The sequence below is a fragment of the Pan troglodytes genome, chromosome 9 (genome assembly GCF_028858775.2).
Source record: "Pan troglodytes isolate AG18354 chromosome 9, NHGRI_mPanTro3-v2.0_pri, whole genome shotgun sequence".
NCBI lineage: Eukaryota > Metazoa > Chordata > Mammalia > Primates > Hominidae > Pan > Pan troglodytes.
In genome coordinates, this window is record NC_072407.2 from 38,432,736 (window position 1) to 38,576,914 (window position 144,179).

The 144,179-nt window shown below is 43.3% G+C and overlaps 2 protein-coding genes and 1 pseudogene across 3 annotated transcripts; 2 read left to right on the forward strand and 1 right to left on the reverse strand.

The window, feature by feature from the left end:
* Window positions 1-6,964: 6,964 nt before the first annotated feature.
* On the forward strand, window positions 6,965-14,823 carry LOC100608618 (corepressor interacting with RBPJ 1-like; annotated as a pseudogene).
* On the forward strand, window positions 14,538-48,382 carry CAT (catalase). Its single transcript, XM_001147928.7, has 13 exons — window positions 14,538-15,003; window positions 25,112-25,283; window positions 26,913-27,023; window positions 28,002-28,132; window positions 29,015-29,119; window positions 29,722-29,847; window positions 32,683-32,874; window positions 33,336-33,488; window positions 37,910-38,048; window positions 40,765-40,895; window positions 44,624-44,731; window positions 47,288-47,371; window positions 47,698-48,382. Exons 1-13 carry the CDS (start codon window positions 14,938-14,940, stop codon window positions 47,761-47,763), a joined length of 1,584 nt encoding a protein of 527 aa, XP_001147928.1. The 5' UTR covers window positions 14,538-14,937; the 3' UTR covers window positions 47,764-48,382.
* Window positions 48,383-55,110: 6,728 nt separating this feature from the next.
* ELF5 (E74 like ETS transcription factor 5) lies at window positions 55,111-90,299 on the reverse strand. Of its 2 annotated transcripts, none has more exons than XM_063783977.1 (7): window positions 89,994-90,299; window positions 81,953-82,077; window positions 69,778-70,011; window positions 66,307-66,357; window positions 58,750-58,818; window positions 57,090-57,285; window positions 55,111-56,632 (listed from the first exon to the last, which is right to left on the reverse strand). In XM_063783977.1, exons 1-7 carry the CDS (start codon window positions 90,215-90,217, stop codon window positions 56,536-56,538), a joined length of 996 nt encoding a protein of 331 aa, XP_063640047.1. In that variant the 5' UTR covers window positions 90,218-90,299; the 3' UTR covers window positions 55,111-56,535. The 2 variants fall into 2 exon arrangements, with proteins under 2 accessions (XP_063640047.1, XP_003313025.1); XM_003312977.2 differs by lacking the exon at window positions 89,994-90,299 and adding an exon at window positions 87,863-88,077.
* Window positions 90,300-144,179: the final 53,880 nt, after the last annotated feature.

Below are 144,179 nucleotides of genomic sequence, written 5' to 3' on the forward strand. Positions count from 1 at the left end.
TGGTGCCTCTGGCAGTAGAAACCTGGACTCCAAGTGAAGAGTCGAACCAACAGCTCTTGCAAGAATGGCTTTTCAGGCCAGACATGCTTGTAATCCTAGCACTTTGGGAGGCCAAGGTGGGTGGATCACCTGAAGTTAGGAGTTTGAGACCAGCCTGGCTAACATGGTGAAGCCCTGTCTCCACTAAAAATACAAAAATTAGCTGGGCATGGGGGTGGGTGCCTGTAATCCCAGCTACATGGGACGCTGAGGCATGAGAATCACTTGAATCCGGAGGTGGAGGTTGCAGTGAGCCAAGATGATGTCACTGAACTTCAGCCTGGGCGACAGAGTAAGACACCATCTCAAAAAAAAAAAAAAAAAAAAAAAAGAATGGATTTTCAGTTTTCCCACTGTTGTTGTAACCAGGAAATCCAAAGCATTGGGATGGAGGTAGGGGCCAGTAGTGGTGGCTGGGACTCCAGGAATTACATCCAAAGAGGCCACATATCTCTTAATGATCCCTGTGTACTCACATCCCTTCCATTGTCCTTGTCTCACACCTGGGATGGGGAAGTATTAGCTGGCACTTTCCAAACTCTACCCTTCTTTATACAGCTTTTAGGGGCTAGAGTCACCTTTAGCTTTTTACACACATCATCCTTTATCTTTCTTGTTCACGTTCCTCTTTTTTAAAAAAGATATTTGATTAAGATCTTTAAGACCTGAAACCATAAAAATTCTAGAAGAAAACCTTGAAAAAACTCCTCTGGACATTGGTCTACATAAAAAATTTATGACTGACCCCAAAAGCAAACGCAACAAAAACGAAAAAGCTTCTGTACAGCAATAATAATAATAATAATCAAAGTAAACATACAATCCACAGAATGGGAGAAAATAGTTGCAAACCATGCATCCAACAAAGGATTTATATCCAGAATCGACAAGGAATTCAAACAAATCAGCAAGAAAAAAGCAAATAATCCCATCAAAAAGTGGGCAAAGAACATGAATAGACATTTCTCAAAAGAAGATATACAAATGCTCAACAAACATATTTTTAAAAAGTGCAACATTACTAATCATCAGGGGAATGCAAATTAAAACCACAATGAGATATCACCTACCCCAGCCAAAATGGCTATTATTAAAAAGTCAAAAAACAATAGATGTTGGTAAGGATGTGGTGAAAAAGGAATGCTTATATGCTACTGGTGGGAATGTAAATTAATACAACCTCTACAGAAAAGAGTATGGAAGTTTCTTGAAAAACTAAAGGTAGATCTACTATTCAATCTGGCAATCCCACAACTGGCTATTTACCCAAAGGAAAAAAAAAAGTCATTAAATCAAAAAGATACATGCATGTATATGTTTACTGCAGCACAATTCACAATTTCAAAGATACGGAATCAACCTAAATGCTCGTCAACTGATGAATGGATAAAGAAAATATGGTCTATATACACCATGGAATGCTACTCAGCCATAAAAAAGAACAAAAGAAGGTCTTCTGCAGCAAATTGGATGAAACTGGAGGCCATTATTCTAAGTGAAGTAACTCAAGAGTGGAAAACCAAATACCACGTTTTCTCACTTGTAAGTGGGAGCTAAGCTATGTGTATGCAAGGACATACAGAGTGGTATAATGAACATTTGAGACTCAGAAGGGGGAGGGTGGAAGTGAAATGAGGGATGACAAACTGCTTATTGGGTACAAAGAACACTACTTGGGTGATGGGTGCACTGAAAATTCAGACTTCACCACTATACAATTCATCCACGAAACCAAAAGCCACTTGTACCCCTAAAGCTATTGAATATATATATATATATATATATATATATATATATATATATATATAAAGATCCTCAGTGCTTAAAAAAAAATCAAGTGTTTTTTTAAAACTTGCCAGACAATGGAATATATTTTATAGAAAAAAGTCGATTGAGTAGTTTCACTGAGGGGGGAAAAATCAGCGGTTGTTAACGGCCACAAATTAAGGATTGAAAACTAGCACTGTGGATAGAGAGGAAAGAGTCCACAGGCCTGTATGTTGGTTAAAACAAGTCCTGTGGTTCATTGGTCAATAAACAGTTTTCAGTTAGATTCTTTGAGGGTCTGGCATACCTGAGTCACTCAAAATTTATGGTCCTAATCAGCCACAGCAAGTTAGAGCCAGTTATGATGAAACACAATGTTCAGTTTTACTGTTTCCTGAGTAAGTGTTGCTCTAAAAATACTTCCTTTTATACTTTACAATCAGAGCTGAATTTGCCAGTTGAGCATGAAGGTTTCTTGTAGCCAGCCCTCCTTCCCTCCACCTCTGGATAAATGTGCTTCTACTGAAGCTGCTATTTTTTGTTTATTTGTTGTTTTTGAGACAGGGTCTCACTCTGTCACCCAGGCTGGAGTGTAGTGGCACAATCACAGCTCACGGCAGCCTCAACCTCCTAGGCTCAAGCAATCCTCCCACCTTAGCCTCCGGAGTAACTGGGACTACAGGCGTGTGCAATGATGCTCAGCTAATTTTTAATTTTTTTTTTAGAGACAGGGTCTCACTATGTTGCCCAGGCTGGTCTCAAACTCCTGGGCTCAAGCGATCCTCTAGCTTCTGCCTCCCAAAGTGTTGGGATTACAGGAGTGAGCCACTGTGCCTGGCCTGAAGCTATTTTAATCCATGCCTTATCCACTATTCTTTGGATTTTGCAAATTCCCTCCTTTTATTCTGGACAAACAGTACTTTCCTCCGAATTTCAGAACTGAGATCTAGTCTTGATCAATATGAGTTTTCTCTAATATCTTTGTTTCTTCTTTTTTTAAATTGACGAAGGCAGACTCTCTAATCTCAATGTTTATCTCTTTAGTTTCCTTCTAGGCCTTCCTTCACAGCCAGGTCCCCACAGTGAAATCTGTCCTTAGCCCGACTGTGCCATCTGGGGCTCTCTCAGGGAGACACTGGTTTTGCACTCCAGGTCATTGTTTCTTTTAGGTGCATAATAGCATAACATGATAGCACATCTGCATTTAATTATGATTCCGTCTTCCTGGCTCCACGTTCACAAATTTCTAAGCCTTTGGAGAGAAGGAATATTTGCTACAAACATTGGCTGCAGTGATGATGTTGTCATCTGCTTTTGATTTCCTAGATGTAGCCATAAACAGATGCAAAGTGTGGCTAAATGGTTGGGAGTGGAGTGTTTGGACCATCTGACAGGGTGTAGATAGGACTCTCCACATGTCTGCAGTCATAATTTTGTCCATTTTTTTAAAGTTTTTGTCTTTAAAAATATGCCTCATCACTTCTTTTTCTTCCTACACTGAACTGGCACAGAATAAATAGAACCTTGACTTTGGTTTCACAATGTATGTGGTGGATTTCATAGACTTTTGTGTTTCATAACACAAAAATGTTTGACCTTTGCAAATGATTTCTTTTCATCTTTAGGTCACAGAGCTTTCGTGTTGATATATTTGAGAGGGGCAGAGAGTAATAACACAGGGTAATATGATGTAAGGAGGACAAATGCCTTTTTCTGTTACAAACCACACACCTCCTCTGCCTCCAGCCAGTGCAATGCTTTTGACCATAAACTTCGTTGAATCTGTCCATGTAGCCTAGGGTCAGCCACTGCTGAATCATTCTCCCAACTACAATGCTCCCTGGAGGGTTCATTACAGCACTCAAAAGTTTTGATGACTGGCACTTTTGGCATCTTTTTTTTTTTTTTTTTTTTTGTCGTGGGCTTCAGCGGCCCCAGCTCCTTTCCAACACCCTACTTTCCCTTGCTCAAGGGTTACTTTAGGGTTGATGATTACTGAGGACGCTCAACAGAAGCTCAGATGTTTGAGGAATGCAAGTTGTTATAAGATAAGGTGCTTTCTTGCACTTAGTTAACTTCAGACATCAAGACTTGTGTTGTTAGGGTTCTTGCTAACAGAACAATACACAGAATAATCTGTAAACTTAATAGCACAAGAGATGGCATGTTCCAAACATCACCAAAGGCAGCCATAAAATCAGGGCCTATTTTGAAAATTGTGACTGATATTTATTAAACTAATGTCAACCAATTATACTGTCATAAAAAAGTCAGAAATGATGTTCATTGTCAAGTAATTCCTTATCTCAGGATAATAAAAGGCAAGCTTAGGGTACATTTTGTCAGATGACTTCAGGGTTTTATAAGTATTAATACATTAAATCTCATAATGTATAAGGGTTAAGAAAATAGTTTGGTCATTTCTCTGTGTAGCCTGTCTGGTTAACTGTTTATATATTCCTACTTTTTAACTTACTTATTTATTTATTGAGACAGGGTCTTGCTGTCTTGCCCAGGTTGGAGTGCAGTGAGCTATCATCAGTGGACTGATCAACCTCCACCTCCTGGGCTCAACTGATCCTCCCACCTCAACCTCCTGAGTAGCTGGCACTATAGGTGTGAACCACCATGCCCAGCTAATTTTTAATTTTTTTGGTAAAGATAAGGTCTCACTATGTTGCCCAGGCTGGTCTCGAACTCCTGGACTCAAGAGATCCTCCTGCTTCAACCTTCCAGAGGTCTGGACTTACAGGTGTGAGTTGCCACCCCAAGCTGTATTTCTTTCTTTCTTTTTAAGACAGGAGTCTTGCTCTGTTACCCAAGCTGGAGTGCAGTGGCATGATCTTGGCTCACTGCAACCTCCGCCTCCCAGGTTCAAGAGATTCTCCTGCCTCAGCCTCCTGAGTAGCTGGGATTACAGGCATGCAACACCATGCCTGGCTAATATTTTGTATTTTTAGTAGAGGCAGGATTTCGCCATGTTGCCCAGGCTGGTCTTGAACTCCTGAGCTCAGGCAATCCACCTGCCTTGGCCTCCCAAAGTGCTAGGATTACAGGTGTGAGCCACCTTGCCTGGCCCTAACCCGTATTTCTATCTTTTAATCTATGTAACTTCTCTGTGTCTCAATTTGTTTCTGTAAAAGTCACTGGGTCCAAGGCAAAACGGTGATGTAGGTGAAGTTTGAATTTAATGTCTTCCACTTCTTCCTCATCTTCATGTGGGGGTCCTCAGGTTGGGGTGAAGAAGTAACAAAAGTGAGAGTGTCCAGTTCTTGCTCTCAGCTACTGAATAACTTGTAATGAAGGTATTACCTGAGATGCTCATGTATGACTCACCCTAGGAATATACGTATACTTATTTGTAAATTTTTACTTTGATATAATACTAAGTTGCAGAAAGTTACAAAAATAGTATAAGTAACTCCAGTTTACCCTTTACCCAGATTTTGCTCTATTTATTTTGTCAAGTGCTTGCTCTCTTTACTTACGTGTGTATATGGATATATATGATGTATATTTTTTTTCTGGCCCATTTGAGAGTAAGTTGCAGACATCATGCCTCTTTACCACTAAATACTTCAATATGTATTTTCTAAGACACAAAAGAAATCTCTGATGTAAGAGATTACATAACTGCAGTCTAATGATCAAAACAAGGAAATTTAACATTGATACAATATTCTTATTCATATTAAGTTTATGGCCTATATTAAATTTCATAAATTGTCTCCATAATGTTTCTGAAGTCTTTTCCGTCTGTTCCAAGACCCAGTCCAGGAACACTCTTCATACTTAGTTGGCATGTCTCCTTAGTCTTTTTTAAACTGGAACAGTTCTTTAGTCCTTAACTTCCATGATCTTGATATTTTGAAAAGGCCAGTTGTAGACCGTTCCTCAGTTGGAGTTTGTCTCATGTTTCCTCAAGATTAGATTCAGATGCATTTTTGATAGGAATGCCACAGAAGCGATGTTGAGTCCTTCCTGGTGTACCATGTCAGAAGGTTCATAATGGGGGTAATATATCTATTTTTTTTTTTTTTTTGAGACAGAGTTTCACTCTTGTTGCCCAGGCTGGAGTGCAATGGCATGATCTTGGCTCACTGAAACCTCCACCTCCCTGGTTCAAGAGATTCTCCTGCCTCAGCCTCCCGAGTAGCAGGGATTACAGGTGCATGTCACCATGCCTGGCTAATTTCGTACTTTTAGTAGAGATGAGGTTTCTCCATGTTGATCAGGCTGGTCTCGAACTCCTGACCTCAGGTGATCTGCCCGCCTCAGCCTCCCAAAGTGCTGGGATTACAGGCATGAGCCACTGCACCCGGCAATATACCTATTTTTTAAAAGAGGACTCTTTTTGAGAATATGGGAAAGTACTCAAGTCCTAAAGGAAAATATATTTAAAAATGAAATGGGAGGGTATCTGTATTTGAGCCAGGCATCTGATCAAATTCTCTCTCAAATCCCTCGAGGCAAATTGTCACTTACTCTGGTTATTTGTAACATGGTTTATCCCGGTATTACCTCATCTATTAATTCACTTGCTTGTTCATTCATTTAGTCAAATATCCTGGGTGCCAGAAAACTGTTGCAGGTGCTAAGAATAAGCAGAAAATACAAAACCAGAAACAAAACCCACCAATCCTCATGGGCTTCTATTCTAGTAGGAGAAATACCCAATAAACAAATGAAATCGGTTATATAGTATGTTAAAAGGGAGAAGGATCACGGAGAAAACATAAAGCAGGGAAGGCATGACAGGAAGTGCCAGAGGAAGCTATAAGATTAAAAGAGGTGGTCAAGGAAGGTCTTCCTGAGAAGACAACATGGTAAACTACAGGCCCCCAAGCTGAGCCACGTGGCTTCTGGCTTCTTTTGAGGATGCAGAGTTTAAAAGGGCATTAAGAGAAAGATGATACAAATTCTAATATTGTATCATCTATAATTTGCCCATCCAGTAAGTTGTTTCACACCTCAGGGGCCAGCCAGACAAGAGAAAGGCAACGGTGATTGTTATTCATTGACATTTAGAATATTGGGTGGGATGGGATTGGGAAAAATCCCAGTACAAAGTTTCAGAGAATTAAGCTAGTGCTTGCTAAGTAGTTCGTTTATGTTGCTTACAGAGCTAGCCACTGCTTTCCCCAGCTCTGGCTCAAGGATGGGGAAATCCTCTGACAATGTCATGTGCAAGAAGGATGTTCATCTTGCCTCCAAATCCAGTATCAAAAAAGTATGAATGGGCCGGGTGTGGTGGCTCATGCCTGTAATCCCAGCAGTTTGGGAGGCTGAGGCCGGTGGATCACTTGAGGCCAGGAGTTCAAGACCAGCCTGGCCAACATGACGAAACCTCCTCTCTTATAAAAATACAAAAATTAGCTGTGTGTCTGTGGTCCCAGCTACTGGGGAGGCTAGACAGGAGAATCACTTGAACCCGAGAAACAGAGGTTGCAGTGAGTGGAGATGGCGCCACTGCACTCCAGCTTGGGCGAGAGAGTGAGACTTTTATCTCAAAAAAAAAAAAGTGTGAATGGCAGAACAGAAAATATATGATAAGAAGAAACAAGAAGAATGAAGGCAGCAGTATCTTAAAGAACAATAATCATATGAAAATAGATTGCTTATGGGAGATGAATGTGTAAAGAATGGCCTTAATTTCATTTGTGAGGCCCCACCAGGAGCTAAAAAAGGAAACAGAGAAAAAAGAAAACAGGAGAGAATGAAGACAAATTTAAATGGCAGAAAGAAGCTCCATGAGAAAAATATGCCAAAGATTACATAAACAAAAAAAATTAGCCCTTTGATACTTAGGTTAGAAATATGAACTGCATTAAATGTCACAAATGGGATCATGTCACTGCAGATTGAGACTGTCCTTTGTTTGGTCTTTCTGGAATCAATGCAAGTTCAGTTCCCACTGATGAGGCAGGTAGGCACTAGACATGATTTATTTGTTTCAGAATTTATATAGAGGACAAACAAGGAAATAAAATAACGTTTCTCTTTATTTTCTCAGTTAAAAAAAAAAGAAGTAAATAGATCTTCATTTTCAGGTTGCCTGGAGCAATTGCTTTCCACATTTGACACAAGAAGGAGAATTTTGCTTCATGTCACAGTGTCTCCAAACTGAATCTGTTTATGTCCACATATCCTGGAACAGGAGCTGCATATAAGATGATACAGGGCAACAGGTCCTCTTGCTTGGTGGAAAATGATTCTTTGAATGAACTTGTTTAGCTAAGTCTCTGCCTGCCCTTTGCTGTCAGCAAGCAGAGGCAGCTAGAGATCTTCCTCCTCCTTCATCCTTGCTGCTCTGCAAGCTGCCTCTTCTCCAGCACTCTCATTCCTGCCTTTGGCTGTTCCTCAATCCCATGTGGCTCTCTAGGCCTGTCATGCTCTTATATTACAAATCCATAACAACTTCCCATTTTTTGTCTTTTAAAGACTGAGAAGAATGTCATTTTCTTGTGGTTCTTCTCAACTATGTGGGTACAAAACATGGATTTCACAATTGCTTTACTCAGGGTGCTTCCCATAACACCACGTCTTCAGGTGGGCAGAGGGTAGTGCAATGCTGGAGTTGAATTATAAGAATGTAGAACACTCACTCCAGATCTTCCTGTATTCCTGCCCACTTTGTCACAGGCAGAACAACGTAGGAGTGGAGATGTGATCTCCAGAGCCACACTGTCTCGTTCGAATCCTGGCCCCATTGCAAACTATCTGGGTAACTTCGGGAGGTTACTTAACCTTTCTGTACCTTAGTGCCCTCAGATGTAAAGTGAAGGTAGTAAGAGTTCATTCCCCCTTATAGGATTGTTATAAGGATTAGATGGGTTAATATTGGGAAATCCCTTAGTGTAGAGCCTAGACATAGTAGGAGCAATATTAAGTGTTTGTTAATTAAACAAAATATGTTTTGAAAGGATGGTTTTGTGGGATAGGAAGGTTTGGTTTAGGGCAGTGGTTGGCCTTTGTTCATCATAATGTGACCTTGGAGCCAAACTTCAGTGTCCAGAGGCAGTCTCTGAACTACAGCACATCCCACAAGGATGAGTATAATAGGATATCCTACAACAAAGTTTGCTGTATTTTCTGAACAGCGTTGCAACTCATACAAGAGATACACGGCACTCCAGAATAAATAGAAATACTAATAATCAGACAACACAGATAACTAACTCATATGGTTCATATAATCTTCCCTAATCCTCCAACAACCCTTGGAGGTCAGTGTGGCCGGTGCTGCTGATCAGCCACCGATATTCACTTCCCTTTTCTTTTATAATAGAATGCCTGAGTTTTGTCAAGCCCATGGCCACCCAGCCAGTGACTACATTTCCCGGTTTCCTGTATAGCTAGGCATAGCCATGTGACTAAATTCTGGCCAATGGAATGTGAGTAGAAATAAAGTGTGCTATTTCCAAATTGTGCCCTAAAAAGGAAAGGACAGGGGCTCCCTTTTCTCCTTTGTCCCCCTTCCCACTGGCTGGCATGCAGTTATGATCAAGTGAGCAGCTACGTTGGACTCAGACATGGAAGCTATGTTATTGAGGATGGCAGAGCTGCCTAACTAGCCCTGTACCATTTAGGTCTGAAATGCTTTATTGTGAGAGAAATAAGCTTTGATCTTGTCTATGCTATTTTGTTGGTTTTTTGGGAGGCTCTTTTTGTTATAGAAGCTTGGATGATACCTAATATAGAAGGCGTTACTATCTCCATTTTACAAAAGCAACATGGTAGCTTAGAAAAATTAAGTGACTTGCCCAAGTTCACACAGTTTGTAAATGGCCATGGTGGGATTTGACCCCAAGTGCTCTGATGCTAGCGCTGGGGCTGTTAACCATGTACCATGCTATTTGTCTCTTGAGCCCTACTAGGTAATGATCTGGGTTTATGGTAAAGAAAGGGAGAAGAGAGATACCTGTTCCGTTCCCCCTAGTTGACCATTCCTAGCTATGACCAATGGTTCCACCCAAACATGTATACTTTATAACTATTCATTTCTCCACAGATGCATAATTGTGTGTGCTCTCAGTCCATAATGAATGTGTTGATTGTCTATGAGGTTTGACTTTTTATTTTTATTGTCAGAGTACAAGAACCCATGTCTGGTTTCTGCAAACAGACTTAAACCCAAGGTCAAGCCCAGGTGCAACATTTAAAGCATAAACAAGGGAGGCAAGCAAAATACCTCTAAGACAGCAGCACTGGAAAAATAACTTCAATCCAAGCATGTGAATCCCAGTAGTTAAACATGACTGGTTGACCCAAGCCTTGCAGGAGCCCAGAGGCAAGGAGGGAATGTGGGTGAGCCGCAGGAGCTTAAGCTAGTCAAAGTCAAGTTCAGAGGCCAGTGGACCTGCACAAACTTGAAAAAGGCTCAACACCTGTTGTAAATATTTGCTTGCTACTGAGTCCTACTCAAGCCATCTCCATATCACCATGAATGAAGTCAGACTTTTAGGGAAAAGTGGTTAACAATCTGTTTGGATTTCTGCAGTAGCAGGGTGGATCATATAATGCTTACTCCTGACACCACGCCTGACACCTATTCAGTTTCTCAGCTTTACTCAAAGCCTCCATGACTTAGCAGGTTCAGGTTAGGCGACCTTCTTAGGTAATCCTAACAACAGCTGGCCTTCCCTTCTCTCAGCACTTTTTCCCCGTGTTATTGCCTGATTCTTTGTCTATGTCCACGTCCTTTGCTGCTGTACTCCCAGAGCCCAATAGGCAGGGGGCCCAGGACACAGCAGACATCCAGTATATTGGATGACTCCCATGGGTTAGTGGTTATGGCTGAACATAACACGAGAGGCCTTCTCTCTCAGAAGAATGTGATGAAATATGCAATTGATGAACATCCAGAATCCAGATATTCACCTATCTTGAAAATTGCACTTCCAATCCACACTCTCAGTGCCCGTGACAGTATAAACTAGCTCGAGTATTGCAGAAAACAATCAACAACATGTCACAAGAACCTTAAAAAGTTCAAATGACTTGAACCAAAAATGACCTCTGAAAATAGGTCCTAAGGAAATAAATACAAATGTGGAGGAAGGATGTCACTGTACTGTTATAGAAGAAAACAATTTAAATGTTCTCAGTAAAGGAGTATGTAAATAAAGGAATAGTCCTTTGATTGCAAATTGTGTAGGCATAGGAGAAAAATATCACATTTTGGAAAAAGATTTAATGACTTGGAAAAAGTTTTATCTGATAATGTTAGGTGGAAAAAGCAGGATATAAGATTACGTATTCTGTAGGATCCATTGTAAAACTCTCTCTCTCTCTCTCACACACACACACACACACACACACACACACACACTCCTTTACATAAAGAGAGAAAATATTGGTAAAAATGTTACCTGTTTATCATAATCTTTGAATGATTGTTTGATATTTTATCCTGCATTTTCCAAGCCTCCATTAGTAAGTATAAAAAATAAGTTAAGGGCCGGGCGAGGTGGCTCACGTCTGTAATCCCAGCACTTTGGGAGGCCGAGGTGGGTGGATCACGAGGTCAGGAGATCGAGACCATCCTGGCTAACACGGTGAAACCCCGTCTCTACTAAAAACACAAAAAAATTAGCTGGGTGTGGTGGCGGGCACCTGTAGTCCCAGCTACTCGGGAGGCTGAGGCAGGAGAATGGCATGAACCCAGGAGGCAGAGCTTGCAGTGAGCCAAGATCGCGCCGCTGCACTCTAGCCTGGGTGCAGCGATTCTTCTGCCTCAGCCTCACGCGTAGCTGGGATTACAGGCAAGCGCCACCACGCCCAGCTAATTTTTGTATTTTTAGCAGAGACAGGGTTTCGCCATGTTGACCAGGCTGGTCTTGAACTCCTGACCTCAAGAGATCCACCCGCCTTGGCCTCCCAAAGTGCTGGGATTACAGGTGTGAGCCACCAGGCCTGGCCTATGTTTCCTTTTTTTGCAAACACCAGATCAGTAGCATGGCACGTAAGGCCGAGGCGGGGAAAGGCACATCCATGTTCTTCTCCTCAGGATAGCTCATGCTATGGCCATCACCAGACACCAGAGGACATCTGGGTTGCCTCCTCCCAAGTAGGCAATTATTCATATTAAAGCGGGAAAGATACGGTGCAGCCAAATAGGCAGAGCAGAAGGTATGTGCCGCTACTGCATATAACACCACTGCTACTTTTTTAAGCAAATCCCACCTTCTTCTTTTGCTTGCTCAAGCCTGTTCCACAGTGAACAGGAGTCACGGAGCTATGGTGATGTTTACTCTCTTCTCTTAAAGCCAACAGCCAATACTGAATTGTAACTCTCTTTGTTTCTTGTCGTGTTCTTTTCTCTTCCTTTTTGCCTAACTCTGAATTTACCTCACAAGGCCACTGTGAAGAGAATGAAACTGAAATATGTAGAACATTCTTGGCCTCTCTGAGGATGGGTGGAATCAGAACAGAGTAATTACCCCTTGTGCTGTCTTGTATGCCTGTCATCCAACAACACATAATGTTCATTCTCTCCATTCTTTTCTTGCAATACTGATGAAATAAAATTTGTCTATAAAGATTCCTAGCTGAGTACTCAAACGTTTTTCTTGAACATTTGTTACATGGTCTACTTTGCAAGCTTGGTTTCAAATTTGGTGATACCAGGATTAATAACAGCATGTCTTGTGCCAGTATATTTTATTTTCATTGAGTTCTGAAAATTGACTTCAGAGAACAGCATTTTTTAAATAACATTTTTATTTATATCAATAAAAATACCCATGAATTCATATGACTAAAATATTAAAACCTAGAACCCAATTTGTTTACCTAACCAATCACTTGCAATTACCTTTAGGTAACTGTATTGGTTTGGTTTCAAGTATTTTTTAACTAGGGCTGATTTTTAGAAGTGTTTTCATTTAAGCTGTAATTATAGTCGATAGAACTTCCACCTAATATGTGACTTTTTTTAATTTTTAATTTTTTTGAGATGGAGCCTTACTCTGTCACCCAGGCTGGGGTGCAGTGGCACGATCTTGGCTCACTGCAACCTCCGCCTCTTGGGTTCAAGTGATTCTCTCGCCTCAGCCACCTGAGTAGCTGAGACTACAGGCGTGTGCCACCACGCCCAGCTAATTTTTGTATTTTTAGTAGAGGTGGGGTTTCACCATGTTGGCCAGGCTGGTCTCGAACTTCTGGCCACAAGTGATCCACCTGCCTCGGCCTCCCAAAGTGCTGGGATTACAGGCGTGAGCCCCCGCACCCAGCCTCCTATGTAATATTATAAATTTATTGTCATTACTTGTAAGCCTGCCCTTTATTTTAAAATACAAGATATGACAAGATCAGAAACCAGTCTTGTTTCTCCATTTCTTTCTCTAGAAATAATTCTTTAGGAATTCAAATCCATAGTAACAAAAACAAAGGAAAAAAAAACATGCTGGACAGTGTTTATATAATGAACAAAGGTTAACATATGACTCCAGGTCTCTTATTTATTTTGTTGATATTTGTGTTGGTTAGTTAAGAAGATGATTTGCTCGATTATTTCAACATTTATTTATTCAACAAACTGTGGACTTTGGAGATGAACAGCTGAAGCTAGAATCCTGACTATCCCTTAACAACTGTGTAACTTTGGGCAAGTTATTTAACCTCCCTATACCTCTGTTTCCTAATCTGTAAAATGAAGATAATATTAGTATCTAACTCATAGGGTTGTTGGGAGGGTTAACTAAGCAAATATACAAAAAGCTGAGAACAGTCCCTGGTATATAGTAAGTGCTCAATAAATTATGGATGGGAGGATCCTGACCCACATGGAGTTTACAATCTTGGCAGTATGGATCGGGCAGGTAGAAAAAGACACCAAATTACACAGCCAACAGCATCTTTACAACTGTCTTTAATATAGGAAAAGTATAGGGCGCTAAAGATCAATTTGTGGCTTTCTTTTCCAATGAACTGCTAAAGTTCCACTTTTATGCCCAAGATTCTTATCATACTTTTGTAATATCAAGAACAACATGTGAAGTTTCCACTATTATATATCCACCCATTATATGTAGTTGTACTGGAAAAAATTAAAAGCGGATGACTTTTAATTTGAAGATGATGGTATATACTATGTATATATATTAAGGTGCTCAAAGATAAATCCTAGCACCTGAGGAGGTGTAGAAATCATTCAAACTCTTTGATTACAATGACAAACTAGTCAGTAACTTACTAAATATTGTACTACATATTACTAAGTATTTTACTCTTCAACATAGCTTTTTAAAGACACAAAGCTTTTCAAAATTCCTGCTTACCTGGGAGTAAAATTTGGGGAAGCAGATTTCTCCAGTGTTTAAAGAAGCCAATTTGGCAGTGTACCAGAGTTGAATACATTTTTTCCCATCACAAGGGAATACATTTTTCCCATCTAAGTTAAGTTGTTTTTCTCTGGTAAAGGAGGAAATCAACACCCATCTGTACGGAGATAAACGTTTCAGAGTGTTTTTATATTAAATAATTAGTATACTAGTCTAGCAAGTGATAATCCACGAATAAGTTAAGAAGAGCTAAGAAAGAAGAAGAAAAGTATCCATTCATCCTTTGGTTGCAAATAATACTTACATTAGCGTATGGCAAAATTTAATTTTATACAGAGTAATTTAACCCAGGATTGCTGACTTTTTAAGAGCTGAGAAAGCATAGCTACGGAGCGCAAGGCCCCACCCAGCAGGGTCTAAGTATTCCGTGTGCAAAACTTGCAGGCCACCAACGGCCGCGTCCCAGGGCGGCCTGAAGGATGCTGATAACCGGGAGCCCCGCCCTGGGTTCGGCTATCCCGGGCACCCCGGGCCGGCGGGGCGAGGCTCTCCAATTGCTGGGCCAGAGCGGGACCCCTCCTTTCCGCACCCTCCTGGGTATCTCCGGGTCTTCAGGCCTCCTTCGGAGAGCCCTGCTCCGAGCCCATTGGGCTCCAATCTTGGCCTGCCTAGCGCCGAGCAGCCAATCAGAAGGCAGTCCTCCCGAGGGGGCGGGACGAGGGTGTGGTGCTGATTGGCTGAGCCTGAAGTCGCCACGGCCGCAGGGCAACAGGCAGATTTGCCTGCTGAAGGTGGAGACCCACGAGCCGAGCCCTCCTGCAGTGTTCCGCACAGCCAACCGCACGCTATGGCTGACAGCCGGGATCCCGCCAGCGACCAGATGCAGCACTGGAAGGAGCAGCGGGCCGCGCAGGTACACTCTGTGCTCCCCGAGCGGGCCCGAGGGTCCGTTTAGAAAGCGGGGGCGTCGGCAAGTAAAGGCCCGGCTTCCCCCGGGGCGGCGCTCGGAGGGACTGTACCGCGGCTCACTGGGCAGGAGGATCCCCTTCGGTGCAGACGGACTCTTACATTCGCCGGAGCAGGGGAGGGGGGTTCGGGTAGTGGTGCGCGGGACTGCAGGCTTTGTTGTCCGCGACAGGCTCGGGTGGTTGCTTCAGAATTTTGCACTTTTGCCAACTGGGACAGAGGTCGCAGCTTGGGGACAGAATGAGGGCTCATGGGGAAAGAGGCAGAGAGCTGCAGCTGCAAGGAAGTCAGTGAGGGGAGAAGTGGAACCAGGCTCTAACGGTGCCCTTCTTGAAATACTGTTTACACGCTTTCATAGTTGTGGGGTCCCAGCAGGGCAAGGATTGTGTTTTACAATCTTGATGTCTCCAGCACCAGTCACAGTGGCTGGTACGTACTATGCACATTATTAAACGACTAAATAAAAGAACTTTTACATCCATTGTCTCATTTGCACTTCAGAATGTCAAGCCTAGCATTTTAGAGCTGGGGGGTGACATTAGGGATTGGTTAATGCGTTTATTCTATTCTTTGAGCACCTGTAGGTGCTAGGCACTGTTCCGGGGCAAGGTGTACAAATTCCAGTGCGGTAAGAACAACACCCTTGAGAAGCTGAGAGTCTAGTCTGGGAGACGAGACACATAAACAGATGACTACACACCAGCGTGGTGAGGGCTCTAATACAGGTTATCTGTAGAATGTAGAGGGAGTGACCAGGTGGGCCGGACAAAGCAGGTGACATTTGAACAGGAATTTTTTTAAATGAGTAGGATTTTAACTTGGTGGTGGGGGAGGCATTCCTGGCCTGTGCCCACGGGTGCAGAGTCTCAGAGGGCATCTATGAGGAGGTTGGATTAGATGAGACCGCATCTGGTCTGAGTCTACTGTTGGCAGATTGGCCCAGGGAGTCTAAAGGTCTTGCCCTGTTCCCTGGCTGCTGGTTAATGGTAGAGAGAGGACTGCAGCCCTGTTTTCCCTATTCTGCCTAGTGCTCTTGCTCAAAACTGAGGTTCGTGAACTGGGGTATTAATGCTAAGTGCTCATGGATTGCTTTAATGGTTCCCTGTTTGGGAAAAGGCTGCCATTCTCCTCCAAGGGCCTGGAAAATCTCCCCTCTTGGCCCTGTTCTTTGTTATATACCATTAGGTTGGTTCATGAGCTCTTAAAGTAAACCAGAGAGAGGTAGAGTCTTAGTAAAGGATGTGCCACTACTTCGTGGCAGAGACAAGGTTAGAATTCAGCTTCTTGGACCCAAGACTCTTTCCTTACCCAGTGGGTGCAAATCCTGGTTCACACGGAAGTTTTCATGAATACTTGGTGAATTGAGAAAAGTGTGGACAAAGTAGTGAGATTTTTACAAAACAAAATATTTTCTTTTTCTTTATTTTTCTTTTTTTTTTTTGAGACGGAGTCTTGCTCTGTTGCCCAGGCTGGAGTGCAGTGGTATGATCGCCACTCACTGCGAACTCCACCTCCTGGATTCAAGCAATTCTCCTGCCTCAGCCTCCCGAGTAGCTGGGATTACAGGTGTCCACCACCACACCCAGCTAATTTTTGTATTTTTAGTAGAGATGGGGTTTCACCATGTTGGCCAGGCTGGACTGGAACTCCTGACCTCAGAAGATCCGCCCGCCTTGGCCTCCCAAAGTACCGAGATGTGTGAGCCACCGCACACGGCCAATATTTTCATTTTTAAAGGACTCCCCTTTATTCTGAGACTAGCTGCCTTCTTCCTTGTTTGGGAGAATCATGAACTGTTGAAGTCCCTGCTGTTGATTTACCTTACATAGTTGCCCATGTGAGAAATGGCTGACTCAAAAAGCACATCTATAGTTGGGAGGCTCTTAATTGAAATACAGCCATCCCCTTTGTCCATGACATCTCAGGGCACTGTGTACATCGTCCTGATTGGCAGTCACATTGATGTCTTATTGTTCCTCAGTTTTAGCTGCTCTTAGTAAAAACCGCTTACTTCTTTTAGGCACTTCTCCCTCCCCCCAGGGCCCTCCAAAAGGAATTATGCATATGCCTTATAGCCCATATAATTTTCAAACACTTTTTTTAAATGAAAAATTTCAAATATTCAGAAAAGTTGAAAAAATTTTGCAGTGTATATCTATATATCTGCCATCTAGATTCTACAAGGAACATTTTGCCCTGTGTCTTTTATTACGTTACTCCATCTGTCTGTCCATCCTTTAATTCATTCAAGTTGTTTCATGTATTAGCAGTTTGTTCTTTTCATTGCTGAGTAAGATTCCATTATTTGAATATACCACCATTTGGATATCCTGTTGCTGGACACCTGGGCTATTTAATTTTTTTTCTATTGTAAGTAAAGCTGCTGTGGCTGGGCATGAAGGCTCATGCCTATAATCCTACCACTTTTGGAGGCTGAGGTGGGAGGATAGTTTGAGCTCAGGAGTTTGAGACCAGCCTAAGCAACATGGTGAAACCCCATCTCTACAACAAATAAAAGAAGTGGCCAGACATGGTGACACATGCCTGTAGTCCCAGCTACTCGGGAAGTTGAGTTGGGAGGATTGCTTGAGCTTGGGCTGTGGAGGCTGCAGTGAGCCATGATTACATGACTGCACTCTAGCCTGGGTGACAGAGGGAGACCCTGTCTTAAAAATGAAAAATAAATAAAGCTGCTATAAAAATTCTTACATAAGTCTTTTTGTGCACAGGTGGTTTTATTTCTCTTAGGAAATACCTAGGAGTAGATTTATTGGGTCATAAGGTAAGTGAATGTGTTATGAGAAACTGCTGAGCCTTTTTCCAAAGTGGTTGTACCATTTTATACTTCATCAGCAGTGTATGGGAGTTCCAGTTGCTCCACATCCTACCAACTTTTGGTGTTGTCAGTCTTTTACTTTTAGCTGTTGGGTGTGCAGTGGTATCTCATTATGGTTTTAATTTGCTTTGCTCTGATGACTAATGATGCAAAGCATCTTTTTACATGTTATTGACCATTGGTATATATTCCTTTGAAGTATATGTTCAAATTTTCTGTCTTTTTAAAAATTGAATTGCTTTTAAATTATTGATTCATAGCCCATATTTTAAGTTCTATCATGTGGAATCATGTGTAGGCTAAGTGTTATAATAATAAATCTCAACATGTATCATGGTATAAACATATTAGAAATTTATGGCCGGGCGCGGTGACTCACACCTATAATCCAGCACTTTGGGAGGCTGAGGTGGGCGGATCACCTGAGGTCAGGAGTTCAAAACTAGCCTGACCAATATGGAGAAACCCTGTCTCTACTAAAAATACAAAATTAGCTGGGCGTGGTGGCACATGCCTGTAATCCCAGCTGCTTGGGAGGCTGAGGCAGGATAATGGCTTGAACCCTGGAGGCGGAGGTTGCAGTAAGCCGAGATCCTGCCATCGCACTCCAGCCTGGGCAACAAGAGTGAAACTCCATCTCAAAAAGAAAAAAAAAGAAATGTATTCCTTTCCTACATGAATGGCCCAAAGTGGTTTGAGGCTGAAGGAGGTGGGTGGGTGCTCTGCTTCCCACAGTTATTGAGGGCACCAGGCTGAAGGAAGCTCCCCCTTGGTCAACACATGGCTTTTATGGGCGTCACTGTCCAGCACAGAAGGCTCAAGAGCATGGAGAAGGGTATATGAGTGTGGGAAGGTTTAGGGTCCAGGGTCACTGCCACTTACATTCTGTTGGCTAGAACTCTGTTACAGGCCACACCTGGGGTAGTCTACCCCCTGTCCAGGAAGCTGACTCTACTATATTATCCAAAGCGTACATTTCATATTTGGTGAAAATCTGTCCAGCCATTTTCTTGTGATGCGGCAATGGACATGCAACATAATTTCTTTTTAAAGAATATGTCATTTTTACTTTCTGACATTAAGATATTCTGTTAGAAAATTATGACAGTAACAGATGGTATTTAAAAAAAATCTCCCCTTGCTTGGTAAATGCTTTTATCTAAGTGGGCAGCTTTGTGCTAATATGCTCTCTTCCACTTCCCAATTAGTTTTGATGCTTTACTGATCTAGGAGAGCTTTACGGTTTGGGACTACTATAGGAGAACACTCTGTTGCCACCTCTCTCAAGAATCAGAGTGTCCTATTTTGGAAACACAGTCAGCCAATGTGAAAGCAATTTATTGGGCGTATCTTCTGTGGTCAGATTTGGTTTGCTGACAGGTGAATTGGGAGTTTTGTAAACTTTAATAAGTGAGCATTGAGTCAGATGTGTTCATGAGTATGACCTCGATCCACTTAAAAATTCTTATTTCTTTTTCTCTCTTGGCAGGAGGGAGGTGGTTGTGCAGGTATTCCCAGCCACTTTGAAGGGAACTTAAATGGGAACTTTATTGCTCGCTGCTTAGAATGCCATGGGCTCTTCTTTTGAGATACTTACCTTTAACCCATTTCCTGTTTTTTTTTTTTAAGTGCAGCTTGCTGCCAGTGCTCTTTTCTTGGGGGTAAATGGGAAATGTTAATAAGTAGCCTCTGATCCCTTTAAAATGGGAGAATTTGACCATTTGAAACCTTACCTTTTTATACAGTTCTCTTATTACCTGGGAGAGAGGTTAAGTCTTAGACTATCCATTTCTGTCAGTGAGTTGCCTATGCATTATAGCCTGTGAGGGTCTACATTTTTTTAGGGTAACCCTGGTAATAACTGCGTTGATGTTACACTGCCAACATTTGGGATGGAGAAGGGGTGACTGAGTGACTTAACCCTTGGTCCACATGTGCTTTCATTTCTCCTGAAATATACCTAGGTATGGAATCGCTAAGTCATTATGTGCAGTGGGAGAGACTATGGGAGATGGGACAGAAATTTTTAAGGTTTCATTTCTTTTTCTTAGCTTTTGCATGGTGGGTAGGTCTATGCAAACCTACCCTCAAAGTCTGAGGAAGCTGAGAGGCCAAAGAAAGAGGCTGACAAATCAAGTTTCTCAGAAAGAAATGTTTAATACGGACTTAGGACCAGAAACCATGTCTGTGTCTTGCGTGTTGGCGGACAAGATGGTGGATCCCATACCATTACCCCTCAGACCCAGGGCTTAATACCATAGGGAAGGGCAATTCAGAAGGGAGGTATGGCATGACTGAAGTATGATAATGTCAAGGTTGTTTGACCTCAGGGCAGGATTTATAGTAAATAGGGGCTCTTTCACAAGGAATAATAGATAAACTGGAAATCTTAAAACTGGAGTTAATCAGAAGTCAGCATGGTGGATCAGTATCTAAGATGGAATTGCTTTAGCTTCCACAGCAGTCAATATCTAGACCACCCTTATTATTTTCCCACAGACTAAGAAATTTGAAGGTCAGGACAGTCTTTGGTTTCCTGTAAGTGGGTGTATACGTTGTAGGCACTTGAATCTTTGTTGAATAAATGGAGAATGTTAGGCAGTTATTTGCTAGAAAACGCTAGGCACATTCTTTATCACAGAATGAAAAGACGTCATTATGACTCCTCTGGGACTGACGGGCAATTTGCATTAACCAATCTTTTAATTAAAAGTGGAAGAATATGTTTAGGTTCTTGAAACTTCTGTGAGTGAAGGGAACTACTAAGTGGAAAGTGTAATATGTTGATAAAATATTTCACCAGATGAAGCCAACGTTACTCCTCCCAGGAAAACTTCTTCATTTATGTATTAGCTCTGGCCAAAAGAAGCCTACAAAGGCAGCAAAGTCAAAATAGAATTTTACTTTAAGTCCCTACCTCTAATAATTGTGCTAGTTTTTAGCCAAGCTAATTTCTGTGGCAGTTTTCATAACAAGTTTGTCTAAAGGTGTTTGATCAGAATTTATAAATTAAAATATTTCTCTCATTTTTTGGAGGGGCGATGCAGGGAGAGGGATAGACTGTTGCTGCTTCCTCCTGCTTGTTAGAAAGGCTCTTGGCCATATCATATTGGTCCGTGGTTTAGTTTATTTGCATGCTGAATCCACACACATTTGTTTTATGTTTGTTAGTATATTGAGCAGTGTATTAGGGATCAGGGATATAGATGTAAAGGGAGTACACAGTCTAGAGAGGAAAAATAGTGACAGGCTGGGCGCGGTGGCTCAAGCCTGTAATCCCAGCACTTTGGGAGGCCAAGATGGGCGGATTTCTTGAGGTCAGGAGTTTGAGATCAGCCTGGCCAACATGATGGAACCCTGTCTCTACTAAAAATACAAAAATTAGCTGGGTGTGATGGTGGTCGCCTGTAATCCCAACTACTTGGGAGGCTGAGACGGGAGAATTGCTTGAACCCGGGAGGAGGCGGAGGTTACAGTGAGCTGAGACCATGCCACTGCACTCCAGCCTGGGCAACAGAGCGAGACTCCATCTCAAAAAAAAAAGAAAAACAGTGACATAAACAGGCAATTACAATATTTTGTTATATGGGGCACAAGAAGATGCCCTTGGCCCTGCTTCATGAGTGTTGTGGGGCAGTGTAGAGAGAGCAGTTCAGGAGAGGTACGTATGGATGTCATGGGAGCTAGCAGCCAGGAAGATGTAAACATGTTAACAAGGACCTCTCCAGAGAGAGGTCTTAAAATTGTCCAGCCATAGAGAAGCTTTTCTCTCTTTAAAAATATTCTGGCTCTAAAGTTATTCATTGAGTTAAAAACAATAATTGCAAGTTGGAGGAAATCTCTTTGCCTGTCCTTACGTGTTACATGTAACAAGTAAACCTGTGCCACAACACTGACATCTCTGCAAAGTTACTTAAGTTTTCTGAGTTTGTAGTATCGCCCATTAAATGGGATTAATAATATCGATCTCCGGATTATTGACAGGCTTAAGTGAGATAACTTGCGTGGTCCATTTTCTAGCCCCACCCTCTCATTTCATCTAGTAAATCTTCATTGCATTAATTATTTTCAACTTAAATACACCGCATCCTGCTCCTCACCTTCTAATATTAATAAATACTCTATCTTTCAGGTTAGATCAGTTCCTCTTATCCAATGTTGCGCTAAACATCCCCTGAAGTTGGGGGATCTTTTCCTTTCTAGTTTTTGCTCCCTGGCTTCCCTTTTCTGTTGCTGACTGTTGAAGCTTTCCTGCCCCACTGGCTTTGAAGGTAAATTGTATATACATGAGCTTGTGGGGAAAGCTGTTATATAAATGAAGACAATTGATCTAACTATTAGAGTGGGGAAATGGAAGAGATTCTGAAGCCTCCATTTGTAACTTAAAAACTCAGGTTTCATTTCTTAACAGGATTGATGTTAAGGAGGGGATTCCTTCATTGGGCAGGAGGGAGGACTGCCATAATTCCAGCATTCCCACTCTTAATAGTCAGTGTCATCAGGAAAGACCACCTCAAGCTTTAGTACTTTATTCATTTATCCAACTCTGCACCTGCTGCCTTTGGGTGTGGTATTTATTCTTGACCATATCACCCTGACCCGGTAACCAGAAGGGAACATGTGATGTGCTCTCATCTCTGCCTTAGGGGCAGCTCCCTCCCCACGTTAAGAATGCTGGCATGTAAATAACACTCTCATCTGTTTAGCGTTCCTTTTACTGAGCTTCTTGGTATCTTTTCTCATACTTGTACCTTTTATGGGATGTCCCCCCCTTTTTTTTTTTTTGAGACGGAGTTTCGCTGCTGTTGCCCAGGCTGGAGTGCAATGGCATGATCTCAGCTCACCGCAACCTCCGCCTGCTGGGTTCAAGCGATTCTCCTGCCTCAGCCTCCCGAGTAGCTGGGACTACAGTCACCCCTCCACTGCACCTGGTACTAATTTTGTATTTTTAGTAGACACAGGGTTTCTCCATGTTGGTCAGCCTGGTCTCGAACTCCTGATCTCAGGTGATCCACCTGCCGCAGCCTCCCGAAGTGTTGGGATTACAGGTGTGAGCCACCGCGCCCAGCCTGGATGTCCCTTTATTTTTTAAAGGCTGCCTTAAATACCTTGTTTGTATGTTGAAAAGAGCATTTAAAGAGTGAACAGATTTGGTTTGCTCTGGCTCTCTAATTATTTTAACTTTGTTATCACCCAATAGTTCTAGGTTAGTGGTTTTCAATCCTAGCTTGAACAGGAATCATTTAAAAATAGCCCAGGCCTCACCCAGGGCACTTCTATCAGACATCTCTAGGGGGGATGGCCCAGGCATCAGGAGGCTTTAAAAAGCTCCTCAGGTGATTTCAGTGCATTGCCAAGGTTGAAAACCAAGGCTTTAGGTTTAAACTAAAGGTGAAGTTGCTCTTTTTCTGGTTCATTTTCTACTTTAGAAAGCAGAAATTTTTTTTCTGGTTCATTTTCTACTTTAAATTAAAAATAAACCTACAGAGGGTAACACATATTAGCACGTCACAGAGGGTCACACGTATTAGCAACATATGTATCTTCAAAAGAGTGATGTGACTGGGTGGTAAGTGTTGATTGGACCCTTAAACTGTGACAGTTTAGAAGGGGCTTTGCTAGATGGGTTTAGGGACAGAGATGGTAGAGTGAGAGAGTGTGGATGGAGGAGTATGCATCTGTCATGATTACTAGAAAAATAAAACTTCAAATGCTTTGCTCCTTCTGCTGCGAGGTCATGTTCTCACAGCCAGTGAAGTGACAGCATATATGTGCTGAATGTGTGGCTTGCATTTTACATTTAGCTCTTTTAATTCATGTGTTAACCTTAGGAGGTACTTATTATTCTATTTTGCAGATGAAAATGGAGACTCATAAATAAGTAACTTACCAGCAGCTACATAGCTGGTAATTGGTAGAACTGGAAGTTGGACCCAGGCTCTAGTGCTGGCACTCATAGTTTCTCCCTGCTGCCATATTGGCCTCTTCCTACTTGGATGAAGATATAACTCTAGTGGCAAGGGCATTTACTAGTGTGTGAGAAGGTCTTGTTTATTCGTTTTTGCAAATTGCACGGTCTCCTTTATTCAATGTCTTTTTTCAAACAGCTCACAGATCTTTTGTGGTTTTGTAAGTGCCTACTCCCCACCATATTGCCTTCTAGAGAAGAGGCAGGAATTTATTTTAATGTACAGGACAGACATGCATGGGGAGTAAAACTACAGACTCCACTCTAGGTGTGTGGAAATACTAAAAATAGTGCTTTTCTCTGTGTGTGAAGTTGGTCTGTTGAGTTTTGTCATAGACAGCGTTGAGTTCCTCTCCCAGGTGGAGGTGGCATAGCTTTGCGTCACCTACATGTCTCTCCTGATTTCCAGTGAGCCAGGGAAGACACTGCAGAGGCAGTTGTCTGTGGTCAAAAGTATTCTCTGACCGTGGAACTAGATGAAGCTAAGAGCTTCCAGGATCATGTGGGGCTAGAAGAATGCCGCTCTAACCCTAGAGGAGGGACAGCTGAGTGTCTTCTGATGTAACTGAAATTGGAGAATCAGGTGGATTAAAATTAATTATTTATTACAGTAAAATAACCTATCCCATTTCAGAGACATTTGCTATCTTTAAAACATTAATACTATAATCCACCTTACCAGTAACAGTTTACTTTTAGTGACAGTGAAAGCCATTGACTTTTTTTTTTTAATTGAAAAGAGATGTTGCAAATAGCTGCTGTACATTGCTTGAGATGCACTAAACAGGGTAGCACACTTGAAGGTCGTGGCAGTAATAAAGCGTTTGTAAGTTCTGAGTAAAGTATTGACCAGCACAGCTTCCCTGGAGACCATCTTCTCATTGCGGGATTGGACGTTTCACTGTTAAGCTTGTAGGACGCTTTTGTGCACCTCTCTGACTGGGAGCTTTGCAGAACCCAGTGGCTTTCTCTGGAGCAGGTGCTGAGCACATTTTCAGGCTCCAAAATCATCTTTCTGCTCTTCAGAGCAAGTTTCTTAGCAGATTGGTGTCGAGATTTGTCAAGGGTTTCTGGGGCATGACTAAAAGTTTCAGGCAATAGCCCATCTTGTCAGATTTTAGTACTTTGGACACAGGAAATTAAAAAAGAGGGCAGATGGTATAAACATTGCAAAGCTATGTACCCGTGACAGTGTAAATAAAAGGTTTGATTGTGCTAACTCTTCTGCACTTTCTTTCTGTGTTTCTGTAGAAAGCTGATGTCCTGACCACTGGAGCTGGTAACCCAGTAGGAGACAAACTTAATGTTATTACAGTAGGGCCCCGTGGGCCCCTTCTTGTTCAGGATGTGGTTTTCACTGATGAAATGGCTCATTTTGACCGAGAGAGAATTCCTGAGAGAGTTGTGCATGCTAAAGGAGCAGGTAAGTGCTGTGTTTATTTGCTGTAAAAGATTGTTTCACAGCACCTGGGTCAAGTGTTATTTCCCAAAGGATTGGAAGACCTTTAACACAAGTGCCAGATCTCCATTTGTGGGAGAAAGGAAAAACATCCAGCAGTAGGGAAATTAGTAAATAAATGATGGTTATTTCCTCAGGTTAAACATTATATATAAAATTGTTTCTTTTAAAAATAGCAATCTTCCATTTCTCCCATCATTGAAGGAATAAAAATACAATAAGTCCTCACTTAACGTCAATAGGTTCTTGGAAACTTTGACTTTAAGCTAAACAACATGTAATGAAACCAATTTTATGATAGGCTAATTGTCATAAGCAAGAGTTAAGTTCCTATGGCATATTTCTGATTGATAAAACATCACCAAACTTCTAAATAGAAGACTCAAAATACATCTTATATTAAACATTGAAATAAATGTGAGCCGTACATACCTTTAAGAAAGATTAGTAAAATAAGATAGTTATTTACTAGCTTATTCCAGTTCAAGGTGGTGGGAGGCCAGAGCCTGTCCTGGCAGGTTGGGGTACAAGGCAAGAGCCAGCCCTGGACAGGATGCTGTCCATTGCAGGGTGGACTCACATTGGGACCATTCAGACATGCCAGTTCACCTAACACGCACATCTTTGGGATGTGGGGGGAAGCTGGAGTACCAGGAGAAAACCTATCTAGACATGGGGAGAACATGCAGACTCCACACAGATGGTGGCCTCAGCTAGGAATAGATTTTTTTCTCATCAACGTTGTAATGAAACAATGTTGAACAAAACAATGTTATTTGAGGGTCTGCTGTACAGAAATACAGACATAGACACATGCACTGCAATTGCAACTAAGTTTAAATGATGTACTTATTGGGTAATTACTGGAATGAGCTGCAAAATTTGGGGTAGTTATGTTAGGGTGGTGGGTTTGTGATGGTTTTTCCTTTCTTTGTTTCCAACAATTTCTGTAAAACTTTCTTTATTGCTGTTATATCAGACACAAAAGATGGGGGTGGTATTTGAAAGAAAGTGAAAAACTCAGTTGGAAAAAGAGCTCCACAGAAAGGAAGTTTTTCTCTTAGCTTGCTGACTTGGACTTCCAGTTAGGACTTCTGCATTTCTTCATCTCTTCTTCCTGGATAAGGCTTCTTCCCATCTTCTCCAGTGGTTTGTGTGTATTTTTCCATCTTGACTTGTTTAGTTTATTGCTTGCTTTGTATCATCGTTGCTAAGTGTTGAAAAGATTCTTTCTCTTATGTTTTCATCTCCTCTTCTCTCTGTTCTTCTCTTTCTCTCATAGGTCCTACCTGTACTTCAGGCCCCTCTGAGACCCTGTGTCCTTGGGCCAACCTTGACGACTTCTAGCCTCACTCACCTCCTTCTCTTGGCTCCAGCTATGTGGCATTCAACTTAGCACTGAATGATAGAATAGGGCTTTGCATTTCACCCTCTTTATTTTGTGTTTGGGCATTTCCCCTTCCTCCAACATACTGGAAGCTCCCAGAAGGCTGGTGCTAACCATCATTTTCTCTTGTCACCCAGGTGCCTGTTGAGGACCTGAATGTCTGAGTAATGGTCTCATAGTAAGGATTTCTGTGTCTTTCTCGTTAGGGGCCTTTGGCTACTTTGAGGTCACACATGACATTACCAAATACTCCAAGGCAAAAGTATTTGAGCATATTGGAAAGAAGACTCCCATCGCAGTTCGGTTCTCCACTGTTGGTAAGTTGGTTTATTGGCGTGATTGGTATGGCTTAACTCAACTTCACCTTTTGGGGATGTTTATAACTTAAAGAAAAAGTTATTAGAAAATAGGAAGCAAGCACTTCTCCAAGTTATGGCAAGGTTTTACAGTAGAAGACATATTTGGAGACACATAGGAAGTTACTTGTATTTCTGTTTGTTGAGATCTTAGGAAATCACACTTACACAGAGGCTACCTCTGCAATTCTGTGACATTTGGAAAGAGCTTTCCTAAAAGTGGTTGCCTCTAACAGAAGAATAGAGTGGAAATCTTATTTAATAACTATGCCTACAGCTGACCTTTATTGAGAATTAATTCTGTGCCAACTGTGGTTAGGTGCTTTACAGATATAATCTCTGATTTGTAGATCTACTTTGCAGAGTGGGGTTCTTTTTATTTTTGAGAGGCTAAGTGATGTTTCTCACGTTACAGAGATAGTATTAGATCTATCATACTATATTTCAACATACCTAGTGCTTCACTAGTTCCGTTTCTGTGTCAGTCTCTGCATTTTAAAAATACTGTGGAATGTAAAAATAAATGAAATTAAGAACTAAGAACCAATATTTTAACTCATTTTCTTAATGTTAACCTCATCATTTTGACAACTCACTTATTCTGTTTGTCACTACTTTAAGCCTCATAATTATTTTCTTCCCTTATTTTAATTAAAAGTTCAATTACCTGTTTGAACAAAGTTATCTTATTATGGTAAATGAATGACATTGTCAGCTGTTATTACATGTGTTCTCTTATTGCTCTCAATTAATTATTTTGTTTGATTTGTGGACTGAATTAGCTGGTGGGTAGGAATAATAACCTGGGCACTTAAATACCTAATTTAGTTCTTGGAAGTGGATTAGAAAGGATGGATCCAGGTGCTTCTTTATGTCTCCAGGCTTCTTGGATGCAAAGTGCTGTGGCTTATGCTTCCTGTTTCCATTTGAATATTGTAGCTGGAGAATCGGGTTCAGCTGACACAGTTCGGGACCCTCGTGGGTTTGCAGTGAAATTTTACACAGAAGATGGTAACTGGGATCTCGTTGGAAATAACACCCCCATTTTCTTCATCAGGGATCCCATATTGGTAGGTAATAGAGTATTTTGCACTCAACAAATGTTTGTTGACTTAAATTGATTTCAAATAGGTTGGCATTTGAGGAGAAGCCGTGGGAAAGGCAGAAAGAAAAGAATGTGAGTTGTCTGGACTACTTTTTTCAACACATTTTTCTGTATTTAATAAGATAAAGTAAGAACAGTTACCATTGGTCTTAGATTTGTCATTTTAAGACAGATTGACTTAATGGGAAGTGAGTTTAGTTTTCCTTGCAGAGCATCGAAGATTAGTAAAAAGAGGGACTTTACTTTGGAAACAAGCAGAGGGTGTCTCTACATGCTCTGAGTCAGCAGGAGGGGGTGTGTGTGCGTGCGCGCATGCGGGAGGGTGGGTATATTTTTTCCGTGAAGAAATACTATAAATCCCAGCACTTTGGGAGGCCAAGGCAGGCAGATCACTGGAGTCCATGAGTTCGAGACCAGCCTGGGCAACATGGCAAAACCATATCTCTGCAAAAAAATACAAAAATTAGCTAAGTGTGGTGGCTCATGCCTATAGTCCCAGCTACTTGGGAGGCTGAGGTGGGAGATTTGCTTGAGCCCAGGAGGTCAAAGCTGCAGTGAGCTGTGATCATGCCATTGCAATCCAGCCTGGGTGACAGAGTGAGACCCTGTCTTAAAAAAAAAAAAAAGAAAAGACTATAGTTTTGAGTATATTTGAAATACTTTAGGGTATCTTAGATGCTAGTTGTCTATGCTGAGTAAATTTCATATTATGGTTTGGCAGTTTAAAATTCTAGGATTGTATTTAGAATTATAATCCATAAACCTAGTAATAGGCATGTATAATGAAAGACACCATAATTCCTGTAAACTTAGTTTTTGGATTTTTTTCTCTCTTTTTTCTATTTAGTTTCCATCTTTTATCCACAGCCAAAAGAGAAATCCTCAGACACATCTGAAGGATCCGGACATGGTCTGGGACTTCTGGAGCCTACGTCCTGAGTCTCTGCATCAGGTATGAACCCTTTTTTGCCATTGTATTATATCACCTGGGATGCAGTGTTTAATTATGCCTCTTCATAAAGTGTCTCTCCAGTTTTGGCTATTTTATTGGAATCAGCTTCCTCAGATTTCTTGATCATGAAGAGTTTTGTAGTAACTGGCTTTACTAATCATCCCCCATTCATTGGCCTTAAATGATGATGATGATGATGATAGATAGCTAGCAACATTGTCAGTTGATATTTAGCAGTAGTAAGGATGAAAGTCTGTAGTGTAAGGTAAAGCTCTGTATTAAGGAAGTGGGGGGAAAGTAGTACCAAACAAATTTGCTATGCAAATAAATTTTGAATAACAAATTAGGCCAATTTTCAGGTTGTTTTGGCTTTCCTTCATAGAATTTTGAGACATAGTATTAGTGATTTGCATATCATTTTGATTTAAAATTTTTCTGTTATTTTCTACAAGTGAAATAATAATGGTAACCCTTCCCATGGGAAATTGGCTAGTATGTTTTATGTCATTAAGGGACTTTCTGGAAACTAAGGAATATCTTAAAAATCAAGGATGTTTTGATTTAAATGAAAACATTTTTGGCTTTATATTTCTGTTCTTTAGGTTTCTTTCTTGTTCAGTGATCGGGGGATTCCAGATGGACATCGCCACATGAATGGATATGGATCACATACTTTCAAGCTGGTTAATGCAAATGGGGAGGCGGTTTATTGCAAATTCCATTATAAGGTATGTGTTACCTTTGGGGCAGAGGGTACAAGGCTCCTACCGCACACCTCCTTATTTTTCCTGAAGGATTGAGCAAAGATTAAGGCTTCTCCCACTTTTCCCTCACCTCCATCCCCAAAGATGGGAAGTATTGATCTCATTGATCAGTACTGTATTTTGTTGGCTACCACCTGAGGACATAACTTCACACTGTCCTATTAGAACTGTGTGTGGTTCTTCTTTAGTCTCCCTTTTACATGTGGCCAGAGGTAAGGCACATGGCTGCGATCAACAGTTTAAGCTTCCTTTTTCTGGATCCTGTGTCCCTTGCCATAAATATTTAGAAAATGTGCTGCTTTTGTGCTGCTTCTGGTTTAATGTTTCTGGGCTGGCGGCTTCATGTTGAGTACAGCTTTCTCCCTGAAGTGGGAATATCTAAGCTTTTGGTTTGGGCTCAAAGAAGATAGTATAGACCTGTAGGCTAGGCAGAAGGAAGTAATTTCCACCTAGTTTAAGATAGGCTCTCACTCTGTCACCGAGGTTGGAGTGCAGTGGTATGATCATAACTCACAGTAACTCCTGGGTTGCAGTGAACTCCTGGGCTCAAGGGATCCCCCTGCCTCAGAGTAGCTGAGGCTACAGGCGCGCACCACCATGCTTGGCTGATTTTTAAATTTTTTTATAGAGACGGGGTCTTGCTGTGTTGCCCAGGCTGGTCTCAAACTCCTGGCCTCAAGTGCATCCCCCACTTTGGCCTTCCAAAGTGTTGGGATTACAGGTGTGAGCCACTGTGCCTGGCCCTAGCCTGGCTTTTCTAGAGTTCTTGTTGGAGTTTGGAGTCAAGCTCTAGAAAATAATAAAGTGCTATAATGTTTTGCCTTTCCTAGCCCTGAGTCATTATCCTGAGCATACATACCTTTTAGGGCCCAGAAGAGGGCTAAGACAGCTTGGAGCATATCCCAATCTCATTATCACTTCCAGCATCCAATAGTGTCTTTCCAATATCATTTCTTTTAACTTTTTATGTCATCCATCTATTTACTTAGCATTTATTGAGGTTTTATTATGAACAAGGCATATAAGTAAAATCAATTACAAATGTCAGAAAACAAAATTATACTGTTTTTAAAAATTTGCATTCATATAGCCAGATCAAATCAGTTACATCTGGGGAGGGTTTTGAGAATGTTTTAATCAACTGAAATATTATAAAGGGCCCTCTTTTGGTATAAGCATGGCATTTGTTACAATGAGCAATATTGCCAGTGAACCCTGGCATGTTAGTGATATTCCCAGAGAACTCCCAAGGGCTAGTTAGAAACAAGCCTGAGAACCTCTGTTTCCAAAGACTGCTGCTAAGATAAGCAGAAAGAAGTGGGCTCGTGACCAGTACTGGATAATCTCTCTCTTAATGACATCCAAAAGCCCTATTTTCTTCTATCCTGCTTTCTTCTTTATCTGAACAATTTAATGTAGGTATATCAAACAGGAAAACTATCACCTCTTTTTATATTCATAACTTGGATCTATAATATTTGACAAGGAAGAATTTTATGAAACAGTTGACCCATTGGCTTGTAATTGCCAAAAGGGTCAATGTAGTGTTACTTAGAGTAAGACTAAATGGTTGTATCTAGGACAGCCAGTCTAGTTGGTAGCCTTGGAGTTATGCCAGCCTGAACTCAAATTTTTACTCTCCTAGATAATTGTGGCCTTGGGCATAGTATTAAAAGTTCTTTGAGCTCCAGTTCTTTTCACTGTAAAGTTGGCATAATATTACCAGCTATACAAGTCCTGGAAAGATTGGATTGCTTGTGGGTCTTTTATCCTAGGGCCCTAAGGTAGCCTGAGATCTTCATGGATTCATCAGTCTGGATTATTCTGACCTAAGATTATTCTTTTCTAAACCTAAAGGATTCAGTTAAAATCAGAAAGGTATTGCAATGTTATTTTACTACTTAATATATTAGCTTTTTGGGCGATCTGTACATGGTGACCTTCATTGTTTTAATCCTGAGGTGGCTTTACTTCTGGTTCAGTAGTAAGAGTTCAAACCTTTTCACTGATGAGACAGTTGGGATTTCTGTGGTAGAAATAGACCAGCGTTCAGAGTTGATTTTTGCTAAGGAAATCTTTCTGTGGCACTTGGCTTGTTGGGAGGTCTTTCAGAATAAGATCACATGGTCAGTCCATCGAAGAACAGTATGATATGATAACAGGAGCACTTATGAAGTGACTCAGCTTCTCTGGGTTTTAATGTCTTGCTTGGAAAGTCAGAATATTCATTTTGCCTGCTCATAGTCAGAGAACTAGTTCCAGGTGGCTGTACTGAAGTTCTTTTCAACTCTATGAGCTATGATTCTATGATTTATTAAAAAAAAAAAAAAAAAAAGGAATAGGACAGGGGTGAAGGGATACTGGCCGAGCACAGTCTCAGTAATTGATTTGAGCTGTCATGACATGGAATTAAAACATTACTTCATGATAAAAGGCAAGTAGTCCTTTAATTTTATTAATCTTTTGCCTACTTTTAAGATATATTTTGATTTTTCTGATTTGGAAAGTAACATGAGTGTAACAATTCAAATAATAGAATACATAAAGGGAAAGATAGGACTGATTTTAAATATGAAATGTATAGATGGGATTCCCTTGACATTTAAAAGTATTGGGATAATCAAGTAGAATTTCTTGTTGATAAATTCATTAGTATCAGATTTGAACAATAGAAGTATTGTTGTAAAGAAAGTTCATTCTTTGGGCAGTGTTACTCATAATCCTTCAATGAATTACTGATGAAATTTTGATAACTTTGACAATAAGTTTCCATTGGAGCTTCTTTCTTTCATTTTATAGACTGACCAGGGCATCAAAAACCTTTCTGTTGAAGATGCGGCAAGACTTTCCCAGGAAGATCCTGACTATGGCATCCGGGATCTTTTTAACGCCATTGCCACAGGAAAGTACCCCTCCTGGACTTTTTACATCCAGGTCATGACATTTAATCAGGCAGAAACTTTTCCATTTAATCCATTCGATCTCACCAAGGTGAGTCAGTAACAACTACATTGTTTTCTTTTTTAAGTCTCTTCTTACCTAATTAGAAAAAAAATCTAGTCAAACAATTATAATAATGGGGAAGTCATATACAAAATACAGAGGGTACCACTTCAGAGTGTCCTAAGCTGTGAATGAGTGCTTACCAGCATCTTACTTCCACGTTCCTGTTTGTCATTTCATTGAGTATGTGTATGTGGCTTCATATATTGTTATTAACAGGGAACAGATTGTGAAAAGCTGATGTACTTTTTCCTGGGGAAACTGTCAGTATTTACCACTTACTATTGTGAAAGATTTAACTAAGGCACTCATCTTAAATTCTTATGTTTTATTGGATTTAAAAATTATTTTCATTGGCTTGATTGTATTTGAAATCTGGTATTTTTGTGGGTAGCTTTGATTTCCTTCAGTTGATTGCCTGGTAATTGTGAATATGACATCATTTTCAGGTTTGGCCTCACAAGGACTACCCTCTCATCCCAGTTGGTAAACTGGTCTTAAACCGGAATCCAGTTAATTACTTTGCTGAGGTTGAACAGATAGCCTTCGACCCAAGCAACATGCCCCCTGGCATTGAGGCCAGTCCTGACAAAATGCTTCAGGTGAGCCTGGTGGATTGAGATGTTCTGAGGCAGGTGTCCATGTGAGCATGCACACACAAAATATGCAGCTTGGCATGATCTTTATGTGAGGAATTAACAAGAACATTACTTAAACTTTAATCTGGGTGCTTGGTTACCTTGTGGGATTCACTGAGGTGAACTATTCTTCAATGAGCATTCCTTGAATAAACCAAGTATAAACAAAAGTCCATGGTAAGATCCCTACATATGTGAAGACAAGAATACTTACTCTCTTAATTAAAAAAAAAAAGACATAATAGAAATACCTTAAGTATTGATAGAGTGAAGCATCGTTTGTTCTGTCTGTAGCTGAAGTATGGTTAATTAATTATAATACCTTGGTAAGCCTAACTTTATTAATTTTTTTGTTCTTTTTTTTTTTTTTTTTTGTGACAGAGTCTTGCTCTGTCGCCCAGGCTGGAGTGCAGTGGCATGATCTCAGCTCACTGCAGCCTCCGCCTCCCAGGTTCAAGCGATCCTCCTGCCTCAGCCTCTTGATTAGCTACAGGCGCCCGCCACCATGCCCAGCTAATTTTTGTATTTTTAGTAGAGATGGGGTTTCACCCTGTTGGCCAGGCTGGTCTCAAACTTCTGACCTCAAGTGACCTGCCTGCCTCCGCCTCCCAAAGTGCTGGATTATAGGCGTGAGCCACTGCGGCTGGCCTCGTTTTCTGTTTCATGGTGATGCTTGAATTTTTGCATTTGTCAAAAGAGATCTAGGGATGATCTTTATGAACTACATGTATGCTGCCAGTGATAAAAGCAGTGGATTAACCATTCACCTTGCTAATGTTAAGCCATCAGTATGTTTTACATCACTTTTTAATATCTCTTTCAAGAGTACCAAGAGTGAAAAATTGTACTTTGGATCAGAATCAGTAAGAAAATAATTGGCTTAATAATTACTGTATAAATCAATCTTTTGTGGTTTTGGACTGTGACCTTGAAACAAAGTTTAAAGATTGTACCCTAAATCAGACCACAGCGACTGAAGGTTACTTCTTATGTAAGTATCTGATTCCAGTTCAGGTTTCAGTCTGCATGGAGGACAAGCTAAGATTCCATTTTTAAAAAATAACTTTTTTGCTTATGACATTGGGGAACATCTGAGGCTTTTATAGAAAGTAAGTTTTTCATTAGTTTTTAGTCCAATTCAACTGTTACAAATTGAGTACCTGTCTGTTGTGTATGGTGGACTGTCTTGGGTGCCATAATGTAAGGCAGAATGCCATGGTGATCCAGAAAGCAAAATTTTGTCTGATAGGAGGTCAGCCACGAAGTTTCATGAACGAGGTAGCATTTGAGATTGTTTTGAAGAATAGATAGGATTTTGATTTTTAGTAGGTAAAATGGGGCAGGAGAAGGACATGAGTATAGGCACAAAGGTGGAACATGTTAGGTGTGTCGAAACTATAAACAGTCACTCTTTCCTGAATGAGAAGAATAGAGTTTGGGTAGGTTCATTGAGTATATGTCAGAGGGGACCTTAAATGCTTGAGTAGGAGTGAAAAGCTTTCTTCAGTTTTGAGAAGTGTGGTCTGGGATATATTGAGTAGAATCACTCCTCTTGGTGATAAATAGAAAAAGCGACAACTAGGGATTGGGAATAGCAAAAGGAAAGTCAGGCAGTTCTCAGAGGAAAAGCAGAAGTTTGCATTGAAACCAGGGAGTAGAGGAAGCCAAAACAAGGTAATCCTGGGCCCTAAAACTCCCTACCTGGTGGCTGAACTGTGAGAGGATGAGGCTGATGGGATTTGCCAAGGCATGAAATTGTCATGGGCAGAGCAGAGGCTGCATAACCCTGGTCACCCAGGGAGGGAACGGATTGAGGAATACAAGGTTACCTAAACTCTTTTCACAAGAATCCAAGTCACCATGGGTCTCTGGAACCACAGTGGGGCCGTGAGGCAGTCAGCAGCACTGAGTCATATAATTTGAAGAACAATGAAAATTTGAATGGAGAACTAGGCCCCTGGGAAAAGGACTGCAAAGCAAATACGTATTCTCTACATTCCTAAGAAAGCAAATGTCTAAGGCAGCTATTCAAACAGTGGGGAAGAGAGTTCTGAAAAAGGATGACAAGTAGAAAGTAATATAATTTCTGTTAGTATTAATTTTAGTTCTGGCAAATATATCTATTTTGAATTCAGTGTACTCTTTATAGGTTGTTTTTTTTTTTAAATGAGTTTTAGAAAGTGTTTGAAAGAGCTTTCATAAGTTTGTCGAGTTATTGTTTCTAGCCTAGCTTTTCCCCATCCTTCTTAGGTCATTTAGCTATCAGTTCCAATACCATGGAGCCTGTGAGGAGCCATACAGTTGGGGAAGGACTGTTGTACTCATTTAGCCATTTGGTGACCATTAAGGAATGATTTGAGATTTTTTGAGTAGGTGAGTAGGGAATATGTAGATTGTCTTGTTGGACAGGAAGTGGAAAGCCAGTTAGGGGGGCTTTGGGGTTATTCCTGCTGAGAGCTCATGAGTATTGTAGCCTAGGCAGTGGCGGTTGATATATTAATGGGCAGTGTTTACAGGTGCCTTTTAACAAGGTCATGTTATTAAGTTTTATAACTTTATCCAAAGTGGTGAGCCACACCATGGTGAAATGTACAAATAATATAATACAAGTCATAGAGAGACTGTCCTGTCCCCTGAGTACCTAAGGACACAGGTGCAGCCTTTCTTGCTCTCATTCTCTGCATTTTGCCAAGAGTTGGAGAAGTTGGGCCGGTTGCTTGGGTGGGAAAGGCTTTCCCACTCACGCAGGTCCAGCAAGGGAGTTCAGGCACAGGGCCATGGGGAAGGCCTAGATTCAAGCTGGTGTCAGGATATGGCCTCACTGTGCCCATTTCAACCTTTGTTGGTCTCCACCCATTGGTGGGGTAAGGTTGCCTGATAAACACAGGGTGACACAAAATCAGAATTATGTGATAGAGGCTAGGAGCTGCCCATGGCAGGATTGTATCTCCTATCCTGTTGATGGAGTCAAGAACACAACTTTTTGAGCCAAAGGAGACAACCAGCTTCCAACCTATAGCTGGGTTTTGGTCATGGCCACGTGGCTAGTCATCTAAATATGACCTTAGGCTATTTGAAATGATGATAAGAGGGAGTCATTCAGCCAAAAGCAAAATATTGACAGAACACTGGGACTGGATTAAGTCTGTTGGTATCAGTGATTTGGAACAAGGTTATTGCTTAAGTTGCCCTATTCAATTTGGTTTTTATTTTGCCTCATAGAATTAGGGATATAAAAATACTTTTAAGGTTCAAGGCCAATGATAAATTCAATGGAAGAAAAATTGCTCATAGAAAAGAAGTATGAATAATGAGAATAGTTCAATAATTAGATATTAAGATTAATGCAGAATTTATCATAAAGCTTTTGTTTGAGCATTAACTGAAAGAAATTTCAAAATGCTTGCCATCTTTGCCTTGATTAACATGGAACATAATTTAATCTTAGATTGATTACCTTTGGCATTGTAGGGCTTTCATTTTGAACCACAGATTTTTTGTTATTGTTGTTTATATCTAGAAAGTCTCAGAGCTCAAAGTGTTTCTGAGATAATTCAGAAGGCAGCATGGGAGTGGGAGGTACCTTTTTTTTTTTTTTTTTTTTCTGATCTTGCTTTGTTGCCCAGGCTGGATTGCAGTGACACGATTGCAGCTCACTGCTGCCTCAATCCCCTGGGCCAAGCAGTCCTCCCACTTCAGCCTCTTGGAGTAGCTGGGACTACAGGCACATGCCACCATGCTTGGCTAATGTTTTAATTTTTTTTTTTTTTGTAGAGACAGGTCTCGCTGTGTTGCCCAGGCTGGTCTCAAACTCCTGGGCCCAAGTGATCCTCTCACCTTGGCCTTCCAGAGTGCTGGGATTATAATAGGCATGGGCCGTTGTGCAGTTGGAAGTGCTTATTTGAAGAATTTCCCATGCTGTTGGTTTTGTAGAAATGTGTTGCTTTTTGTAAAGAGCAAATGATTGGTTCCTCCCCTGGAGTGGGGGAATGAGGAGGAATAGAATTAATTCAATATTTCAGTTAGTTAACGTTCTAGCACATTTATTTTATAATGCAATACTTCCTTGGGAATAGGAAGTAATACTGTATAAGACAAGACACTAACTTGTTATGCAGAAGGGAAAAAAAAAAGATATTATTACCAAAAACAGATGTGAAGATTTATGGTTGGCCATAGGGCCTGGGGAATTAAGAACTGTTCAGTTAGGGAGAACTCGTTTCATAAGAGTAGAGGCTTCACTCTTAAGTAGGGGGAAAGGCAGAATTTTGTGGTAACCATGTACAGAGTGCTTTGTACTTCAAATTTCAGAATGAAGTTTACAGCCCATTCCTATGTTATATGTTACTGCCCCTAGTCAGTGTCTATTGTATTTATTACTGCAGGGCCGCCTTTTTGCCTATCCTGACACTCACCGCCATCGCCTGGGACCCAATTATCTTCATATACCTGTGAACTGTCCCTACCGTGCTCGAGTGGCCAACTACCAGCGTGACGGCCCGATGTGCATGCAGGACAATCAGGGTAGGCCTAAAGACGTTGGGCTCCCCCTGCGTGGGCAGAGGGCACGTGGAGCAGATGGGCGGGAGGCCAGGCCAGTGGCTCTCAAGCTGGCCCCGCAGGACCTCCTGCTTGGTAAAGGTGCTCCCCAGGTGCTGCTAACTGGGCGCTTTTTTGCCCAGCAGTGAAGATTTAGGCTGCCTGAGGACTCTCCATGCTTTTTATCTATTTTATATATTTTATTGAGCATTTCCACCTCAGATGTTACTTGTATCCAGTAGTTAAAAGCAGGGAGAAAGATCTTTCACACTGGCTAGAGTACAGTAACATCCAGCTTGGGAGTTAGGTTTTGAAGACACTTCACCAAAATGGACAATTCCTTAACTCACTGTGAAATCACCAAGACTTAGACCCTTGGAAGTGCGAAAGCCAAGAGTTGGAGTCTTCTGTTTCTCTTTGCAGTTCTGCTGTGGCCCTGGAGGAGCAGGTCTAGCTAGAATTTGGAGGGGAGCTAGAATTAGCAGGGAAGGCTGGGGAGAAGAGAGTAGGGGAGGCAGAGCAAGTCAAAGGATTCCCCTCCCTTCATTTTTTCCTAAGTGAATAAAGTCAGGTGAATCAACTTACCACTTTTTGTTTTTTGGAACTCATTTATCAAACTTAGGATCTTTTTCTTTTAACTACTTTTTTTTTTGGTGTCGTATAGAAACGGCCTCTGGTTCTAATTACTTTTTCTAATAAGTCAAGCAGAATGCTTGATTAAAGTTTTTTCCTTTTACTATTCCACAGTTTAATATAGATCTTAGTTATTTTCTTTTCCCATTTAGGACACGTGTTTTAGTAATATAGACTGCATGCATTGATCCCTTTAGAAATTTTACTGATGATTTATATTTATATCCACAGATGTCTATATTCAAACAAAGTTTATTTTTCTATGATAAAAATAATACAAGTGTCCTAAAGAAAATTTGGAATATATAGGAAAAAGAAGAAAAAAGAAAAATTCCCATATAGTCCTAACACCCAAAGGTCATAGCTATTACATTTTGCTATATTTATTTATCTATTTATTTATTTTTTAGACAGAGTCTCACTCTGTTGCCCAGGCTGGAGTGCAGTGCATGATCTTGGCTCACTGCAGCCTCTGCCTCCGGGTTCAAGAGATTCTCATGCCTTAGCCTCCCGAGTAGCTGGAAGTATAGGAGCGTGCCACCACGCCAGCTAATTTTTGTATTTTTAGTAGAGACAGGGTTTCATTGGCCAGGCTGGTCCTGAACTCTTGACCTCAGGTGATCCACCCACTTTGGCCCCCCAAAGTGCTGGGATTACAGGCATGAGCCACCGCGCCTGGCTTGATTGTAAAAGTAGAGCATTTGGGCTGTGACCCTGAAGCTCTGTGAAAGAGCTTAATTGTTCCTGTGGTCAGTGCTTTAAAGACAACTACCACTTTGAGTAAAGGTCAGGGCTCATTTGGAAGTAGGATTTTAAAAATTAACTAGGCACATTTCAAAGAGCTAGTTCTTAATGAAGAAAACACTGTGATGGCTGGTTTTTGGAGCATTTTGCTTTTCATGTAGATGTGACTGATCTGTTGAATTTGTTGAGTGAATAATTGGGCTCTATAATAGTATGGTGTTCTTCCTTCCCCTACACACACACTTGGTGTCTTGATGAATGTCATACATAGGCACCTCTTGATTATCCACTGTGGATAATCTATTACGGCAGTGAGCTGGCTAAGATTCCAACCCCAGATTGGTTTGCTCAAACCGCTTAATATGTTTCTGGGCCACTCCTGTTTAGGCAGTGTGTGCTCGGGTAATGAAAGCTTCTGCTAATGTCAGCCAAAGCATAGTTGAGAAAATAAATATGCTACAACGAAAAAAAAGCCTTATAATTTATTTCAAAAGTCATAGAAAATATTTTGATTGTATTTGTCACTGTTTCTTATAAGTCCAGATAAGTAAGTGCTGATATACAATTACCACATTTTAAAAAATTCTTTGTTTATTGGTCTGTGGAGGGTATGAAAGTGAAGCTACAATGGAACAAAGTCATCATCGTCAGTAAAGGAGAGATACCCTGAGAATCCTAAAAACACTTTACGGAATAGCAAAGTAGAGTTCTGTAATGGAAATACTGTATATGCTGGGCTGGAGGAGACAAAAAACCCAGAGTTCCAACCCCATATCTACCACTGGCTACCGTGTGACCTTGCAGCAGTCAGGTCCCATCACAGAACTCCATGCTTGTGTCTGTAGATTCAAGGAGCAGAACCAGAACTTTCAGATTTCCCTCAAGAATTTTGTGATGCAGTGTTTGAATTGAGCCCAAGTCCAAATGACACAATTTTTCAAGTCAATTTTGAAATGTGTCTTTGAGCCTCATCCCTATATGGTGGCCAAATCAAGCCTGTATAAACTTCTACATGTGCTGTACCCCTCAGAAGACTTGATAGATGAGACCCTTTGAAGTGTCAAAAGGGACTTTGAGATTCATTCATAAAGTGTGGCAGCTTGTGCAAGCATTTAGCAGATGGCAGCGTTCCCTAAGAATCTTCATACTACCTGTAGCTAAATGCGGGAAATTAAAAATAATATGTGTGCGTTGTGTTTATATCTGTGGATGTGTACGTGTGTATTTGATTACCACTTGAATTTATTTCTCATCACAGTGATTATTTGCAGACTTACTTGACTTTTCTTATTCCTAAGTGCATCTGGGTGGTTTTGTTTTGAAGGTGGTGCTCCAAATTACTACCCCAACAGCTTTGGTGCTCCGGAACAACAGCCTTCTGCCCTGGAGCACAGCATCCAATATTGTGGAGAAGTGCGGAGATTCAACACTGCCAATGATGATAACGTTACTCAGGTAATGACTTCTCTTTATCTGCTATGGAAGTCACCTGCTAATTCTCCTTGTCAATGCCTGCATAATCCCCCTCCCTGCAAATGCCCCAACTGTCTGATGTATCTTAAATTGAATTCAAGGAAGACTCATCTGTAATAGTAAATTGGGCCCCTTACTGGGTGAAGTTGAAGGGTTATATTACTCTGGTCTTTTGCCTCAAAGCATGCAGACTCCGTCTCAGTTTCTTCAAACTTTATTGAAGGGATATGGGGAGGGGGCATTGGGGAAACAGTGATCTCATGGGAATTTAAGAAATGAGCATGTACAGCTTACGTGGAGACAAATCTAAGAATCTGGGCAGGACAGTCCAGGTTCAAGGACTAGAACTAGAGATCCAAAATAGCTCCAGGAGCCTCGGCCACAAGAGTGTGGGCGTTTCCACTGCAGGGCTCATCCTTCACGTGGCTTATTCTCCATCTGTCTGCTTCTGCTTGCCAATGCTAATTGATTATTTTTACCACAGCTTCCTGTTGTCTCCTATCTGCGTCAGAGCTTCTGTTTTATCATTGTTGTGGCTCTTCCACAACAATGGAAAACTCTCCTTTATGGCGTCTTTCTCCATTATTACTTTTTTTTTGGACCACCTTTTACTCCTTCTCTCAACATGTCTATCTCTAGATTCTAGAGAGATGGAATCCTATTGACTTGGCTAATCTTTTCACCCCAGGTTGCACCATTGGCCTTGGTCAGGCTCTAGTTAACCGCCCCAGGGCAAGTGCTCATCCTCTTTCCAGTTGCCTATGGCTGCCCTAAGAGCTGTTTCAGCACATGCTATGAAGGAGGCCCTTGGACTTGGAAGGGCTGTAGGTGGGCAGCTGCCTCCTTAATGTGTCCACTGCAACTTATACCACACACAATAAAATAATAAAGTTAAAGGTATAGTTGTTCTAGAGCTCTGTTTGAGCAGTTAGTGTTAAACTTAGTATTTAAATTAGATTAGAACCTATTTCTAGTTTCTCAGTTTGTGAATGTGGGTTCCAAGTAAAAAATACTTATACATGAATTAATTCGCTGTGAGGATATCTTTGCTTGAAAAGCATTTACGTATATACATATATACGTATATATAAAAAAGAAATTACATTATTGTGGGATATAAACCATTTTTAGATGAGCTTAAAACATTTCCTGCATACCTTTTATGTAACTGCATTATTTTTGGTGATGCAGATGACACCAAGTATATTACAGTACATTCCCTGCCTCTCAAAGAATTTTGCCTATGTGAGGTCAATACAGGTATTAAACCAGCTCATACAACCCCTGCAAAAATTAATGAGGCTATTGCTTACACATGAAAATTTATTATGTGCTCATTCTTATTTTATTGAGAGAATTTCTTATCACTATATAGGATATAGTGTGGTTTTTAAGTAATCACAATACTATTGTTATAGATTCATAGCATAATTCTGTGATGATGTATCACATGGGAAATACATAAGAAGGTCCAGATTTATTCTCTTAAAAATGATTCACTTGGGCTTGCATCTGTCTATGGCAGACTAGCTTGTATCATACTTACCGTTTCATGGAGAACATTGAAAAGGTAGGTAAAATACATAAAGCACTTGTTTGAAGGCTTTGGAGAGCTAACAAAGCAACAAGGATTTAAGGGACCAAGATCAAAGATAGAAAAGAAGTGCAGAAAAAAAAAGTGCAGTGAAGTAAGCTTGACATTTGGTTTCCTTTCTTCTTAAGGTATTTGTTAATTTGTAAGCACTGGTCCAGAAGCTGAGTGGTGTTTACAGCAGTCTCGTGAGTCTGAAGGGACAAAAATTGGAATTCAAGGTCTGCTAAGAAGCAGAGCCTCTAGTTACACTCAAGGCTTTCAGTTGAAATCCCTAAAGGGCCATGCCTAGGAATAAGGGCAAACATGAAATAAACTTGCTTTCACAATACAGGAAACACAACTTTGCCTCTGCTCAGTCTCAGATTGGATTAAGGTGATCTCTTTCTACGCCATCTGTCAGAAGCAAACAAAATTTTCTTTGGTGGAAAATAGAAACTCAAATGATTCTAGACCTTTTTATATGGAAATGTTCAGCATTCAACAATAAATGACCAGGCACCTAACACATTAAGACCTTATGACTGAAAATCAAGAGGGAGAAAAAACCCCCTACAAACTGACAGTAGAAACAAACCTAATGGAGGCTTAAATAATGGAACTGTCAGATACAGGTTTTAAAATGACTGATTAATAGGTTTAAGAAAATAGATGACTGCTTGAAGAATTTAGTAAGAGAACTTTAAGCTATAGAAAAAGAGTTGAATGGACATAACTAGAAAATGTAACAACTGAAATTAGAATTTAATAGATGGCTTTTAAAGGAGGTTAACATGTCTGAAGAGAAGATTAGTGAATTGGAAGATAGAACAATAGATGTTATCAAGACTACTTCATCTGATGAGTCATAGTGAAAAATTAGAATACATACAAGGAAATCCAATGAGAAATTACACATGCAATAATAGATGGAAGAATCATAGACATGATAATTGGAAAGAGGCTTTAAAATAAACATACATATTTAAAGAGATGCAAAAAAGGAATATTATTAAGACAATAGGATATGAGGAGAAAAACAGGTAGATTTGAAAAATAACCAAATAATATTTTCTAGAAACAAAAATTACAATCTGTGAAATAAAAACTCAACAGATATAGTGACCCAGTCGATGTTTTCGCGCAATATGTCAAATACAGCTGAAGAGAGAATTACTGAATTGGAGATAGGTCTGAGGAAATCCCCAGGATATAGTACTTTGATTAGATTGTGTTAATCCAAAATGTCTGATTAACTTTGGTATCAGGTTTAAACTTTACTCAAAAATTTAAAAACATAATTATAGCCTGATATTTGATGACTTATGGAAATGATGCATCTCTTAATATTTTATGAAGTTGATACTTTGGATAATTGGATATTATTGGACTTCATAAACATTAATAGAACAGCACGTAGAACAGAGTCTTGCACATTATAGATACTCAATATTTGTTGAATGAGTGGAATGAATGAATGAAATGTAAGAATAAAATCATAGCTACAACCTTTTGATTTCAGAATTGGGCAGAGGCTGCTCGGATTCACATACCTGATACTAAGCTCCTATTTTTCATTTTAATTTATGGATATTTATTTTAGAGGTAAACCCAATAATCTAGCAAAATATCACTATTAATATGTCTTGCTTAAGAAATATTGGCTTCTGAATAACTACAGATACACATGTATAAATGAGGTAGTTTTTTAGATGTCTATATATAGATATAATTATATATCAAATTATATCTCTAGCTAAATTAGTTAATTTTCCTCCATGGTTCTGGGAGAATTGAACAAAGGTATTGTGCTAAGTTTACATTCAAAGGCAGCTTGCACATTTTAGACTTGTCAGTATTAAGAATGTGGTGAGGTTTTAAATTGTAGATCTATTTATGAGATTTATAGCAGTTACTATAAAGGATATTATTAGAAAGCAGGTATGAGCTATTAACAAATGAATTTTACTTATTTTGCTTAAAACAAAAAGTGAAGGACACAACCCAAATTTAAAATTTAAAATTATTCTTAACTTCTAAAGTTTTTTTATCATTGATTTCCTAAGTGTTGTAGTAGGTGAATTTTGTTGGTGATAAACTGGTGATTCAATTCTCTGCACTTGCTCTTTTCTCTGAGCAGGTGCGGGCATTCTATGTGAACGTGCTGAATGAGGAACAGAGGAAACGTCTGTGTGAGAACATTGCCGGCCACCTGAAAGATGCACAAATTTTCATCCAGAAGAAAGCGGTGAGTCTTTGTAAGCTGAAGGGTGTCCTCTGCTGGCTAAGGAAGACAGTGCAGCTGTGTGGGAGAACCCTAAAAAGAAAGTGCCATTTCTGTTTTACTTAAGAGAACTTAAAAAAAAAAAAAAACTAGTAATCCCCAACCAACTTCTGATGATTTTCTTTCCATGTTTTATCTGGTCTGGCATATCCATCGTCCTTAGCTGTTTGTCCAGTGTGTACTAATTTAGTTGTGTTCAGACTGAATTTTGTCCTATTCTGTTTAATTCGGCTGCAGCCAAGTTCTGTGCAAGACAGTAAATGTGCAATATCAAAATGTGAGTCCTGCTGCAATTCTACTTAAACTTTGGATGATAATAAATATATCAGCTGGTGTGATGGCATGCACCTGTAGTCCTAACTACTTGGGAGGTTGAGATGGGAGGATCGCTTGAGCCCAGGAATACAGGGCCAGCCTGGACAACATAGGGAGACCCTGTCTCTAAAATCAGTCAATCAGTCAATCAGTCTGTCTTTCTTTTTTGCATTTTTATGGTTTAAAACCTGCCTAAAGGCTTAATGTCATGATACCTCGATCCTCCTTCAGATGCAAACTAGAAATTTGCATGATTTCTGGAATAAGAACTGCAATGCTTCCAAAAGGCAGGCTAGACTTTCATGCTAAGGTGCTGGGGTATTTCTGATGGCCGCTCATCGAGCTGAGTGAAGCCCTCTCACTTCTGGTTTCCTGGCCTGTCCCAGAGCTAAGCTTTTTGCAAATCTAGAAATCCCCCTTTTTCCTTGGCCCCTAGTTGCTGCTTCTCAGTTCCTAGGGGCAGCTGGGCTAGCAGCTGTCTGGGCTGTGTCCCAGAGCCTGGGGTTCAAGTATCAGCAGAGAGCTTGACAGGCGCTCTGTGTGGTAGGCAGGGCAGGATTTATCTCCTTTTACTGGAGAGAATGGATACGACAGCTTGTAAATAGCAGAACTGGGCTGGAACCCTTGGCATTCTCCTTTCACATATGATGAAACTGTAAGGCTTTTATGGGTTCCCAATGCCCTGCCTCCTCTGCTGTCCACTGGGGAATTCCTGCCTGAAGTGTGTGGAGTTGCGCTGCATGTACCAGTGTTCTTGTATCCTTCACATTAACTTTAGGCTGTGTCTGGGCCCGTTTCTCAATGTAAATCACTGTAATTTGTTAAGCGCTTACTCTGAGGTCAGCTCTTTTCATGCAGTAAATGCAGCTCACTTCTCAGCATTTTTCTCACAGCATCCTGTGAGGTAGGTTGTGTGGGGTTTTTTTTTTTTTAAGATGGAGTCTTGTTCTGTCACCCAGGCTGGACTGCAGTGGCATGATCTCGGCTCACTGCAACCTCTGCCTCCTGGGTTCAAGAGATTTTCCTGCCTCAGCCTCCCCAGTAGCTTGGACTACAGGCATGCCCCACCATGCCCGACTAATTTTTGTGTTTTTAGTAGAGATGGGGTTTTGCCATGTTAACCAGGCTGGTCTTGAACTCCTGACCTCAGGTGATCCACCCATCTCGGCCTCCCAAAGTGCTGGGATTTCGGGCGTGAGCCACTGCGCCTGGCCTAGGTTGTATGGGTTTTTTCCCTGACAACAAGCAATTCTGTAATTCTTTGACAGTAACTGTGTGTCCTATAACTCAATTCAATTCTAACAGTAACTCCTGGAGCTAGAGTCAGAACCCAAAGATTTAGGGGTCATTTCCCACTTTAGATGACAAATGAGGTACCCTGGCTATGCACACTTCTGCAGATTCTGACTGCAAATCAAACCCTTTCCTCAGGTTTGATAATTTGCTGGAAAGACTCATAGAACTCAGGAAAATGATTTACTTATGATTACCGATTTATTATAAAGAATACAACTCAGGAATGGCCAAATGGAAGAGGGGCACGGGGGAAGGCTTCGGAGCTTCTGTGCCTCCCTGGGTGGACCACCCTTCTAGCTCCTGGATGTGTGCACCAATCCAGACACTCCCTGACCTTGCCAGTTGCAGGTTTTTCTGGAGGTTTTATGACATCGGCATGATTGATGAAATTATTGGCTATGAGTGATTGAATACAATCTCCAGCCCCTCTCCCCTCCCTGGAGGTTTGGGGGTGGGGCTAGAAGTTCTAACCTTCTGATCGCGTGCTTGTTCTTCCTGGTGCGAGCCTCCATCGGGAAGCTATGTAGGCCCCCATGAATCATCTTAGTAGTATATAAAAGACAGTACATTCGAAGGGTTTTAGATCTGTGTCAGGAATGGGGGACAAAGACCAAATAGTATTTTTAAAATTATACTGATTAGGTGTCATTTTCTTGCGCATTTCGGCAGAGGGACATAAGCTCAGTAAGTTAAGTGACCTATCCGAGGTTGCTCAGCCAGTATATGTCAGAGTGTTCACTGGACCTGCATCTTAACTCTGAGGCTGGCATTGTTAAACACCTGTAGTACTGCCTCCTGCTGAAACGTCTTTCCTCCCCTATGGAATAAACACTGGGAAACCACAGTCACTGGGGAGTGATATAGTAGGGAGTTAGAGTAATGCTTGCATTTATTTTCCTTTGGCCTTAGGTCAAGAACTTCACTGAGGTCCACCCTGACTACGGGAGCCGCATCCAGGCTCTCCTGGACAAGTACAATGCTGAGAAGCCTAAGGTAAGCTGGGAGCAGCTTGGCCATGCAGAGGCTGTGTGTGTTGGGTTGGAGTAGGCATGACTTAGTTACCACTTAGCATTACAGTCTGCAGGGGCCATTACCTGCCACTGTTAGATTTCTTAGGCAGCTGTGCAGAAATTCATTTGAGAGATAAAGAACTCACTGGCAAAACACATACTCTTCATTTTAGCTCTGGGTAATTGAAGACAGTTAAAGTGAATGAATTCTGAATTATTATTTTCATTTGCATACATATTAAAACTGAGTAAATATCACGTTGCTGCCCATGAGGTGATTAACCTGCTCATCTTGTTCTTTTAAAACAGAATGCGATTCACACCTTTGTGCAGTCCGGATCTCACTTGGCTGCAGGGGAGAAGGCAAATCTGTGAGGCCGGGGCCCTGCACCTGTGCAGCGAAGCTTAGCGTTCATCCGTGTAACCCGCTCATCACTGGATGAAGATTCTCCTGTGCTAGATGTGCAAATGCAAGCTAGTGGCTTCAAAATAGAGAATCCCACTTTCTATAGCAGATTGTGTAACAATTTTAATGCTATTTCCCCAGGGGAAAATGAAGGTTAGGATTTAACAGTCATTTAAAAAAAAAAATTTGTTTTGATGGATGATTGGATTATTCATTTAAAATGATTAGAAGGCAAGTTTCTAGCTAGAAATATGATTTTATTTGATAAAATTTGTTGAAATGATGTATGTTTACATATCACCTCATGGCCTATTATATTAAAATATGGCTATAAATATATAAAAAGAAAAGATAAAGATGATCTACTCAGAAATTTTTATTTTTCTAAGGTTCTCATAGGAAAAGCACATTTAATACACCAGTGTCATCAGAAGATAACTTGAGCACCGTCATGGCTTAATGTTTATTCCTGATAATAATTGATCAAATTCATTTTTTTCGCTTGGAATTACATTAATGTTAATTCGGCACTGATTTCACAACAGATCAATTTGTAATTGCTTACATTTTTACAATAAATAATCTGTATTTATTTATTGTACAGAGATGGTATTTTATTTCTTTCGACTCCGTATGTAACTGTAAACTGCCACCAGACTCTTAATTTGAACATCATCATTTTCAGATGTTTACCCTTAAAAATGGAAATGCCAGTATCTCGAGGACTCCATGTTATTTGTTTAAATCTATAGCCTTTGGACAGCCTTCTGAGACACTGATAAAATAGCAAGTGCCCTAACTTTGAAAATTACTTAAATCTCGTGTCCATTTGCTCACTTACCTATGACTGACTTTTTAAAATAAGGGCTCAGAACCACTAGTCACTTTCCTCTTCCTTCTTTTTAAAACCCATATTTGCCTATCATGGTTGAAAATCACATGGAAGACTTTAAAGATGAGTTCTGAATACTAAATGAAAATTCGTTTTCCTTGAAAATCTTTATTCCGTTCATATTCGAAACCAGTTTGTGCCGGGTGTGGTGGCTCATATGCCTGTAATCCCAGCACTTTGGGAAGCCAAGGCAGGAGGATCACTTGAACTCAGGAGTTTGAGACCAGCCGGGGCAACATGGCGAAGCCCTGTCTGTACAAAAAATACAAAAATTAGCCGAGTGTGGTAATGCATGCCTGTAGTCCCAGTTACTAGGGAGGCTGAGGCGGGAGGATCTCTTGAGCCCAGGAGGTTGAGGCTGCAGTGAGTCGTGATTGCACCACTGCACTCCAGTCTGGGCAACAGAGTGAGACCTTGTCTGAAAACAACAACAATAACAACTAAAAACAAAAAACCAAACCAGTTTATACTTTCAGGAGTTCCTGAGTTACGGGCTTCAGGAAACAGACCACTAGCAGACAGATACAAACTCATTCTTGGTCTTTTAGCTCAAATTTCTTTACTCCTCTGTCAAACCCTCCTGCCTAATTCCCCCCGTATTTGAGTATGCTTTGAGACTGTTATATTTGTAGACATAGAAAATAGATTTATTGGGCTGGGTGCAGTGGCTCACACCTGTAAACCCAGCACTTTGGGAGGCCAAGGCGGGTGGATCACCTGAGGTCAGGAGTTTGAGATCAGCCTGGCCAACGTGGTGAAACCCCATTTCTACTAAAAATACAAAAACTAGCTGGGTGTGGTGGCATGTGCGTGTAATCCCAGCTACTCGTGAGGCTGAGGTGGGAGAATCGCTTGAACCCAGGAGGTGGAGGTTGCAGTGAGCCAAGATTGCGCCACTGAACTTTTTATTGGGAAAGGCGAGAACTTCTGGAGATGGTTGGTGGTGATGGTTGCACAACAATGTGAATGTATTTAATGCTACTGAACTGTACATCTAAAAATGGCTAAATGGTAAGTTTTGTGTATATTTTACCCCACAAAAAAATCCAACGGTCCATTCTTAGTCCTTGTCTTACATGACCTCTCAGCGGTGTTTGACACAGTTGGTCGTTCACACTGCCTTCTTCATTGTTTATTTATTTTAGAGACGGCATATCATTATGTTGCCCAGGGTGGCCTCTGCCTCCTGAGTAACTGGGACTACAGGCACACATCGCCATGCCCAGCTTTCCTCCTCGTCGCTTTCTCCTCCTCCTCCTCACTCCTCTTCTTCTTGTCCTTGCCCTCATCCTCCTCCTTTTTTTCTTTTCTTCCTTCTTCCTTTTTTCTTCTCTCTCTTTTTTAAAATAAGAGCTTTATTGAGATATAATTCACATACCGTAAAAACCACCCATTTAAAGTGTACGAGTAAATTTTTTTTGTATATTCACAGAATTGCGCAACCATCACCACAGTCAATTTTGGAGCATTTTCATCACCCCAAAGGGAAACCTGTACCTATCAGCAGCCACTCTCCATTTGTTTCTTAACCTAGCCCCCAGCCCTAGGCCATCATGAATCTAAGATTTGCCTACTCTGCATGTTTCATTTAAATGGAATAATATAGTATGTGGTCTTTTGTGACTGGCTTCTTTCACTTAGCATAATATTTTCAAGATTCTTACATATTATAGCATCTATGAGTGCTTCATTTTTTTAATTGCCAAATAATATTCCATTTTATGGATTTACTATGTTTTATTTATCCATTTATCATTTGATGGACATTTGGATTGTTTCTACTTTTTGGCTATTATGAATAGTGCTGGTATGAACATTTCTGTACATATTTTTGTGTGGACATAACATTTTCATTTCTTGCATTCTCATCTTAAAAGGTGTTTTTCTGGCTGGGTGCAGTGGCTGCCACCTGTAATCCCAGCACTTTGGAAGGCTGAGGCGGGCGGATCACGAGGTCAAGAGTTCAAGAGCAGCCTGGCCACTATGGTGAAACCCCATCTCTAATAAAAATACAAAAAAAAATTAGCTGGGCGTGGTGGCGGGCGCCAGTAATCCCAGCCAGTCAGGAGGCTGAGGCAGGAAAATTGCTTGAACCTGGGAGGCGGAGGTTGCAGTGAGCCGAGATTGCGCCACTGCACTCCAGCCTGGGTGACAGAGCGAGACTCCGTCTCAAAAAAAAAAGGTGTTTTTCACCTACACTCTGCCACACCACTATCTAAAAATGTAAATATTAGACTCTTAATATATAAAAATCTGTTCTTTTGCTGTGTCAAGCACCCTTGACATAAGTAACTCCATCTTAGAGACTCCATCTTATATTTCACAGGGCTCTTTGCGAACAGGGACAAGATGTTTGCTTAATAAATAAAGACTGCATCCAACCAGATGAGGACATCAACAAGCACACTCTTCCACTCTCAGTCCTCACCAGAGGACTGTGGCTATAAAAAGAACAGGACTTGCGCAGCTTGAAATGGCCGTCTTAACTACACCATCTTGCTGTTAATCATGATAATCACCTGGCATCTGCCACTGAAGGCTCTCGGACTGCCTGGCCCAGACCAGGAGATTCTTTTTGCCTTAGTCGCTCTCCCTGAATTGATTCATTAACCCTTTCTTCCTATCCTTCTTCTTTTGATGTTCAATGTTACTTTGTTGTGGCATGTTTAATCTATAACATTTATATTTTAAGTATACTGTTATGTATGGTCTGCCGTATTGACTGACTTGTGGAGTGGCTTGAGCCTGTGTGACTGCAGCTCTATCGAGCGGATGGGAAGCACTGAGGCAAACTGCCTCCTTAGGAACTCCGTGCAGCTCGTGGCTTTTGTGATTGAGATTACTTCAAGGAAGTCAGACATCGTGGAAAGACACAAATGTGCATGGACCTGATCATCTCTGACCTCACGCTGCTCATGAGACTTGCTCTTCTAAAAGGAGGGCTTGGTCTGGGCTTTTAGAAGCACTGTGAAGGATTGCCTAGTTTGTTTCAAATAAATGTCAGAATTTTGGTTTAAAAACACATTAATTCGGCCAGGCACGGTGGTTCATGCCTGTAAGCCCAGCACTTTGGGAGGCTGAGGAGGGGAGATCATTTGAGGTCAGGAGTTTGAGACCAGCCTGACCAACATGGTGAAACCCCATCTTTACTAAAAATACAAAAATTTAGCTGGGTGTGGTGGTACACACCTGTAGTCCCACCTACTCAGGAGACTGAGGCAGGAGAATTGCTTGAACCCAGGAGGCAGAGGTTGCAGTGAGCCAAGATTGTGCCACTGCACACCAGCCTGGGCAACAGAGTGAGACTCAATCACGAAAAACAAAAACAAGACCAACCACATTAATGTTTTCTTTCCTGGGTAAAGGGCATCACTCTGATTTGTGATTTGTACTATGGAAGTGTTTTAAGAACTTCTTAGCACTCATTTTTCTGGGAGAAAAGCCACAAGCAAGCTACTTGGGCCATTTCTTTGCCTCTTAGTTCATGGCATTACCAAAGGGCAAAGAGCCAAATTCCACTTTAAACTCTCTGGTAAGCCAAATTGAAGGTCTTAACGTTTTTTTTTTAATCAGTGCTTTTAAAGATGTGAGGGGTTAGTGGAAGTCAACTTAAAAAGTTCTGTATAATTCGTTTTTTTTTTTGTTTTTTGTTTTTTTTTAAGGTGGATTCTCACTCTCCTGCCCAGGCTGGAGTGCAGTGGCATGATCTTGGGCTCACTGCAACCTCCACCTCTGTAATCGCTTGAATCGAGTTCAAGTGACTCCCATGTCTCAGCCCCCGAGTAGCTGGGATTACAGATGCACCCCACCATGTCCAGCTAATTTTTGTATTTTTAGTAGAGACAGAGTTTCACCATGTTGGCCAGGCTGGCCTCGAATTCCTGACCTCAAGTGATCTGCCCGCCTTGGCCTTTCGAAGTACTGGGATTGACAGGTGTGAGCCACTGCACGTGGCCAGCTCTGTATAATTTTGAACCTCTGAAAAATGTAAACAATCACACATTAATATATGGGAAGTTTGCTATGGAAAGTTCTATTGCAGATCCTTTTAACAAAGCAAGTACTTATTCCCTCATTTGACTATTTGATAAGTGAATTTTGCATTATCTATTGCTTTAATTTTTTGTTGTTTTGCTTTGGTATTGTTTGCTCAAAGTGTAATATTTTATTTATTTTTTTGAGACAGCGTCTCACTCTGTCACTCAGACTTGAGTGCAGTGGCACCATCACAGCTTACTGCAGCCTCAACCTTCTGGGCTCAAGCGATCCTCCCGCCTCAGCCTCCCTAGTAGCTGGGACTATAGGTGCACACCCCCACGCCCAGCCAATTTTTGTAATTTTTGTAGAGATGGGGTTTCATCATGTTGGCCAGGCTAGTCTCGAACTCTTAAGCTCAAGCGATTTGCCTGTCTTTCCCTCCCAAAGTTCTGGGATTACAGGTGTGTGCCACGGTGCTGGGCCAAGTGTGGCATTTTAAACAGTCCCTTGTATTTTCTGTCCTTCAATGAATTGTATTATGGAGCTATATGTTTAAGTAAAACTCTTACTTTAAAGAGTGTGGTGAATTGGACAGTGATCCCCCAAAAGATATATCCATGTTCTAATCCCTGGAACCTGTGAGTGTGACTCATTTGGAAAAAGGATCTTTGCAATGTCATAAGTTACAGATCAAGAGGAAACTGGGCGTGGTGGCTCACGCCTGTAATCCCAGCACTTTGGGAGGCCTGGGCAGGCGAATCACCTGAGGTCAGGAGTTTGAAATCAGCCTGGCCAACATGGCGGAACCCCGTCTCCACTAAAAAATACAAAAAATTAGCCAGGCATGGTGGTGTGTGCCTGTAGTCTCAGGTAGGGAGGCTGAGGCAGGACAATCACTTGAATCCGGGAGGCAGAGGTTGCCGTGAGCCAAGATTGCACCACTGCACTCCAGCCTGGGTGATAAGAGCAAAACTTTGTGTCAAAAAAAGAAAAAAAAAAAGATCAAGAGGAAGTTATCCTGATTACTCAGGTGGGGCCTAAATCAAATAATAAGTGTCCTTCTAAGAGACCAAAGGGGAGAAGAAGGAGCAGGTTATGTGGAGACCAAGGCAGAGATTGGAGTTTTGCAGCCACAAGCCACAAAATGCCTGGAGTCACCAGAAGAGGAAGAAGAAGGGAAGGATTCTTTCTTCTTCTTTTTTTTCTTTTTTCTTTTCTTTCTTTCTTTTTCTTTTTTTTGGAAGGATTCTTTCTTAGAGCCCATGGCTTCCTTGATTTCAGACTTGTTGCCTCCAGAAGGGTAAAAGAAGATATTTCTGTTGTTTTAAGCCACCAATTTTGATAATTTGTCACAGGCAGCCCTAGAAAGCTAATGCAAAGAGGATGCTAGTTTAATGGTTTTATAAAATGAAAATTTCTTGAGTAGCAAGAAGAACTAATGTTTTTGTTCTCTGAACTGCTTGGTGCCCAGGGAGTGGGAGGGAAAGCATCCACATCTAGACAGTGTGTTTCTCTGCAGTCCTGCCCACTTCTGCCTGTTTGCCCCACCCCAGTCCCTGCCATGCCCCTGAGATGCTTGGCTCTGCTTTATTGTCACTGCCAAGCTCTTGCCTGAAAACTCCCTATTTCCCTCCTGTTAGCTAATTTCTCTTCTCCTGGACAGTCTTTCCTTTCATCCTGACTGTGGTCCATTAACATGGTACTTACATCTTCAGGTGGCCAGGACGTGGGTCCCACATTCAAAATGTAAAGGCATTCTGGATGTTTTAACAACCACCATCAATAGTGCAAGAACAAAGTTGAATGGCAGCTGACAACCTGCGTGTCCAGAAGGCAGTAGGAAGTGACCAAATCCTCTGTCCAAAGGTGCAACTTCAATTTAGCTCCAGGAAATTAACACCACAAGAGACTGAGAAACTAGTGTTGCCAGATATGATTTTAAAAGAGAAGCTAGAAATCTGGATTTTTAGGTGAATCTTTCGATTTCTAAATTAGGCAATGAAATAACAGTAAGAAATAGAAGAAAACCTCAAGAAAACAGACAATACTGTGTGCACCAAACAAAAATGCATCTGTAGGCTATGTGCGTCAATGAACTCCATTTTGTGATGGGAATCTCTGTCTTATGATATTAAAGGTGGAGGGTAAGATTACTCCATATATTTCTTGCACCTTTTTGGGCTCTTTAAAAATCTCCAGCCTGCCAGGTGTGGTGTGGATTTAGCAAAAGTTCATAGTAATCCAGGTACTTGGGAGGTTGAGAAGGGAGGATCACTTGAGCCCAGGAGTTAGAGGACGGCTTGGGCAACAAGCAAGAACCCATCTCCAAAAATAAAAGATAAATCTCCAACCACAACTGCTAGGAAATGGAAGAATCACCAAAGGTTTTACAGGTTGTCAGTGTTTTGCTGAGGCTACCATGCTGAATTGAATGATACACAGACAGTTGAACATGTTAAATACTTTATTCACATTGTTTACAAACTATATCCACCTGGAAAACACATGAATCTAAAAATAGATTATTTTACAGTAATTCACATTTTTTAAAACAAGTTACTTTGAAGTTCAACTCTAAGTAAGGAGGTCTTCAGCCTGTACAGCGATTCAGTGCCTCACCACTTGATTCCTGCTCTGGTGAAACAGAAGTCCTAGGGGCAGTCCACCTAGCTGTCAGTCACTGATAACTTACATACCAGTGATTGATGAGAAAATGTCAGTGCAGACTTTAACCTATGAACATTTATTGGTGTAAATTCACTGTCACTATTTTTGTCAAGGAAATACGTGTTTTAGCGCTTGAATACACATCAGGTAGAAAGACAAAACAAAAAAGACACACAATTTAATTTGCCATTACAGAGTTGTTAGGACATTTCCGGTTTCATAAATGTTTAACATCTGGACCAGAGATGGAATCAATGAATTTCGATTTTATTGTGTTGACAGCTTGAATCATAGAAACAGCAGTGATTTTGTAATTGATGCCAGTGTCTGTTGACTAACTCTGCATATCAGATGCCAGCCATCAGTTAGAAGGGGGAATAAACTCAGCAACAATTAATAATGTGGTTAATGTTAAGTGTTTAAGTCCAGAAGGATGTCTGTGGAAGTTTTGCTGAGTGGTCAAAAAGATGCTCTGGTTAAGAAACTTTCTGTGAACCTATGTTAAATCCAATTATGTCCCAGCTTGATGGCTTAGCTCTTTCATTAATTAAGGTACTTTTCTGCCCAGGTGCCGTGGCTCACGCTTGTAATCACAGTACTTTGGGAGGCCGAGGTGGGAGGATCACTTGAGCCTAGGAGTTCAAGACCAGCCCTGGGCAACATAGTGAGAACCCGTCTCAAAACAAAAAGGGATACTTTTCTATGGATTTTTGACTTTAATAATTTAAAATCTAAAGTATGTATGTCTTATATCTCACCCTCTCCTACCATAACCTGCAAACTAATCATGCTTTCCCCCACCTTTGGTGAGCTGCCACAGTTATTTGAAAACTTTTGAACCTTTGGGATGGGAGCACTGGATGTGTCTCTAATGGCAGAATTGAATAGTTTTTCTCTGATCAGCATCAATGGCATGGGCTGTTGTCATTCCACAACTCTAGGAAAATAAAGTTTGATCAAGACATCACAAAAGATCATCCCTCATCCCCTTAGGGAGAAGAAAGGATTTCTTAAGAGTTTCTGCTCTCACCCCCCGTAGACAACAACTCTGAATCCAAATGTAAGCTGAGATGTGGAGAAATTTTATCAGCATGTTTGCAGGTTAAAAAAAAAGAGAAGAAAATGAAGCCTTTCGAATGTCTATTGCAATCTGATTGTTTTAAAAGACAGAAATCCATAAAATGAGCTTGATGCCTGGAGCAGATCATAGCTTGTCTTCCTGCCACCCGTGTGCATTTTTTCCAAATTTGTACACTAACCTTCGGTCAACCCGCTCCAAAATTCCTGTTTTATAGTAGTATCTGAAAAAGCAAGCAGAAGAGAAATTCTGGGAGAGCTTGCACCCTAGGAAAACAACAGAACACAAACACTGTCTCCTCATTCCTCTCAGGTGACAAGGCTGGTCTTTGGTTACCCTGGTATTTTCATGCCCTGTTATCAACTTACACTTAAACCTTTCCCAGACATCTTGAAGACTGAACCTCACCATTCTCAGTTCAAAACGTGTTTTTCTTTGTATGTGTGGGCGTGTGAGATGGCCTGGATTCAGAGTGATCCCTGGGGAATACTGCCAAGAATGCTAAGGACAGCGTGTCAATTTACAAACCATAATCCTACCTGTAACTAAGAACCAAAGTTTTGTCTCATGACCTTTCCATTATCAAGTAAAAAACCTGCAAAAACAGTGTAATTTTCTACAGCCAGCCATTTTATATAACTCTTCTTGAAGGCTCATGGTATTTTATGCCATTAACTTACCTCAGGGCTCTGCTCAACTTTTCATACGTCATTCTGTCATTTTTCTTCCTTTGTCCCCACATCTTTGCCAGGGCTTCCGATTTAACCACCCGAAAAATTCCTTGTTCCCTATCTTCCCATTCCAGAATGCCACAGTTTTCTTCAGGAGATAGAAGCAGGTCTCGTACAAATTCCCATAGATGAGAACTTTGGAGGCCTTTTGAAAAGGGGAAAACATTAACTATTTACCATTGTTTTTTAAATTAATTAATTCATTAATTAATTTTTTTGAGACAGAGTCTTGCTCTGTCGCCCAGGCTGGAGAGCAATGGTGCGATCTCAGCTCACTGCAACCTCTGCCTCCCGGGTTCAAGCGATTCTTCTGCCTCAGCCTCCCAAGTAGCTGGGATTATAGGTGCCTACCATCATGCCTGGCTAATTTTTTGTATTTTTAGTAGAGATGGGGTTTCGCCATGTTGACCAGGCTGGCCTTGAATTCCGGACCTCAGGTGTTGTACCCGCCTCAGCTTCCCAAAGTGCTGGGATTACAGGCGTGAGCCACCGTGCCCAACTTGTTTTTTTAATTTTAAGAGAAGAGATGTACAATTTCTCACTAGGTCATGAGAATTGCTGCTTTGTGGAATATTTCCCATTGTTATGACTGATTGCTCTACCTGGAAACTTACTGAGCTGTGACATGTCTGTGTCTCCCATCGAAGCAATTGTGAAACACACATTCAGAGACACCCAATTTACATGACTGGCAACACTGTGACTCACAGATGTTCTATGGAACTACGGTTTAACTTTTATGGAATGAATGAAATGACAGTCAAATGATCTTTTCATTCTTCTTTCTGACAGGCAGCATGGTTGTACTGATTCCACAGCCATAACTGTCTGGGTGGACTGATCCTGCAAATTCGTTTTTCATGAAAGGCTGGTATTTCTCTTATTCTATGATATGGTGGTTAAGACCAGCTCTGGGGTCCCATTATCTGAGTCTGGGTCCTGAATTCACCTCTTCCTACCTTTATAACCATAAACTTTTAGGGTTGCTTCATCTATAAAATGGGATAATAAAGAGTACCTGTCTCCTAGGACAGGTTAGAGGATTTAATGATTTAATACATACCCAGTGGTTAGAATTATGCCCAGCACATAGCAATTGTTTTCTACACACACATTTGTGAAATTACAAGCTTGACACTGCTCTGGGCCGATCTCTTAGTGCTGGGGAAGCTAATAGGATTGCCAATTTCCAGTGTTTTCTTTGTTATCCTCCTCTGAGATGAAGCCACAGTGGACCCAGGATTGGATCTGGCGCCAGATGGTGGAGCCAGAACTTGAACCCAGGGAGTTTTCATTCCAAAGCTAATGTTCACAACTATGATCATGTCTTTCATAGTAGGTGTTCAATAGACATTTAATGGATAATTATTAGCTATGATTTGTTTAGCGTTTGCTATTGTCAGATGCTTAATCTCACCCACTCGTATGAGAAGAAATCAATCTGACTTTGATAATACGTATAAAAGCAATCACTGATTTCTTTACTACCTTCCTTGGGGAGTAACTGGTCCAACTCAAACGTTTAGTTTCAAAGCTTATTAAAGTAGATGACTTTGTCTTAGGAATGGTTTTAAGAAATTAGAAATGAAAACTGGCATCCTGCACTTACTTGTTCTACTATGACTGTGACAGTCTTGACTTTTGATGCCACTTGTTTTCAAGCAGTTGGAATCAGCATCTGAAATAGAATAATTTATAGCAGTGGAAAGGGATATAGAGGCCACATTCAGACCTCAAGTCATACCCAAACGAGCAAATACTAATTGAATGCCTCTGTAGTAGAAGACACCACATTAGGCACTTTGGGGGTGATTACTAGGTGGCAGGTGTCAAGATGCTTTAAGATGTGCCTTTGAGGAGCACTTGTATTCAATCTCACCCCACCCTGATGAGAATAAATAAATCTGGTTTTGATCGAGGCCCATGCAGGGCCTTCCTAGGAGGCCATGGTAAGGACTTGGGACTTTATATCAAAGTGTAGAGCAAAGATCCTCAATTTAAGAAGATCTCTCTTGCTCCTGTGTGGAGAACAGACTGGAAGAGACACAAGTAGAAGCAAAGAGACTAGAGCTTATGAAGGGTAGAAAGCAAGACGTTAACTCCGTGCTGATTTAAATAATAACTCAGGCTGTGAGTCACAACCTGAGACACCTGGACAAGCATTGTCCCAGAGTAGTATATGAGTTTTTAAAATGGTGGCACCAGATCTGCCCCTCCAGCTCACACTCAGTCTCCACCGCTTCTCTTAGCCCCCTGCTTGCTTGGCCCCAGCCACCCTGGCTTCAGGCTCTCCGGAAACGTGCAGGCACATTCCACATCAGGGGCTTCGCAGTTGCTCTTCCACTTGTCCAGCACGTTGTTCCCTTGGATACTTGTGGTGCACACCCTCATCTCAATCCTGTTTCAAAATCACCTTCCAGTGAGGTCTCCTCTGACCACTCAAGTTGGGTCTGCACATCCTCCCCACTGCTCCGCATTTTACATAGAATATTCGAGCATATTCTATGGTGTATTTATTCATGAAGTTCACTGTCTGTCTGTGCACACGAGGGGGCAGGGATTTGTGTTTCCCAACATAACCCTGCAGCACCTAGCACACTGCTGGGCATATAGTAGGTGCTCAGTATCATCGCGCAGCCACTGTGCTATGCTATAGTAACTGTACTGCACCACACTATACTAACTATACTGTTCTATACCACTCCATACTGTACTATGCTAACTATACTGTACTATACCACACCATACTGTACTATACTAACTATACTGTACTATACCACACCATACTGTACTATATTAACTATATTGTACTATATACCATACCATACTGTACTATGCTAACTATATTGTACTATACCACACCATACTGTACTATACTATACTAACTATCCTGTGTGGTACATACTATGCTGTACTAACTATACTCTACTGTAGCATACTATACCAACTATACTGTACTGTACCATGCTATATTAACTATGCTATACTGTACTATACTATACTACACCAACTACATTATACTGCACTATACCATACTAACAATACTGACTGTACTGTAGTATACCATGACAACTATACTATACTATATCATACTGCACTGTTCTGTACTGCACTATACTAACTATTCTATTACTGTACTGTACTGTACTAACACCATACTACAGTGTACTATACTATACTACACTAACTGTACTGTACTGTACCAACTATACTATATTACATTACACTATAGTATACTATATTTACTGTACCACACTATACTGTACTATACTATATTAACTGTATTGTACTGTACTAACTATACTATATAGTATTATACTGTAGTATACTATACTAACTATACTGTACTGTGCTATACTATACTGTACTGTATTATACTAACTATACTGCACTGTACCAACTACACTATATTGTATTATACTGTAGCATACTATACTAATCATACCACACTGTACTGTAATAACTGTACTATACTATACTAACCATACTGTACCATATTATATTCTACTGTACATACTGTGCTATATGAACTAGACTGTACTAACTATACTATACTCTACTGTACTATACTATACTAACTATACTGCACTATACTATACTAACTATACTGCACTGTACTGTAGTATACTAACTATACTGTACTGTGCTACACTATACTAACTATACTATACTATACTATACTATACTATACTGTACAACTATCCCTGCTGCATCGTCTAGTATGTACACTGTCATTGCTGAATGAAGGAAGGGCAGGAATGACATCCTGTGCCCCACACTGCTGCTTAGGGTGACCTCTCTCAGTGCCGCTGGGTCATGTCACCTCGCCAGCTGAACATCCTGCAGTGGTTCCCCATTTCTTCCAGGATGAAGGCTGCACATTAGATAGGCCTTTCACAGACTGACCCCCACCCAGATCTCCAGTCTTATCTCTTTCTGCTTCCCAACGTTTTCCCTTCCCTTAGGTCAAATGGTTCCATTGAGGCAAGGCTTTCTTCTGCCTCAGGACCTTTGCACAGACTCCCCACTCTCCACTTCTACCCAGCGGACCTCTCACAAGACCTCTTCAGGAAGCCTTCTCTGAACTGACCCTCTGGGTTAGACCCCTTATGAGCCCCATAGAGAGCACCTGTGAGTTCCTTGGTATCACAACACTGGGCCTACCTTACTGGAAAGATCCATCTCTTTTTCTCCTCCACTATCAGCTGATATTTATGGAGCACTTACTAAATGCCAAGTGCTTGTTAAGGGCTTCACATAGAGTATCTCATTTCATCCTTATAACAACCCTGGGTGATACTATTATGATTTTCATTTTATTGAGGAGGAATTGGAAGTCCAGAGAGCTTAAGAATTTTTTCCAGATGGTGGAACCAGAGAGTTCTCATTGCAAAGCTAATGTTCATAACTACTACTTTATCATGTCTTTCACAGCGGGTGTTCAATAGACATTTAATGAACCATTATTAGCTAAGATTTGTTGAGCATTTGCTATTGTCAGATGCTCACTCAACCTTCCCCACTCTTATGAGATATGTCTATTACTACCCCCAGATCGATCTGTTGTTTTGATTTAATCTTTTAGGAGAAGAGAAAACAAATGGAGTCATAAACAAAGGTGAATTATTAAGCGTGAATAGACAACAAGCTTTCACTGAAATGCCAAAATGGCAAGAAGTGGGAGGAAAAACATTGTCCTTTTGATTTTAATGATTTCTCCCATGTTTTGGATGAAGGGGATCTGGCTTGGTAGGAGGAACACAGTACAGATCAGCATGAGAGGGGTTTATGAGGCTGATGGGAATTTCTTCGGTGGGTCTTTTTGAGATAACCCTGTTCTGTCTGTTCCTAGTTCTGCAGTGATGGCTTTGAAGGTACTCATTGGTTGACTAGTCAAGGCCTCACTTGGCTGGTGGTGGCAGGGGCAGGGGGCCAAAGTCATTACTGCAATGTTAATACTGAGGCAGGTTCCCAAATCAACCTCCACCAGCGCTGGGTGGTGGATCTGTAGCACCACCGTGAACCCACTATATTTCTCTGTAAATGCCAGTTGTGTTTCAGGGTGCAGCTCACCCTGGCTCACAACTTTTGTCATCTTGACTATGTCCCTGCAGCTGGTGGGGGATGCGAGGAGACATGGCCCAAGCTCTCTGCAGTCTGTGGGATTTGGAGAGGCTTGGTTGGCCTTGAGCCTGGACACTTTTAAAATGTGGCCAAAGGATGTATCCTCAATTGTTTATTGCAAGCACTCCAGAAGGTGGGGTGGGGGCCTGAGTTGCAGGGTTTCCAAAACAAGTTTATCGTATCCCCATGACACTAGCAGTCCAGCCATGGAGCCCACACCCCATGCCAGGCTGGTGCAGAGAAGCTCTGAGGCTCAGGAGCAGGGAGGTGCCTGGCAGTGAACCCAGGACTGTAGGCTTGGTTCCTGGGCCCAGAACACCCTCTACTGGCATTTCTGCAGTGGAGGTGGGTGAGGAGTGGGACAGGTGGAGAGAAGAGACCAAGCAGAAAGGGAATGGGTTGCTTCACTTTGGCCAGCTCTGACAGTTTTGTAGCTTGTGTGTCTGGGCACCTTCAGTGGGCACTAAGTTGAAAATCATCCTGTTGTTTGAATTATTGTCAAGCTGGGCCCAGAACTTGAGGAGTTTCCGGGCCTTGGATCTCAACTTAGTGGGCAGCAGAGTGAATAGAAGGGCCTGGGAACATGTGTGCCTATGTGCATATGTGTGTGTGTGCGTGCATGTGTGAGTGTGCATAGCACACAATGTAAAAAGCACAGGCTTTGAGGAAATGTGTTGGAATCTCAGCCCTGCACTTACTGGCAAGTTATTACACCTCCAGTTTTCTCAGATGCAAATGGACATAATAACACTCCCTAATGGAGCTAGAACAAGGATTAAATGTGATAATGTAAGCAGAACACTTGGCACAGTGTTATGCTTAGCACATAGTAAGTGCTTAATAAATGGTAAAGACAGCTATATTCATTTTCGTTGAAGACCCAGTGGGAACATTGCTGAAAGCCCCAGGATGCCACTTTCCTTATTGGCCAGGTCTTGGTCTTTGGATGGGAAATCAGCACTGAAAGGCAGCCTCTCATTTTTGGGTCAGGGAATATCTGAGATCAGGAAACATCACCTGAGCCATAGGCACCATGATCAAGTGTCCTGGACTTTCTGGAATGGGCTCATTGTATAAACTACCAACGTGTTGTCTTCATACCTCCCCTTGTGCCCATCAAACTATCCATTAGGTTTCTGTTTGGGGAAAGCATGATCATCAGGGTTGGGGGAGAACCAGAGATGGTCCTCAGGGGTCTCGGGGGAAGGCCATGAAGTCCTGGCCAAGGCATTGAGGCTGGAATAAGGCAAAGCCTCTGGGGCTGGCTCTCAGGTGGACTTAAACTTCTTAACCCCGAGTTCAGTCTAGTTCTAGGCTCCCAAATGGAGCAGACAGGGAAGAGCCCATGGCACCAACCATCAGCAGAGGGCTTGTCTCCATGAGATCATGCTCCAGAGATGCTAGCCCAGAGCCCTTGCCCCACCACTTCTATTTCTAGAAACTTCTCCCCACCTCTTCCCCATCGCTGGGTCCGGGCCACCATCATCATCACTCCTCTGGGCAGGAGCATCCTGGCTAGACTGCTTTCTGACCCAGACAATAGCAGCACAAGAGCTGTTAAAATGTAAGTGTGATCTGATCACTTTCATGCTTATGACCTTTCAGTGGCTTCCCAGCTTGCTCAGAATGAAATCCTAACTCTGCTGCCCACAAAGTGGTGAGTGATCTGGCCCTATCCTGCTCTCGGCCTCAGCTCACACCCCTCCTTCTGCTGATGCTGCTGAGACTACTGATGCCGTGAGTGTTATACAAGTTATTATGCCTCCACTATCACAGAATTGAACCGCTCAGTAGAATCTGAGTGGTTCAAGATGGCAGCCACCTGTGGCTATTGAGCACTTGAAATTTGGCTATGCAACTGAGGAGCTGAATTTTAATATAACTTAAGTAATTAAACTGGCCCCGTGTGGCTAGTGGCTACTGTACTGGCCAAGCTAATGCTAGACTCACTGGCCTTCTTTGGTTCTTTCTCTAAGACACCAAGATTGTTCCTGCCTCGTGACCTCCGCACTGGCCATTCGCTGCTTGGAACCTTTTCTTCTCTCTCTTTTCCTGGGTAACTTCTTCTCATGCTTTAATTCAACTATCTCTTCCTCCAAATAGCTGTCCCTGGACCCAGTTTAAATGCAATCTTTCCCCATTACACACAAAGCATGCTGATCTTTCCCTTTATAATATCATCGTGATGAGCAGTTATGTATTTATCATTTGGGTTATTTAATATCTCTACCCCGACCTTGCCTCAATGAGAGCAAGACTCAAATAGTGCTCATCACCACAGCTACAGTGCCTAGCTCTGGGCCTGGCATATAGTAAGTGTCCAATAAATGTTTGTTCAAAGAATGAAGGAAACAGGAGAGAAATAAATGGGTAAGGGGAGCAAAGGCATGAAGGGCTTTAGATTTAGACACACCTGGGTCATCTGTTGCCTTCTAAGCATGTCACCTTTAACCTCTAAGCTTCAGTTTCTACCCCTATGAAAAGGCTATAGCACTAGGACTTGTCTCATATTGGGAAGATTACCTGACACAATGCCTATAAAGATATTAGCACAGGGCCTGGTTCACAGGAAGCACTCAATAAATGCTAGCTGTCATCTTCATCCTTATCCTCATCATCATAATCATCAGCACATTGAATCTAACTGTGGCTAGTTATATATTCAGGTTACACCTACTTCAAAAGAACTTACTGGACACACCTTCTCTTTCTATTGTATTAGCTTCCTTTTGTCGTGTGGAAGGCAGGCTGGTAAGTGATTCCTATTTGTAGGTGAAGACACTGACCCCTGGAGAAAGGGTTGGTCAGGTCTAGGTCACTACTACTTAGAGAGTAAAGCAAATGCCTGCCTGTGGCTCAAGCCTTTGGCCACAGTAATGTCTCCCGGGCTTCATAGGCTCATTTCTTCCAGGGGCTTTGCCTGGGTTAGGTGTGGTGGTAAAAGCTGGGATTTACATCCCCCAGGCTGCTGCAGATGGATCACAAGGGATTCTACCAGCACCAGGAAACAGTGTGTGAGCTTTGTTCACAGGTGGGTGAGATGCTACACCCAGGGGCCCCGAGTGATGAAACCTGGCAGAATGCAGAGCTGCTCGTGTGAGGGCAGCTGCGGTCTGCGGAGCAGGGTGCACCTGCTTAAGCCTGTAGCGTGTGGTCCACGAACTGGCTATTCCTGTGCTAAAGCACCAAAAACAAAACGAAAAACGAAATTCCAAAAACTTTTGTTAACTAGGATCCAAGTAACGTGAGTCCTCAGTTGATTGTTTGGGACTGTAAGGAGGAAAAAATCATAACCCATAAGAACAGTCCCTCTGTGTCTGCCCCTCCAGCTTGCAGCCCTCAGAGGCCTTGGAAATCACCACGTGCTCTGCTCCCTCTCTGCCGATGACTGAGCTGAAGCCCATGGGGGAATGGGGTTTGCCCAGGACCACATTTCCTCCTGGCCTCTGGGCCAGGGACTCAGTAACTAATAGTAATCATCATTGTCATCTTTGAAAAATGAAAGCACCAAAGATCCCTTTCCCGAGCCTTCTTCATCTGCCCAAGTGAAACAGGGAAGGTTAATCATCAGCATCAACAAGGTTATTTGAGATCCTCCATCGTCTTCTAATTATAAACTCTACCTGCTTAGTGAGCTCAGAGTCTTCTTAAGCATTATGAACCACAAGGCTTCTAATAGTATTATTAGTGTATGACAAATGGATACTGGTTTGGGAGCATCTACACTGGTGGCGCATGCTGGGCTCTTTGTGTGCATCGTTTCTCAAACTTACCACGACCCACAAGGGTCACACTATTTTACAGATAGGGGAATGGAGTCTCAGACGATAAGCAATCCATAGACCCAAGCTATGGTCCTACAGACCCACACCCACGCTCTTTCTGTCACACTCTTGCCACCACGCTTTTCCCCACTGCTTTCTCCAGGTCTGGGATTGTTTTGGTTCATCAGCTTTTCAGTATGATCCTAAAAGAATGGTCAAGCCCATGTGCCAATGACAACCTTGACAGAGCCTTGGGTGGCTTGCGCTTGGTTACTTACAGTCTTTGATGGTGGCCTTGCTTTCTTCAGCGTCATTAAAAAAGGAGTAACCTGGGAAAGAAAAAGAAATCCAGAAACCATACCATGCAATCCTGGTTTCCACTGGCCAGGCCAGGAGAGGGGGTGTTGGAGGGAAGTGGAATGACTGTCCCTCTTGACGTTGGTTACAATTTAGAGGGAACCTTGGAGACCATCTGGTCTTAGAGTGTCACCCTGAAGCCATCCCCGAGAGGTGATAATTTCCTCATTTTTAAAGGTCATTTGGAGGGAGCACCCAGAACCAGGCTTCCCAGCAGCCTCTGCAGATCTTCTGAGCAGGCACTGGGGAGTAAGCTCTGGTCTGGGGTCCAGGGCTGGGCTCTGAGCTGGGCTGGGCTACTGATCCCTGTGCAGCCTTGCTCACTCAGTCTCTGGGCTTGTTGGTTTTTCTCATTGACATCACGAGATAAAATACCCACTAAGCTCCCCTGTGGCTAAGAGTCTATAGTCTCTGACATGGCCTCTAATCCCTTGGGGATTGGAATGCCTGTTATGTGCTGGTCAGTGGGGAGAACGGGCATAAGAGGTTGCAAGAAGTGCAAAGCTCTATGTGAATGCCGAGTTTAATGAGGATGTGGAAGATGATGTCAGGACCTTGGTTCTCTCCTCTGTAGAATGGGGTGGGATGGGGTTGAATGAGGAGTTTGAGATTGTGTTTTCACACGGCAGTTTAGGCTGAAGGATACCCATGTCCTAGCTTGGTCCAACACGAGGACTAATTTCTACTTGCTAAGCAGACTGGAGCAGGGCACAGTTGTGATTTTTTATTCTTGGTGTCATGTTCTCATTGGTTTTGGTCAGCCAGGCGCCTCAGTTGACTCTGTCCAAAGGGCCGACTGAGAACAGGATGGGAGATTGAAGAGGGGCTCATTCCCCTCCTAGGCTGTGGAAGCCAACCTCTGACCTTGCTTCCCAGCAACCAGTGTCCCCAGGTTGCTGGGCCCTTAAATCCTACTGCAATACCTATGGAGCTGGATGGTGCCGAGGCCTTACAACCCCCTTCCAGCTCCTCTCCTCCATAAAACTGCCTTATTCTGTGTCCTGTTCTGCCAGAGTCAAAACCTATGGGGTAGTATAAGGCATACATGAGGTAATAACCCCCAGTTAACTGTAGAATTTATGATCTAAATGGAGACACTTTTGAGGATGAAAGGTAGTGCTATGGTAATAATAATTACTCCAGGATCACAGGCAGAAACGATGTTTCCTGGGCAAATGGGAGACAGTGTGAACTTTGATCACAATATATATATCTCCACAATCTACAATCCACATATCTGACTGAGAAACATTAAAAGAGGAATTTCAGAATGGAGTAGATTGGTGGAGTAGATAGTTTTACTGCTCAATATGGAACACTCCTGGCCTAGAGAGTGCTTGAAATCCCACCATTAAAGGTGGCATTGTGATTGCAGGAATTCCTTACAATAAGAAGAGGTAATGTATGACCTATTAAAAAGCAGTTGGCTTTTTTAGGTTTAGCCTATTAGTTTTGCACAGGGCCCTGGGGTAATAAAACCAGGGACAGGTTTTTTTTTGTTTTTTTTTTTCAGGATTTTGCTCTTTTTGCCCAGGCTGGAGTGCAATGGTGCAATCTCGGCTCACTTGCAACCTCCACCTCCTGGGTTCAAGTGATTCTCATGCCTCAGCCTCCTGAGTAACTGGGATTATAGGCATGCACCACCATGCCTGTCTAATTTTGTATTTTTAGTAGAGACGGGGTTTCACCATGTTGGCCAGGCTTGTCTCGAATTCCTGACCTTAGATGATCTGCCTGCCTCAGCCTCCCAAAGTATTGGGATTACAGGCCTGAGCAACTGTGCCTGGCCAACAGGTTTTTTGTTGTTGTTGTTGTTTGATGCAACCATTGCCAGGGAAGAGAGGTGCTTGTGGTGGGAGATGCCAGCACAGGGGCTGCACAAGAGCATGGAGACAAATGAGGTTGACTTGACATTTGGCCAAGCTGGCATTGCCAAGCTGCATCTTTTTCCAGAATAAAATACACCCCTCTCTGTGGCCCTAGGATTTTTGTGCAAGCCTGTTCCCTTGGGAGGATCCTAAATGGAGTCCCAAGCTCCTTCTTCTGGAGCCACTGTGACTTGGTCAAACTTGTCCTCTTTCAGGGAGTGCCCACTCTGAGCACAGGACACAGATCCCAGCTCTTGGCAGGTCATTGTCACTGGAGTTTTGGCTCCCAGGGCCCAAGCCATGTAGTGCCCAAGGGCCACCATTCTTAGCTTTTCTGCCCTCAAGTGCTCATGATGGATGAGGATCAAGAGGAGGCCAAAGAATCACAGAGCAGGAGGGTCCTCTGTGGTTTTTCTGTGCAAACAAGCGTCGCTGTCATATCCTCCTCTTCAAGCAGGGGGCTATTAGACTACTTGATTATCTCCAGTGGTGGGGATCGTCCTATCTCCTGTATCTTCTGAATTACCTTTTCAAAAGAAGGTACTAACCTTTAAAAAGATCCTTCTTAAAATTGAGCTGAGATAGGCTTCCTTTAACATCCTATAATACGCCTCTAGATTATATTAATGATGATGGAAACACAGCTGCCATTTACTGCATTTCCATCTTCATATGCTGTTCTAGGTAATATTTCCCTGAATCCTCTCAAAAAGCCCATGGAGGTGTCATTATCCCATTGGACAGATGAGGCAGTGGGGATTCAGACAGGTTAAGCCACTCGCCAGAGGTTCCATAGCTCGGAGTATTGGAGCCAGGGTTGGAACACAGATCTTTCGGATCTCCAAGCCCTTGCTTTGTACTGACTTTCTGTGAATCAGCCCTGTTTGCTGTGTGACCTTGAGGAAGTCACTTAATGTCTCAGGATATCAGTTCCTTTATCTATGTGTGACTTTGAGACATTAGAGCTCGATGTTCTCAAAGAACCTTTCTGGATTGAAAAAATGTTCATCGACATTCTGCATGCAAAAGGCCTGTTGAAGAGTTAAATAATGCTATTGGCGCCACCTTCTGGCCACTTGATCCTTGACCATTAGGAATGTGATGAAATGATAATTAGTTGGACTCCTGTAGAAAAGGGAAGGTAGTCTATTTAATTTTATTCCTCTTCTGCTTAATGAGAGATGAAGCACAAACCTCTTTTTTGTCCATCCTGTGTGGTTTCAAATCATTATGAATATACTGTATTATTATCAGCCTGGTGCCTGGGCAGTCCCTGAACGTGGTGTCCGTTTTTCTTTCTCTTTTTTTTAAATGCACTCAATTTGCATTTTTGTAACTTGCTTCCTTTTCCCTAAAATCCCCAATTCTGGCATACTAGCTTCCAGTTATTGAAGGTTTGGGTTAACGAGAACTCCAGTTAGTAAAATTTTGCTGTGCAAGTCACACGATGGGAAAGGACTTCTCAAAGTTGTTTGGTCCTAATCCTGGTCCCTCCCCTGGAGGTCTGGCCCTCTGAACACTGACCTTGTGTGCGGATGTTCTGGAGGATGAAGTACAGGTACTCGCCGCAGAGGCCAGCTGCCTCGACGAACTCCTCCTGTGTCATGCTGCACAGCTGCAGGCCACTGATGTTGAAGTGGCAGAAGGAGATGCAATTGGTGTCCAACTTGTACTGGTCGCAGCAGAACTGGAGCCACTCCCACACATGGCGCTTAGTCCAGTATTCAGGGTGGACTGATGTCCAGTATGAGTCACAGGCTGCACCAAAGGAGAAAGAAGTGAGGGACAACAGTCCCAAGACAGCCTTCGAGAGGGCCCCTGAAGGAGGCATCAGTTAAGTAACATCCTCATTCCTCAGCCAATAAGTTGAAAGGGCCTCCAGCCCTGGGTGTTCTGCAGAGCCCAGGTCACCTTCTATTCTGCAGAGAAAACCAGAGGGACTGGATCCTACAGATGAACTTTGGCATCATAGAAGGAATGACAGGGGCAAGAAAGAACCAGACTTGGTGCTGATGCTCAAAAAAAGGCATTTAGTGGAGAAACAAAGAAAACAGCCCTTCAGTTATTTGATTCCAGATAACATGATATCAAAAGCACAAACTCAGCTGTTTGACAAGCTGGGTTGAAATTCTGATTCTACCACTTTCCGCTTGGCAAGGTCTGTGGACATTGAAGTCTCAGTTTCCTCATCTGTAAAATGGGGATAATATGCTCAATGCCCAGGACTATTATGGAGTTTGGGGTTAATGTATGTAGAATGGCACACAGAAACTTACCAACCAATTCAGTAGTTACTAAATGCCTACCGTGTGTCCGAAACCACTTGAGGCTGGTTTGATTCCCTATGCTTTAAAGGGCAGCTGCCCAATGCTGGCTATTTGTTTCTGCACAGTTACTGGCCATCTTGTGCCAAGAACCTTGGGTTATTAGACATTGCCCAGAGTCTGACAGTCCTTGCGTCACCATAGTAGGCACCTCCAGAGGAAGGTGGTCATGGGAGAGTTGGTTGTATTGTTGTTCTTGTGTTTTTGGTGGTGTTCGGAGTAATTTCTATCCTGAGATCAGAGCCTCTCACTCCTTTAGAGGAGTCGTGTACCTGCCTAGACAGTTGTGAGTGCCGTCTGTCTGGGAGGCTGGCATGTGGCTCTGCCTGGCCCAGGGGCAGAGATTTGGTGTTCAACAGTTCTGTCCTTCTGTTTTTAGGAGAAATGGAAAGTGGGGTGGACATAAGGTATGGAAGAGGTGCGGTATTAGATACTTGGTCAGGCTCTTTGACATAAACAATTATTGTATCTGCCATGGAAAACATTCATTCATTTATTCATTTCATTCAATAAATAAAAGCTTTAGTTTCCTTACTGGTAAAATTGGAATAATTACAGCACCTGTATCATAGTGTTGTTCTGCAGATTAAATGACTTAATATACATAAAAGTACCTGGAACAGAGCCTGGAGGATTTAAATGTTATTACAAACATTATTATTGAATATCTACTATGTGTGCAGCCACACGTTGTATGTTAAGGATTCATGGTGGACAGGTTTGGTCCCCCGTCCCCCAGGAGATCACAGAAGAGGAACTTGAAAGTCATGAAGGACTTTCCCAAGAACCCACGCCAGCGTGTGGCAGAGCTGGATTTGAACCCTAGCCTGAACTCGAAAGCCATTGCTCTCCCCACACCACCATACCGGGTCAACACAGAGCAGAGATGGAACGTGAAGAGTGGCTGAGGCACGGGGAAAGCTGGAGAGAACACAACACGAGGGCCTGAAAAGAAAGGCAGAGAGCAGAGAGTGGCTAAGGTGACGATGACAGAAAGGGTCCCTCACATGTTATACCCCACAGCAAATGGCAGTGGTGCGATTTGCAGCATTTAAAGGTGAGTAGAACTCGCACCATTGTCAGTTGCTGATGATTCCAGGCAGGAGGTGGGTCCTCTGCCGGTCAGGTGCTACTACTCACTCAGCACCCTCAGCCAGCCGAGGCGCTACGCGTTTTTGTCGTCTCAAGTTTCTCAGGTCCCCTCAACAATCCTATCCAGTAGGTGTAATTGGGCTATTCCACAAAAGAGGAAATAGAGGCTCCCCTTAAAACTCAAAGGTCTTCCAGAGATCTCTTTTCCCACCGAAGGGTGGGTGGAGGGGCAGTTGATTTATTTTATTTAAAAATTTTCAGAATTTTATATGCATTAAGATCAAAGCGTCAATATTGTGCCAGGGTGCTTGAGGCTGATGTCGTAGCCTCTACCTGGCAGATAGGAAGAGCCAGGGAGCCGGTGAGACCGATGACTCAGGTCTTGCTCACTGGCCACTGGCTGGAGCTGGCTTACCAGGCCCGTGGGGGCTCTTCAGGGCAGGCAGGGATTCCTGGCAGAACAAGGGGCCATTCCTGAGTTCGGCCTGAGCTTTCATCTACTGATTTCTGGCTTTAGTAAACCTGAGGGGCCTTTGGACTTTACTGGCGTCCCGTGAGAGATGTTTATGAGCCTTGACATTTTTCAGCTGCGGGCCCTGCCCTAGATGGCCATCGGTGTGCGGCCGTCGGAGGGCACAGTTGATTTCTTTTCATGGAAAGGTTTCGCCAAGGCTCTGTTCCCCTGTTTCCCTCCCCTCCCCTCTCTGCTTCCACCCCCTTGTTATTTTCTTTGGCACTTGAAGAGGGCCATATTGTTTGCGGAAGCCAAGGGGGCCTCAAGGATTCGGAGAAACGCCCAGGCGGGGAGTCGGCCCCACACCGGGGAGGTGTTGCTGGCGCTGGCTCCCTGCTCCTCGGCGCTCCGCTTTGAAGCTCACCCACAGAGCGGCTTTGTGTGCGGCCTCGGCCCCTGGAGGGGAGCCAGAGCCCTGCGGAGGCTCCCTCTCCTCATCCGCAAGCTCCTTCCAAAGCCCCAGAACTGGGAGGAAAATGGCTGCTCTGGGTGCCATGGCAGGCCTCCAGAGGCCGCTTTTCCGGGGGTCCCATCCCCAGGACGGGAGGAGAGCGGCAGAGCGGAGGCTGCCCAGACGAGGGAGGCCGCTGTCAGCCCCTCCTCACCCGCCCCTCTCCTGCTCTCCTCTTTCAGGAGGCTCCACGCCCCAGAGTCTTCCCACAGCGACTTCTCTTTGGATGGAACGTGGTCCCCATCTGCCTTCTCCTGAGGAATCTCTGCTCATCCTCACTCCCCCTCGCAGAGGTCTCTTCCTCCTCACTGAGTGCCCATCAGGCGTCCTCCTCATCCCTCCCCTCCAGACCTAGAGATTTTGCTCGCCCTGAACCAGGAGTGCTTGGAGCCTGGCCTAGCCCACCACAGGCCTACCTCAGTGAGGGTGACTGACTGACCAGGTGACTGACAGTCACTCTCTCCACTTTACACGTGAGGAGATTGCCGTTCCGGGGACTGACGGGACCCCTGTAAGGTCACGCGGCCTGTCAGTAAAGGAGCTACTGAAGAGGGAAAAGTGGCATTTTCCCTCTTACCACGCCCCACTCTTCTTGGTTGAGGAGGACCAAGTTGGGCACACATCTCAAGACTGACTAAAGCAAGATTTGGATGAAGGTAGATATGTGTAATTGTAATTATAAATAATGGATAAGCAGAGCCTGACTAGAAAAAATAAAAAATACCATCTAGATTTGAAGAATCAGAAAGAGGATGGAGAGACTGAAGATGATAGTGTTTAGAACTTTAATGAAGACATGAAGAAGACCCTTTTGCTACTTGGAAGACATGAACTCAGGGCAATCAAATAAGGGGTTATATACCCGCAGAATATATTATTTTTAATGGGTTGTGTTGTCTGGAAATGTAAAGTGTTTTTCTCAACGCTTCTATCATTTATAAGATAATTTCAACATTTTGGGAAAGTTGAGCCATGAGGCCCTTCTGCCTATGTCGACCAGTAGAGGCCCATCATGGGCCTGGTAGGCTTGATCTGAATGCCCATAGGTCACTATTATTAAGCAGCAGGCTCTGCCAGCTCCTTTGAAGTCTGAAGTGGGTCAGGACACTTGTTTCAGGGCCAGCTGCATTGGAAGGAAGAATTGAACTAGAGAGAGTTTTCAGAAATTCTAGGGGAATTTTCACAAGTGATGCGATAACCTGAGATGCATTTAAATTCAAAAGGAGGATTTTAGCTTTCAGAGCTGGGTGGGTGCACCAGATGCCCGCAGGGTCAGCAGATAATGTCTATGCCTGAAGTGGCCCCCATGTGGAGACAGTGGGGATTGGAAAGTTCATGCCAAAGTGCACAATGGCTACCCGACCCCTTGCCTTGTGGAAAGGTGGGCCTTGTGTTGCCAGGACCAGATTGCTAACTGAAATCTCCTGATTTCTATTTTCAAGTGTGGCAACTGGCTTGGTTTTTACAAAACACCACGGGAAGCCCAGTCAAAATGTCTTCATGGGCTGGATCACTCCTGGCCATCACTTTGTGATGAAGAATCTCACAGGCTTTTGGCCACTTGTCTCCTTCAAGATTATTGTTTGGAGTGGGCATGCTAAGACTTTGAAGAATTCTTTTATGGTTGAATAATATTTTCTTCAAGTTAAAACTTATCTGGAAAAAAGCAACCCTGTTTTACTGGGAGTGGAGGTGAAGGTATTAGCTCCAGGAGGCTCCTTTAAAATCACTGTTCTCAAACTGGAAACCAGGATTCCTATATTTTGAATTCCCCTTCAAAGTTGAAAGGGCACATGGTCTCTCACACTTAGTGGTCCTGCCTCCTTGGACTCGTCTGCAAAATAAAAATAATAGGACCTACTTATCTGGGCTATTAAAAGGATTATGTAAATTAATACATGGAAAGTACTTAGAACAGGGCCAGGCATATGGCAAGTGCTCATTAAATATCATCCACTTATACTTGTCAATATTAGGGTTACCTCCTGGGCTTCACATGTCACCACTTTAATTACATTCCTTCAAACACTTCTAATTTTTTTTTTTAATGTGTAAGCCAGCTGCTTTGTCCCTTTCTAGACCTTCGGTTTATTTTCTTCATAAAAAAATAGGAGTTATATTAGAAACCAAGCTTAGAAACCAAACCTAGCTAATTTGTCTTTGCATTGCCAGCCTGAGTTAGGTCCCTTAATGCTGCCATCTTTGGTTTAAAAGCTGGGGACACAGGCGAGTCTGTGTGACTTTGTAAAATTCTTAATCATCAGGACACACACAAGACTCAAGCTTCTGAAACTGAGCAGAGGAGAGGGTGATGGTGGTGGTGCTGTATCCCCAGGGTGCACAGAGCAGGTAATTGAAAGTCACGTAATATTCATTATGCATCTTCAAGAGAAAGATCAGAGGGTGAGTCCATTAATCCCCCACTTCCTTCTTTGTTATAGATAACTGATGTCTTCTCAATCTTATGCAGTGTCCTTAAAAAATCATTTCCAGGTCGGGTGCAGTGGCTCACACCTGTAATCCCAGAACTTTGGGAGGCTGAGGCAGGTGTATCACCTGAGGTCAGGAGTTCAAGACCAGCCTGGCCAACAAGGTGAAACCCTGTCTCTACTAATAATACAAAAATTAGCTGGGTGTGGTGGTGCACGCCTGTAATCCCAGCTACTTGAGAGGCTGAGGCAGGAGAATTGCTTGAACCCGGGAGGTGGAGGTTGCAGTGAGCCGAGATGGCGCCATTGCACTCCAGCCTGGGTGATAGGACGGAAACTCCATTTCCAAAAAAAAAAAAAAAAAAAAAAAAAAATCATTTCCAGACATGTCCTTTGGCCACCTCTTCCAAATGGATGGTTGTCCCTAAACCCTTCCTATATAAAGATCCTGGAACCCACACTGTTCATTTTCTTGGAGCCTCACTCAAAGCAAAAATTTTGAGGGAAAATTTTGATTTTTGGTTTTTTTGAGACAGGGTCTCACTCTGTCATCCGGGCTGGAGTGCAGTTGCTCGAACATGGCTCACCGCAGGCTCACCCTCCTGGGCTCAAGCAATCCTCCCGCCTCAGCCTCTTGAGTAGCTCGGACCGCAGTTGTGCAACACCATGCATGGCTAATTTTTTAATTTTGTAGAAACAGGGTCTCACCATTTTGCTCAGGCTGGTTGGTCTTGAACTCCTGGGCTCAGGCAATCCTCCTGCTTCAGCCTCCCAAATTGTTGGGATTTCAGGCATGAGCCACTGTGCCTGGCCTGATTTTTATATTACAACAAAATAGATATGCAGCAGAATGCAAAATTTGCAGGTTCTAAAAGAAGTTTGAGCTTAGAGCTTTCAGTTATGTCCCTCTGGAGCGGAACTTGATCTTTTTCCTCTGCTGATTGGGGAGCAGTGGTAAGAAAGTTTGTGAAGCTAGATGAACCTGCCAGCTACAGGAATTCTGTACAAGAATCCAATTCTTGTTCCCAGCCAATGAGCCTGTTGGAGTGGAAGGGACCTTCCAATGGAAGTCACAGGGTTGGGTGTGGCAACTGAGCCTGGGCTGTGGAGATGGACCTTCCTGATTTGAAATCTTGGCTCTTCAATGGATTAGCTGTGCAACTCTAACAAACTGTCCTAACCTCTCTGGACCTCAGCTTCCTTCACTGGTAAAATAAAAATAACAATAGTACCTATATCTTAGGAGGTTTGTTGTGAAGAGGAAATGATGCAGGTAAAGAACTTAGCCTAGTATCTGAATGACAGTAAGTTTTCAGTATAAGTCACCTGTTATTGGTTATTATTTTGGGAATACATTTGTTCTTAGCGAAACGGGGCCTTCCTCAATCTAGCTGAGGAAAAACTACAGTAAAGCAAGCTCAGGGCTTGGCTGGGACAAGACAGACAGTCTGGGTCAGAGGAGGCCCGAGTTAGACAAACTTGGACCATAATTAGCATGATTTACTAGCATAGGGAGTTGGGAAAGTGTTTTGCCCGGGGCAGCACTGAAGAGAGGTGGTGAATGAACTGGATAGCAGGGGCACCATCAATTGCAGCTTTGTCACTGAAAGGAAGGACTTTATGAGGGAAAACCTGAAATGATAAATGGCTTTCAAGTTTCCTCCCAGAGCCAGTCCAGCTCCATCCCATACCCCTTCCTGGCTTTCCAGCATAGCCTATGGAAAGAGACCATGAGATGGAAAAGTAAAGTCCAGTGCAGCATAGGAAACTGTATAGAGAAAACAGAAGGGCTGGCTGCAAAGTAGCCATGGCCTTGGGAGCGTGGAGTTAGGAAGGGGCCAAGAGAGCCAAGCCCTGAGCAGTCCTGGGGCCATGGCCACCCAGAAGGCTCAGGTGCATGTCCACTGGGCTAGAGGTGGCCAACAGTGAGTCCTCCTGAGGTGTGGGCGCTGCCACAGGGCTCACCTCAGACTTTCAGATGATTTTGTATTTGTTGATCTGGTTTTGACTTAGAAGTTCTTAGATTCTTTCCTTTGTATCTGCTCTCAAGCTTCTGTACATAAAACATGAATCTTGCTTAGGAAAGCCCATGTGGGGATCCAGATGCCTCTTTCTCCGACCAGTGGGTTTTGCACTTTTTTTTTTCTTACAAAAAGTGCTTTCTTCAAATAAAATCTCACATTGTGCAATAATATTATAGCTAACATATTTATTGAGCACTTAGTATGTGCCTGTTATCATGCTAAATTATTTGTGCTTTCTCATGTTGTCCCCAACACAATGCTATGAAGTCCTCTGTCACGTTACCCATTTTACAAAGGGAGAAAGTAAGGCTCACGGGTGTGACCCTTTTCAAGCTCACGTAACCTGTAAGTGGCAGAGCTAGGAGTGGGTTATCTGGGTGTATTCTGGCTCCTGCAGCCCAGCCTCACTGTGCTCTACCGTCTTCAGAATTAAAGTGGAGAAGCATGCTTAGGGATGGAGGTGGACAGAGAAGGACTGAAGCCCCATCTTCTCAACTGTCACTTCCACTCCCTTCTCTGGTGGTCCCTGAGGAACCTCTGGGAAACCCCTAAAGCCTCTCGGGAACCTCAGTTTAGAAACCTCTGCAGCTGACAAAGTATAAGCAAGATTCCAAAGCAAAGGAGGCGCTGCATGTGTGCGTGGCACATTGGCTGTCAGGGGAGGGGTGTTGGTCTGTGGAGGTTAAGGAAAGAATTCCAGAAAGAAAGTAGTGGCAAGGCCAGGGTACTCAATGACTACTGGAGGGTTGGCTACTGGAACTCAACTGGAGAAATCATCTTTTAAAAATATCATATGCATGTGAACTACATGCAGCCTCCCCCCTACCAACCCTCCCGCCCACTTGGATACATTTTCCAGTAGTCATCATTCTTTACTTTGAAAAAGCCACAGGCAAGGCAGGGTGAGTTCATGAAATTCTAGAGTATTTTGCAATCTGTGACTGTCCAACCTCCTGCCTGCAGTGCAGCCAAGCAGAAGTCCTGCTTCAAAGAGCAGGTCAGAATCCTTTGTGGTTACCACACCAGGGCACAGATTCAGCGGCACTCTGCTCAAGCCATTTGAAGGGTTTTTGAGAACAGCTGGTTTTCCTAAATAGGCTGAGTATTCCACCCTTCCCTCTCCTAGACATCATTTGTCTAGAAGGCACATCATTTTTTTTTCTCCTTTTCCTTCCCTTCCCTCAGGTCTCAAATATCTAAGCTGTTAAAAATTCTGAACTGAGAAGTTTGAGACGGAGTTTTGTTGTTATTTTTGTTCAATACGGACAATGAAGAGAGGAGAGGGAAGGCTGTTTTTCTACCCAACAGGGAGTGGTGAGGAGTTCTTGGCTAGGGTGAGCACTTGCCAAGTGCCAGGCATGTGACTAAACACTTCGTACACAAAATCTCATTCAATCTCCCCAACTCCAGGAGGCAGAGGAAAGCATATCTCAAAAAACTGGCTGCAGGTCACATGGCTGGTAAGTGGCAGTGCCTGCCCATGAACCTGGGTGAACAGGAAGCTGCCACTGCGACAATCTTTAGGGGGGCCCAGAATTCCAGATAGTATTTCCTGGGAGGTGGGTAAGGACCTCAGGAGAGGTGTCTCAGAGCCTGCTGGCCATGGAGCAGGGAAAGTTGGCTGAGCAGTGCCCAGAGGCAAAGCTGGCTGTCTCCTGACCCAGCCCTGCCAGAGGGGGCTTTTGTAGAAACTCCAAATGGATGCACCTCTCTGGGTGGCAACGTTCTTGTTGATAAAAGACAGAAGGCCCCTCCTGCTAATCCTCCCACCTGTGGAGGAGAGCAGGGGCTACAAGGCTCACCCGGTGCCCAGGCAGCTCCAAGAGAGGTGTTTACTCCAGGTGAACATTTCACACCCAACTTCGACCTTTTGGAGGTCAGTGATACTGAGCTTCCCCTGAAATCCTGAGGGCCGGTGGCTACTTGAAAGCCTGGCTCCATCCCTCAGGGAGCCTTAGGAACCTGGGCCAGTCTTGAAGGATATTTTATTTTCACTGGCCGCATGACTTGATGGGAATTTCTGTTTTCTCAGTGGGTGGTGGGAGGAGAAGGCTGTGTCTTCGATATTGCCTGATGCAGGAATCATAGAAGCTTCTGGAAGGGATCCTAGCAATGGCCTGGTCTAACCTTTCATGACGCTGATGGAAATGCGGAAGCCTCTGGCCAGAGAGCTGTGTCTGAATGTCTAAGACTTGGTTGGATTTAAGGAACTCTGGCAATGCCACTGGTGATCACTTCTGTTAACCTCATTCTTTAAAATTGTGGTAAAACATACATAATATAACACTTAACCATTTTAACTTTTCTTAAGGGTACAGTTCAGTGGCATTAAGTACATTCACATTGTTGCACAGTCATCAGTGCTATTCACTTCCAGAATTTGTTCATTATCCCAAACTGAAACTAATCCTTTTTTTTTTTTTTTTGACCCAGAGTCTCCTCCTGTTGCTCAGGTTGGAGTGCAGTGGCATACTCACAGCTCACTGCAGCTTCAACCTTCTGAGCTCAAGGGATCCTCCTGTCTCAGCCTCCCAAGTAGCTGGGACTACAGGTGCGTGCCACCATGCCCAGCTAATTTTTGTATTTTTTCGTAGAGACGGGGTTTCTCCATGTTGCCCAGGCTGGTCTTAAACTCCTGACCTCAGGTGATCTGCCTGCCTTGGCCTCCCAAAGTGCTGGGATTACAGGCAGGAGCCACCATACCTGCTCCCCAACCTTTTTTTTTTTATCTCACTGTCGCTCAGGCTGGAGTGCAGTGGCGTGACTGCAGCTCACTGCAGCCTTGGCCTTCCGGGCTCAAGGGATCCTCCTGCCTCAGCCTCCCAAGTAGCTAGGACTACAGGCATGTGCCACCATACCAGGCCAATTTTTAAACAATTTTTTGTAGATACAAGGTCTCACTATGTTGCCCAGGCTGGTCTCCAATTCCTAGGCTCAAGTGATAATCCTGCCTCGGCCTTCCAAAGTGCTAGGATTACAGGTGTAAGCCACCACGTCCAGCGAATCCTTCAATTTTTTAAACAGTTATGTGTGCTTACCAGGTACCAGACTGTGTCCTAAACACTTCCCATATGATAACTCATTTCATTAGCATAACAACTCTACAAGGTAGCATTGTGGTCATTCCCATTTTACAGATGAGAAACTAACTGGGACATGAGAGGTTAAGATGACACAGCTAGTGTCAGAGCCAGACTTCCCATTTGGGACACACCAAGTCTTCATGACACAGAGCTGCTGCTTCACTGCCCAGGCCATTGCCTGGGGCAGCTGGTTGTAGCCCGCCCCTCCCACTGCCACCCCAACTACTTCCCAGCAGAATAGGCAGAAAGAGGGGGCTCTCATGATGGCAGGTCTGGGTTAAGTGAGGCCTGGCCTTATGCATAGGTAGAGAGAGAGCCTGGAGCTGGGCCCCACCACTGTGGGAAACATAGGGAGGGCACGGCGACTTGAAAGTTTTCATTTTCCTCCTTCAGATTTAACCTGTTAACCAAATTTCAAGGGAAGGAGACACAGTACATTTCTCATGTCTTTCTGGGAAACAAGGTGCTTCTTAGGCCTAAAGGAGAATTGTACGATGTATCTGTTTGATTCAAGTCCAAATGCAATGATCTAGACCTTACAGATGAGGGTGAGAGATTTCACATGTGCGTGTGTGTGTGTGCACGCGTGTGTGTATGTGTGTCCATGTGGGGTGGGGGCAGGTGTGGGATTGTATTATGTAGGTAAGTGCCTCAAGTCTGTGAGTGTGGCCTGGTCCCTGGCCCCAGAGGCAGGGGCTTCTGGTAGTGGACTTTTTGCAGTCCCTGGAGGCATGGCCTCTCTTGCACACTGCCTGCCTCCGGACACTGAGTCTGGACTCCTACATGGGGTTAACACTCAGTGAGGACTGACAGCTTGATTGGCACTTGCATGACCGCTGAGCAGCGTGTGCTCCTGTTGTGCCAGCAGTCAGCCAGGTGTGCTGTGATATGTGGTCACCCAAGCACCTCAGTGACAGAGGCCCTCAGAGGGTTTCTGGGGGCAAAGCTCAGCTGGCCTCCCTCCGGCATGGGATTTTCTCAAGGTCCCATGCTGCCTTCTCAGGTGGAGAAATCCAGGCTGAGAAAGAGGAGGAAGGGTGGGGAACAGTGAGGGGCTCATATTTACTGAACACTTGTTTTGTGCCAGGCTACATATTTACACCCTTTGGCTCCCTTAGTCCTTATAGTAGCTCTCATCACCCCTGGTTTAGGGAAAAAGAAATAGAAGCTCAGAGAATAATGATATATTAATATCAATAACCACAGTGTGATATCAATTATAAGATGGGTCAACTTGCATGGAGCTTAACTGTGAGGCCCAGGGCAAGTCACTTAGCCTCTCTGTATCTCAATTTCTTCATGTATAAAATGGGGATAATAATTGTTCATCTCATAGGGCTTTGGCAAGGATGAGATGGTGCTTGGCACAAGGTTTGATACACAGCTCGTGTTCAGTAAATGTTGGCTAAAACCACCATGACCAAGCAAACACAGCATACCAGGTCCTGGGCTAAGGGCTTTCTTTCTACTACATTGTTTAAATATCATAATAACTCCAAGAGACGTACATTTTACTTGGCAGCAAAACGAGGCTCAGAGAGGTTAGCTGAGCCGCGCACGGCCTCGAGGCCACAGAACTAGGGAGTTTGGGGGTGAGGGTTCCAGCACCTTTTATCTGCAAGAGGTTGCCCTTCCTTCCATCCAGGAGCCCTCCAGCCCTCTGCCCTGAACTCTGGTGTTCCTAAGCCCCAGCACAGCTTTGTCTTCCGCCTGCGGCCAGCACCACCTCCTGCCCTAGCCCATCCTGGCTGCGCTCAGATGGGCTTCTTCAAAGGTACGCACCTGTCTGATGCTCAAAGGCAGGGTAGTACTCTTCACTGCTGAACAGATCAGTCCACGACATCAGGGGATCGCAGAAGGATGCATTAGGCAGGAAGGTGCTGTGTGTCACCGAGTCCAACATTACCCTGTAACAGCAGGAGAGGTTGTGAGGAGGCTGGGGTGAGGTACTCCTGAAGCCACACTGTGCAGGAGCCCCTAGCAGGGCGATACTTGTTTTTTAAAAATGATAACAAATATGTCACTCACTAGGAGCAGGCACCCCCTAATGTCTCCTACGAGTGACATTATTCCATCCTTGCCATATCCTGTCTATCCCCATTTTAGAAGAGAAAACTGAGGCAAAAGGGTTGAGACAATTGCCAAAGTGATATAACTAGAAAGTGGCAAAGAGGGGACTGGAGCATGGAGGCTCTGATTATGCAATATTGCCTCTTTATTTATGTTTCCTGTTTGCTCACATCTGACCCCTGAACTCTGACTTATGATGTTCAATAATATGCTTCTAGAAACAGCGTGAGATGCAGCCATAAGAAAGAACAAGATCATGCCCTGTGCAGCAACACGGATGCGGCTGGAGGCCATTATCCCAAGCAAATTAAGTCAGGAACAGAAAACCGTATACCTCATCTTCTCGCTTAGAAGGGGGGCACTAAATGTTGAGTACTCCTGGACATAAAGGTGGGAACAATAGACACTGGGGACTGCCAGACGGAGGAGGCAGGGAAGGGGGCCAAGGTTGAAAAACTAACTACTGGATACTACACTCAGTACCTGTGTGATGAGATCAATAGCACCTGAAACCTCAGCATGGTGCAATACACACAGGTAACAAACCTGCACACATACCCCTGAATCTAAACTAAAAGTTGAAACAATAAAAATAAAATAAAATTGTTTTTTTTAAAAGATGTAATCCTGCTCTGTCGCCAGGCTGGAGTGTAGTGGTGTGATCTCAGCTCACTGCAACCTCTGCCTCCTGGGTTCAAGCGATCCTCCCACCTCCACCTCCCGAGTAGCTGGGACTACAAGTGTGTACCATCAAACCTGGCTAATTTTTGTATTTTTAGTAAAGATGGAGTTTCACCATGTTGGCCAGGCTGGTCTCGAACTCCTGACCTCAAGTGATCTCCCCTTCTTGGCCTCCCAAAGTCCTGGGATTACAGGTGTGAGCCACAGAAACTGGCCGAAAAAAATAAATAAATAAAAATGAGGTAAGAATTACTGTGTATGATTAATCCATAATTCTGAAATCTGAAAGCTCTGAAAACTGAAAGGAAGTGTGTGTGTATGTGTATGTGTGTTTGCTGCAATCTTATTTTCTAGCACAAAACAGTCCTGAATTGATGTTATATAGTTTTATATACTGTTTTATACATACATACACATACATACAACATATATATGTTATACAGTTTTATAACTGTGGTTGCAGTTTTATTTATTGCACTGAGTGAATATTCTTATGATGCAGTGCAGAAATATTAATGTTTTGAGCAACCCTAAACCCTGAGGGGTAATCTGTACTCCACTGTATATATACTATCTCGCCTTCCTAAATCTGTGAAGAATTCAGAATTCTGCAGCATGTGTGGCCCAAGGTTTTGGAGACGAGTGTGGACCTGTGGTAATTGCAACAAGCACTTCACTTTGGGCTTCATGCTAAGTACTTTAGCATTTTAGCTATATTCTTCCTGGTCTGCTCAGAACAACCACTCTGAGATAGGTACTGGCAGCAGTTCCATTTCATAGGTGAGGGATGGAGGCTCTGAGATTCCGGGTAATACATGCAAAGCCAGCGAAGCTGGGTGGTGGCTCAGGTGTGTCTGTTTAAAAAGCCCATTCTAATTGCTGTGCTCCAGTCCCCACACACTTTGGTGGCGGCAAGGAGCTCTGGGGCAGGGTGTGTGGTTGAGGCTGGAAGGAAGGCAGAAAAGAACAGGCCTAGGGCCCCCGCTTGCACACATTCTTGCCTGTGCCGGTCTCAACTTTGCTGCTTCCCATATTCCCACATGCCACTCTCTACTGAATCCCATCTCCCCGCAATTCAGAAAAAATAATAATCCGTGTTTGGTGGATTAAAACAATCTGTTCACCTGAATTCTTTTTTCTGATTCTTGAAATAATGTTGACATAGAGTAGTTCTTTCCTCGTTTTGCAAAGGGAACATAGCTGCTCAAGATCACACCACTGGTAAGTGTCTTGGGATATTAAACACATGGAATTTTAGGATTGGCAGGAGTGAATTCTTTATCTAGTCCAGTGTTTCCTAAACTTCAGTCATTTGCCTACGACTGTGATAATTTCACTCAATCCATATACTATGAGCACTATTATTTATTTAAAATACTTAAAAAAATCATCAACTCCCTTTTTATTTTAACATAAATATGCTAATTAAAAGGAAAACTTTATATTAGCAATATAAATGGAAAGTCAGGATTTTTAAAACATACATAAAAATAAATATTTAAGCGTTTGAATAAAAATGGTTCATGCGCCACCTAAATCAGGGGTTAGCAAACTACATCCTACAGGCAAAATGCAGTCCCTCACCTATTTTTGTAAAGCCTGCAGTTAAAAATAATTTTACTGCTGGGCGCAGTGGTTTACACCTGTAATCCCAGCACTTTGGGAGGCCCAGGCGGGTGGGTCACCTGAGGTCAGGAGTTCAAGACCAGCCTGGCCAACATGGTGAAACCTCGTCTCTACTAAAAATACAAACATTAGCTGGGTGTGTTGGTGCATGCCTGCAATCCCAGCTACTCGGGAGAGTGAGACAGGAGAATCGCTTGAACCTGGGAGGCAGAGGTTGCAGTGAGCCGAGATTGTGCCACTGCACTCCAGCCTGGGCGACAGAGCAAGACTATGTCTCACAAAAAAATAAAAAATAAAAAAAACTTTACATTTTTAAGTGGTTACATTTTAAGTGGTTATATAAATATTTACATCATATCCTTGATTTTGCCTTTTGGCCTGCTAATCCTAAAATACCTGGCCCTTTAAGAAAAAGTTTGCAACCCCTAACCAGATTCATCTGGCATATTGCCAGTTGATGTGAGTACCACGTGTTGGAAGATACTGAGTTAGTCCAATTTCCCTCCTCGCCGCCACCATTTTACAGTTGAGGAAGTTGAGACTCAGGGAATTTGTGTAACTAGCTCAAGGTCACATAGCCAGTGGATGCCAGAGTTAAGTGGCAGGGAGGTCCTTAGTTTTCTGACTCTCAGCCCATCTGCTTCTCTTTCTGAAAACACAATTGAGCCCCAAGGCACACTTATATAGCAAATCAAACCTCAGTACTAAGAGGGGCAGGATTGTTTGATTCTGAAACCAAAGGTCAATTCTTTGCAGATGCTTGAAAATCTCCAACCACCATCATCATCACCATCAAATGTGCATGAGAGGCCGGGTGCGGTGGTTCATGCCTGAAATCCCAGCACTTTGGAAGGCCAAGGTGGGCAGATCGCTTGAGGTCAGGAGTTCGAGACCAGCCTGGACAACATGGCGAAACCCCGTCTCCACTAAAAACACAACAATTAGCTGGGCATGGTGGTGCACACCTGTAATCCCAGCTACTCAGGAGGCTGAGGCATGAGAATCACTTGAACCCGGGAGGCAGAGGTTGCAGTGAGCTGAGATCGTGCCACTGCACTCCAGCCTGGGTGACAGAGTGAGACTCTGTCTCAAAAACAACAACAACAACAACAAAACCGTGCATGAGAACTCCTCTCCAGATGTAAATATATAACCGAGTTTGAATTCTGACACTTAGGCACCTTTTCTGGGCCATCACCCAAGAGTTTCCAGACTCTGCTGGGAAGTCTCTTCGCTGATGCCTGGAGAGGGTTAATGTGCTCTGCAGATTATCGTGGGCATGGATCTCCTCCTGGGAGCCCAATCAAACAGATGTCAAGGCTGCCTGGGTTTGGGCTGTGATTTTCCCACGGATTGGCTGGTTTTATATCCTGAGTGTGGGGGACAGGGAGGGGGTAGGATGCTGAGGGATGGGGTGAGAGGTTATGAGGAAGGGAAGGGCCTCAGGAGCTGAAAGCCACTTCTGCTTTCTGGACTGGACTTCAGAAAAGTTCCTTTAAGTGAGGGCTGAAGACAAATATATCCCTTTTCCTCTGGGCCAGAAGGCTCAGAAAACTAAAGAAGAGGATGGCAGACCTGTGATATGACCTTCATTGGGTTGGGAGAAAGGAGAGGTGAATTCCACATGGAAGAAAACAGAAAACAGTCCCCAGGTCTTCAGTGTCAAATAAGGAATCCATTAAATTCAAAACTCGACAGTGGGAATGAGATCTTCCTCATCTATGCCTCACTAATTGCTCTCAAAAGTCATTGGGTATTAAAAAAAAAAGGTCATTTGGTAAATTGAATGGCATTATATAAAAACTAGAAATATTTTTTGATCAATAGTATTTTTACCTCCTTTAATATTGTTATTCTTTCTCCTCTTTATACCGGCCTACTCACTTGATCTGTAATCTCTCTAGTACTATACACAATGCTGTATCTGGTTCCCTTTGGTAATTCCTTCTAAGGCAAAATATATCCATTAAGTTTTTGTAAAGAGCCTTCTCAGGTGTACAGCATGCTATTTTTCTTCTGTAATTATTTCTTGCTTTTGGAAAAAATATCTTTTATAAAAGCAGAAAAAGGTTTTTTTTTTTTTTTTTTTTTTTTTTTTCCTGTTACAGCAGGAGTGGGTGTTATTAACTCTGGGCTCTCCACAAAAGACCTTGGCTACTTAGCCAGCATGCAGTAGGTGTGAGAGTTCAAGAATAATGGCTGCTTTGTATTCAGTAGCCTCTCTTCTCTAGGCCCTCTAAGGTCCTTGCAATAATTGAAGATGTTAGCTCTTAAGGACTTCTTTAGTGGAGGTAGAGCAGGATAGGTGGGAAAAGGCAGATGTCCGGAGCCCCCTTTCTCAGAAGTAACATTGAGGCCCAGGGATATGTGAACACAGGCCTGAGGTTAGGCCAGGCCTGCTCAAGGGGGGTGATATTGCCCCCCTCTTTAGGGAACAAAGATGAGTTCTTGGGGATCAAAAAACTGAGTTATTAATTACAGTGTTTTATCACGCTCCAAAGGTCTAAGTAGATGTATAGTTTATCTCTGGTACTCACATTTCTGGTGGGGAGATGATTAAGAAAAATGACCTAAAAAGTGTCCTTAGGAGAAGTGATAAAAAAAAAGGTGGAGAAGCGCTGTGATAGATCCACCTAGTGTCAGCGTCAGTACAGACAGGGATCTGCTGGGAGGTCTCTTGGCCTGCTGTTCTGGACATACTTTTCATTTTGTGAGGGACTAGCTGGCTCATCATGGAAGGAGCCCTGGGCCTGGAGTTATGATTCTGCCTCTTGCCCCTCTCCAAATCTCAGTTCTTCAACTACTAAACAAGAACACAGATAAAACAGCCCCCAAGGTCTGCCCTAACTCTGGGACTTTCTGCAGACACCCACCTGATTGAGCCAACACATCCAAACCTGGGCACTCACACACATATGCATACACATTGATTATGTTTGCATTTTTTGGTCAAGCAAGTCCACCAAATTGGAGGAAAATCCAACCACTACACACACAGACTGAACTTTTAGTGCTGAAAAAGCTCCCTGATTTCCTCTTCTCCCTTTTCTCCTGTGCCCACTGCCTTCTACCCCAGTTGGAGGTAGATACCTCAGGACAACTGAATATTCTTTGCCCAGCCTAGCCGGGTAACTTAAACACTCTGGACCCTCACTCACTGCTCACCGATAGATCCGTGGAAGCTGGAATCAGTTTCCCCCAAATGTAGTCATCATTCTAGCTGCCTAGTAAGTAGGAAAAGCTCAAGAATGATTAACACAAGGTGGAGGAATCAGGTGGGCTCACTTCACACGTGAGAAAGTTGGCTGCAGGTACCTGTGGGAGTGAGGCAGAGATGGCATGGAAGCTGAGGTCCCCAGATGCCTCCAGTGGCTTCTGAACCCTTCTCAGAGCTGGCTCACACACCAAATGCACACAGAGAGGGTCCACCGAGTTGAAGGCACAGGCCTGTGGGCTTCTCAGCGTCACACAAATCAGAGGCAGCAATAACAGGTGTGGCGCCCATGGCCTGAGCAACCTGGCACCCCTGCTCAGCCTCCCAGAGAGAGAGGAAGGAGCAAACCACTCAGCCTTGGCCAGTTTGCCAGAGGAGGAAAATTCCTTCCTGACTCTGGTGGTGATCATCAACTTCACTCTGGGCATGTGACCAAAAATTGGCCCAATTAAGCATCTACACATTGGCTGTTTACGGGCCAAATCATCACTGGGCAGAACTAGGCCATAGGGTGCAAAATATAGAAAAAAGTGGCCAAGATTGGGCTTCCTCAACCCCACCCTCTGAGTGGTATCATCGCGAAGAAAATCACTTTTCCTTCCCTAAAGCCTCAGTGATACCCAAATGTCCACTCTGTCCCAAGCCTTGTGAGCAAGGGAGGGTCAATTTCCTAGCCCTTGGACCTCCCTAAGAAGGGGCCCATTGAGGAGAACCCAGTGGAGTATTTCAACACTTACTGCTAAAGAAAGATTGAGGGTTGGGTGCTTGAGGGTTTGTTCTTCTGGGAGGAACCCTAGCAACTGTGAGAACCAATTTGCTGACCTCTTGTCAAGTGGTTCCTCATTTTTCTTTAGCTCGCTTAGGGAGTTTGCGTGTTTGTTTGTTTATAGCTGTTTTTCTGAAGGTGCAGCGAAGATCCAAAAAGGTATGCCATGTAGTTTGCTGTAGGCTTCGATGCAAAGCTTACCAGTTTTGGATTACATACATCAGGGGTTAAATCCTACCTCTGCTGCTGCGAATGTGGGGCACATTTCTTACTACCCAGCCTGCTGAAATTCTTAAGCTTTTTTTCATATAGATGTGGTATATAATATTCATGACCCTCTTTGAACTACGGTTTCCTCATCTCTAAAATGGGGATTTTTTTTTTTTAAATCATTCAATCCAATATATGCAAAGGACGGGGCATAATACATATGTTGAATCCTGTTTTAGAGGGAAAAATCAGCCATCAACAATGTATCTAAAAATTTGCCACTCTGGTGACTTCTGAAAAAGGGAGATGACCAAACTGAAAACTCCGGCCCAAGAATACCTTAGATTATGAAAAACACTATCGCAGAGAACACGAAGACAAAAGAATCAAGCGTTCACTCGGATGGGCAAACCACCCCTTTCCCTGGGTCTCTGGACTAGACTGAACCACAGAGCTGCCTCCCTAAGTCATCTAGCCTTTCTGGCCTCAGTTTCCTCATCTGTAACATGAAGCGATTGCACCTAGTGATGTCTGACACACTTTCGGGCGTACAAAAGGCATCCACACGCAGGCCCGGCTTCAGCCTGAGGAGGGAGCTTGTGCTACCTGTCGCTGTCAGCAGGGGGCAACCCCACAGAAACCCCACACACTGCAGAGTCTGACAAGGCCTGAGAACACAGTGGAAAAACCCTAACCATTGCTTTTCTGGAAGCATTCTCTTCTGGGGAGATGTCAGAGGGCAAATGGGTTTCTTTTAAAACTGTTTTGTACAAATTCCTGAAAATGCCCCAAACTATAATAAGGCAGTTCTCTGTATCGAGGGGGTGGGGGACAGTGGGCAGGCCGGTGGGGAAAGGAATTCAGTCAGGGGAGAAGGGTAGGTGGGGGGCTTTCCTTGAAGCTGAATATTTTTCTGAGTAAAATCCAGCTTCCCTTCCTAAAGAAGCTTTAGGGAGGATAGAGAACTGAGCGCCTGGGCGCGTTCTCTTAATTCCCCTTGGTTCAGCTAAGGGATCCAGAGGGAGTGGTGGCTGTGAGGAGGGCGGGTGGCCGCACGGCCTGCGGAGGCAAGCAGGTCTCTCTGAGGCAAGCCGTCACATCCGTGTCAAACAGCTCCCGGTGGCCCTGGGACTGCACCCAGCGCAGGTGCCGGCCCTGGAGCTGGAGATGGACGAGCAGACCCAGGCCCCAGGCCGAGCCTCTGAGCCCTGACACCCCTTACGATTCATCCAAAAAAGCAAAGAAAAGGCGCTTACGTGAGGGCAGCGGTGGCTAGGTCCAAAGATGAGGCTTTCAAGGCAAGAGAAGGCAGGCGCTCCCAGCACCAGCGTGCAGTGGAAATAAAGACACCTGTAGCCTTGTGATATAAGTGACACCTACAGACAGGTCCGTTTGGTTTTTCAGGTTTACGCACAGCCCCTTTGATGACGGTGACATACAGTGTGACACGGCTCTTTGGAGGGGGTGAAATGGTTCTCATATGCAGAAAGTTTACCTTTATCCTGCTTTTGTGCCCAGCTCACCCCTGCCCTGCAACCCCCCACTCCCAGCCCAGGGGACTCAGTAAACAAGCAGAAAATTCTTGTCCCTGGGAGCTGTGCGGGGATCGTGCGTTTGCTGAGGAATTTTCCTCTGTGCAAGCTGGAGGGGAAACACAGAGATTCCACCCTGGTGCCGGTCTGCGCTGCCTCTCTCCCAGGCTGGCTGAGCCCAGTGCTTTTGTAAGATCATGTCTTTCTCCGTTTTTCCCATGTGGTAAGAAGGAAGAGCATTATAGGCCCAGTGTTAAGACCTCAGGTTTTGCAGCTAGTTGCCTTTAGATTCAAATTCAGTGTCCATCATTTCCTAGCTGTGCTACCTAGAAAAATGTAGCTAACATCTCTGGGCTTCATGAGTGTAATGTAAGTGATAGGGCCTCTCCTCATGTGGATGCCAGCTCTCAGGTGTCTCGCCGAGAACTGCCCGCTTTTTAGTACTTCTTCGTGACAATAGAAACTCTGCCTAATTTAGGCTGCGAAGCACAGTGTCCCAGGTCATCTATGAGACAGGTATTTATAACCCTGTGCCTTTTTGCATTCTGCTTCTAGCCATCTTGGGCAGCCGAGATGTTGTATTCAAATGGCAGACTCCAAGCTTTAAAGCTAAAGCAAGGACTGGTTTGTTATGTTTTCTTGGGATCACCGGGCATGGGTACAAACACACAAATACAAATACGCATATAGCCTGCAGAAACAAAAGGCAGTTCATGAGAGGATTCGGGGTGTCATCATGGAAAAACTGTTGAAGGAAGATAGGTGACTGCCTAGACCCCTATCTTGGCTGGGTAACCTAGACTTCTCTGGGCTTCATTTTTCCCCAGTGGCAAAAGGAGGAAGTGGGATTGAAATAGTGATTTTTTCAAACTGCGACTTGAGGAATCCCAGGGGCTCCCTGGAGCCCTTACAAGGACTTTTGCGGGTGAGAGGATGGGAGTGGAGTAGAGTGGGTTAGGCTCTAGACCACCCCGTTCCTTCCTGACTCAATAAGAGCATCTCAGCTTTTATATAAATCTTCCGGGTAAGATTTCATTTGAACAAAAGAATCTGCCCTTAGAAAGGGTTTGCAAGTAACTGGATTACATGGTCTTTGGGCCTCTTTCAAGCTTTAAAATTCTGTACTTCTCTTCCTCTTTGGTTTCTGGGGGACTGTGCACTGTGATAGTCCCACACACTGTGTTTTCCATTGTTGGGCACTGGCCTATCTTGTCATTGATTTCTGAAATGTTACCAGTGTTTGTTTCTGAACATATACATTCTTCTCAGTGGAGAGGTTTTTAGGGAAAACATGTTATTCTGATACTGTTTTTAGAAAGAGTCTTTTGGGCTGGGCGCAGTGGCTCATGCCTGTAATCCCAGCACTTTGGGAGGCCGAGGCAAGCAGATCATGAGGTCAGGAGTTCAAGACCAGCCTGGCCAACCTGGTGAAACCCCATCTCTATTAAAAATACAAAAATTAGCTGGGCGTGGTGGTGCACATCTGTAATCCCAGCTACTCAGGAGGCTGAGGCAGGAGAATCGCTTGAACCCAGGAGGCGGAGGTTGCAGTGAGCCGAGATAACGCCATTGCGCTCCAGCCGAGGCAACAGAGTGAGACTCCATCTCAAAAAAAAAAAAAAAAAAAAAAAAAGAGTCTTTTGGAGAAATTATATTTTTTCTATACTCTTTTGGCTCAATTTTTTCCCCAGGGGCTGTGGCTGCCCAACTGACTCAATTATTTGAGTATAAAAGTCTTCTGACAATGGATGTACAAGACCATGAACTCTGTTTGTCTCACGGTCCCAAATGAATAATATAGCATTTCTGGGTGCCCGTGTGTGAAATTACAGGCTTCTGGATCAGTGGATAAAAGGGATGATTAAGATAAACCCAAAATAAAAGAAGAATTTGACTCTAATTAAGTGTAACTATCACTTTAAACTTAAATTTGATTGGAATGGAGATCTTGGATGATATTGAACATGAAGCATCTAAGAACTGCATTATGAGTGTTGAATGACAACAAGAATGGGGACTGGGGATGGAAGAGGAAGGTAAAAGGACTAGGGTGGAGGGAGGGGGGCAGAAGAAGGAATGAGACATTTTAGAACTCCCAGCCTATCCTGCTTCTGGTGTCCTGGCTATACAGCAATATTAAGTAACACCAATTGGGCTTATAATTGTAACATAGTGGCTAAGAAAACAGATTCTGGAAGGAGACTTCCCAAGTTTGAATCTCTGATCTGCCATTTGCTGTCTGGGTGAGTCTGGGAAGCCTATTGAACATCTCTGCATCCCAGTTGCCTCATCTGTAAAATGGGAAAAAAGGAATACATTTCCTGTAGGGTTGTTGTGTGAATTAAATGAGTGAAAAGTTGGGGAGTAGAAGGAGCCCTAACTAAGTGTGGCTTATTTACATTTTGACCTGTTATATTCCTTACATTAAATTTTCATACATATTCGACAAGGAAGTTACTGATCATCTCTAATTTACAGATGAGGAAACTGAGGCACAGAGAGGTTAAGTAACTTGTTCACGGTCACACAGCTAAGTGGTAGAGCAAGTATTTTAGTCTAGGCTGCCTGCCTCTGGAGCCCATCCTCTTAACTGTTGTGCTAATCAGTTTCTGGGTGCTCCTGGGGCAGTTCTTTGCGGATAGGGAGGAGAGAATCACACCTAAAGAGCATCTATGATGTACCAAGTATTGTGCTGGGATGACTCACCTGTATTTCCTTGGTTATTTTTCACAATTATCGTGGGAGGTAGCTATCACTATTTTCTTTTTTAAGACAAAGAAACAGAGGTGCCACGATTGCTGAGGCTCACCCAGTTGGTCAGTGGCCAAACCTGCATTGAACTCAGGCCTGACCAATGTTAAAGGCAAGCTGTGGAAACAGGAGCTTAAGTTGGCCTCTCTTCTTTTGCTCTGGCCTCAACACTGGCCTAAAAGGTGGCCCATCCCTCTCTGTTGGCTCAAGATTTCTAGGATTCATGGTTATTGCTGGCACAATCTGTCTGTTAGTATAGAGTGGAAATTCTGGTACCTCACTGAATCTGGTGCCTAGTATCATTCTTGGGATCAAGAATGCACTCAATACCTACATGGATCATAAAATCATGTGACTTAAAGGGCATACCATCTGACAGAGGCTGGAGGCTTCCATCCTATTCTTTTCACTACATATAACAGGCTTCACATCTCAGATGCTTTTCCTAGAACTTGCTTTCTTTAACCAAGGTGAACATTTCTTTGTCATTTATTTTTTCCCTCAACCTGCCACCTTTACCACCATCCCAAGAGGCAGCGCAGGCTGAAAACAAAAGCGAGTTAGAAAAACAAGTTTAGGTAAATTCACAGATAATAGCATTGGAAGGAGAGATCTACAGTGTGATGGTGAAATGCACTGGCTTTGGATTAGACCCCTGTCACTATTATTCTCATATTATTTTTACAAAAGAGTCTGTTGGAGAAAATGCAATTTTCTATGCTCTATTGGCTCAAATATTTGGGAACAAAAAGATTTCTGTCAGTGGATGTATATAACAACAAACTCCTAGCACCTGCCACCTGGGAGACATTAGATGAGCTATCAGATTTTCAGGGTCACAATTTCCTCACCAGTGAAGTATCTACTACTATGATTCTTGGTGCATGGTAAATTTCAATAAATGGCAGTTATTGTAATGGGCTATAGAGAGAGACACAGATATTGGTTGAGAGCCCCAACCTTTGGGCATTACCGTAACAAGTAGGATAATGTTGCCCTTCCTCTTCCACAATGAATAATCATAATAGCTACCATTTGCTAAGCATTTACCGGGTGCAAAGAACTGTCTAGGCATGCTACAGGTATTAAGTCATTTAATCCTTACATCATTCCTCCGAGGTAGGTACCATTATTATCACCTAAAATTTACTGATGAGGAAACAGGGATAGAGAGTTGAAGTAACTTGCCCAATATCACATAGCACATGAAGCTTAAAGCAGTACTGGAGCCTCTGCAGGATACACCAATGCACCATATATGGAGCCTATGCACCAGAGTCCACAAGCTTTACCATTATGCTACCATTTGGTACCTCTCGGTGAGGCAGAATCTAAGTTGAAGAGATACCAATTTTCTTAGACATCCCAAATTGCTGGTAGGATCCTTGAAAGCAAGGACAAGAGTCATGAATCTTTCGTCCCCCCAAATGCCTTGCACAGACTTGTGCAAAAGTGGGTGCTTAAGCAATTCTCATTCGTTGATTGTCAATTGGTTGATTGATTGGTCAGATTTCTTTCTTTGCTTTGTTTCCTCTTTGGGTGTTTTCCCTCATCCTCCTACATCCAACTCACTCTTTAGCTGTTCATGCTACCATCTTCCTGACCAGAAGCCCCGATTCAATCGAAGCAACAGTTAGGTGGCCCTCTTAATAACCCTTCCTTGGCTATGAGCCTCAGGACAGTAAATGTCTCTGTTATTTCCAGTACTGAAGGCACCCTGGAGGTTAAACAATGGCAAAGTCAATGGGGAATATTGTAATATAAAATGACAGAATTTGATTTCATTAAAATCTGTAACAAAAATATGATTTTATAGTTATAGGTTTAATTATGATAATGTTTGTGAAATAGTTGATGCAACTGCATGACCATATTGCTGGTCTTTCTTCTTCCAGTAAAGACACTGGAAGTCAATCTATTAGAGGTTTCTACATTTTGGGTAAGCCCCGTGAATCTGAAGCCATAATGCCTCTATAAAAGCACAGATCTGAGAGGCACAGCCAAGAGGACCCTTCTCATAGGAAGGATTCCTGAAGACAGGATTTTCTTTAGATGTTTTCCTACCACACATAGGAAGTGGCAGACATGAGGTGTGCTTTCTGAGAGAGTTGTTTGGGATGGTAGTCTGAGGAATGGACGACTCCTGTGGCCAGCCCATACTGTTGTTAGAGGACGGACTGGGCTAACAGTGTTGCCATTGGAATCTTGGGTAGTGAATGGGGTGGTCCCTCCCGATCAGGCTAATTAGCTTGACGAATCTGGGATTCATGCTAATGAAGGTTATCAATAGATTATCAATCATACAATTATTAAACACTTACTCTTTTTGCAGGCAAGCGAACACTGGACTTGCTGAGAGAAGGTAACTTTCTGAACCTGTTTCCTCACCTGTCCAGTGTGAATGATCACACATGCAGCTTGATAACATGTGTGACCACACACATTGGCTTCCATAGCTCTAGACTAAACACCTCACTCCTGCTGACTGTCACCCGTAGGCATGTCCTTGGTCAAAAGATGGGAGTGGAAGGATGTGAAGATGGAGCATGGGAGGTGAGAAGTGATGCTGGATCCATGCAGATCTAGCCTCATCAGTCAAACAAGACTTAATGCTAAGATGTTGTTGGTTATAAGATACGTCATCGATTTAAACAATTGTCTTAGAGGAAACGCTATGTTAAATATGCAGATAGATAATAAAGCTTGTCCTGATTTCAGAAATGTTAAAATGTGAATTTGATAAATACAACAATAAAAAACCCAATAGGGCAGTATTTAATATCAATAAGAGGGATGTGAAAAAGAGTAAGACCTAGTTGTGGCCTTCAAGGAATAGATAACCTAACAGAGAATTCAAGAAGAAATATTTAGAGGCATTAATTAATTTCAAGCCAAATTTTGAGTTAGGGGCTGTAGGACTTCAGAGAAGAGGAGCTAATAGTGCTGGAGCAGCCAGAAAAAAACTTTCTGTGGGATTTGGCATTTGAGTTGGGTGATGAAGGATTGGGGTGACCTGCTAGAAATGGATGCTTATTATGTGCCAAGCACAATAGCTGTAGGAGTGGGGCTGTTATTATACCCATTTTACAGAAGAGAAAACTGAGGCTCAAAGAGCTTTAGTAATTTGCCCCAGGTCACACACCTAAGTAGCAGAGCTGGGATTCAATCCTAGGATAACCTAACTCAAAGCTCAGGCCCATTGGCCACTGTGTTCTGCAGTGTCTGGGGGGCGCTTTCAATCAAGAGGAAACCTGGCCGTGCATGGAAGGAGAGAGTAGGCATGGATAGCTCATGACTGCTACTTCCTACTCATGGGAGTAGGAAGTCTTACATGTGTCACTATGTGACAGTCCTGGGTAAGTTGTGAATCATGTGTCTGGAATATCAGCACCTATGAACAAGGGGACCTCTGACTGTTAATGGGGACCTCAATATTGAAAAGGCCTCTGATTTTGTCTGCTATTTAGGAGCAAACTTGTGTGGGGCAGCAAAACGAGACTTTGTCACCAGCTTTGATTCTGCTCTTACTCTTGCCCCCAAAAAATAAAATATGACTCCTACATTTTTCTGGGAGTCACACTGTTGTCTGTTCTTTCTTTCTTTCTTTCTTTCTTTCTTTCTTTCTTTCTTTCTTTCTTTCTTTCTTTTCATTTCTTCTTCCTCTCCTCTCCTCTCCTCTCCTTTCCTTTCCTTTTGACAGAATCTCACTCAGTCACCCAGCCTGGGGTGCAATGTTGTGATTTCGGCTCACCGCAGCCTCTGCCTCCTGGGTTCAAGCAATTCTCATGCCTCAGCCTCCTGTGTAGCTGGGATTATAGGCTCACACCACCACACCCAGCTAATTTTTGTATTTTTAGTAGAGACAGGGTTTCACCATGTTGCCCAGGCTGGTGTCTAATTCCTGGCCTCATGTGATTTGCCCTTCTCAGCCTCCCAAAGTGCTGGGATTACAGGTGTGAGCCACCACACCCGGCCCGTACTGTTGTTGTTGTTGTTTTTATCCATGTCTTTGCAATCTTTTACCATCTTCCACAGTTTCATTGGCCATTAAAAAGTTTACGTGTCCAAATCATACACTGAAATTTCCTGAGTTTGGTTCTGTTTGGGAACTTGTTTAGAGAAAGTCTCTGTTGCAAACACAGAATGGTATAAGAATTTAGGTATTATGCTTTTACAAAACTATTATGAAGTTTTCTGATGTGTCACTTTATTACAGAGTTTAACATCGTATCTCAACAGAAATCCAATGATTCTGGTACTGACACATCCAAGGGGAGAGGCCTCAAAATTGAGAAGCTGCCAAGACTCACCCACAGGTTCATGTCAACATGGACTCACTTGTACCCCAAGCCGTAGGCCTAAGTGGGCTCCCCTTAGAACTTGTCCACCCCTAAGGTAAGTGTCTGGGATTGGAATTTTTGGAAATTATTGTGAAGCAATTGGACAGGTGTCTTCAATGTCCTGGACATCACTCTTACCCACACCCCTGTTCATGAAACTATGTTTTAATTCTTTCTCAATGTGTGAAGGGAGATGGGTAGCATTCTGTTTCATGTTGTATGGACAGTGATATCTCTCTGGTTCCAAAGAACCAGTGAGATGTGGAACTTGGCTGAATATTTTTGAGTGATGCAATAATTTAAAAAGATATCCATGGTTTTGCAAGGAACATAAGCCACATAAGAAGGCAGTTAAAGAAAAACCAGTAACAGAAAGAGCACTGGGATTTGAGTCTAATTGATGTAGGTTCAAATCTCAGTTCTATCCCTTGGTAGCCAAGTTACTTATCTCCTTGAGACTTGGTTTCTTCATCTGAAAATAAATTGTCACTTCATACAGTTTTGGTGACAATTAAATGAGATAACATGATATATGTAATATATGAAGCACTTAGCCCAGTGCCTGGCATATATTAAATACTCAATAAATGATTATTACTGTGATGTCTCTGTTTCTAAATTAGCAAAATGAAAATAATATTAACTACTCACTAGATCAATTGAAATAATAAAGGTGTATGTGTCTGGCACATGGTAGATATTCATTCATCCATTTTTTCATCTTTAGTTTATTTGGAATCCATCAAAAGTTTATAAACCCTGGGAGTTAGGAGAAGGCCACTTTATTTGGCCAACAGTCCTCTTTCATCTTAAATGGAGCAGTAGTTTTATAAAATGTTTATTTCCTTATCTAAACTGTTCTTTTTCCCCCGGGCCCTTATGTGCCTTTCTGGGAGCAAAGAAACTCCAGGAATCCCAGCAAATCACTCTGCAGAGTGGCCAACAGGTGTGACATCAGAAGTCCTAATAGCGGGGCTTTGGTGAGTTTGCCTTTTTGAGGTGCCCATGGGAGAACGGATGCTATCTACCTCTACAGGAAGGAAGCAGCCACTTGGTGTTTCTGGCTTTCAGGCTGTATCCACCCCAGGTTTCAGCTGTCATTTTGGGCCAAGTTAAAGGCAGAGGGCAGATTTTGCACAAGGCCCTCTGAAGTGGGGAATAATTTGGGTCAAGTGTTCCAGCTAGGGTGAGCAGCAAGTTGCACAGTCAGCCAGCAGAAAAATGCTGTGTGTGGAGAGGCCTGGTCCAGGCACTAATGCTTCAGGTAGATTGCCAGGAAGGGCAGAGGCAACCAGGCTGGCTGTGCCTGTTCCACAGTCTCTGGGCAGTTTCTCGGCCTTCAGCTTCACTATGGGGGAACCTAGCCTCGGAGTGTTACTGGATACCCACCTCCCCACTGATGCCTGATCAAATTTAAATCAGTTCTGCAGTTCTGGGCCCTGAAAGTTCATTTTTCCTATCCAGTGCTGAGTGAAGTTGACTTTAGGCCAGACCAAACAATATTCAGGAGGAGCCCTACCCATTCAAGATACTTTGCAACTGACAAACATTTTTAAGGTGATGGACATTTAAGACAAACCATGATAGGTCTGGAGATAAGATTTGAAAATTTGGCTGACAGTTAGCAGCCAAGGAGGGCATCTGCAGGTGGAGTTTGCAACTAGGAACTCTATAGACTCTAGCTAATTATTGTACAGATATAGAAAAGCCTCTTTTTTGGGAAAAGGGTGATGACAAATCCAAGGTATAGTGGATAAAACAGGCACAATTTCAAGTCCAGCTGAATAAACCTGGGCAAGCAGACACACACATGCATGTGTGCATGCTGTCGGTGCTACCACATACACTTCCATCCCTCATGCAGAGAGTTCACCTAGCACCTAGACACACCCCCTACATCCACCACACTCTCCCCACAGACATCTCCCCTGTCCTCCCCACTGTACAGACCAACCACACACAGCACAGACCCCTCCCTCTTCTCCCATGCACACCTTATACACACAGCCATCAGATAAACACAGTCCCCTTAGGAAGCCGATTAATAAAACTATTTTATCTATAATTACACTTGACTGATAATAATGTCCTCAGAGCCTGCATGGTTAGATTGGCTCAGATTGTAACATCCAGATTACAGCTGAACTCCCTTTGAACCCTGGCCACATTGCTGGTCTCTCCAGCTCAGAGATTACAGATGGCTTTAGGTGGATTCACCCCACGGAACCAAGAAGGTAAGTAGAATTCCAGCTCTCCTTGCTTTTCTTTTCTCTCCAAGCCTGTACAGATGATGCGATCTCTGAAAATACATGGCCAAATACAAGAGGAAGGCCGAAATCAAATAACCTCCTCCAACCCACCCTTGCGTATCCTGGTGGGTCACCTTGCAAACCAGCGTCAACCTCAGATTCCACAGAGGAGGTTGCCTGGAATGCTCTCTTGAAGACTGACACTTGAAAATAATCAGTTTAATTTCTGGGTCTTGGGATCTTGGGGACGGACTCCAGTGAGCCATAATTAACTCTTTAAAGTCTTCACCGTGTGCTGCAAATAGTAAAATATCTTATTCTTTATGATGTAATGCTGAATGGAGGCAGCAAGGAGGCTTTTCAGGCTAATTACATGTTGGAACGAGGTTAATGACATGCCGGAGATTCTTTGCGTGGCTACCCTGACATTGACAAGTCAGTTGGTAACATGCTAGGGCTAAAGACAGCGACTACTTTTAAAGAAGGCATGGGTCTGGAAACAGCTAGACAGGCCCCTAATCTAGCCCCTCTCCTGTCCGCCATCCCCCCGGCCCCGACCCCACTTCCCATTTTTCGGGAATTAAGAAATCTTGATTTTAAACTGGCGTTCAATACCAAGGGCCTGGAGATTTGGATCGGCATCCTCATGAGTCTCAGCCCTATCTTATGCTTTTTACAGCGCTGAATTTAGCCAAGGATGCAAACAAAAGTCCACTATCTAAGCGGATGTTTTTGGGCTGAGCAGAAGGCACGTCTGTACAAACAAGCAAGGTATGCATCAATATGAATGACTGGATCACAGTAAAATGCCCAAGACACGGGAATGAGTTCTGATTCCAGCCAACTGAATGAGCTCACATTCTGGTCCCATTCTGCAGGTGGGCACAGTGGCATCTCAAAATCATGCAAGGAGACCCGACATCTGTTTCCATTCTTCTACTTGGGGCCAGGCCATACGTTAGCCACATGCAGAGCTGTCTCCAAGAGACTCCAGCCCAAGCTCCAGTGTGCTGTGCATAGCTTTGTGACTCCCGGCATTCCCTATCTGGATGAAATTGGGTAAAAGTAAAAATGCATCACGCAGGCAGACTAAATAGGAAAAAGTAGCTATGAAAGATGGTCCTGCTTCCTAAAGAGGGTTGTCCCACCCCTTAGGAGGGCATTGGGGGCTGGCTTGCAGGCTAAGGTGTAAGGAAAAGGGCCTTAGTTTCCTTGCCACTTGCTAGGAGAGCCATCTCTTCTTCCTCCCTGGCAGATGGCTTGGGGCAAGGGCAGCTTTGCCCGCTGGACCCCAGCATTTCCTCTCCCCCCAGGTGCCCTTTCCTCTCCCTGCACACTCAGACCCGCGCAGCACCCACCTCAGCTCATTCGTCCCACCAGGCTGGGCTGGACTCGGGTCCTCCAATGTTGTCATCACCCAGCCCTGTGAGGGCCCCGGCTGGATCGACCCCTCCTCCTCAGTGAGAAGGACACTGCATGGCTGCCTCCAGGCAGGGGACACCACCCCTGGGTGTCCCGGCCCCAAGCAGCCTCCCAGGCGCAGCAGGGTCCTGGAGTGGCAGCTGACAGACGGCTCTTCCACCTCCACAATGCCCAGGGGTCAGCAGAGGGTTAGGCAAGTCTTTCGTTTTGACATGAGCTACCACGGAGAGAGACAGACAGAGAGAGACTTTTGCTCTGTGGTGAGTGGCTGAAGTCTCCGCGTGCTGCTGATGGGTCTGTGGTCTCCAGTGGAAGTGAGGTGTGCAGCGTCTGGAGGAGCCAGAAAGAAATGTGTCAGACAGGGCTTGTCAGCACCTCAGCACCCTGCCAAATAGTAATTATCAGAGCCTCGTGCCACTCAGGAGAGGGAGGGCAATATTTGTATCCCCATTTTATAGAAGGGCAAGTGGAGGCCTAGGGAGGTCAGACAACCACTTTAGCTAGTCAGTCAGAGGCTAAACTTGGTCCTGAGTGGGGCTGACTCAGAAGTTACCACTGGAGCTTGGGTAAAGCGATGCCTGCGGGGACAGCCACAGGCACCTCTGCCCTATGAGGCTGTGGGATCCAACCCCTTCCCTCCTTGGGGCTGTGCAGAAGGCACCGAGGTGGCTCCCTTATCTCTGCTGGCTGTGTCTCTCCCATATCCCTTCCCTGACCTATTTTTTTTTATTTTTGTTTTTTGAGACGGAGTCTCGCTCTGTTACCCAGGCTGGAATGCAGTGGCACGATCTCCGCTCACTGCAAGCTCTGCCTCCCGGGTTCACACCATTCTCCTGCCTCAGCCTCCCAAGTAGCTGGGACTGCAGGTGCCTGCCACCACGCCCGGCTAATTTTTTGTATTTTTAGTAGAGATGGGGTTTCACCGTGTTAGCCAGGATGGTCTCGATCTCCTGACCTCGTGATCCACCTGCCTCAGCCTCCCACAGTGCTGGGATTATAGGCGTGAGCCACCGTGCCCAGCCCCCTGACTCTATTTTTTATTCTGGCCTACCTGACATTTGTCTAGAGCCCAGTTTCCCTCCCTGGGAACATGAGCCTCCTGAAATACCTTGCAAAGAAAAATTTCCTTGGGCAGCTAAATTAGGAGGGGCTGACCTCCATATTCCCTGCTTGGGGTTCACAAAGCGTATCAGCTTATTAAAAGCTCCAAGAAGCCTTTCAGTAAAGAAACCTGTTTAATTTTGCTTAGCCCAGCATTTTCCAAACTTATTTAGGCAACTCTTTCTCGTAACACCCATTAGCATACCACCCAGCTAGTGTTCCACCAGACGCACCTTGGGAAATCCTCATTGAGATAGTCCACTCCCCAAGAGAAGGGACTGTGCCTGTTTCACTAGCCGGTGTGTTCCCTGCACCTTGGGAAATCCTCATTGAGATAGTCCACTCCCCAAGAGAAGGGACTGTGCCTGTTTCACTAGCCGGTGTGTTCCCTGCACCACCCACTTGTGGCAGGCTCGGTATGTTGGGCAGATCTGAGCAGCGCCTTCATTTCCCTAGTTTCTCAGGCATGAAGCTTGAGGTCCTCTTGAACACTCATTCCCCAAGCCCTTGCATGAAACCAGCCACCATGTCACATTGACTGTGATGTTTCTTTCATATTTATCCCTCTTTTCTTACAGTCAGTGTCAGATTATCTATCACCTCCACAGAGAGGCCTTTCCTCACCACCCTCTCTAAAATAGCACCTCCTGTCAGGGTGGCCATGTTGCTCAACCCCAAGGGTGCCATTTCCATAGACCACAATGCAATGGGTGCTTTTTGGAATTGTGCACATTGGATGGCTGCCCTCATCGTTCTCAGTGTCCCTATTTCACTTTCGTTTTCTTCAGGGTGCATTCCACTATTTGACATTGTATTTGCTTATATATTTATTTGCTTATTGATCATCTTCCGGACATCAACTAGTTGTTATGCAGGCTGTTCACTACATATAGGGATAGGTCAGTCATTGCCTTGTGTCTTTTTGTTTCATTCCTGAATCCACACCTGGAGGGCAAATCCCTGCACCTGATAAGGGAACAGAGGCAGAAATGCACACCGAGCTCTGCCTCCCAGGCCGAGCGTTCCATAAAAAGGTCTTTATTCACTTTGCACAAGGGGCATTATCTACTTGTCCAACTGCACACCTGTGAGCTCTGTCTGCCCAGAGGAAGACCCTCTGTCTAATTTACACAGAGGCACCAGGTGGGCTAACTTCATGATCTCTTCTATAGAAGGTAAGCTCCATGAGTTGGGTGACTGTTTATTAACTTTACCAAAACACTTTTGAGAATAAATATGGCACTATTTAATAGTGATATAGGGCCAACAAACAGAAATTGGGACTGTCCTAGGCAAACCAGAACATGTTTTTGCCCTGTCCGTGTGGAGTGGACTTTGTTTTGGTTTTTACACTATCCTCATTTTCTAGAACAGTACCTGGCACATCATATCTGTGGCTTACTAATTGAGGGAATGACTCCTGCTATATTCCCCAAACTGGGCTCCCTGTTTCAAGTCCCTCCCCTTTGCCAATCTATACTATCAGGTTAATCCTAACATATCATTGTGTATGCATAAACTTCCCACTCCAGCATTTTTAAAACTTCCCATTTTCTGCAGCTCTATTTCCCAAAGTGTCATCAGAGTGATGTATTAAAAAAAAAAAAAGGGAAAAGGGGCTGGGTGTGGTGGTTCATGCCTATAATCCCAGTACTTTGGGAGGTTGAGGGGACTGGATTGCTTGAACCCAGGAGTTCGAGACCAGCCTTGGCTACATGACGAAACCCTGTCTCTACTTAAAACACAAAAATTAGCTTGGCGTGGTGGTGTGTGCCTGTATTCTCAGCTACTTAGGAGGTTGAGGCACTAAGATCCTTTGAAAACTCAGGAGGCAGAGGTTGCAGTGAGCTGAGATCATGCCACTGCCCTTCAAACTGGATGACAGAGTGAGACTTGGTGTCCAAAAAAAAAAAAGGGTGCTATGTATTAATACTTGGGCACACTTGGATATCCACAGCGATATGGTAAATGTGTATGAAAGAACTACAGGAAAAAAAAGTTAAACTTTGTTTAGCCCAGTATTCCAAAAGTGTCCTTAACATGACATTCCTGTTTTTGACCTAGTACATCCCATGGAGTTGGATGGGAATACTCTTCAGTAGGCCAAAGTCCTTAGTTTGATATTCAAAGGCAATAGCAGTTGAACCCACATATTTCTCCATACTGAGCTCCTGCAAGTGCCCCTGCAGGAGCCCTTGGTCCCTTCACTCATTCAATGAATATCTTCTGAGCAGAAGATGTCCCAGGTGCTGGGAGCACTGTGGGGAATGCAATAGACAAGGTCTCTGTCTTGGTGGAGCTCATAGTCTAGATGATAAGGAAGAAAATCAAAGTCTCTGTTTTAGCTGGACTGGTCAGGGAAGGCCTCTCTGAAGAGGTGACTTTTGGGCAGGAGCCTGAATGACCTTGGTGTCAGCTAAATTGATTTGCTGTCTATTCCTGGAAGACACCCCATGCATTCCTGTCTGTCTCTGAGCTTTAGGTCACATTCTCCTTGAGGTCTGAATTCTTCTCTCAATTTTCCTCCACTCATCTTATTTCATTTTATTATTTATTTATTTTGAGGTGGAGTTTCACTCTTGTTGCCCAGGCTGGAGTGCAATGGTGCGATCTTGGCTCACTGCAACCTCTGCTTCCTGGGTTCAAGCGATTCTCCTGCCTCAGCCTCCCAAGTAGCTGGGATTGCAGGTGCCTGCCACCACGCTCAGCAAATTTTTGGTATTTTTAGTAGACATAGGGTTTCACTATGTTGGCCAGGCTGGTCTTGAACTCCTGACCTCAGGCGATCCACCCGCCTCAGCTTCCCAAAGTGCTGGGATTACAGGTGTGAGCCACAATGCCCAGCCCATTTTATTTTATTTTAGTTTTTGTATTTCAATAGGGTTTTGGGGAACACGTGGTGTTTGGTTACATGGATAAGTACTTTAGTGGTGATTTCTGAGACTTTGGTCAACCTGTCACCCCCCTCCACTCACCTAAATCTTATTCCCACACAGCCTCATGGTCTTCTTTAGTCTAACTTTCCCAGCAGCTTTCCTGGAGCCCTCACGGCCTCCACCGACATCTCAATTACTCCAAAACATTGAGTACATCACATTTTTGGCCCTTAGCTCAGGCCATCTGGCTTGCCTTGTGTCTCTTTTTTTGTACATTCCCTGAATCCCATTCCCTGGATCCACATCTGGGTTGTAAAACCCTACATGCATTAGGAGCTCAATTTATTTCTGTTTGTTGATAATGAAGAGATATTCTTCACCAAGGCTAGATGAGGAATGGCAAATGGCTTTTCTCTCACATGTCAAATTGGACCAATGGCCATGGATGCCCAAGGAGCTGTGTTTAGAAGGCTCTTGCTGCTCTGTGTAAAGATTGTCACAATCAATTTGCAATGTGCGTGTGTATGTGTGCACGTGTGTGTGTGGCAGGCAGAGCATAGTCTCATCAATCCATCATTCTTAAACTAGACCCTGTAGAGATTCAGTGCTATTTGCTTAAATGGGATTAAGGGGTATGTTGTGTGGAAGGGGTTCTCAGGTGGGAGACTGGGTAATAAATCTCACTCAGATGCTCAGCCTCTGGCTCTGGTGCTCAGCAATGTTCCCAGTGCCAGAAGGGAGAAGAGCAAAATGACAAGAGATCCTGTCTTAAAACGTCAGTGTCTGGCTTCACGTTGCCGTGAAGTGGCTGCAGAAATGAAACCGGGTGGGAGTGCACCGAGAGTGAGAATTCTTCACGTATTTACCCTCTTTGGATGGAGGCAGACCAAGAAAACTGAAACCCCCTCCTGTGCTATAATATTGGACTCCAGGAAAGTGTTAGCTTCCTAGCTTTAAAGGGAGAAGAAAATATCTTTTTTGGCAGCTGAAAACAGTAGTAATAAAAAATAACAAAGAAAAATTAAAGAGGAAAGAAGCCACTTATAATTTCTCACACTGAACACAGTGCCTACTCTGGGCAGTTTATTCATTCTTTCAACAAATATTTACTTTGTGTCCCTCATGAGCCAGGCAGTGGGGATTCCAGCTAAAATCATGTGCGAACTAGTGAGTCCTTAAAAGGAAAACATGAAGTTTCTTTTTGTTGATTATAAGGTGAAATGGGCTGAAAGGTGGATCCCCAAAATATCTGTCCATGTCCTAATCCCCTGGAACCTGTGAATATTACATTATGTGGTCAGAAGTAAGTAAGATGTGTTTAAATTCAGGATCTTGAGAAAAAGAGTTTATCCTGGATGATCTGGGTGGGTCCTAAATGCAGTCACATGTATCCTTATAAGAGTGAGGCAGAGGGATTTTACAGACAGACACTTGGAAGAAGAGAAGGTGAGGAGAAGCCATGTGATGTGGAGGCAGAGAAAGGAGTATGTGGACACAAGCCAAGGAATGCTGGCAGCCACCAGAAACGGAAGAGGCAAGGAAGGGGCTCCCCCCTAGAGCCTTTGGAGGGATCATGGCCATGCTGATACCTTGTTTTGGGACTTTTGGCCTCCAGAACTGTGAGAAAATAAATTTCTGTTTTTGTAAGCCACTAAATTTGTGATAATTTGTTATGGCAGCCCTGGGAATCTAACACAAAAAATGGAGACAAAGCCAAAGAAGACAAGAAAAGTCACAGTAATTCTGCTTCACATAGTGAAGGTTCACACACACGCACACTCACATTCACACACACACAATGGGATTATTCTGAATACCTTTCCATGCTTTTTTGCTCTTCACCGTAATTGTAACAGCTTCCATGCTATTCTGTTTTATGAGTGTGCTTCCATTTATTTAACTAATTTCTTAGTGTCAGATGTTTAGGTTGCTTCCACTTTCCACTGTTACAGGCAACACTGCACAATCTTTTCCATGATAGCTCCTGGGGGCAGGGTGGGGTAGGAGTACAGGGTAAGCCTCCCAAAGCCCAGCCAGTGAACCAGTGATGGATGAGTCTCTGGGGTTGGGACAGAGGTGGTGGGCAGGCAAGGCCAAGCTCATTAGCATGACAGAGTGGTTTCAAACCCCACAACAATATCTATTTTAAAAAATTAATAGGATCAAGGAAATATTTATGTCCCCAAGGAGAAGAGCAATAGGGTGTTTTCAGCTTTGGATCCAGAGAAAGATAGGTGATGCAGTGAATGTAGATTTGTGGATATGTGATGGTGTTGCTTGGAATAAACATTGGTTAGAAGCTGCCTGTTGCTTCAGCCCTGCCCCACCCTATAGGATGAAAAACTAACAAAGCCATTCCCTGCAAGAAACACATTCCTCATCCAAGGGGCATGGGTGATATTGATGTGGCCTTCAGAGGAATTTGGAACTGTCATCAAATGCTCCATAGGAAAGAATATACATTACTTTTGTAGTCAGGAAAAAGACAGTTTGTGTTTTGTTTGTACACAGATGCTGTCTTGTGTGTTATTATGCCTCCATATTTCCAATTGAGAGAGGGGTGGCCTGAGTTGGAGGAGGGAAAAACAAATGGACTTGAACTTGAAAAGAAATGGTCAGGGAATAAAATTTGGACACAACATGGATGAACCTTGAAGACATTACACTAAGTGAAAAAGGCAGCCACAAAAAGACAAATACTGTATGATTGCACTTATATGAGATGCTGAGAAGAGTCAATCCATTGAAATAGAGAATAGAATGGTAGTTGCTGGTGTGGGACAGTGGAGGAGGAATGCGGGGGCAGGGGATGTTGGTGTTGTTTAATAGGTACAGAGTTTCAGTTTGGGATGATTAAAATGTTCTAGAGAGGGATGGGGATGATGGTTGCACAGAGTTGTGAATATACGCCACATTGCTGAAGTGCATATCTAAGAAGGGTTAAAATGGAAAATTGTGTGTTATGTATATTTTATCATGATTAAAAAAGGAAAGAAAAGGAAATGGTAAGAGCTCATCTAGGAATCCCCGACAAGAGATGGGAAAAAAGCAGGAGATAATAGCAAGAGCTACAGGGCCACATAGACAGGAAAAACAGAGCAATGACTCACCTTTATGTGCTAAGTGTTTTATATATTTACTCCATGAATCTCATAACAACTCCATGAGGCAGATCATTATTTTCCCTATTTTATAAGGGGGGAACTGAGATTTAGTGAGGTCTAGTAGCTTCCCAAGGTGGCATTGAGCAGAGCTGGAATTCAAACCCAGGTCTGATGTGTCCAAAATCTGCTTTGATGACATTTATAGAGCCTTTTCTACTACAGGATGTGCTTTGTGTATTTGTTTCACCTAATCCACATAAGAACTGGGTCAATTTGTTATTATCATCCCATTTTATAGATGAAGAAACTAAGACAAAGATTAGGAGATTTCCCTAACTGCATGTAGCTAATGAGTAGTAGAGTCTGCATCTGAACCCAGGCTTGCCTGGATTTGAAACCTATGTGAGGTTTTTTTATGGTTTGCTGGCTTAGACCAAGCTCCAAGGTAGTGTCTCAAGCATACTCTTTTCAGTCTGGCTCTCTGCCATACCAGGAGCAGGGAGATTATTTGCTGGAATTCTCTTGTATTATAGTTTAATGGTTTTTTGGGAGGTGGAGTCTCACTCTATTGCCCAGGCTGGAATGCAGTTGCGTGATTACCGCTCACTACAGCCTCAACCTCCAGATCTCAAGCAATCCTCCCACCCCAGCCTCCCAAGTAGCTGGGACCACAGGCAGGCACCACCATGACTAGCTAATTTAGTTTTATTTTTTGTAGAGACAGAGTCTTGCCATGATGTCCAGGCTGGTCTCAAACTCTTGGGCTCAAGTGATGTCCTCGACTTGGACACCCAAAGTGCTGAGATTACAGTTGTGAACCATCATGCCTGACCTATAGTTTGATGTTTTAAGATGGTCTCTGACTTATAGGGCCTCTTCTCCAACTTCTTAGAAGTGGTTCAAGTCCTTGCCTTAGAAGGCAAGTCCTGCCTTCATTGTTTTTCTGAGGACTCCTGACTCCAAAACAATCTTTACTTGAGAAATAAGTGCTCCCTGAGATATTGCATTACAAGGATCTATTGACTCATCTGTCTTGTTTACCAGGTTGTAAGCTCTAAGAGGGTGTAGGTTCTGCCTGATTTATCTCAGTGCCTAGCAGTATGCTCGACTCATAGGAGGGGATCATTAAATAGTTGTTGAGAGAATGAATAAGCCAAAGGGACAAATAAAAGCTTCTTTATTAACGCTTCAAGATGAGCCTTCTCTGGTTCAAAAATGAAATGTTCCAGGAAGAACACCAGCCACCTTTTCTTTGATTTTGGTGTTCACCTCTATTCATCTGAGAGCTGTTGACTGGGCCCTTGCTGGGTGGGCTGGGGAAACAGAAACAATAGGTTCAGGCCAGGAGCAGTGGCTCACACCTGTAATCCCAGCACTTTGGGAGGCTGAGGCAGGTGGGTCGTTCGAGGTCAGGAGTTTGAGACCAGCCTGGCCAACATGGTGAAACCCTGTCTCTTACTAAAAACATAAAATTAGCCAGGCATGGTGGTGCATGCCTGTAACCCCAGCTACATGGGTGGCAGAGGCAGGAGAATTGCTTGAACCCGGGAGGTGGAGATTGCAGTGAGTTGAGATCCCACCACTGCACTCTAGCCTGGGTGACAGAGTCAGTGAGACTCCGTCTCAAAAAAATAAAATAAAATAAAATAAAAGAAATAATAGGTTCAATTCCTGTTTTAAAGGAGCTTACAGTCTAGACGGGTGACACAAAATTATACACGAATCCCTTAAATAGTGTCCTGTTGAGTCTGTTGAGTGTTCTGAAGAGAGATGAAATTTCTGGAGAAAAACGAGAATAGAGACATAGTGAAGTTGTTAAGACGCCCAGGCCTTAACCTCTAGGATGCCTACTGGCTTTGTGGCCCTGGAATATTACCTAAATTCTCTGACTCAGTTTCCTCATGTGGAGAAAAAAAGGGGGGCTTAATAGATGGAATCACATGCCTCCCAAAAGATGTTGAAGTTCTAACCATCAGTACCTGTGAATGTGAAACAGGGTCTTTGCAGATGATCAAGTTAAGATGAAGTTCTTAAGGTGAGTTCTAATCCAATATCTATCCAATATCTAAGTTGAGTTGTCCTTATAAGAAGGGAAATTTGGAAACAGAGACAGACATGTACAGAGAGAAGATGAAGTGAAGACACAGGGAGAAGATGGTCAGCTCCAAGCCAAGGAATGCCTAGGGCTTGGGGAGTGGCCTGGAACAGACTTTCCCTCACAGCCTTCAGGAGGAACCAGCCAGACTGACACCTTGACTTTGGACATCTTGCCTCTAGAACAGCAAGAGAATTCATGACTGTTGTTTAAGCTACCTAGTTTTTATGGGTCTTTGTTACGGCAGCCTTAGCCATCAAATACAGGGGGCAATAACCGTACTTATTTCCCGGAGATGTGAGGATCTGGGAGATGATGTAAGAGCCTAGCACCATCATTGGCCACTGTATATCCTTGACAATGGGGGCAGGATGACAACTTTTGATCTTAGGGAATCGGGAAGGCCTCACAGAGGTGGTAGCATTTGGATTGAGGCATGAAGGCGGGTAGGGTGTCAGGATTGGGCAGATGCAGAGGAAGCCTTCATTACACTGTCATTTGCAATGCCATTTTGGTCCTAGAGAGGACACAGGCCCAGAGGCAAGTAGCCACTGGGTGATGCAGGGGATCTCAGTAATTGTTACCTGGCCAGTATTCCTTTTCTCTTCTTCTGGCAACACTCATTTTCCCTTTATCAAAGTCACTTCTCCCTGCTCCAATCACTTCTTGGCCCTTCTCCAGGATGGCCAATGAGAGTTTTCCAATTTCCTGGGTCTCATGATGGGCCTAGAAGGGAGCATATGCTCCAAAAGGGTCAATCAGAGTTCTCACTAGGGACAGATAGAGGTCCTGAGAAAGGGAGGGTTTCTCTTCCTCTGGGAGAAGAAATAGTGAGGACAATAAACTTGGTGATTCTCGGGGACATTTTCCCTGACTACCTGGAGGAAGCCATCATCAGATGAGGGAAGGAGGCTAATGTGCAAAGAGCAGTAAATCTGAGAGAAGGAGAGTGATGGAGATGTGGAGATGGATGGATGGAGAGAGAGACAGAGATTGAGAGAGAGAGAGAGAGAAAGACAGAGAGATAGTTTTCTGGTCTCTACTTATAAGGGCACTAATCCCATCGTGAGGGCCCCACCCTCATGACCTTATCTATATCTAGTTACCTCAAGTCCCATGTCCAAATACCATCATGCTGGAAGTCAGGGCTTCAATATATGAATTTTGGGGAACACAATTCAGTCTATAGCAGGGATGTATTAAGCTTACAGAATTCACTGTGGCAGTGCCTTTACAAACTGGTTTTGACTACACGTTCATATAAAACCTAGTTATTGATTGAAGCCTAGTGATGAATTCTGCCCTTTTATTGAACACTCAAAATGTATGCCCAGAACAGTGCCCGCCACATAGTAGACATCCAATAAGTAGTTGGTGAATACATGATTGGATTATTTGTAGTGGACTCTACTTTCTGTCTCCTTCAACATTCTGGATTTGCTGGACTTCTCCTTTTAGTTCCACACTCTTTCTCTCAAGTCCTGTGTGCATGACAGTCCCCCTTCCAGGAACCCTCTGCATCCACTTAAAAAATATTAATTGAGTGCTTTTTATGTGCCAGGCACTTGCATAGGTACTGGGGATACCACAGTGAGAGACACAAATTTCCACCCTCATGGAGCTTATATCCTGGTAGGGGTAGAAAGACAATAAAGAAAAATAAATGCATGAACTATATGTATGTTAGATGAAGGAAAGAGATATAGAGAAAGCTAAAGCCAGAAAGGGGGATGGGGTGTGTGGGTAGGTGGGGGCCAGTGGTGGGAATTTTAATAAGAAGATGACAGCTGGCTGGGCGCAGTGGCTCACGCCTGTAATCCCAGCACTTTGGGAGGCCGAGGCAGGCGGATCACGAGGTCAGGAGATCGAGACTAACCTGGCTAACATGGTGAAACCCCGTCTCTATTAAAAATACAAAAAAATTAGCCGGGCATAGTGGTGGGTGCCTGTAGTCCCAGCTACTCGGGAGGCTGAGGCAGGAGAATGGCGTGAACTAGGGAGGTGGAGCTTGCAGTGAGCCAAGATCGCACCACTGCACTCCAACCTGGGAGACAGCGAGACTCTGTCTCAAAAAAAAAAAGAAGGTGACAGCTGACCAGTAACTCCCACTCATCTTTCAGGTCCTCCCTGAACCCCAAGACAAGGTGAATGCTCCCTGTTTTAGATTCCATGGTATATTTATTTCCTTTGTCATTACAATCATTATAGCTGCAATTACCCTACAAAAACTGTCTTTCCTGCTGGACTGGAGCTTCACAAGACCAGGGACCATGTCATCCTGTTTATCACTCTATCCTAGCACCTGGGACTGTGCCTTGTCCATGTCAGTGACACTCTACAAATATTTACTGAGTGAACAGATAAGTGAAAAATGGAGATTACTTTAAAAAATATCCTGTTTTCCTACTTGCTGTTGTATACAGAGGGAGAATTTACAATATAAATAACATTCACTATGTTTCTTTGGTTGTACATATTACGAAATTTGGAAAGCGGAGTGTCAAATAAACAGTGAGCCCAACATTGTTGTAGTGCAGGGCTTCACAAAGTGGAATGTGCACACTAGTCACTGGCAGATTGTGTTTTTCCTTTCTTTTCTTTTTCTTTTTTTTTTTTTGAGATGGAGTCTCACTCTTGTCGCCAGGCTGGAGTGCAGTGGCGTGATCTTGGCTTACTGCAACCTCTGCCTCCCGGGTTCAAGCAATTCTCCTGCCTCAGCCTCCTGAGTGGCTGGGACTATAGAGACACACCACCACGCCAGCTAATTTTTGTATTTTTAGTAGAGATGGGGTTTCACCATGTTGGCCAGGATGGTCTCCATCTCTTGAGCTCATGATCTGCCCACCTCCGTCTCCCAAAGTACTGGGACAGATTGTATTTTTCAAAGATGGCTGCAACAATATGTCTTTCCCCATGTACTCTTCCTTGACATGCCAACCATTGAAAGCTGGAGTCTACCTCCCCCACCTCCCCCAAGTCTGACTGGGACCATGACTACAGTGAAAGTGACATTATATAGCTTTTTTGAGATGTTTGCTTTGGAACTCAGCCACCAGGCTGTGAAGAGACTTGATCTTGGGATCTTTCTTGGAGCTATTTAAAAGAATTTCTCTTTCTCCTGGATTTGAAGCAGGGAAGGTGAAAGCCTGGAGCTGCTGGGAATGTATCATGTGGTAGGAGGATGCTCAAGAGTGACACCCACACAGGAAAGCAGAGCTGACACACAGAGAGACCAAATCTTGTTGATTGTTTGAGATCCTTGACCCAGCCATGCCTGAAGTCCCCTTAGAATTTTCACTTGGATGAGTCAATCATTCCTCTTTCTCTTTCTTTCTTTCTTTCTTTCTTTCTTTCTTTCTTTCTTTCTTTCTTCTTTCTTTCTTTCTTTCTTTCTTTCTTTCTTTCTTTCTTTCTTTCTTTCCTTCTCTTTCTTTCGTTCTTTCTCTTTCTTTCTTCTTTCTTTCTTTCTTTCTTTCTTTCTTTCTTTCTTTCTTTCTTTCTTTCTTTCTTTCTTTTTCTTCTTATTTTCTTAAAGCTAGTTTGAGTTGGGTCTCTTACCTGTATTAGAAGAGTCATGACCAATAGAATGGACAATATTCTTGGCAGCACAGAGTTTACAAACCTAGTCTTTGAAACTGTTCTGTGCTATAAAGAAACAAGGATCTTGTTAATCCTCCTTCCCTGAGAATATCCTTGAGGAGCCTTGTCTGCCAATTACTATTAATGAGCACATCCAAAATGCCAGTCCTTTGATGGTCCAGGAGCCCTCATCAACTATTTCCACCGCCTTCCCTCTGTGACCTCTGCAGTTTCTCTGGCTGCCCTGGCTGGAGGATAAACACCTTACACCGGCTCCCAGCATCCCCTGCTGGGGACAGGACTGGCTCAACCCAGAGGAACACCTTGGAGATCTCCAGTGACTCATCTTGAACAGAGCCCCAGGTTTGCCTGGGGACTCAGGGAGTTGTTGGGTGAGAAATTCTAGAATACACATGAATAAATAAACTGGAGCTCAGTGCCAGTTTGAAGCAATTAAAGGATCCCATGAAAGCTGAACCTCCGGGGAGATGTATATGCTTCTAATATATAATCTCCTAAATTCAAAAGGGCAGAGGTGTAGCCTTTTCTGATCTGAGCACCTGTGCATACTCACTGTTGACCCTAGAGTTCTAAACTTCTCATCATGGTGGCCCGTCCCAGGCTCTTTCCTGTCACCCTGTAAACGCCTTCATAAAAGTTCCTCCAGAGTTTGGGTGCTGGGCTTGTGACGATTACTCTTAGTAGGTTGAGGCCTGGCTCCTGGGTCTTAACAGCAGGAATGAGAAGGCAGGAAAGTGAAATTCTTCCTTCGAGATGGTTCTTCCCGCTTCTTTGTTTTACAATGGCAAAAATCGCAATACTTTTGCACCAACCTAACAGCAGGAAGTAGTGATGTTGGAAGCTGGGGGTTTCAACGTGCTGTTCCCTCTGTCTGGAATGTTCTTCCCCACATGGCTCCCCTCACTCCCCAAATCCCATTATCTTCCAGGGCTGTCAGATGCTACCATCTCAGGGAATCCATCCCTGACCCTATTCCCTCTCAGGCCTGTTTAGTTTTTATAGCTGTGGGGTTTCTGGAGCTCTTTATCTATCCTTTGGTTCTTAATGAGTTTTGGGTACACTGCCTACCACTGTGCTCTTCAAGTATTCGGTAGTGATGCTTCAGGCTTCAGAATTAACTTCTTCAACTCCCATTTCTCTGGGTAGCCTGTAAAAACCGTGGAATGAGGCATGTTGAAATCCTATGGGCTTTGGCTAATTGGAAGGCAGTAACTCCCTTTTCTCCCTTCCCAGGGGACAGAGTGGCTAAATTCTAGAGACGAGCGATTGGGATTGAAAACCTGTTCCATCACTTTCTAGCCATAGGATCTTGGGCATGTAGATTAACTCCTCATTACCCCTCACTTTTCTTATCTGTACAGCAGGGATAACGATGAACCCTACTGCTTAACATTGCTGTGAAGATTAAATAAAATAATGGAGAATTAGTCTAGTGCTTGGCATGTAAGAAAAACTTAGTAACAGCTGTGGTTGCTATTATAAATCAATACAAATCTACTGAATATTTAATAGGAGATAGGGCATAGTTTTAGGAATTGACTTCTAGGTGGCTTGAGGCAGCATCCAGACCTCACCTTGACCCAGTGTACATTGTTTCATCATTTCATTCATTCACTCAACACATATTCATTGCCTGGCTACTATATAGAAGCTACTGCAGCTTTCACAGTCCTGGTGTGGGAATCAGGATTAATGCTGGGAAAATAGTTTGTAGTTTTGGCTGACTGATGGGTTAGCATTCTAGACTATTTATTTCTTCACTAGAATTTACTTTGCTAGCTCCCAGCCCTGTGGTCAGGGACAAGGGATCCTTTGCTTCACTTTAGGGGAATGCTAAAGGTGAAAATAATACTTCTGTTTCTGCTATTTCTTAAACACAGTGACTGTAAAGGAAGCTTAAGAGAGAAGCATATGGGTTCAGACAATACTTTCTGGCTGGTAAGGAAAGAAACCACAAGGATTAGCAGGTACACTGCACTTAACACACACACACACACACACACACACACACACACACACACACACACACCAAGAACAAGCCAGGAACTTAACTCTTTATGTACTGGGCTGAAATTCAGTATTCATGATCCATAGCCTTTGATTGGTAGTAGTAGAGTGTTCAGTAAACATATACATGTATATATTTTGATTTGTAGGTATTTTGTTCAGAATATAGCACGTTTTGCCTGACTCCAGGTGGAGACGCATTGGTTATATGCAACACTTTGTCTGACTGTAAAGTAGGATTCTGTAAATAGAACTTTTCCCCTTTAAATTCTTTTTGCCCATTTGATTCTTAGAACTTTTTGCCCCGTAGATTCTGCCCAATTTTTGAATGGCGAGCATCCTAAAAAACTCTGGCAGGTGGTGGTTCAACATGCAGAACATTTTGTTGAATAGCGGTTTAATGTTGATTTATTCTAATTTTTTCTCTAGTAAACCTGAGTGCTATTAGCATTTGGGGAGGGCAACTTTTCTTTTTGTGAGACTGTCTTTTGCATTTCCAGTGAAAGCCAGTAGCACCCTCTAGTTATTACAACAGCTGAAAATGTCTCCCCCTTTTCTAGAAGCCCTGGAGAGGGACTGTACCAGCCCCAGTTGAGAATCACTAGCTAATACTCTATGTCTATGGTAGGTTTCCTTGTTTGGCAATGGGGATCCAGCCTAGAACTTTCCCCATTAGTGGGGAAACTCTACAAACCCTGCACAGACCCATGTCAGATTTTATTCCCTGTTGTTTTTGGTGCTTGAGGACCAGGCTTGACCCTTGTGGATTCTCAATAGATATTTGTACCTGGTTGGTGGAAAGAGTATACATATAGTAATTATAGCATTAATGTCACATAACTTACTCAAACTGAACTGCAGAGTTTTTTGTAAGCAGAGGTGGTATTCAAAGTATTTGACAAATAGTACTCGCGCAAGCATGGACCAATCAGAACTTATCCTGGAGATTCTGGAAGCCCCCCCGATGGAACAGGCAACTTTTACCAGCTGGCTTGTGGGAAAGTCCAGGGGGTTCCAGGGATAGAAGTCAGGGAAGCAGGGCACAGTGAGAGATGGCATGTATTTGTTAAAATTTTAGCAGCCAACAAGGCAATCCTAGAACATGCTTCTGAATATTAGAAGACCATTTTGCAGAGTGCAGTACACAGAATGTTTTCAGGACACCCTGATGAAATTTCCTTACAAAAGGTTTTCTGGTTTCTAGGCTTTCACCACTTATTTTTCTAGAATTCTTTTCCCCTTGCTCAGTCAATGGGAGTCCAGATTATTCAAGAAAAGCATGAGAAAGAATTAGGATTCATCCGGTACTTCATGGGAGTAACACACAAATGCCTGTTCCTCATGAGCTCAACCGAGGTTTGCTACACTCACAAAGCCTTCTACCCTCTCTGCTTCTGCCCCTGAAGCTGTGACCTTTGGAAGAGTAGTTCTCCCTGTGAGCATCCTAAACTTCAGTCTCCAGAACTTGGCTAAGCAATTGCTCCTGAGGGAAGGAAGGGCTAGTGACAAACTTTCGGATTGCAAGAGATCGGGAGCTCTAGAGTTTAGTTCTGCTTCTTCTCTTACCAGTTGAGTAATTTTAGGCAGACAGAGAAAAAGTACATATTAGTGTTGGAGGTCTGTGGGCAAATCTCACAGCCTCTCTCAGTTTCATCAACGATAGAATAAGGGATCTGCACTGACTGCTCTTTAGAGCTCCTCCAGCCAGGAGTTCTCGAGTCCCATCTCCTTTGTCTCTGGGTCATGGAGGTGGAAGACTCATTCCTGTTTCAGTCTCATGCTCACCGTTCTGGCTGCTGGTCAGCTCCTCCCTCACTTACATGGCTGGCACCTTCGGGCTCTACACATGGGAATCTGGGGCTTGGTCCACTCTCCTTTGGTGTTTGCCAAAGGGTCTACTGGGCGGTGGGGCCTCCAGCCCTAGGCCTTAGCTTAGGGGGTCTCCCATGGGAAACTATGGCAATGTCTCTTCTTTCCTCCTTTACATTCACTCTTGCACTTCTCTCCCTATTTTACTGACTCTCACTCATGCTGTTTCTCTTTCTCTCTCCTCCTCTCACCTCCTTTCCTTCTTCACACCCTTAGACCTGGTCCCTACCAGCTCACCTACTTCAACTCCACGGAAACCAAAATGCTAAGGTCCCTGTCTCTGTTGTTAGGTTGCTGTTTCTTTCTCTGGGCCCTCAGGAAAGTTACTTAACCTCTCCTTGCCTCAGTTTCCTCATTTATAGACATAATATGAATTCCCAGTTTGTTGGGTTAATTAAATGAGATGATCCATGTAAAGCTCTTACAGCAGCATGTCCAGCAGATGGGAATTGCTCACTGCTAGTGATTTCTTTTCTCCCCTGCAGCAAGTTGATTTGGCTCATGAAATACATATATATGGGTGGGATAAAGTTAATTATTAATTTGCTCTGGGAAATTTGCATTATTTTTCCTTCAAGCATTTAAAAAATAGATGAGCGATTTGCTAACTTAGTTTTCTTCTTAGATTCAGCTGCCATTCCGATCCTTTCCCACAAGCACACACATACTTCAGTTTCCCTGAACTATTTGGGGTTCCCAGACTCATTGAGCTATGTTATGCCTCTTTGTTTTTGCATTTTCCTGGTGTGTCCTTTTGGCAGTCTGTCTTTGTCTTTGGTGGTGGTGGGACAGAGAGACTTCCTGTCAATGGATGTTTCAGGAATTGGCTCACATGTCACCTCCTCTGAGAAGCCTTTCCTGACCACACACCACCTCCTTCAGGAAGCCTTCCCTGACTGCTGCTTCTCTCCACAGCAGAGTTAAATGCTTTTTTTGTGCTTTGTACATATATTGTCACAGGGCTTACACCATGGTGGCATCATTATATCTACTTACTTGTCTCTTATTCTAAATGCAATCCTTGAAGGCAGGGACTATGTTTTATCTATCTTCTTGTTCTCAGCAGCCAGTCCAGTTTTTTTCTTTTTTGGCATAGCAAGTGCTTAGTAAATGTTAAATGAATGAAGAAGATGGGAAGAGACCTTCTAATACCGCAGTAGAGAAGTCACAAGTCATTGTTCTAAAGGACATTCAGTTTACTAAGATAGAAGCTTTTCTGTCCTATTCTTACCTTAGGCACAATTTTAACAAGTTGTTTTTTTTTTAACCATAGCTGATTAGAAAGAACAGGTTAGAAGAGGTGGGGAAGAAGCTGTTAGAGGTAAGCATACTGAAAGCAGAAATGACACCTGACTCTCTGATAGCGATAAGAACAGCGAAATTACAAAACACACAATTGAGCGCTCAAGTATGGGCTTGTTTCACGTATGGGAAGCAAATTTAGGTGGCATAGGACATTCCTGCACAGCCCAACAATTAATATTCGATGGAATGTCCCGAGTTACAAGAAGGTTAAATTATACTTTGCATACTCTGCTTAAGAAAAAGCAAAAGCGTTGAAACCTATTGGGTTTTTCATGGAAGAAGCTACAGCCATCTGGAAATGACACAGGGCTCTTTAATCATTAAGATGCTTGGACATTTTCACACAGAAACTGTGTTGCTGGGTGGGGGAGATTCTGCAGTCTCATCACTACATTTGGGTATGAAGGCCATCTTGCCAATAAACAGCAGAATGGCAAATAGAAGATATCTTAGGACTTTGCTTTTCACGCTCTCCTCTTTGGAGCCCTGGGGTTTCCTTAGCATTCTCTTGTAGATGGTGCTGGGGGTTGGCGGGTGGCGGGGAATTGTGTTCTCTCTGTCTACCATGATTAGCCCCCTATTTTCTGTGCAACTGGTGGGGTATCAGAGGAAGATTTTGTTTGAAGGAAATAGTTCTCATCTGAAAAACATGGTAACAGTTTTGTTATGACAGATAATATGCGTATTGGATAGATGTTCTTAGCAGGCAGTGGTTAAGAGCATCATCGAAGGGAGTTCCAGTCCCAGCTCCTGGGCCTCACATCTCTGTACTTCAGTTTCCTCATTTGTAAAATGGGGATAATAATAGTACCTGTACTGGGTTGTTGTGATAATTAAATTAGTTAAATAAAATATGTCAGGTGCTTAGAAAAGTGCCTAAGATATAATAAATGCTATGTTAAGTGTTTGCTGTTTATTATTTAAGAAGCTCCTTGATCAAGCATGCCCTGTAGGGGGAAGACAAAGCTCTGAAAACTGGTGCTATCTGAGCTTTGAAAAATGGGCAGGTACACAGCCATAAAAAAGAACAAGATCCTGGCCTTTGCAGCAACATGGATGGAGCTGGAGGCCATTATCCTAAACAAACTAGCACAGGAACAGAAAACCAAATACTGCATGTTCTCACTTATAAGTGAGAATTAAACATTGAGTACACATAGACACAAAGAAGAGAACAAAAGACACGAAGGCCTACTTGAGGATGGGAGGTGGGAGAGGGTCAAAAAACTACCTATTGGTTACCGTGCTTATTACCTGGGTGATGAAATAATCTGTACATCAAACCCCTGCAACACATAATTTATCCATGTAACAAACCTGCACATGTGCTCCTGAAACTAAAATGAAAATCTAAAAAAAATCGTGGGAGGTAAAATATGAATTTTTTATGTTATTATTTGTTTTGTACTTCATTTTGTAATTCCTCAAAATTAAAAGATCATCAAATCGAGAGAACAAAAAACATAAATAAAAATAAATCTTATTTTGCTCAAAAAATTTAAAAAAGGAAAATAGGTAAGTTATTTGCCACATGGAGAGGGGCAGTGCATTTTAGTTGGAAGATGAAGGCAAGGAGGGTGAAAGATTGTATGTCCAGGCACTGTCAGGAGCTAGTACACAGGAGATGTGTAGTAAATGGCAAATGGGACCCAGGTCAGCCACTGTGGTCAGAATGTAAGGGTGGGAGGCAGGTGATGAAGAACAAACAGCGCAGTGCCTGTGCCGTGCTGGGGACGATCTATCTCTCTTGTTTGCCTGCTAAGGAACCAGAACTTCCTTCCCAGTGATATCTTTATTATTTATTTGTTTATTTTTGAGACAGAGTCTCACTCTGTTGCCCAGGCTGGAGTGCAATGGTGCAATCTCGGCTCACTGCAACATCTGCCTCCCAGGTTCAAGTGATCCTCCTGCCTCAGCCTCCCGAGTAGCAGGGATTACAGGTGTGTGCCACCATGCCCAGCTAATTTTTGTATTTTTAGTAGAGATGGAGTTTCACCACATTAGGCAGGCTGGTCTTAAACTCCTGACCTCGAGTGGTCCAGCCGTCTTGGCTGCACAAAGTCCAGGGATGACAGGTGTGAGCCCGGCCCCAGTGACATCTTTAAATCTGCATTCTTGAGAGGTGCTCTGGCAGTGCTGTGGAGAATAAATAAATCAGAAAGGGAAGAGTTGGATGAAGTCAGTGGCTGTTTTAAAGATAAAACTCATAGGGTGGGGTATAAGACAAACAGAGGGAGAGGTCGAAGATGATTCTGGAGGTTCCTGGTTTGGGCAGTTGGGTAGATGAGATGCTGCTCATCAAGATAGGGAAGGCAGGAGGAGGAGCAGGTTTGGGTGGGGCAAAGGAATGAGTTCATTTCTGGGACAGGTTGGATTTGAGGTGCCTAAAGGGAAATTGAGGGGGACATACTCAGTAGACAGTTGGATGGCTGAGTCTGGACCTCAGAAGAAAGGGAGCTAGAGATACTGATTTGGAAGTCAGGAGCTTATAGATGAGAGTTGAAACTTCAGGAATGCTTGAGTTCACTCAGGGAACGAATACAAAGTGACAGAAGCAGAGGGAGAAGAATGGAACGTGGGGGAACACAGACCACAGAGGCGCAGGCCCAGGAAGGGGTCAGCGGGAGAGATGAGAGAGGGACAATGTGACAAAGCTCTTGGCTTGGGTAAGGGGGATGCAGAGCAGCTGTCAAGAGGGACCCTCCCAGGCCTTGCCCACTCTGATAATTGATCTGAAAAACAATATTGCTCTCAAAGAGTAAGAAGGGATTTATGGTCTTGGGAACAGTGTGTTTTGGAGTTGGAAAGAATCTCAGAGATTTTATGGTTCACTGGTTTAAAAAAAGGTTTAAAGGAGACAGCTCTTTATCATAAAAAAACTGAAACTTTGTGCTAAATCTCAATAGATGATTGATAAACATAGAGCTGCCACAAATCCCAACAGATGATTGAAAGCTGGCATGGTGGCTCACACCTGTAATCCCAACACTTTGGGAGTCTAAGGTGGTAGATTACCTGAGGTCAGGAGTTCAAGACTAGCCTGGCCAACATGGTGAAACTCTGTCTCTACTAAAAATACAAAAAATTAGCCAGGTGTGGTGGCAGGTGCCTGTAATACCAGCTACTTGGGAGGCTGAGGCAAGAGAACCACTTGAACCCGGGAGGTGGAGGTTGCAGTGAGTTGAGATCCCGCCATTGCACTCCAGCCTGGGTGATGGAGTGAGACTCTGTCTCAAAAAAACAAAAATCAAAACAAAAACAAAAAAACAAACCAAAAAAAAACCCCCACAGAGCTGCCATCATTGAGGCTGGAACTGGACAGCTTCTCCCAAATGTCTTGGAGCAGCCTGTGGACCCCATCATTCCACATATATTTATATGCCAAGCTCTGCACTTAGCTGTGGTTGTAGCTGTGGATAAAAAGGCAGTTCTTGCCCCTGGGCTCAATGGTTTTCAACCTTGGCTGCACCTTAAAATCACCTTAGGAGCTTAAAAAAGTTCCCAATGCCCAGGCTGTGCCCCATACCATGAAATCAGAGTCACTGGGCAGACACCTCAAGCATCAGTAGTTTAAAAACTCTCCAGGTGACTTCAATGTGCAGTCACATTTGAGAACCAGCTGAGTGCAGTGTAGACAGTCTGGTGAGTTAAAGTATTTCTACTGAACCTAAATGGTAGAACCTTGAACCTGTTCACTCTCCTCATTTTATTCATGAGGGTCCAGGAGTTAAGTCAGCCAAGGTGGACAGAGAAGGTATTGGGCCTGGAACCTCTGTCCCCTGACTTCTTAGCCCACGTTCCTGTCTTCCTGCACACTAGTGTGGCCTCAGCTTGCTGGGTGCTGTATGGCCCTTAACCTGGTTGGTCGCTGGGCTTGGATGTTAAGTAAAAACCTGGTGAATGATCTGCATTGTTCTCTCTTTTCACCAAGGCTGTCTTCTTTCTCTGTGAAAAGCTAGTTGGATTCTTTCTCTAAATGGGGTATTCTTCATTCAGAGGCAGCACAATGGGCCTCTTTCACTGACAATTCAGTTTCTAGTAACAGAGACTGTGGGGCCTGCCAGCAATCTCCTTGTGAAACTGGTATGCTCTCGGTTCTGAAAATGAACCATGGGCACCAACACCTGGAGAAATAAGGAGCCCCTGTTTAAGCTGAGAAGGGTGCTGGAGGCACCTGTGTGATGTTGGGTCAGTGGAGGAACTTCTCTGAGCATTAGTTTCAGACTGAAACATTAGGACATAGGATTGCTGTGAGGATTAAATGACTTGATGTGTACAAAGGGTGGGGCACCCATTATGCGCCAAGTGCTAAGCTAATGCTCTTGTATACACAATATGCAATTTAATCCACAGAATTAAATCAGCAAATTCGATGTTATAGATTGTTATCCCCAGTTTATAAACGAGGATACTGAAGCCCAGAGAAGCCAAGTAACATGTTCAATGCTACACAGTCATTGAAGGAGCTGGTCTTGGGCTTCCCCACAGTGAGAGGTCAGTATTATGTTAGCTATTGCATTTTGTGAGACATTGTTTAGAATTCAGATGGAAGGAAAGAAAAGATGGCATGGGAGGCAAGTTTTTTTTATTACTTTGGAGATTGTGCTCAGAACCATGATATTTAAGCTAGAAGCTGAGGAGTTTCATACTGGGAACAGGGGGAAAGAAACTAATTTTTTTCTGGGTGCAATTTAAGCATCATCCCATGCCTGTTTTGTGTACATTATTTAATCCACAGGAATAAACCTGCAAGGAAGGTGTTGCAGATTTTTATCCCTATGTTGGAAATGAGGATTCGGAAGCTCAGAGAATGTAAGCAACATGCCCGGTGTCACGGAGCAAGGTCAAAACCAGACTTTGGACCAAGATCTATCTGGCCTTGGAAGCATCTCCCCTTTGGCCTGGTCTTTGCTCTGTATGTCTTGTTGACCCCAAAGAATAAAGTCACCTACATGTTTCAGTTGACTTTTTAACTTCCTTATGAATGTCATCCCCACTCCCAAGTTCCCACAATAATCAGAAAGGGCGGTTTCCTGGGCTATTTCCTTGGTAGTCAGATTGGGAGGAGAATGGCACTAATACTAATACTAATAACCATAATTATGAGTAACATTGATTGAACACTATGTTCCAGGTGCTCAATATGTTCTGGATGCTGTTGCAAGAACTTGACAGATATTATCTCATTTAAATCTTACAATGCTCCTATATAGTTAGAATAGTTACTCTCCCCCTTTTTGGAGATGGGAAACTGTGGCACAGATCAGTTGACCAACATGTTTAATATTACACAGCTAGTCACAAAGAAGCTGGGATTTATTTTTTATTTTTTATTTTTTGAGACAGGGTCTCTCTCTGTCTCCCAGGAGTGCAGTGGTGTGATCTCGGCTCCCTGCAACCTTCACCTTCCCAGTTCGAGTGATCCCCCCACCTAAGCCTTCTGAGTAGCTGAGGCTACAGACATGTACCACCAAAGTTGGATAATTTTTTGGATTCTTTTGTAGAGACGGAGGTCTTGATACGTTGCCCAGGCTGGTCTTGAACTCTTGGAATCAAGCGATCCTTCTGCCTCGGCCTCCCAAAGTGCTGGGAATATATGCAGAAGCCACTGTGTCTGGCTGAGCCAGGATTTTAGCCATGTGGTGAAACCCAGAAATCACTTGGTGGAACTTGCCGGAAGCAGATATTGTGGTCCTCATGCCTCTTGACCTGGTTTTCTATTGGCAGCTGCCAGGTGTTTGATGAGGGAGTGCTCACTGGGGAATGACTCTCCTTCCACTTGATTTTGAGGGAACAGTGGTTCCTGGTGTGTGAGTTTCACAGTGAGCCTGAGAGCAAGGTCTCTGACCGTTTCCTGCCCGTAGATGTCCATGGACTTGGTCTCCATTTAACTCGGCTCCAACCTGCTCCCTCAGCTGGGCTCTCAGGCCTACCACATAACCCTGCCCTCTGAGAACCCAAGACAGAATTCCCTGCTTCCTTTAAGGAGGGGGTCTCCCATCCCAGAGGTGGGTCTCTTGTGCTTTCTTGCCTTGTTCTCGTGCCGCACATTCTGCTTCAGGCCACCTTTGTTTCCCCAGCCTTGGATCCGGGAGTCAGATCTGCATCCTGTCTTGGAAGGCTGGAGATCCCTTGTGTGTCTCTGACCTTGGCCACCGTATTTTTACATTTGAACAAACTTAATGTGGAGAGATTAACTTGCTCCAAGGCACATAGTAAGAGGTAGCCAAGCTAGGATTTGAGCTCAGGTCTGTCTGACACCAAAGCTCCTAGCCACTATCCCCTGTGGCTTCCCATCTCTTTTTTTGTCCTTCTGTCTCTTCATTCTGAAGTCCGAAGTGTCACATGGGTGGGGGAGCACTTGGGTCATTTGCGTGAGCAGGGCGGCTCCTCTCCTTGCCATTTTCTCCCTGCCCAAACTGTGTGCCCTGTGAGCTCTCAAATCTGGACCCAGGGGGATCCCGCACAGTTTGTCTGGGGCAGAGTGTAAATAAGTCACTTGTCTTCCTCTTTGAGAGTGACAGGAATGGCTCTGTCGTGAGTGAATGTGTGTGTACATTTGCGTGATCCACCCTCCCTTACTTGCCCCTCCTGACGGATAGCTGATCCTGTGCCTGAGTTTGATTCATTTTGGGTCAAAAACAACCCCGATCTGAAGATAAGAAGTCATCCCAGCAAGATTGGAGGGTGAGATAATGTGGCGCTTGCAATGAGTTCATTTTAACTGGTGACTTTTTCCACCTGAGTTCTCATGTGTGAAGAGTGAGTCCTGGTGTGGGGAGGCATGCCGGGGGAAGCTAAAAATACAGGCAGGCTCTCTAGGGAGAGCTGAGGTCTTCCCACTGCAAATGCATAGGAGCCCAGACCCTGGACCAGTTGCAGAGGGTGGGGCAGGGCTGCTGGTGCAGACCTCTGGGTAACATGCATTCTGTAGTGAGCATTTACCAGGCTCATGGCAGCTAGCTTTTTTGAATACCTTTCTTTGGTTTGTTTCTGCTTTCTGAGTCTTGGTTTCCCAACAGAGGAGCCAGACTCATGTCTTCTCAGCCCCCTTTACAGCTGGGTCACAGAATAGGACTTGGCTCCTTCAATGAGATACCCCCAAAGCGGAATTTGATTTTGAAGGGGGGTACTATGAAAAAGCCCACTTTTTATATTACCCCTACAAGGGATAATTTGCAGGGATCCCTGCAAGGGATCCATTTTCAGGGGCAGCAGTGGTTAAGGTCCCGGCAGGGTCAGCGTGGAGTCTGTGCCTAGTGGTGCTGGCAGTGTCACCTCTGCAGGAGCAGCTGGGGATTGGGTGTTATTCTTGGTGGCAAAGTTTTCAATCTGATCCACATACTCAATATGCTTTAAATATTTTGAGGCATGTTAAATGGCCTAGGCTATGGTCTATCTTGGTATATATTCCACAGATGCTTGAAAAAAATGTGCATTATGCTGTGCCTGAGTGGAGAGTTTTATAAATGTTGATTAGACCCTTTTGGTTGATGCTGTTGTTAAGTTCTATATTCTCATTGATAATGTGTCTAGTTGTTCTCTATCAGTTGTTGAGAGACGGGTATTGAAGTCTCCAACTGTAACTGTGAACTTGTCTATTTCTCCTTTTAAGTTTTTACTCCATATGTTTTGCAGCTCCATTGTTTGGTGCATACCTATTCAGGATTGCTATGTCTTCCTTCTGTATTGACCCTTTATCTTCATTATGTAATATTCTTTCTACCTCTGGTAATCTTCTTTGCTTTGAAATTTACGTTATCAGATATTAATATAGCCACCTTGCTTGCTTTTGATTAAGGTTTGCGTGACTTTTTCTTCCCATCCTTTTTTGCATTCAATCTACCAATATCATTATTTGAAGTGAGACAACATATAGTGAAATCATATTTTATGATCCAGTCTAACAACCTCTGTCTTCTTTGTGTGTTTAATCTCTGTATCTAGACCAACATTTAATGCAATTGCATTTATTGCAATTGTTGGTGTGTTAGGCCTTAAATGTGCATTTTATTTTTTGTTTTTTTGTTTCTTCTCTGTTTTTGTTTCTCTGTTTTATTTTATCTGCCTTCCTGTGGTTTATTTGAACATTTTTAAAATTAAATTTTGATTTATTTGTTATGTTTTTGACTGTACCTCTTTGACAGCTTTTTTAGTGGTTGCTCTAAATTATATATATATGTGTTTATATACATGTACACACACATATAAAACTTTCATATGTATATTAAAAACTATATATATACTTTTATGTATACATAAAACTTGTTACAGTCACCTGGCATGGACATATACCTGTTCAAGTGAAGTATAAAAACATATCTCCCTTTATATCCTTTTACTCCCTTCATTTATATTTTAAATATTTCCTTCAAATACACTTAAAAACATATTAGGCAATGTTATAATTTTTGCTTCAGTTATCAAATATAATTTAGAAAACTCAAGAGAAAAAATGATTATAGATTTCAGTTATATTTTTGCTGTTATCATGTTCTTTTTTCTTCCTAATAAAGGAAAAAGATTTCTTTTTTTGGTCTAAGGTTTCGTTTTTTGGTCTTCTTTTTTTTTCTTTTTCTGTTCAGAGAAGTTTCTCCACCCATTCTTTTAGGGTAGGCCTGGTGGTGACAACTTTTCTTCGTTTCCTTCATCTGAGAATGTCTTAATTTCTCATTCATTCCTGAAGGATATTTCTGCTGGATATTGGATTCTGAGTTGACAGTTCTTTTCTTTCAGCATTTGAGTAATTTTTTCGTGCCACTCCCTTTTTTCTTCCTTAGTTTCTGATGAGAAATACAGTGTCCTTCAAATTGTTTTTCTTTTATAGGTATGGTGTTTCTCTCTAGCTGCTTTTAAGATTTTTGTCTTTGAATTTCAGAAGTTGACTATGATGTGTCTTGGAGTGGATTTCTTTGGATTTATCTTGTTTTGGGTTTGTGGCTCAGCTTCTTCAATCTGTAGGTTTATGTCTTGCAAATTTGGGAAGTTTTCAGTCATTATCTCTTCAAATAATTCCTCAGGCCTGCCCTCTCTCTCCTTTCATTCTGGAATTCCCATGACATGCATTTAAATCTTTTCTGATAATTCTGTAAGTCCCTGAGGTGCTGTTGATTTTTTTCATTCCAATTACCTCCCTGTTATTCAGACTGGGTTATTGCTGGACTACGATCAAGTCGGCTGTTTCTCTTCTCTGTGCCCTCCAATCTGTTGGTGAGCCCATTCATTAAGTTTTTAAATTTTTTGGTCATTATATTTTCCAGTTTATCTTCTATTTATTTACTGTGACATTCTATTTCTTTGATGAAACTTTCTATTTCTTCACTTGTTTCAAGTATGTTTATAATTTGTACACTGAGGCACTTTAGTGATATTTGCTTGAAAATCTTTGCAGATAATTCTGTTTCTGTTATTTTGATGTTGACATCTATTGATTATCTCTTTTACATTCAAGTTAAAATTTTCTTGATTCTTGGGGTGGAGAATTATTTTTTATGGGAAGTGGACATTTTGGTTATTATGTTATGCTACCCTGGATCTTATTGACACCTTCTGTTTTAGCTGGGCTTTATTTTATTGATACTGCTCTTGTAGAGGAAGTGGAGAGCTGCCTTGCTGGTCTACTGACACCTAAACTGGGGGAGGCTCCTCATTACAAGGGCAGGATTGGGAGTTTTGGTTCCCCACCAGGCCTTCACTGATACCACGCTGTCTGGGAAGGGTAGGAGTGCCTTGTTACTGCTTGTCACATGTCGTCCACTGACACTGCAGTAAAGGGAAGTGGCCTCATTATGTCTGGGTGATGGTAAAGCCCTGACTTCTCCCTTAGCTCCTCTGACACCATCCTGCACAGAAGCAGAAAGGCACCCTGATATTGCTGGCTGGGGGTGGCGGTCCAGGCTCCCCATGGGAGATCTACCTACACTGTGGTAGGTGGGTGCTTGTTACCACTGGGTGGTGATGAAAGTCCCAGCTCTCTACTTGGCCTTCTCTGACACCACGCTGGCAAGGGGTGTTAAGGAGTCATAAGACAGCCTGGCAAGAGTGGAGGTCTAAGTTCCCCACTTGGCCTTTGCTGGCCCCGGTGAGGGTGGGCACAGTTTTTTTCTGTGATATTTGGCTGGACTAGAGCAGTTATTGCCTAAAAGTTTCCTGTCTTGCTACCTTCCCCCTTTCCTGGTCCTTGGCTAAAGAGAGTTGGCTTTTATTGGGACTTTTAATGTCTGTGCTCATTTGCATTTCTGGGTTACAGAATACATGCTTCACCTAAGCCTGGGATATAAGAGACAGAAAGCAAACCCAGAAATCTCACATCTGTGACTTTCCTGGGGTCCCAACTACCTAGCTTGTCTGCCTTCCTCTATGCACCTTGCAGAATTTCCTTGTGATTCTTTTATATTGTCTATGGTTTTCAGACATACTTAGTGGGGGAAAGAGTGTGAAGTACACCTACTCCATTTCCCCAGAAACAGAAGTCCCAATGTCCTTTGAAAGTTTCCTTTTTGCAGAAACTAGCCATACTGTGCTCTGTTGTTTGCAATAAAGAACCCCGGCTGATACCCTTTCCTTTTGTGAAGGTCAGGAGCAGAGAAGAGCTGTCCCCTGAAGCTGAGAACATTGGTCTCATCAATAAGTTCCCAGAAGTGGTAGCCCTCTGCTTTGCCTATGAGTGACTTTCCTCTGTTTTCTCCAGATCACAACAGGTTATCTTCAGAACATGACCAAAAACATTCTCGTGACTATTTTTCCCCTTTTTCTTTTTTCAGATCTAGACCGGCAGATACTTTCTATTTTTTTAATTTCACAAGTAATACTTGTTGCTTATAGAAAATTTAAAACATATAGATAAGTGAAACAGAGACCACTTACATCAGAATAGCTACTGCTAATCTATGATATATAAATATTTTGTCTACATATGTGTAATATAAATATAATACAGATACTCTTTGAACTTACAATGAAATTACATTCAGATAAGCTCACTGTGAGTTGAAAATATTCTAAGTCAGAAATGCATTCAATGTGCCTAACCCACCAAATATCATAGCTTCACCTAGCCTATCTTAAATGTGTTCAGAACACTGACGTTAGCCTACAGTTGGGCAAAATAACCTACCATAAAGCCAATTTTATAATAAAGTATTGAACATATCATGTAATTTATTGAGTACTGTACTGAAAGTAAAAAAAGGTTGCTCGTATGGGTACTCGAAGTATGGTTTCTACTGAATGCTTATCATTTTTTGCACCATTGTAAAGTAAAAAAATCATAAGTCAAACCATTTTAAGTCAGGAACTGTCTGTATATTATTATATCTATGCAATAAAATATACCATATGCTGTACTTTTTGTTTAGCAACTTGCTTTTTCACTTAACCAGATATCTTAACATCTTTTCACTGCAATAAATATAGTTTTAGATAATCATTTTTGATGGTTACATAATATTCAATTGTAAGAACATAGTTATTTACATATCTGTTCTGTAATGTAGAATACAAAGACTATTTCCAATTTTTTCCATTGTAAACAATTCTGCATGGGACTTCTTTGTAGGTAGTCATTGTGCACTTATCTGATTATTTTAAGATAATCCCCTAGGAATGGAATTGCTGGGCTGTAGGGAATGCACATTTTTTAAAAGATATCTTTTGATATGCAACTTCACCTAGCCTCCCTATCCTGCTTTTAGTCCTAATCCCATTTCTTGGCTCTCATTTGACTCCAGAGTGATCTCGTTCACAGAGCACCCATGGTGCCTCCTTCAGAGGCCCCTCTACTTCTTTCTGTCCACAAGCACTAGTTTGCAATAGGATGACATGTGAAAAGTTAATGCACATGCTACCATACCTTCCATCTTCCACTTTATCACATCCTAAGGGCCTTTCTTCATTCATGACATGGTGTAACTTCTGCACAAAGGTGGCAAGTGTTTAAATTTAGGTTCAAGTGCTAAAGGATCCAGATGTAAGACAGCAAGATTTGGGAAGTAGATGTGATCAGTCAGTTCCTTCCCTCACCACTGACCTCCGACCTTCTGGGAATAAAAAAGGTAGAGATGAAGTAAAGGGGCTAGGCATGAGAGTGAATGGCCCTACTTCGTGTCCCCCTCCAAAGAGGAAGGTGTAACTTGGCAACAGGGGCATGGTAGTCCTATTTGTTTGAAAAAAATTTTCAACGATGGCCAATATCATGTAAAGCCAGTAAAAGTAAAAACCAGCTGGTGGGGTAGGGAGGAAGTTTCCCATCAACTCTGAGGTTCATGAGGGTCCTCCAGGGAACCCCTAGGAGTCAGCAGATCTAGGGCTGCCATGAATGGTTGTGTAGTGTGCACACTGCACAAATGTGCTGGCCAAGGGGTCGTGGAATTGAAATCCACCTCATCTTTCATTATCAAGAGTTGGGCTCTGGTAGAGGACTGTGCCCATCTAGGTAAAGGGATGCACTTTTCTTTGTACAAAGTACAATCTGCTTATAAACCACGTACCCACACAGCAGCATGTACCCAGAGGAGGTTTCTTTTCAAATTCTTCAGCCTAAATGGGGCACCGTTTTTATGCAGGCCGCATAAAGGCAGATGATGCTTCTGCATGAATATACTTCGAAAACCGCAATAAGTATTTACCAGTACATAGAATTTGGCCTTCTATGTTGAGTCCCCAGTTTGCTAGTAAATTTCAAAACAAGTTCAGTACATTTCCTTGTCCCGAACTTAGAACATGACTGGTTGGGTGTGGGCAAGAGGCCAACAACCTGTCGGAAGAGCAGTGACTGATATTGTCACTAAACTATGGAGAAACGTGCTAGGCAAGACCTTATCTTTGCAGAATCTTCTGTTGTGATATTTTGGGGATCTATATATCTCAACACAAGGAGACCAAGGGAACCCTTCAGTGAAACACCCTTATTTTGCAATCAGAAAATGATGACACTGAGAAATGGTAGCCTATTCTCAAGGCTGCAAGGTGGTGGAGCTGGAACTCAAATCTGAAGAGTCCTGGCTGTGTTCCCAGGATTCTTTTTTTTTTTTTTTTTGAGACGGAATCTCTCTCTGTTGCCCAGGCTGAAGTGCAGTGGCGCAATCTCGGCTCACTGCAAGCTCCGCCTCCCGGGTTCACGCCATTCTCCCGCCTCAGCCTCCCGAGTAGCTGGGACTACAGGAGCCTGCCACCGCGCCCGGCTAATTTTTTGTATTTTTAGTAGAGACGGGTTTTCACTGTGTTAGCCAGGATGGTCTCGATCTCCTGACTTCGTGATCCGCCCCCCTCGGCCTCCCAAAGTGCTGGGATTACAGGCGTGAGCCACCGCGCCTGGCCGGCCCCAGGATTCTTTATTTGGCTTTATGATTATGGGAATCACATTGCCAAAGAAATGATGGGGTCTTCCTCACTGGTCTCTTTCCCCAAAAGGTAGATATATACTTTTTGGAAATGTTCTAGGCATGGTCCTACCTCCAGGGAGGAGTATGCCTCACACCACATGGGAAGTCTGGAAATGTGCCCTCCTATGATGTCAATGAAAGGGGCAATCTCTATATCAATGGCTTCTGCAGCATAAAATGCCATCTTATTCTTGCCCTCGTGCTAACTCAGCCATATCTACTTCCTGGGCTGCAACGTGGCCACTCCAAACAACAAAAACAATAATAATAACAACACTAATGGCGGTAAACACCATCATCATCTTGCTTGGTCGAAGCAGAGCACCTTTGATCTGGGGATCTCCAAGCATGTTGCCAACATGATCCAGTGGCTAGTGTCATTATCTCCCTTTTACAGACAGAGAAAATGAGACACAAGAAGTTTAAGCCAGAAGCTCAAGGTCATGCGGGGTATTATTAGTTGGGGCATGTGAGGAGCTCAGATTGTTAGTTCTGAAATAAAAGCTCAAGGCACTTAACAGGCTTTTGGTTGGCAATGGCCACTCTTTATGAAGACTATATTTTTATAAACTATGCCATAAAAGTAAATGCCAATCATTAGATTTTATTTCAAGCATGTCTTCCGCAATCTTAAATGCAGTGAGCATGTGGCGGAACTTTCCCAGCTCTGAGTAACCAGTTCCACGTATATCTCCTCTCTAACACTCAGGTAGGTCTCTAGTGGTTCAGGAAGGTGAGCCTAATCTTCTCTACCAAGACTCAAGGTGGGCATTATGTGGCAGAGGAAGCACTGGCCAGAGTCTCAGGGACCTCAGTTTGAAACACAGCTCTCCTTTTATTGGCTGTGCCACCTTAGAGAAGGCATTTATATTCTCTGGGCCCCCTCCTTCAACTGTCATGTGAAGAATTTGCATGAAATAATTTATGTTATGTTTTAAAAATGAATTCATAGTTTCGTGAAAATTCATCCTACTACGTTTTTTTTTGTTTTGTTTTCAAGCTTTTTCCCAGAGGCCTCAGAGAACCTGCCTTTTCCTAGGTTTGAGCCTTTGAATTGAGTATTCCACATCTTCTTCTTTGTTGCTATGTTATCAATCATTTTTCAAAGAGTTTCAAATTTTTGAAAGCAACAAAGATTCAGTCATAGATCAGGGAAGGAAATAGACACCAATCCAGGTATTTCAAGCAGAGAGGGATTCATTTCAGGGAATTAGGAGCTTAAAGAACTGTTGTTAAGGGCTGGGGGAGTGGAAGTCTGGATAAGTATCATTGCACTATCCCAAAGACATTCCATTGTAGCTGTGATCTAAATGTTATGGAACTGCTGCCCCTGCTGTTTTCACTATGAGTGCCTCTGGCACTCATGGCACAGGTGACTGGACATTGGAATGAGAACTCTCTAAGCACTCACGTCTCTATTATATTGATGCTTCACACAAGGGCATTATTGGGGGAATCTAATTTGCCTCTAGAACCATGCCTTTAGGGGTATATTGATTTTTTTTTCTAGCTCCTGAGTTACAGAGAATGGGAAATTACTGCCAACAGTCCTATTTAGCACAAACACTGCAAATGTCACCTTCCCTGATATATTAGTCAGGATAAGTTCTGCTATGCTGTAGTCATGAACAACCTTAAAATTTCAGTGACTTAATACGACAAATGTTGATTTCTCACTCACCAAATATCTGGTGCAGGCTGGGTGACCTTCCTCCTTGTTATAGGCATATCATCTTCTAGAACAAATGACCTTCAAGACATCAAGGCAGGAGAAGAAAGAGAGAGATGGAGCAGGCACAGGTATCATTAAGCACTTCAGCTCAGGAGTGGCACGTGTCACTTATGCCTGTAATTTGTGTCCAAAACTAGTCACGTGGCTCACCTAGCTGTGAGGCAGGCTGGGAATACTGGGAAGCACATGGAATATTTGGTTAGCACTAGCTGTTTCTATTACTCATGATAAAAAGAGGAGGTGTTTCGGTTTCAAGCTGGGGTGAGCCTGGTTCTCAGTCTTTCTTTCCTTCTCTGAAAGTGCCAGAAGACACAGATTTTAGAGCTTCTCCAATGCCAATTGGAACACATGGCTTATTAGGTGTTTTGGAACCATAACCTGTAGATCTGTGTGGCATCTTTGGAGAATCAGCAAAAAAGTTCCTTCTCTATAAATAACTCTCTGACTGATCTAATTTGGCACCTAAAATTTCCACCATTAATATGCTGTTTTTGAGCTACCTTAAGGATATGCATATTTCAGTAGGTAGGTTAAGCAATGAGTCATCTTGGATTATACTGGCACACTTTCAGGGAGCAGCATGTGGGATGAATGTGCTGAAGGCATGTATGGAGGGATGAGAAAGGAAAATTGGTGTTAGGGGATCATCTGGATCAGCAAGAGGGCTCTGGGGACCAGAAAGGAGAGGACTGGATACCCCAAGGGAGAAGAGAAGGAGGCTTCATAAAGATTCTACACATCCCACCTTTGCCAAGGCCTGGATGTGTTGGGTCCTCCAGGGCACCTACATCTTTACCCAATCTCGTCTAATAAGGTCACAGATTCTCTGGACTGAGCCTGCTTTTAGAAGATAAACTCAGAAAGATCCATCCAACTAAAGCGTAGCGAAGAGAAATGAGGTTGAAATGTATTAGTTGATTAATCTCCCCTGGCTTAGAGGGCAGCAGGTCTGCCCGTGGGATGAGAAGATGGATTTTAAATCCTGACTCAGCCACCCACTCACTGAAGTTCCCATGGACTTGTAAAACAGCCATGTGACCTCGGGCAAGGCGCTTAATGTTGCTGCACCTCTACTGGAAGAATTTAGTGAGGAATGCGTGATAGGGCCAAGGCAGAGACTTAACAGATCCAAGCTCAGCATCCCTTCCCATATTTATTTCTGTAAAATAAGGTGTGTGAATCAGATCTTTCTCTAGAGTCCTGGATCTCCATGGTTTTCTTAAGGGACAGAGGAGATGGGGAGGAGGCTGATTGGAGAACAGCATCTGGACTCTCCAGTCTTGTTTAAACCTGAGAAATCCCAGGTAAGATTTAGTTCGGAAAAAAAATGTGTTTTGCTGTGAAAATGAACTCTGAAATCCTCTGGAGTGGGTGATCACCAGAATTTCTTTTCACTAACACATTACCATCCCAAGAAATAGTAATGTTTATGAAAATGCCTTAAAATGATAACACACTATACAAATGTAAAGCTATATTATTGTCACTATCATTTTTCATTGTGGTTTTAGCTTGAATTTTGGTTAGAACAGGTCATAGTATCAGCCTCCATAACTCTTCCCAATAGCTCCACTAAATTATTGCAAAGCCCATTTAAAGTGAGATTGTTCAGAATGACATGAGAGGCTCCTATCTTTTCTTAGGAAGGAATGTATTTTTGCAGTTCATCTCTCAATGCATTTATTGATATTACCATATCTAATATAGTGATAGGGTGTTTCTGTCTGTCTCTATCTGTCTCTGTCTCTCTTAAAAACAAGATTATTGACAGGGCGTGGTGGTGCGGACCTGCAGTCCCAGCTACTCAGAAAGCTGAGGAGGCAAGATCGTTGGAGCCCAGGAATTCACGACCAGTCTGGGCAACATAGTGAAGCCCTGTCTGTAAAAATGAAAACAAAAAGATTATCAAGGTGTTGTTTCAAAAGCGTTTATAAATATTTTACCATTTGTATAAAATTTCAAACCATGCAACTAATGCTAAATATTGCTAATGGATACTTGAATATATGATAAAATATAAAACAGGTGTGGAAATGATGAACCCACAATTCAGGAAAATGCTTAAAACAATTCAACATCTGGAAACCACTCATGGCATGGAGTAGGTACTCAATAAATATTGTTAAACAAATAAACAACTGGCACTTTTTGGGGAAGGTGGAAGAATAAAAGTAAGGGAGGTGTGCTGAGACTTCGATTTTAATATCTTATTTCTTAGGTTGAGTGTTACACAGGCATTTGTAATCATATATACTTTTGTACACTTGAAATACATATATTTGTGTATGTGTGTGTGTGTGTGTGTGTGTCAGAGTCTCACTCTGTCGCCCAGGCTGGAGTGCAGTGGTGTGATCTTGGCTCATTGCAACCTCCACCTCCCAGGTTCAAGAGATTTTCGTGCCTCCATCTCCTGAGTAGCTGAGACTACAGGCAAGCACCACCACACCGGCTAATTTTTGTATTTTTAGTAGAGATGGGGTTTCACCATGTTGCCCAGGCTGGTCTCGAATTCCTGGCCTCAAGTGATCCACTCACCTTGGCCTCCCAAAGTGCTGGAATTACAGGCGTGAGCCACCATGCCCGGTCTGAAATATTTCAAAATGTAAAAAAGCTAAACCCAAATCCAGATGTCTACTTTCAAGGTGCTCACAGGTCAGATCTAGGATTATTGCTACTAACTGATATTTATTATCCCAGCACCAGCATGTTTGGCTGTGTGTCATGGGTAAGTCACTCACCTTCTCTGAGACAGTGTCATCATTGTAAAATAGGGATAAAAGAGTTTAGACCTTGCAGAGTCCTTCAGATTAAAGGAGATAATCAGTACGTGGCACTGAGTACCTGCAATATATTAAATGATGTGTGCTCAGAGATATGATCGCATACAGTATCTTGGATCTGCCCAGCAACTCTATGAAGATGAGGAAACAGACTCAGGCAGGTCAGAGCCAGAACATAATGTTTCTGGAATTTGAACGTAAACGTTCCCCTTTCTCTTATCCAGGCTGAGTGCTAAAGGAGTTGTAAAAATGGAATTTGCCTGTTGCCTGCATCTCCCTCTCTTTTTCTTCCTCTGTGTCCTCTGAATATCTAGCACCAGTGGGACTTTACAGTGTTGGCCTCAATGCTGTAGGGTGCTGTGTGCACACTTGTCTTCAGCTCCCTGAGTTAGCAGAGCATTGCCCCAACTCTGCCCTCTGGCCAGCTCATGTGCCTTACAACTTTCTGTTGCCAGAAGAGAGCCCTGCTCATTCTCTAGACTCAACCAACAAAGGCTGCCTACCATTTTCAGAATGCCAGTGGGCAGTGAGAAGTGCAGAGCTTGTGTCCTGAGCTTGGCAGCCATCTTGCTTGGTGTTAACAAAGAGTAATTAAGTGATCTCATAAAACTCAGTGGTGGAGGTTGTGGTTCAGAGCAAGCTGGGTCAATGCCAAGGCTACTTTGGCTTCATCTGGTCCATAGCCCCACATTTCTCTTCTGATGGTTCAGTTCCGGGAATGAGAACCAGTCTGAGTGTAAGAAGACTTGGGTTTGAATCTGTCTCCTCCAATAACTAGCTGACCTTAGAAAAGTGACTTAACCTCCCGAGCTGCTATTTCCTCATCTTAAATGGTGATAGTAAGCTTTCCTTACCTTAAGGTTGTTGAGCAGCTTAAATAATATAATGAGTTGAAAGCTTTTTGTATGATCTGTTATTAGGAGTCCAGATAGTGTTTTATAAACAAGAGGATAGAAATAAAAAAAAAAAAAACAGGATTCTGAAGGCTGGATTCATTGCATTCCTTGCAAACTACCCACTGAGCCCCAACTCTTCCGTTGGCTCAAAGTCACTTCTCAGAGCAAACCAGATTGTCCTGAACCCTGCACTTGCCAACATCTCCTCCTCTTCCCTGATGAAAGCTCTGGGCTGGAGTTGTGGTGGGTGAGGGGAAGGCAGGATAAATAAAAAATTGATGTTTTAAGAAAACTATGGTATTCTTGGATGCAAAGGCATGAGAATGATACATTGGACTTTGGGGCTTGGGGAAAAGGGTGGGGGGTGGCGAGGGATAAAAGACTACACATTGGGTTTAGTGTACACTGCTCGGGTTATGGGTGCACCAAAATCTCAGAAATCACCACTAAAGAACTGATTCAGGTAACCAAACACCACCTGTTCCCCAAAAACCTATTGAAATAAAAACAGAAAATTAAAAAAAAGAAAACCTATGGTATTCTTGGAAGAAGCACAGTGGTGAAGTGGAGTAGACGCAGACGTGGAAGTGATGTGAACTTTGGTAAGTTGCTGAGCCTCTGAGGATGATTTCCCTCATCTGTGAATCAGGGAACAAAATCCCTTACTTGTACAATGAGTATTATAAAGATCAATTCAGATGATGCATGTAAAGATGCAATGTGGGACTGGTAGGTAGTAAGCATCCCATAAATGGCAGCTATTAATAAGTAATAATAACCGAGTGGTGGGCTGCCTTTCATGAAAACATTCCCAGCAAGCTGCTCTTCTGTCGCCTCAAAGTCACTTCTCAGAGTAAATGGGATTGGCCAGTTCTTTCTTTCCAAGGCTTTTCTGGATATTCATTTGTCCCAGATTTCTCCTGTATACAAAGCTCAGGAGTGAGGACCCCCACAGTGGGGCTTGCACAAGGATTGCCTTGGGGGGCTTTTTCTAAGAGCTATGACTTTGAATGCTCTCTTCATCGATGCTGACAGATGAGGGCTGATGGAAGTGGTCATGTTTTAAAATGTCTGATGTCCAGAAACACAGAGATGTGTACGCAAAACATTCATTCATTCAAGATGGAATTAGTGCCCCAGACACAGAGGCAGGGGATAAATAGCAAACAAGGCTTGATTCCTGCCTGCATAGAGCTTACTGTCTTGTAGGGGAAACATGAGTAAATTCAGCAGAGTAAGGGCTCTAATTGGGTAAATGGGGGCTAGGCTGCCTGTGTCCTTGGGGTGGTGGGAAGGCTGCTGATCTGGGGTGCCAGGAGACCTGAGTTTTGATGCAGGCTCTGTGACTTTGAGCAGGTCGTTTCCAACTTCTGAGCTTCCATTTCCCTAGCTGAAAATGGGGGCTTGCCATACTCGATGCTGTACTCTATGAGTCTTTGCAGCTCTGTCATCTTTTTTTCTTTTGGTCACTCAGAGACTCCGGGATTGGGAGAACAACCTGCATTCTGATTTAAAGTGTGAATCTAATAATTTCAAAAAGAAAGGGACTAAAAGGGACAAACTTGTTTCTGTTTATTTTCCATCCTTCTTTGGGGAAGTGTAACATTTGAAATCAAATTCTCATTGGCTTAGCCAATGTGTAGACTTCGAGGGGAAATTCTCACTGCCCAGAGAAGTGACTAAAAATGACCATTACAGCCAAAAGGAGAAGTTTTTTTTTTTTTAAATCTGTGCTCTACAGATGGATGAAGTGCTGCTGCGCATGGACAGAGTGGATCTGGACATTCAGCGTGAGCCCAGGTATCCTGAGAACGGATTGGCTGAGCATAGACAGGGTGACCTATCGATGTTCACTGTGGTCCTGATCTATGTGGCCTCTTCCTAAGGGAAGATTTTTCTTAAGGTTGTTTCCTTTCTCAGCAGATATTTGTGAAGAAACTGTATCTGTAGTCTCATTTTGCCCTTATAATGACCCTGATGGATGGGAGGTAGAGGGATGATGATCAGTAAGAGCTGGCAAAGCACCAGGAACTAGCAAGAGCAGGACACCTTTTCCACCACTAGGTAAATGGACCTAGTGACTGCTGGCACTGTGGGTGAGGGGACTGCCTGGCAGGAGCTGGGGCCGTAGCTAGGGCATTACAGCTACGGCCACAACTCTGGCCCTGTACGGAGGGAGTGGGGGAAATAGAGAGTTCATATCACTCCCCTCTTTCCCTGGAGTCTCCTGCTGGTACCTTGCATTGGCTGAGTCTAACTGGAAGCCAGAGGGCAAAGGAGGTACCCTTTCCAGCTCTGCAATTCTCTTCAGACAGGGCTGGGATTTCTGGAGAGAATTTGCAGAATCAGAAAGCAGAGGTTTCCAATCAATGCCAAGCAAGAGACTCTGCAGACTCTCATAGCCTTGGGACCTGAGAAACCAGGTCTCCAGTGAGCAGTCACTTAAGCCTGTTCACCTGGCCCTCTCTTACTTTCTCTCCTATAGCAGCAGCAAAGGAGCGATGGGCCGAAGGGACTTGCTGGGTAGAAGTGGACCCACATTCTAAAGAGGAATGGAAGAGAAACCTGATTTCTTTGACTCGCCCTGTCCCTGAAGATGAGGGGCAGGCACAGACCAGCCCTCTCCAGAAAGACAAATATATTCTTCCATTCATGGGAGGGGTAGTGGAGACTAACATTTGTTAAGTATCTATTACATGGGGGGTATGGAGGTAGGCCCTTTTTGTGTGTTGCCTCTTTTAATCCTTTGGTGATCAACTCATGAAAATAAACAGCTCCAGAGCCAGCTGTCTTTGGAGGGTGTAGGCAGGCCCGGCTCTGGGAAACCTGGTGACCCTGACCTAGTTTGACTTCCAAATCTTCTCTCTTCTTTGAGTCTGGTGAGCCCCACTCTAGCCCCATAGTATGCATGGCCAAGCACCCAGATACTGCTTCCATCAGGAGGAAATAACATACCTGATAAATTTCTTCACTCAAGGTGTTAGGAGCTTAATGTGTTTCCACCGCCGCCCCCCCCAAGAGAATTTGTGTTTTCCAAGACAGTCAGAGAGTGGGTGGTGCTGAACTCAAAGGAGTGAATCACTAATAGTGGAATCCCAGGCATTCAGGAAGGTCCTATTTCTGGGGTGGGTTCCTTCCTGACATTTCATTTTCTACAAAGGTGGCAGCCACCTATTGTCTCCAGAAAGGAGGCTGTCCCTGTGGGTGTGGTGACGGTGGGAAAGGAGAGGCACCTGCAGGCTGAAGCCAAGATCATCTGATTTTCAAAACCAAATCTGTCCTTACAAAGGAGAAGTGGCTTAAAAATCCACACAGCCTCCCAAGTGGAGGGAAGAATTCCCTCTCCTCTCTGGAACAGGGTTCGCTTCACCCAGAACACGGTGCTGTTGTTATGCAATGTCCCTGTTGGCAAAGATATTTGAGCCCCTTGTTTTCAGGTCTGTGTCATTTCCAAGAAAGAGCTGTGGCCTTTGTGTAGGACTGGGCTCCTGAATAGGGGCCCTGGTGCCAAATGAGGGAGCCAAGAAAAGGCAGAGAAGAGGAAAGTCCTGACTTTTACATGAAGATGAGACAGCCAGCCCTGTGGCAGCCAGATGGCAGTCCTGTTGCTCTGTAGTGGCCTTGGGGTCAGACTAGGGGCAGAGCTGGGCTGAAGGCAGGAAGGCCAGGACAAGACAGGTGAGAAGGGCAAAGTCTCCTGCAACCTGGTGAGAAAATGTGGGCTAAGCCATTCTCATCTGGAGCTGAAGGCTTGGTGGAGAATGGCCCTCAACATTCAAGTTCACACCCATGGATTTATAAAAGGCAGGGCTGGGGGGAAAGGTTTTTCCCATTATACTTAATAACATTATCAACAACAATAATCACTACTACCATTTATTGAGCATTGACTCAAAAGACAGTCCCTTTATGAAAATTATTTACTTAAATCCTTACAAAGCTTCTATTCATTCACCTAACACATATTTATTGAGTTCCTACTATGAGCCAGGCATTATTCTAGGTGCTTAATTTAGATCAAGGGACAAGACAGACAAAATCCCTGTTCTGGTGGCAGGGCTACTACATGCAATTAACAGCACACAACTCTAGGGGGAGCCACATACATGGGCCACCTTATGAATGGTGTGCCCTGAGGTTAAGCATCCTGGCATCCCCTTTCTGTGACATTTGCATTCTAGTGAAGGGAGTCTAATACCAATGAAGTAGATGTCATTATCCCCTGACTACAGTTTAGGAAACAGAGACACATAGGAATTAAGTAACTTGCTGAGTTTTTCAGCCAAAAATGACTGACCCATGATTTATACTGAAGTCAGTCCTTGCAATTCACCTGTGCCACGTACTTGCCTTTCTCTCCCTGGTGGGCACAGGGAAGAGGGAGTAGCCAGGCTGGCCTGATGAGTGCTGGGCTGGCTGGCCCAGTAGAGGCACCATGTCCTGACTGGGTGGACAAAGACTGGGTAGGAGGTAACAGAGAATCCCTTGGTGAGTCTAACTTAGCTATAAGAAGGCTTGCTGAGAGCAGCTGCCTCCATGCAGAGGGTGGGGTGACCGGCCTTTAATCCTTCCCAGCTGAGGATTTAGTCAAAGAAGCTTGTCTCTGGGGATAGCCTATGGTCTTGAAGGGCCTGAGTTAGCTATTAGTTCACCCATTTATTTAACATTCATTCATTATTTTTAAAAAATTTCCTAGCTATGTTTGGGGGCAGAGAAGTGGGTCCAGAGACCTAGAGGTTTGCAAGGGTAGCTTCTAAACTCCTTTGGTTCAGAACAGAATAGAAAGTGTCCTCGGGTGACCTTGGGTCTGCTTCCCAAGCAAATTGAGCATACGCAGCAAGAACAAAGACTGCACTCTACTCTAGTGAGCTCAGCCTGCTAGGCTTGGATCTAGATTTTATAGCAATAAGCTTGGAGTCTCACCTTTGGGTCAGACAGAGTACTACCCCAGACGTGAGGTAGGGAGAGCCTTGTCTATATTCCTCTGCCTTTGTCCAAGCCTGCTTTGTCCTTCCTCTTGACGAGGAATAAAGATGGCTTCTGGGTGTGCATCCCCTTCCTTCTTCCACCTGCAGATGTACCTGTTTGTGTGCAGTGGGCTTCTGAGACCTGGGCAGGGATGCCAGAGACCGCAAGCCAGATGCTTGGGATGCCAATCCTTGGGACTTTGAGGAGGAAGAGAGGTTCTGAGGGGCATCTGTCTATGGGACAGAGTCAAATGGAACACATGCAAGTCCCTTAGAAGGCTGGTATCTAAGTGTTGGCCACACAATGTCCGTTCTTCCTCCATTGTTTGAATTTCTCCTTCTCTATCCTTCTATCTTTCTTGGCACCTTGAGCCAGGTCTGGGGTGAGAGAAGGGATGGTGTAGGTGAATTAGTGGTAGTTATTGGAGGAAGGCAATAAACCCAGAAAAAGGGTCACGTGACTTCTTTCTTGGGCCCAGTGTGACGCTTCTAGTTAGGCTAACGTGGGTCTTGGGACTCTTCCGGAGATTTTTTGGAAAACTCTTTGTATTTGTGCTGGTAACAGAAGGAAACCAGAGTTAGGGCTGGTGGGATGAAGCAGTGGAAACACTGATTTCTCCTTTTTTTTCAGATTCAGGGATTTCTGTCAGAGACATCCGTGGGGGAGGGATGGGATTGGGAGTGAGGAGAATCCCTTTCCTCTCCTCTCACCATCTGGTGGTCCCAGTGCCCACGCACCAGCTCGTTGGATGGACATTTTGATTCCCTTAAGATGTACATTCTTCAAAACATTGTTTGTCATTAGCTCCCTGGAGAAAATGGAGGGGCTGAGATATTAGTGAGAAAACATAAAGTTAATTGGGTGATGGAGACTGGGAGAAGGGGAATGTTAGAAGAAAGTGAGCGAGGTCTGCTAAAAGTGAACTTTATCTTCTTCTCAATTTTGCCTAAGACTCGTGTTGCCTGGGCAGTCTCTTTTTGGAAGAGAAATTTTCATGACAGTTTGGGCCAGAGATGGCAAATAAATGCCTGACACGGTTGCTGCCAGCCCCTGTCTCCCGACACGTTCACAAGAGTGCACACCACTTCTCCTCTCTGTGACCATAGACTCAGACCCATTGCAATCCAGCATCCTGCATGGCCCCATTGGTCAGAATTGACATTTGCAATGAAGCTGCTTCCCTATGCCTGGTTAGGCCTTTTGCTATGAATTCTCTGGAGTTAACTATTTCCAAGGGGCTCCATCTTATTCTTGTGACTTCCACGGGATTTGGAGCCCCGGAAGACAATCCCATGTGGATTCACAAAATGCCCTCTTAATTTGATGGCTGTCAGTGCACACTAAGCATGACTGACTCACTGGTATCTGTTTCCTCCACTGACACAGCTGGTTCTTAGGCTCGGCAGGAGTTTGGGCTGAGACCTCTCATTGCT

Excerpts from the sequence above, each read along its gene's own strand:
- CAT (XM_001147928.7), top strand. The coding sequence starts at position 14,938 with ATGGCTGACAGCCGGGATCCCGCCAGCGACCAGATGCAGCACTGGAAG. Across the intron at positions 33,489-37,909 it reads GTCCTGACAAAATGCTTCAG|GGCCGCCTTTTTGCCTATCC; the intron begins GTGAGCCTGGTG and ends TTATTACTGCAG. Across the intron at positions 40,896-44,623 it reads ATGATGATAACGTTACTCAG|GTGCGGGCATTCTATGTGAA; the intron begins GTAATGACTTCT and ends TTCTCTGAGCAG.
- ELF5 (XM_063783977.1), bottom strand. The coding sequence starts at position 90,217 with ATGAGAACCATTTCACCCCCTCCAAAGAGCCGTGTCACACTGTATGTC. Across the intron at positions 70,012-81,952 it reads TGCCTTTGAGCATCAGACAG|CCTGTGACTCATACTGGACA; the intron begins GTGCGTACCTTT and ends CCTTTGGTGCAG. Across the intron at positions 58,819-66,306 it reads CAAGGCCACCATCAAAGACT|ATGCTGATTCCAACTGCTTG; the intron begins GTAAGTAACCAA and ends ATTCTATTTCAG.